Source organism: Jaculus jaculus, chromosome 1 (genome assembly GCF_020740685.1).
Source record: "Jaculus jaculus isolate mJacJac1 chromosome 1, mJacJac1.mat.Y.cur, whole genome shotgun sequence".
Classification (NCBI taxonomy): Eukaryota; Metazoa; Chordata; class Mammalia; order Rodentia; family Dipodidae; genus Jaculus; species Jaculus jaculus.
The window spans coordinates 281,346,754-281,490,932 of record NC_059102.1 but is presented as its reverse complement, the minus strand read 5'-3'; the positions used below and the strand labels follow the sequence as shown (position 1 = coordinate 281,490,932).

Below are 144,179 nucleotides of genomic sequence, written 5' to 3'. Positions count from 1 at the left end.
TTGTGGGAAAAAGAGGTTTATTTTGGCTTACAGGCTCAAGGGGAAGCTGCATAATGGCAGGGGAAACAACAGCATGAGCAGAGGGTGGACATCACCCCCTGGCCCACATCAGGTGGACAAGAGGAACAGAAGAGTGTGCCAAACACTGGCATGAGGAAACTGGCTTTAACACCCATAAGCCTGCTCCCAAACAATACACTGCCTCCAGGAGGTGTTAATTCCCAATTTCCATCAGCTGGGGAAACTAGCATTCCGAATACTTAAGTTTATGGGAGACACCTGAATCAAACCACCACAATGTGGCACATGCATCTGGAGTTCATTGGCAATTGCTGGAGGCCCTGGTATGCCCATTCTTCTCTCTTTTTCTATGTCTCCTCCCCCTCCCTCTCTCTCTCTCAAATCATTAAATAAAAGATTTTTAAATGGGTTTCTTTCATTTGAGAATAGGTAGATTAAACATAGTGGGAAATTTTTGCAGTATAGGCTTTGTTCTTAATGTTAAATGAAACATACTTACCAATGCATTCAGGTGGCAATGTCCACTGTCCACGGTTGCATGTAATCTCATTTGTTCCCTGGAGATAGTAGCCCCTTTCACACCTGTATGTCACTTTATCCCCATTATAATACATCTTAGAATATTGATTTGCCACACCATTCTTGATGATGGGCGGTTCTTCACAGGCTACTTTCTCCTTTTCTTCTAGAAAGGTACAATTTAAAGAAACCAGTTAGCTACATAAGCATCTTAGGAGATGTTTATTCAAGATGTTACCAGCTAGGAGAGAGTAGTATGTAGTGAGGTAACAAATGTGGGCAAGGGGCAATGATACACACACACACGCACACATATACATGTGTGTGTGTAAATATCAATGTAACCCATTATTTTATATACTAATTTAAAATGTTAACAAAAATAGGTATTACCAACCGATGCATTTTGGAGGATCTGTCCATTTTCCATTTTCACAGCGTATTTCTCTTGATCCCCGAATGACAAAGTTAAGCTCACATTCTATCTGAACTATTTCTCCATGACGATAACTTGCTGAGTATGTTTGAATTGTGGTGTGTAGAGGTACAGGTGGAGGAGGACATCTATTTCTTCTTCCTTAGAGAAGTAACAATCCATTTAGCCATTTAATTACAAAACTGATGAAGATGTAATGAGAATGTTCACAGTGTCAAGCACCAAGGAAAACATTGCAGATTGACTCAAGCAATACCACATTCTCTTGTTTGACAACATTCTTCACGGGTAGGACCTGTGGCTTGCTTCTAGACAGCAGGAAAGAGATGATTAGCATGTCACTATGTACACATGATTGTGCCACATGAAAGACTCCCTATTGGCTGCAAAGAAGTTGCCACAGTGTGAGTGTGCTTCCAAATGGAGAGGGCCACCAGTAAGGGCTGTGTCCAGCTGCCAGCCAGCATGCCTGAGATTCAAGTTCAATAACCTGCAGAGCACAGAATGCTGCCAACATCCACAGTAAGTCTGGGAGATTCCTGCCAGTCAATCCTTAGATGAACCAACAGTCACAGTTGAGACTTTGACACTGATTTGTAGGGCACTGATGCAGGACAGTCAGTTAAAGCATAGCTAGATTTATGGCCTGCAGAAATTATAACATAGTACCATAGGCTTGAACTGCTGTAGTGAGATTGTTTTGCACCAAGAATAATAAAGTGTTTTATAGTCATAATCTCTATTAATTCTAAATAGCTGTCCTAAATAGAGACTGTGGGTTCTCACATATAAAGAAGCTAAAACTAATTTAATTAGTATTAGTATTAGATGGCAGATCTGCCCTTGGTTCCAGCTCTCATGGAATTAAAATCTTTTCTTGACTCTAACATACTCACTTGTACTCTTTCATACAAATACTATGACAAATTACCACGACATAGTGACTTAAGACAGCACAAATTTATTGTCTTAACTTCTTAAAGCAAAGAGAACAGAGTAAACTTCACGGAGCTAAAACTGAGGTGTGAGGAGGCTGTGTTCCTTTCAGAGGCTTTTGTGGAATATTAGCTACTTTGAATTTTCTAGTCCTTTCCTGTCTCAGTACAACTCTTTCTGTCAAGGTCACTTCTCTAACTTTGCCTTCTATATCATGTCTCCCTTCAGGCCCCTTTTATGAGGACACTTAATTTAGAGTCCAAATAAATAATACCAGATACTGGTCACATCTCTCAAGATTTTTAATCATCTATGCAAAGTTCCTTTTAGCACAGAAAGTTATCATCGTAGTTCCAAGATTAGATTGTGAATATAGTTGTGGAGGAGAGGCATTGCTCTGCCCGCTACACTACATTGAGTGACTATCAACTATAAGATAACAGGCATGTTGGCATGCAAATTAGAGGAATGTGTAAAGAATAAATAATAAGTAACTTTGCCATTATTTTTGACACAATATTCCATAGGCATCTTGTTAACAAGTTTCCTCTCTGCTGTTAAACTGTTATTTGCTATTATAGGCTGTTGAGTGTGATTGGAAAATGACAAAACCATTGAAGTTACAGAAACCCCCATTTTTGCCTTCCCAGCATAGAATTAAGTGCACACCACAATATCTGGCCTTTTTACAGGAGTTTTGAGACTGACTGAGCTATTTCCCCTAAAGGTTACATTTCTATTAGTAGGTATGTTCAAACCAGTGAAGTGATTACCTGTCAGAAGACACAAGTTCTCTAATTCTTAAAATATGTGGTAGGAAGAAGGTCCTACTGTGGTAAAAGAAACACGCCTATGGGAGACTCTATCTCAAACAAGATAATATCTGAGGAATAACACTTGAGGTTGTCCTCTGACCTCCATATACACACACATACAGACCTGCAACACATGAAAATACCCACACACATAAATAAATAAGTAAATAAATAAATAAATGAAAATTTAAAAGAAATGTAACCTTGGATGTTGAATTTCTGAATAGCTCTTGCAGTTGTACTTTTGAATAACACTTAATAGATGACTAAATTTTCTACTTTTACTTTTGGGTAATATTCCTCTTTTTTTGCTTGCAATTCTGCTATTTTAGAGATAAAATTTTTACATCAGGAAAGATGAGGTCAATTAAGAAATTGTCTTCATAAAGATGCTGTCTTAAAGTAAATAGACTTAGTAACTCCCAATACAAAAAGTTAACCCTTAAAACAGATTTCAAATTTACAGTAGGTCTTAAAATCTTAAACATAACAAATAATGTCCACTCTATAAATTCACACAATCCTTAAGGTTTCTCCAGATGGAGTAAGATTGCTCAGATAGAATTTATTTTGAAAACAGTGGTTAGTTGGAATGTAGTCTTAGTAGGGTTGGAGACACAGGGTTCAGCAGTTAAAGGCACTTGTTTGAAAAATAGTGTGAGAGACCAGAATTAAATATAACTACAGATTTTTTTCCAAAGATCACAGAGATTAAAGTGATATTTTCATAGATGTGAAATTTAAATACTTACCTTCACATACAGGAGATTCTGGGTACCAACCAAAGTTATAGCATTGAATTAAATCAGATCCACTCAGGTAATAATTTTCATGACAGAAAAATTGAACTACATCTCCTTCCTCATAAGTTTGCTTTATAGGGTAGAAGTAGCCATTTTCTATTAATCTTAAAGAAGAGCACATTAATTCTAAAAATGAAAAAATGGATAAAAATATTAAAACTTTTTATTTTTCCTTATAGAATATAATTTGTTCACTATGAATAAGCCATGTGCAGAGTGAAAATTAATAAACTTGCTATATTCTGTTCTAATAAGTTTATTAATGAATTTTATGTATTAAATATCATGAAGCTTATGTGAATTTAATTCCATGAGTTATAATGAGTTTTTATTATTTGAGGACGTTAGGTTATCATCACCTACTATTAACTGATTAAAACTAAAATGAAGAATAGTCCAACATTAGTAAGGGAGCTTCCATATACTTCTGCTTGAGATGAATGAAAGCAAGTGTGAACATACTGGTGCACTGTGGTGTGACAGACCATCCGTGTGTGTGGCACTGGGCCTCCTCTGCTTGCTTCCCCCCAGCTGTGTAGTAGCCTGCAGCACATGCGTACTGTACTTTTTCATTCACTTGAAATGTTTTCTGTGTCGTGGAATAGTTTCCATAGTGTAACTCAGGGGCCAAACATGTGTCTGAAAAAATTAAACTTATGTTTATAAACTTCATCAAAATTCCAAAAACATATTTTTACTTAATTTACAAAGTATATAGCAAAACCAAACATTGCAAAATTGAAACATAGTCACTGACTTTTACATTCTTTTTTTTTTTTTTTTTTTTTTTTTGAGGTAAGATCTCACTCTGGTCCAGGCTGACCTGGAATTAACTATGTAGTCCCAGGGTGGCCTCGAACTCATAGCAATCCTCCTACCTCTGCCTCCCAAGCGCTGGAATTAAAGGTGTGCACCACCACGCCCAGCAAATTCTTTTTTAATAGTCCAAAATAAGGGCAGCTGAAGTTGGTATCTGAAGGACTTGAGAAGTAGTACATAACAAAACATTCAGCATTTAAGTAAAACAAAATGTCAGCTTCCCACATTTGCAAAAATAATAGAAAATCAATTAATCCAAGTAAACCAGTGGTGGCTCACACCTATAATCCCAGCATCAGGGAGGCTAAAATAGAAGGATCCCATGAGCTTGAGGTCACCTGCGATTAGATAGTGAGCTCTAGGTAATCTGGGCTACAGTGAGACCCCCACATCAAAAAAAAATTATACTAAATAAAAATGCCAAGAATGGAAAAAGTACTGGCCTCTCAAGTTTGTCCCTTCAGTTTTAGGAAAAGATTATTGCACACATACCATGCTCCTTCCTACAGGCTGGTTGAGAAGACCACCCATGAGAAAGGCATTGAACCACTTCCTCATCCTCCCCTCCAGTGGTTTTGTATCCAGAAGCACAACCATAGCGCATATTCTCATGAATTTTGTACAGTACTTTTATATCAGAGACATAACCATTCTTCAACTCAGGCTTAGTACATTTTCCTGTTGTAAAAAATTAAAATCCTTGCTTAGTTTAATGGTGAAATTATAACATTTATTTCCATAATGATTGAATTAAACTGGTCTTTCTCTAAGTTGGAAAATCAATGCACAAATACCTTATTACCCTTAGTTGAAACTTGAGGAAGAGAAGTAATGTCCCCATTATTCCTTGACTTAGTTTGAGTTCGGAAATATCTCACAAGTCCAACAATTCCTTTGGAAATGGATTCAGTTTAGTATTGATTCTCTTGGTATTTAGTTTGACATTGACTTTCTTGCTATTTACTAATTTCAACTTTATAGCTACCTCTATGCTTACCACATCTTCTTTTAGAAAGTATACCAGGAGTTTTTCTACCAATTGTTACTAGCAGAAAAATAAATTCCATTTTGTTCTGTTTCCTAACAATTTTAATCTGCTGTGTTTGACAATGCAACATGTAATTATTTAATGGATCATTAAAAAGTTCTGCAAACATCAAACCTGAATATAAAAACTGTGCTCATTCATTTTTTTCAGTATATGTTTTGTGATCACCTTTCTGCATGTAATTCAGGAGTCTATATGTAGACTGTGACTAAATCATGAATATGCTCTGAAAAATTTTTGAGTTTGGTTATTTTTAGTAAATATTAAACAGAGTAATTTATTATTTACTAAGTTACTTTCCCACTATGTGGAGTTTTGTCATTTTATAAGCTACATTATTGGACCTTCCTTACACGAATTCAGAAGGGTTATGAGACTTGTCCAAAGTTAATATTAGCTTAAATATATGTAGTGCTTATTGTGAGGCAATCATATATAACAATTCTCATTGAAGTAATGTTAGCCCTCTTTTGTGGTTATAAAACTTAGGCTCAGAAAGCTCATAGGTCACTTTTCAGTAGTAGCTGAATTCACAAGTAATCAGTTTGGCTGCAGAGGTTATAGCTAAACCATCACTCTAGTATCTCAATCTCTTCAAACATTCTCCAAAAATGTTTAAAAATCTTAAGCATATGATTTACTTATATGCTGTAGCTATAAATGAGATTTATTTGTTAGAGTTTGTCTATAATCTTCTAATGCAAAAAATACAAAGCTTAAGTTATAGTCCATTTTGAAGGCATGGAATAGGTAATTATAGTAATTGCTTCTGTGAAGTTGATATAACACCCACAGTTACTACAATATCAAAATTTCTCTGCTAAATGAAGTGGGCTTAACCTAAGCCCCTCACTCTGGAAAAAAGGAATTGAAAGGATGCATAACTGACAGTTCACCTGACCCAAAGGAAGCCATGTGATAGTGTACCTGCAAAATAACATGACAGGAAACAGTGCAATGGATCCATCATACTTCCTCATAGATTTGAAGTCAACATTCAAAAGCACAATTTTCAGTGTGTGCTATAGAAATGTTTGTATATGAAGGAGTGATATGTTTTTAAATGATAAAACACTGGACTAATCAATATGACTGTGTTAGGTCTTCAGTATTATTTTTGGCCTGCTATGAAAAATGAAGAACATAATAATCTCCCACTTGAAGTAACTCAGCTTCATCTCTGTCACTTGCATTGTAAGAAATAACAGTCTCTTCATGGGACTATTACAAATGAAATTAGCTTTTAATAACTAAGCATTATCAAAAAGTTTAATCACTTTTCGTGTTTAATAGACATAAAAAGGAGCGCAGGCAGCATCATGCTGTCAGCGTGGATGGACTTACTGAGGCACGTGGGTTCTGGAACCCAGCCTTCTGCTGTACATGTGGTTCGCTCCTCTTGCTTCCCACTTTCAGTCGCATAACCAGCCAAACAGGTGAATGACAATTTTTTGTTTATGCTCATTGGAAAATAAAAGTTTCTAAAAGTATAATAGTATTGAGCAATCCTTCCATTTTCCACAGTAGGAAAATCACAGTGTTTTTCTAAAATGAAGAAAATTTCAGATCAAAATGGAAAATCATGTCTAAACACATGAAACTTATGTTAAAACAAGACAATTTTAAAGTAAAAAAAAAATATTTGTGGACTCTTTCTTCAGATGATACTTTTGTTTGTTTGTTTGCTTTTGTTTTTCAAGGTAGAGTTTCACTGTAGCTCAGGCTGACCTGGAATTCACTATATAGTCTCAGGGTGCCCTCAAACTCATAGCAATTTTCCTACCTCTGCCTCCCAAGTGCTGGGATTAAAGGTGTTGGCCACCATGCCCAGCTACACTTCCTTTTATTACCTAATGTTTTAATTTTTTGTTTGTTTGTTTTTCGAGGTAGGGTCTCACTCTAGTCCAGGCTGGAACTCACTATGTAGTTTCAGGGTGGCCATGAACTCACGGTGATCCTCCTACCTCTTCCTCCCAAGTGCTGAGATTAAAGGTGTGCGTCACCATGACCAGCTTCTTTTATTACCTAATTTTTTAAAGTGATTTTGTGACTGTCTAAATAGACTCCTCTTATATACCTGCTGGCAATTCTAGCCAATTCTGCTGGCTAAGAAGTGTCTGAGAGGACACGTCTTCAAAATGAAGGGTGTCTTCTAAGGAAAATTGCTGTCCACAAAACACACACATAATGCTTGGGAGAAGGAATTTGTAATGTCTAAATCTGATAAAATATTGCAACCTAGAGTTTACAGAGTTCCCACAAACCAGCTACAAACATACATAAAACACAACTAATCAGATACAAATTAGGAAATCTCAAAAGTCTGAGCATCTCAGAACATACATCAAGATATGTTAAGTTTACTGAGAGCAGAGAATTTCAAAGAAATAAAGAAGAGATATTACTTTAAACAACAACATAACCAGAGTGGAATACTGAATTGCAGATGCAGATGACAGGCGGCAACAAGACTCATGTCCTCTTTTGGATATGTTGTCCTTAGAAACAGCCATACTGCAAAGAAGTCTGTTGCTAAGAACCCTCATAAGTCAAGTATAAGCCCTGACCCAACAACCCCATTTGTCAGTGAATGCAGACTAAATAAACTCTTTCAGAGACAAAGTTATTACACAGCAAGTATTGACTTCAAAGTTACTTGTAAGTAGATGAGAATTTGAGTACATGCCCATCATTAGAAGAGTAGATAAGTAAAACAAAAATAATTAAAAGCAAAATGGAAATAAAAATATCAAGTAAAATAAAATAATAGGAAAATAAAACTTTCACTTTATTTGGATGAAAACACACAAAAGATATATTTTAGGAAGACATGCATATTTAAGAATGTATCTTAGCATTATAGTTAGTTCTAGGAGAATTGAAGTCCATGGTCAAGGATTGAGAAAAAAAATTCAAGAATAAAACCAAAGGGAGGCCTCACATAGTCCAATAATGATTGCATACCAGGAAATAGAAGCATAATCAATTTTTGTTCTTGATATTTGCAACTGACTGGGGAAAGTATAGAAACATGGTCCCAATCTTTCATCACCTTACTCATTTTGTTTATGTGAAATAAGATTATGACCATACATATAAAAGAAATTATAGAAAATAATTAACTAGAAAGCTGGGTGCAGTGGCAGATGCTTTTAATCCCAGTACTTGAGAGGCAGAGATAGGAGGATCACCATGAATTTGAGGCCACCTGAGATTACATAGTGAATTCCAGATCATCCTGGGCTATAGCGAGACCCTACCTCAAAAAAAAAAAAGAAAGAAAGAAAATAATTAAATAGAATATTGCATGCCATCATGGTTAACAGACAATGATATCAACTCACATTTCCCTATTAGGACAATAAAACCTTGTAAAAATTTTCCTGTTATCCAATTAAATATATCAGATGAAAATAACATTATTTCACCTAAAATAGCACATCTTTTCCTAGAAAGTATCTGGTAAATTATTTAACTAAACAATCATGATCTACAAGTATTTTATTTCAATAAGTTCACCAAAATATTTAATTTAAGAAAGCTTTGCTCCTGTGGTTTCTAATTTTACATATTCACTCCTGCTGGCTGCTGAATAAACCTGCCAAGTTTATTACACTTCCCACCTAATAATACTGATAACTTCCTAAATAACCCATGCTGGTATGCGGCTTTTCATTCTCACACTAATTTTACACATGAGGAAGTCTGATTATAAAGATTTGTAAATAGGAAGTTCATGGCTGATTGATATGTTTTGATTTACAGTGTGATCTAGACATAATATTTAATAGAGCCCCTTTCTCTTGTTCAAAAAGTGCCCATGTTTATACAATCAACTATGTTCTCCTCTTTTTAACCAGTATGATATGGGGAAACACTGACACAATAGTCCAGAAAATAAATCTAAAAGAAACAAGTAGATCTGGGCATGGTGGCATACACCTTTAATCCCAGACTAGGGAAGCAGAGGTAGGAGGTCACCCTGAGACTACATAGTGAATTCCAGGTCAGCCAGGGCTAGAAAGAGACCCTACTTCAAAAAAACAAACAAGAAAGAAAAAAAAAGATACAAGTAGCTATACCATGTGAATAAATTTAACATATGTAACACATTAAGCATGGCAAATAGCAAAATAATTACTTTAAACAATGAGTAAATAAATGACTGCTATAAAATCAGTTCATCAAGTGTGGAACATGTTGCTGATGAGTTTGTTTTTTCTTTTTCAAATTTTTTACATTCCCTCTGACCTTATAAATGAAGAATTAAAATTATGCAAGTTTTGTCAATGTAAAGAATGAATTCTTACATAAAATTAGAGTTAAGGTAAACATGTAACCCCTACACTGCTGCACTGTAAGCAAGGAAATGCTGTAAAGTATTTGAAGAATTTAGAGCATGGCTTCCTATGACCCCCATATCTAGAGAAAAGAGAGTTTGTCTTTTCCAAGATATGTTAGTATATGAGTGTTAACTAGTTTTTTCCAGAGAAAAGTTTTGTCGAAATGTTGTAACAGTTACCTTTATAGAAAAAACATGTGTTTTATATATAACAAAGTGAAAGATGAGAAAAAAAAATCAAGTTGTATGACCATTAGACTCTATATTTTAGAGAATAAAGAATACCAAAAATTAATTTTACCTTCTGCACAGAGTTCTCCTGAGATCATTAACATAATAATAAAGGCCAAATCTTTTAACCTCATCTTCATTGGTATGTTTCTTAGAGATTTTAACAATCTGAAAGCACACAGGATCTCATCATTAGGTACACAACACTTCTCTTGAAGAAGTTAATAATTTACACTTGTCTAAATCCCTTTGGAATGAGCCTAGTATTTCATCTAAAATATTTTCAAATAATTTTAAATAATGTAACTATATTAACTGACATTTCATTGTTGAGTCCAGTGAGAGCACTTTAGCCAGCACAGGTAACAATGCCACCAGCATAAATAACTAATACAAACTACTTAATGAAGACATATTTCCAACTCAGATTCCCACTCCTAAATCCCAGAGTAAAGTTCACTTGACCATTGATTTTTACCAGTATTGATCAAGTGAAGAGATGAACTTAGAAACAGGATATGAAATAATGGATTCTTGTTAAAACATTTTGTCTAGGCTGCGTGCATTAAAGTCATAAGTACCTTACTTGTCTCACGCAATAACGGGAAAGTATTATCAAAAACACTAATGGGGACTTCTGGGTAAAATGCTTGCATGGGAGTCATGCCAATCAGCCTAGGGAGGGATTTAAGCAAAACCACAGGTAAGCAAGCACTCTTCATCCAAAAAATGAAGTTGTATAGGTTTTTATCAGCCAGTGGAGAAGCAAGAGAGACTAAGATCTGTTAGTAAGGAGGAAGGCAGCCAGAATCCCACCGAGGCACTTACAGACCTGGACCTGATCCACAGGGATCCATGGGGATTCACGGACCCATCCAGCATCCAGCTGAAGGAGCAGAGATCAAACAAGGGGATTTTCTAACTTCATCAGCCTCCTTGCAAAGTCAAGAAACCTGAAGGGGAGACAGTAGAGGTTAGCTGAGGAGTTGCTAAATGGCACACAGGCATAACCAGCTGAACAGTTGAAGTACAACTCCAGGCCTCCTGCACTCTCCTATCCTCCAACTGACAGCAGCAAGAACCTCCAGAGAATGCATTCAGCCCCCAGTGGCAGGGCATCCCGCACAGCTCATCAGAACACCAGATTCACAGCACAACATGGAGTGATCAAGGTGGGCACTCAGTATTGGTGAGATTTGAAGCCACCCCAAAAGGAAAAAAGTCCTACTGACAAAAAAAAAAAAAAAAAAAGCTGGCTTGCACTGGACATGCTAATCTCTCTTTCTCTGTCAGGGCAGGTAATGGATTACATATTCTTTGTTGCCTTTACCATTCTCAATTAAGCAGTACTTTGGGGTTGACTATTGTTACCTTTGATATTTTCAGATTGATAGGGTCTTTGTCTTTTCCTTCTGTCATTATTGGGGACAAAGCTTGATTTATACCCAGGCTGACCTGGAACCCATTTCAGAACAGAAATCTCAACCACCCAGTTGACAGGATTAAGAGTGTAGAGAAACACAAATGCTTAGGGATCTTGGCTTTATAAGCTATCTGTTTGTGTTTCAGTCACCATACTTGTATACTCTGTGCTGGTTGGTATTGAATGTGTATATGCCTCAGTTGAATTTTAGAATTTGTCAGTAAATTGCTCTACCCACCCCACTAGAGTACTTGTATAGCAGGCAAACTCAACAACTAGCATTACTTCTGTGGATGGATTGGCGTACAAGAGCTACACATGGCACCTTAAACTCCTACTCTGAAGGTACATAAAGTTGGATTTCCAAGTCTAAAAGCACCACAGGTAACTAGAAAACCCAAGCATCAGATCAACTCAGGATGTAAAAAATCACTACATTATAATATGAGAAACACAAAGAGAGCGGCAGCTCTGGCTCCAGCTCCAGCAGCAACAGCAGCAGCTCTGGCACCAGGAACAGTGGCTCCAGCAGCAGCAGCAGCAGCAGCAGCAGCAGCAGCAGCTATAGCAGCAGCGGACCCAGCAGCAGCAGCTTCAGCAGCAGTGGCAGCAGTACCTCCAGCAGCAGCGGCGGCTATAGCAGTGGTGGATCCAGCAGCGGCAGCTTCAGCAGTAGCAGTGGCAAGGGCACCTCCAACAGCAGTGGCAGCAGTACCTCCAGCAGCAGCGGCGGCTATAGCAGTGGCAGCTTCAGCAGCAGCAGTGGTGGTTCCAATAGTGGCAGAACAGGTATGCAGGGCCACAGTTACCAGTCTTGGTTTGCCCCACAGGAAAAGCCAGTGCCCAGCTCCAGAAAAGAGAACAGCAGTCAAGTGACCCAGCCAGCCTACTTGACTAAGACCAAACTCATCCAAGGTAAGTGGGATTGCACCAGGGAAGGGTCTTACTTGGTCACAAGCTGAGGTGAAACCCTCAACAGACCAGAAATCTTAACCTCTTTGTTCATAGAGGATCTGGTTGTTATAATACCTACTCTTGCATAAATATTCAGTGCTGGTTTTGATTGAATGTGTACAGTGTTTAGTTAAATCTTACAATCTACCTGTATTTTATTCCACTCAACCTACTTGAATACTCCCATAGCAGGGAAACTCAACCCCTAGAAACACTTTTGTAGATACTCTGAGAGTGTTAAGAGCCACACCTCACACCTTAATCTCCTACCCTGAAGATATATAACATCATATCAATTGATACAGCTAAGAATACACAGCTAACTAGAAAATCCAAGCATTAACTTAATCCAAGATGCAAAAATATATACATTATAACACAAGAAACACCAAAAATAAAGACAATATAAATCCACCTAAAAGTATTAATGCATCAGAAATGACCTCCAGTGAGAACGAGTTAGAGGAAATGCCTGAGAAAGATTTCAAAACAATGATTGTAAATATGTTCAAAGAAGTCACAGAAGAAATCAAAGGAATCAAATAGGAAATCAAAGGAATCAAAGAATACACAGGACACCAATTTAATGAAATAAAGAAGTCAATATAATACATAAATAAGGAAACAGAAATAATAAAGAAAAAACAGTCAGAATTACTAGCAATGAAGAACACAGTTAATGAAATAAAAATCTCTATAGAAAATCTCACCAGTAGAATGGATGAAAGAGAGGACAGAATATCTAAGCTAAAAGACCAGGTGGCAGATCTAATACAGTCCAACAAAGAGAGAGACAAACTAATAGAAAACTATGAGTGGGAATTTCAAGATATTTGGACACTATGAAAAGATCAAACATAAGAATTCGGGGCATAGTAGAAGGAGAAGAATTTCACTCCAAAGGCATAGTAGGCATCTTCAACAAAATCATACAAGAAAACTACACCCAAATTGTGAAAGAGGTGCCAATGCGGATACAGGAATCCTTTAGAACACCAGCCAGACAAAACAAAAAAAGAACCTCTCCTGGCCATATTATAATCAAATTACTAAACACACAGTGCAAAGAAAAAATATTCTAGATATTAATCCTCTATAAGATATATAGCTGGCGAAGATTTTTTCCAATTCAGTAGGTTGCCTCTTTGCTTTTTTCACTGTGTCCTTTGCAGTGTAAAATCTTTGTAATTTCATGAGGTCCCAGGGATTAATCTGTGGTTTTATTGCCTGAGCAACTGGGGTTGTATTCAGAAAATCTTTGCCAAGACCAACATGTTGAAGGGTTTCCGCTACTTTTTCCTCTAGCAGTTTCAGAGTTTCAGGACTGATGTTAAGGTCTTTAATCCATTTGGACTTAATTATTGTGCATGGAGAGAGAGAAGAATCTATTTTCATCCTTCTACAGATATATATCCAGTTTTCCCAACACCATTTGCTGAAGAGGCTGTCTTTTCTCCAATAAGTATTTTGGGCATTTTTATCAAATATCAGGTGGCTATAGCTACTTGGGCTTACATCTGGGTCCTCTGTTCTGTTCCACTGATCTACATGTCTGTTTTTGTGCCAGTACCATGCTGTTTTTGTTACTATGGCTCTGTACTATAGGTTAAAATCAGGTATGGTGATGCCACCAGCCTTATTTTTGTTGCTCAGTATTATTTTAGACATTTGAAGTTTTTTGTGATTCCAAATGAATTTTTGGATTGTATTTTCTATTTCCATGAAGAATGCTTTTAGAATTTTGATAGGGATTGCATTAAATGTGTAGATTGCTTTAGGTAAGATTGCCATTTTCACAATATTGATTCTTCCAATCCAGGAACAAGGGATGTTTCTCCACTTTCTAGTATCTTCTGCAATTTCTCGCTTGAGTGTTTTAAAGTTCTCATTGTAGAGATTCTTTACTTCCTTGATTAGGTTTATTCCAAGGTACTTTATTTTTTTTTTTGATGCAATTGTGAATGGGAGTGATTTTCTGATTTCATCCTCTGTGTGTTTGTTGTTAGCATATATGAAGGCTACTGATTTCTGTGTATTTATTTTGTATCCTGCTACATGGCTGTAGGTTTTGATCAGCTCTAACAGTTTGCTAGTAGAGTTTTTAAGGTCCTTTATGTATAGAATCATGTCATCTGCAAATATTGATAACTTGATCTCTTCCTTTCCAATTTGTATCCCTTTTATGTGTGTCTCTTGTCTTATTGCTATGGCTAAGACTTCCAGAACTACATTAAATAAAAGTGGGGACAGTGGACACCCTTGTCTTGTTCCTGATTTTAGTGGAAAAGCTTCCAGTTTTTCCCCATTTAGTAATAAGTTGGCTGTAGGCTTGTCATAAATAGCTTTTATTATATTGAAATATGTTCCTTCTATTCCCAGTCTCTGTAAAACTTTTATCATGAAAGGATGTTGGATTTTGTCAAATGCTTTCTCTGCGTCCAATGAGAAGATCATGTGATTTTTATCCTTCAACCTGTTTATATAATGTATTACATTTATAGATTTGCTCAATTTATAATAGCTGGGAAATGGAACCAGCCTAAATGTCCCTCAACTGATGAGTGGATAATGAAGATGTGGCACATTTATACAATGGAGTTCTACTCAGCGGTAAAGAAAAATGAAGTTATGAAATTTGCAGAAAAATGGATGGACCTGGAAAGGATTATACTAAGTGAGGTAACCCAGGCCCAGAATGCCAAACGCCACATGTTCTCTCTCATATGTGGATACTAGCTACAGATGACTGGGCTTCTGCATGAGAATGAAAATACTTAGTAGCAGAGGCCAGTAAGTTAAAAAGGAGACATAAAGGGAAGAGAAAGGAAAGGAGGAGGGTACTTAATAGATTGATATTGTATATATGTACTTACAATGATTGTGATGGGGAGGTAATATGATGGAGAATGGAATTTCAAAAGGGAAAGTGTGGGGGATGGGGAGGGAGGGAATTACCATGGGATTTTGTTTTATAATCATGGAAAATGCTAATAAAAATTTTAAAAGCTTAAAAAAATATATTGAAAGCAGTTAGAGAAAAATCAACTTACATACAAAGGCAGCCCATCAGGATTACAGAAGATTACTCAGCACAAACTTTAAAAGCCAGAAGGGCTTGGAGTGATGTATTCCGAACTCTGAAAGATAACAACTGTCAACGAAGGTTACTTTATCCTGCAAAGCTATCCATTCAAATAGACGGAGAAATAAGGACATTCCTTGACAAAAGCAGGCTAAAGAAGTATTTGAAAACCAAACCAGCTCTACAGAAAATACTGGAAAGAATCCTTCATGCTGAAGAGAAGGAAAAGCACACATATAAGGAACCTGGAAAGAACAAACAATACTCAAATACTACTTAACACAAGAGAGCAAAGGTAGAACCAGAACCACAAAAAAAAAATGGCAAACATAAATATCTACCTTTCAATAATATCTCTTAATATAAATGGCCTCAATGCCCCAACCAAAAGACATAGGTTTGCAGACTGGGTTAAAAAGCAGGATCCTACAATTTGTTGTCTCCAAGAAACTCACCTTTCTACAAAGATGGACATTATCTTAGGATGAAAGGCTGGAAAAAGGTATTTCAAGCAAATGGGCCTATAAAACAAGTAGAGGTTTCTATCCTAATATCTGACAAGGTAGACTGCAGTCCAATGTTAGTCAAGAAAGATAAGAAAGGTCACTTTATATTGATTAAGGGAACACTCCAACAGGAGGACATTACAATCCTAAACATAGATGCACCTAACATGGGGGCTCCCAAATTCATCAAACACACACTATTAGAAGTAAGGTCACAGATAACACCAAACACAGTGGTAGTGGGTGACATCAACACCCCACTCTCATCAATTGACAGGTCATCCTGGGTAAAAATAAACAGAAAAGCATCTAGACTAAATGAGGTCATAGAAGGTATGGACCTAACAGATATATACAGGACATTTCATCCAAATGCTGCAGAATATACATTCTTTTCAGCAGCACATGGAACATTATCTAAACTAGACCCTATAGTAGGACATAAAGCAAATCTTAACAAATTCAGGAAAATTGAAATAATTCCTTGAATTCTATCTGACCACAATGAAATCAAACTACGAATCAATAGCAGGAAAGACTATAGAGCATGCATAAAATCATGAAAACTAAACAATATACTACTAAATGATGAATGGGTCAATGAAGAAATCAAGAAGGAAATCAAAAAATTTATAGAGTCAAACAATAATGAGAACACAACATACCAAAATCTCTGGGGCACAATGAAGGCAGTTATAAGAGGTAAATTTATAGCTTAAAGTACCTATATTAAGAAATTACAAAGGTAACAAGTAAATGACCTAATGCTTCACCTTAAAGCCTTTGAAAAAGAAGAACAAGGCAAACCAAAAATCAGTAGATGAGAATAAATAGTAAAGATTAGGGCAGAAACTAATGAAATAGAAACAAACAAACAACAACAACAACAACAAAAAAAAAAAAACCCAATCCAAAGAATTAATGAAACAAAGAGTTGGTTCTTTGAAAGGATAAACAAGATTGATGAACCCTTAGTAAATCTGACCAAAAGAAAGTAAGAAGAGACACAAATTAATAAAATTAGAGATGAAAAAGGTAACATCACAACAAATGCCAGAAAAATTCAAAAATCATAGGGACATACTATAAAAACATATACTCTACCAAGTATGAAAATCTGAAAGAAATGGATGATTTCCTTGATTTATATGACCTACCAAATTAAATCAAGAAGAGATTAATTACTTAAATAGACCTATAACAAGCATGGATATCTGAACAGTTATCAAAAATCTCCAACTAAAAAAAGCACAGGCCCAGATAGATTCACTGCTAAATTTTACCAGACCTTCAAGGAAGAGCTAACACTATTGCTTCTTAATGTTTTCCACAAAATAGAAAAAGAAGGAATCCTACCAAACTCCTTATCTGAAGCCAGCATCACCCTGATACCAAAACCAGGCAACGATAGAACAGAAAAAGAAAATTACAGACCAATCTCCCTCATGAACATAGATGCAAAAATTCTCAACAAAATATTGGCAAACAGAATACAAGAATATATCAAAAAGATCATTCACCCTGACCAAGTAGGCTTTATCCCAGAGATGCAGGCATGGTTCCCAGTTCCAGCTTGGGCCTACCATCCACAATGAGCTTTTGATCAGAGAAACCTACAAGGTTTCCCAAAACAATGACAGACAGACTTCTGTCAGAGTACTTGATGACCCACCAAAGGCCAGTGGTAAGACCCTATTGCTGAAGACTCCATACACAGCTGACGTGTAAAATGGAATGACATGGCCAGAAGCCAGGAGAGAGTCAGTCCCCAGACAGTCAGCGTGTCTAGTGCCAGAAGGCGCTACATGGGCGACTGGGGGAAATGACTAAGATCTCTCCAAGCAACACATTGTTTAACCTAATTAGCAATAAATAACCAGATGTGATGCCCACACAAGTGCAATAGTGGTACACAGCCATGGTGAGGAATCAATTCCTCTTGATTTGGCTAACTGATCCACTCAGTGGTACTAGACCCATAGCTGGAGCTGGGAAACAAGTCAGAACCACACCCAAACACATGCCCACTCTTCAATATCAAGCTACCATCAATCACGGGGTAAAAGAGGGCTTAAATCTACCATACTGTCTATCATAAAAGTAAGTCTTATCTCAATTTTCCGGGTGCTGACTTACTCTCCGTTGGAGAATCTGCTTCTCTTTTCCAGATAGATGCAGATCCTAAGAAGAGAGCTGCCCCAACATACCTCAAAAGGGGCCCAACTGAAACTAAGGACAACTGGCAAAATAAGCAAGGGTGATGTTTTCCTGTGAACCGGATACCAGCACAAAGGGGAAGGAGATCAACGCAGAGAAAAATCAGCTCTTACCAAATCAGAGAGCCAGAGCCTCAGAGGCCCCCAACACCTCAGCACTGAAGCAGACCAAAAATGAACCCAACATGGCTCAGGGAAATTTTGCGGAAGAGGGGGGCGGAAAGAATGTCAGAGTTACATGTTGGGTCATGATTTGCAGAGACATTTATCATACCAATAACTGGGGGCTAACTCCACAGTGCACGACACATTTTCATTAACAAGGAGGGTCTAATGGGAAGGGGTAGATCACAGATGAGCCTAAATAATGGTACCAAACTGCCTGTATGTACTGAAAAGAAAACTAATAAATTAAATTTAAAAAAAAAAAAGCCAGAAGGACTTGCAGTGGTGTATTTCAAGTTCTGAACAATAAGAACTGTCGACCAAGATTACTCCATCCTGCAAAGCTATCTTCTAAATTGAAGGAGAAATAAGGACATTCCACAATAAAAACAGGCTAAAGGAATTTATGACAACTAAGCCAACTCTACAGAAACTACCTGAAGGAATCCTTCATGAGGAAAAGAAAACAAAGCACACATAAGCAAAGAGGAAAAAATAAATGATACTCAAATAACAGTTAAAACAAGTGAGTAAAGGGAAAACAGGAAATAATACAAAATAAGAAGAACAAGAATAAATGTATACTTTTCAACAGTGACTCTTAAGATCAACGGCCTCAATGCCCCAACCAAAGTAACAGGCTTTTAGACTGGATTAAAAGGCAGGATCCTGCTATTTGTTGCCTCCAGGAAACTTATCTCTCAATAAAAGATAGACATTGTCTTAGGGTGAAAGGATGGAAAACAGTATTTCAAGCAAACATGCCTAGGAAACAACCAGGAGTTACTATCCTAATATCTAACAGAAAAGACTTCAAACCAACATTAGTGAGGAAAGATTTTTTTAAAAAAAAGGTCACTTTATGCAGATTAAAGGAACATTACAACAGGAGGATATTAAAAATCATAAACATATATGCACCTAACATGGCGGCTTCCAATTTCATAAAACAAACACTATTAGACTTAAGGTCACAGATAACACAAAACACAGTTGTAGTGGGTGAATTTAATACACCACTCTCGGGCTGGAGAGGTGGCTTGGCGGTTAAGCACTTGCTTGTGAAGCCCAAGGACCCCGGTTCGAGGCTCAGTTCCCCAGGTCCCACATTAGCCAGATGCACAAGGGGGCACATGCATCTGGAGTTCGTTTGCAGAGGCTGGAAGCCCTGGCGCACCCATTCTCTCTCTCTCCCTCTATATTTCTTCTCTCTGTGTCTGTCTCTCTCAAATAAATAAATAAAAAATTTAAAAAAATACACCACTCTCATAATTTGACAGGTCATCCAACAAAAAAATAAACAGAGAGACATGTGGATTAAATGACATCATGGAACAAATGGATCTAACAGATATCTACAGATCAATTCAAATGCTGCAGAATATACATTTTTCTCAGCAGCATGTGGAACATTCTCTAAAATAGACCATATAGTAGAATGCAAAGTAAATCTTAACAAGTACAGTAAAATTGAAGTAATCCCTTGTATCTATCTGACCACTATGGGATTAAACTACAAATCAGCAACAGGAAAAGCTACAGAGCATACAGAAATTCATGGAGAATAAACAGCACACTATTGAATGATGAATGAATCACTGAAGAAATAAAAAAGGAAGTAAATAAATTCATAGAATCAAATGATGATGGTAATATAACATACCAAAACCTCTGGGAAACAATGAAGGCAGTCCTAAGAGGAAAACTTATAGCTCTAAGTGCCTATATTAAGAAATTACAAAGTTCACAAGTAAATAATTTAGTGCTTCACCATAGGGCCATGGAAAAGGAAGAACAAGGCAAACCAACAATCAGTAGACATGAATAAGTAATAAAGAATAGGGCAGAAATAATAAAATATAAACTAAAAAACAATTCAAAGAATCAATGAAACAAAAAGTTAGTTCTTTGGAAAGATAAGCAAGGTTGATAAACCCTTAACAAATTTGACCAGATGAAAGGGAGAAGAGACAAAACTTAATAAAATTAGAGGCGAAAAGGCACCATTACAATAGGCACCAAAGAAATTCAGAAAATCATAAGGACATACTTTAAGAATATAGATGCCTCTAAGTTTGAAATCTGAAAGAAATTGATTTCCTTGATTCATATGACCTACCAAAATTAAATCAAGATGAGATTAAAGCAATTAAACAGATCTATAACAAGTCCAGAGATCCAAGCAGTTATAAAAAGTCTCCCAACTAAAAAAAGTCCAGGCCCAGATGGATTCACTGATGAATTTCACCAGACCTTCATGGAAGAACCAACAGCAAAAAAAAACAAAACAATAAGAAATCAAACAACCCAATTTAAAAAAAAAATGAGGGGGGCTATGGATCTAAATAGAGAGTTCTCAAGGGAAGAAATACAGGTGACATGCAACATCTAAAAAAGTGTTTTATATCCTTAGCCATCAGGAAAATGCAATTTAAAACTACTTTGAGATTCTATCTCACTTCTGTCAGAATAGCTGTCATCAAGAAAACAAATGACAATAAATGTTTGTTAGGATGAGAAAAAAGAACCCTTCCTTCAGGGGAAATGTTGGTGGGAATGTAGTCTGGTATAGCCATTGTGGAAATCAGTGTGAAGGTTCTTGAGACATCTAAAAACAGATTTACTATATAATCCAGCTATAGTACTCCTAGGCAAATATCCTAATGACTCTTCTCACTGTCTTAGAGATAGTTGTGTGTTCTCCCTCACATGTGTACCCTAACTACAAATGTTTAGTCCTGTGTATAGTATCAGAGGCCAGTAAACTAGAAAAAGGATATAAGGGAGGGAGGAGAGGGAATAAATTAAGGGGATGGTATTGCATATACGTAAGTAGCAGAACAGATTACAGGGAGTGGAATGGCCTAAGTGAGGCCAGGGGAAGAGATTGAGTAGGAGAAGGGTAGGAGGAGGGTCAATCAAAATTCAAGATATTCTGAATATGAAAGCCTGCTTTTTAGGGGGATAATGGCACATCCAGAAGCCATTGATTGCTACCAGAAGATTTTCACTGCCAGGGATGGAATATCCTCCAGTGAGTTGTTGGCCAGGGAGGTCCCTGTTGCTTCCAAAACATTACAAGCTATTTCCAAGGCCCTTGGTGTCCCTTGAGAAAGATGGTAAGACCCTATTTCTGGAGACTTCACATGCCTGGGTGGCAAGGTCACTGAGAAACCAAGCTGATGTTGAGCTGAAAACCTTGTCCCTGTAGACCAGCCAATCTGAAAGCTGGAAAAAGCTATACTGCATGCAGCCCTATGGGAGACAGAAGTCATCATCAGTAAAAACAGTGGACACTATAAGCCTCAAGATTGTCCAGACAGGCCAAATGACCAAAAGGGTTCAATAATGGCATGTCTGCTCTGGGGGAAACCCACTGCTCTCTAATCGGACTGGAGGCCCACTCTATGGGATGAAATACATCCTGGCCCTGAAAACCTAATCAAAAGCCTATGGCATGAGAGGTCGTGAGACTTAGGGGTATAATGCCTACTCTTGTCTGGCTAAATGCACATATTATTCTCATCAAACTGTCCTGACAACACTACACGTAATGCTCATATTCATATATTAATGCTACTTTCACATTTGTTTAGAGAGGCTTCTGTTTTCACATGGTGGTGACCACTGACTGGGATGACCCAAAAGGCAACTTAGTGCTGTGAAGAAGTGACAGAGGAGTGTCCAACACTGAAACATCTCTATCACACCCTCTAAGGCTCAGGGTCCATTTCAGAAGAGGTGGCAGAAAGAATGTGAAAGCCAAAAGTAGGATATGACTCCTCACAATGATACTGTCCGTACAGAAATTGGCCTTGATATCTATTACCTTGCAGTGCCTAGCAATACCTTCACAAGACCCATAGGAAGAAAAGATGATGACATTAAAATAAAAGAAAGACTAATGGAGAGAGGGAAGGTATATGATGGAGAGTGGAGCTGTGAAGGGGAAAGTGGAGGAGAGGAGGGAATTATCATATATTGTTTTTTGTCTGTAAGTATAGAACTTGTCAATATAAAAAATAAGCAGTATTGGGGGCTAGAGAGATGGCTCAGAGGTTAAAGACACTTTCTTGCACAGCCTGACAACCAGGATTTGATTCCCTAGTACTCATATAAAGCCAGATACACAAAGTGGTACATGTGTCTGGAGTTCATTTGCAATGACAGGAAGTACTGGTATACCCATGTTCACCTTTCTATCAGCATTTTGCTGTTTATTTTTTAAATAAATAATATTAAGAAAAATAGTATTGGGTAGCATGTAGAACATTTGAACTCTGACAAGAGGTAAGTGTTAAATGATTACTCATTTATGAGAAATGTTTTCAATACCCACTAGATGCAAGCCCATCTGAACTCTTGGAGCAGACAGTAATGATAAAAATGGATTCAAATTATTACTCCCATCCTGTTTACATTTTAATGAGTTTTAATTTTAACTCTAGTACCCATTTATTGAAACTGTCAGTACTATTTCAATCAGGGTTTGGTGGCTGGTTTCATCAGCCAAATTAAAAAAACTAGTAAAACTTATAATACAATTTACATGAACCAAAGAAATATTTATAAACAGCATGCTATCTTTCTTTTCTTTTTTCTTTCTTAAGTAGAAACATTATGTGAACACTTCATGTTAGTACTATTTTCCTCCACCCTGCTCCTATTCCACTGAAGGTCCTCCTAATGGGATTGCTGGTATTCACCATGGTTTGTGCGTTATGAGTTGTGAGAGCAGCAATGGGGTGGGGGGTAATCTTTCTATACCCTCTTCCTCAAAATTCCCCGAGCTTTGGTTGGTGTATTTTAAGTCTACTTCAGTGATGAGCTCTCAGAAACTTCTGGATTTCTGCTTTGGTACCTTCTGTGTATCCTCAGTGCCTATCGCCATCACACTGGGGAAGTTTGTCAGGCTGGCCATAGGAGTTATTTTAATATTAAATAAAAACATAACAATGCTGTAAGATTGTTTCAAGTTTAGAATGCTTTAGCAAAATATGACATATGAATGGGAATGTACACATGATATATATGTAGAAGATAACACTGAATTTTTCAAACTGATCACATTGTATGGATCCAGAACCCTGAATAAGAAATGGAAGATACCAGCATTCCAGAATCCCTTTCCCAGGTCAATACTTACAACCACTGTGTTATGTGATATATTTTAGGATTTGAATCTGATATGTCTTCCAGAGGCTCACAGTTTGAATGTTTAGTTCCCAGATGGTGATGCTGTTTTGGGAAGTAGTGGAACCTGTAGTGGGCGGACCCTGTCTAGTAGAACTAGCTCACTAAGCATAGGCCTGTGAAAATTTTACTGACTCCTGTTCCTGCCTGAGCACCCCACCTCTGGCTATGAAAACCTATCACCACACAACCATGCCTTCTCTACCATGATGGGCTGAAATCCCTCTGAAAGCATGAGCCAAGTCATAAACTCTTGTGCCCTTTAGTTGCTTTGGTCAGGTATTCTGTTATGGCAATGAGAAAAGTAACTGACATGTTACATTGATTTCAAGCAGTCCAGATTAGTCTTACCTGTTTTTTTTTTTTTTAATTTATTTATTTGAGAGCGACAGACAGAGAGAAAGACAGATATAGGGAGAGAGAGAGAATGGGCGCACCAGGGCTTCCAGCCACTGCAAACGAACTCCAGACGAGTTCCCCCCCCCCCCCGCTTGTGCATCTGGCTAACGTGGGACCTGGGGAACCGAGCCTCGAACCGGGGTCCTTAGGTTTCACAGGCAAGTGCTTAACCGCTAAGCCATCTCTCCAGCCCGTCTTACCTGGTTTTATATTTACATAAATGTTATCACTTAGTTTATCATGATGCATGACTCCTTTTAACACTTGCTACTTTGCTTATGAGACTCATCTATATGGTAGAAAGTAACCATTCATTTTCTGTATAGCATTCCATTCTGTGAATGCACCACAAATCATCTTTTGATTCTACTGTTTGTGGAAAGAGTGATTTCAGCTTTGGAATTTGATATAATATCTGCTTATTTTCAAGAATATTTTTTCATTTTAAAACTCTAAAAGGGACTTTTATTTGGAGTTTACCACTGATATTTTGCTATCATTTTCTTATTAATTAAATATGTCAATTAACTTAATTTTTAAGAGTTGATCTCTACAATTTATATTACCTACACCTCTTTGTTTACCTCTATCCTAGCCTCCCTGGGAACCAGCATCTTACTCTTTGCTTCTTTATGTTTGAATATTTTTGATACTAAGTATAAGAATATAGAAGACTTAGCCAGGCATGGTGGCACACACCTTTAATCCCAGCACTTGGGATGCAGAGGTAGGAGGATCCCCATGAGTTTGAGGCTACCCTGAGACTACATAATTAATTCCAGGTCAGCCTGGACCAGAGTGAGACCCTACCTCGAAAAACCAGAAAAAAAAAAATACAGAAGACTTGTCTATGTCTAGATACTTCATCATAATGTCATCTAGGTCCATTAATATTGTCACAAGTGGAAGAATTTCTTTCTATCTATATTGTCATAAAGGAAATTTCTTCTTCAAGGTGATGTAATAAGTTATTGAATACTGTCATACTTTTCTTTATTAATTCAGCCATCAGTAGACCCTTGTTTGTATATTTTAGTGGTTTGTGTCAATTTTACAAAACTCATGAATATTATTGATATTTTATATGTACTTGACCATATTTATTTCCCCTCCTATCCATACTTATTTCCCCTTATGAGTCCCCTTGCCATATCCTAGTAGCCCTTCTACTTTTATATCTTTTTTTCATGTCTATACACTTGAGAGAAAATATGTGACACTTGTATTGCTGGGTATGAATAATTTGCTTTAGCATAATGAACTTTAATACCATCCCTTTTCCTGAAAAATAACATGATTTCAGTTTTTAATAGATGGATAATATTTCATGTTCACATTTGCATTATTCTCTTAATTTATAAGAAGGACATAAAAAGAATAAGAAAAGAGAAAATGCTATATATAAATAGATCAAAAAATTTCCATGTAAATATATACATCAGTAAGTCTGAAATTGTTCAGTGGCAATCTCTTTCTTGAGAAGCCCATGCACCCCACTTGAGTATGTTTTACCTTCTATGACTCTTTTCTGATAAACCCACGCAAATGCTCTGAGGTGTATCTTTGTTTCTGAGTTTGTTTCTCAACCCTCACGTTTAAAGTCTGTATTTAAATATCTGTAATAAAATACCAGTTCTGCTTCAAAAACAGCCTATATTAAAACACAAATAAACAGCTTGAGAGGGGTCAGGAGGCAAGGGGGAGGACCTTCTAATGATAATGTGTATGAATATACAAAAGCAAGACCCATTGCTTCTATGTGGACAAATTCTAAATAGACAAACAATAATAATAAATAATAACAAACTATCAGCTGAGTGTGATGGTATACAGCTCTATCCCAGCAATTAGGAGGTTTGTTGTCATTGGCTGCAAGTTGTTGGGATGAATATTCAACCAGTTTATGGGAGTGGTGAGTTTACTTCATTTCAGCTTATAACTCCATAGATGGTGGGGAAAGCTGGTTCCCTTTCACAGATCCAAGCATGGAGAAACCACCAACAGCCAGCACTACAAACATAAACATTGCTCCAACTTCTCTCTCCACACCTTTGGGGTGGAATTAAGATCCCCCTCCAAACATCCCTTAGGGCTAGACCCCAATATTCACCCCAAGTGATAACCTCCTCCAGCAGGCTACCGGAAATTTAAGCAGGAAGCTTAACTTCAAGCAAAACTACCTGAGGCTATGGTGGGGGGCATACATTCACATTCAAACAACCATAAGGCTGAAGTAAGGAGATTTTAAGTATAAAGCCAGCCCTATCCAAAAAGCAGATGAAGAGGACTGGGGAGATGGCCCAATGGTTAAAGGTTCAATTCCCCTCAATTCCCTAGTACCCACCTAAAAAGCCTGTTGTACAAAATGTTTCATGTGTCTGGAGTTTATCTGTAGTGGCAAGAGGCTCTGGCTTATTATGCCTAGGTCTCCGCACCCCCAGTGACCACCAAGGAGAACCAAACACCTATGCAAGGGCAAGGAGCTTTATTTCAGGCTAAAGTTTGGTCTCTTGGCGTCACCAACACAGTGGATCTATACAGGACCCCCAAGTAGTGGGAGGGTAAGGTTTTTATAGGGATTTAAACATGGAAGAGGGACATAGGTACATGATTGGTTGATTTAAACAGTAACTGTACTTGTACTCTTCTGATTGGTTTAGGATATTGGCTGGCAAAGTTGGAGGGCAAGGGTTAGGGGAATTCCAGGCAGGTTAGGTAATCTTCATTATGATTGGTAAGTGGGCACACTAACATTTGTGTGGTTCTGATTGGCTGGGACAGAAAGGCAGAAGGGACAAGTCCTGGGCAAGTCTCAGGCATGTCCTGGCCATGTCTAGGGGCTGGCTTAAAACTCAGGCCTAGCCAGGGTAGCGCCCTATTGAAGCCTGTCATGGCGTCAGTCTAGTTTATGGGTCCTTCAGGCTCACCTATTCTCTCTTTACTTACAAATAAATCAAAATTAAGGGAAGAAAAAGATACACAAGGGTGTTGTGGAGATGGCTCAGCAGTTAAAACCACTTGCTTGCAAAGTCTGTGGCCAGGTTCAATTTCCTAGTATATACAGCCAGACACAGAAAGGAGCACATGCATCTGGAGTTCATCTGCAGTGGCAAAAGCCCTGGTGTGCACAACTTCTCTTTCTCTCTCTCTCTGTCTCCCCCTTACAAATAAATGCATGAAAATTAAAAATATACATACATATAATAAAAACCCAAAACAAGAGGAAATGACATATGGGGGAGGAGGCTCTGGTACCATCTAGCCATCTAGAGGTTCATTCTTTAAAGGTGAACACAGTATTAGATGCCCCAAGACAGAAAAACTCTGATACCTCAAAAAGCCAAAAAACTAAGCTAACTGGTTCTATTGTAAGCAAAAGCTTGGGTAGGAATGGGAGGGGTAATGAAGGAGATAGAAGAAAGCTAGCTGGGAGGGGCTAGCCTTTGGTTAACCCCCTCAATCCTGGAACCAGTCAGGTCTACCCAGAGCATCCCTGAGTCTGATAAAAATCAATAAATAAAAATTTATTGAAAAATCTTTAATTGACTGTAAAGGTTTGTCTGTGCTGATCTCTACTCTCTGTCCTGTGATGGCTTCTGTCTGGATACATGTATGTAAGCCTCTCTTCTCCTTCGCTGTGCTGAGACAAGAGAGGGTTTCCCTGTTCATTTTGTTCTGTGCCATGCTTTGGGGTAACTTCTCGCTTTGATTACATGCATGACATTCCTCTGATCTCTAAGTCTACCACGTGAGCATTTCCCCTAAACTCTGGGCCCACTACATGTGTAATTTCTCTAAACTCGGAATAACCATGAGTGTGTAATAACTCTCCTGAATCTGTACTGCCCATTTCTCACTTGAATTTCCCGGTCTCTGCTTTGGTATTGGCATTCTTCCTCAAGCCATCACCTCTTCATCTCTTAACTTTCTTTGTACGGAGACTCAGGGTGGATTCTATGCTTCCCAAATGAGAACATGATTCTTTAAAGTTTTTTCCCATGGTCTTCTAGATCTTTTCTTCCACACTTGTGAAATTGCCTCAGACTTTTCCTAGATCCCAATTTCTACTAAATAAGCCTCACAAGTTACGATCTGCCTCCCACACGAGTATCTTCTAAATCTTTTTTACATGGGCTTCTGGACCCTGTCTTCCACATGCTTGTGAAACTGTTCCAACCTTTTATCTCAATTTCTCTTAAATGAACCTCATGAATTCTGCTTTGCCTCCCACATTGAGTGCCAGTTACTTGTAAAGCTTTTTGAATGAACTTCTAGATCCTGTTTTCCACCAGCCTTTTCCTAGATTCCAATTTCACCCTAAATAACCTCATGATTTATGATTTCATCCCAAATAAACTCAATAATTTATAATTTATCTTTCTAGAGTTCATGTTTTCAAATCAAGTTTTTGTTAAAGTAGGATAAGAATCTAAATATTGGGGTTCACATGTCTGGGGGATTCACCCTAAGTACATCAATACCAGAGCTTGGAATCTGAGCCAGTTCTTCATCCCTTTTCATAGGATTCCCTACTTCCCTGTCTTTATGCTAATGACCATCAGGTTCTTTATCTTCTCATTGTTCCTTTTTTGTCAAGGAGCCTTTTTTCTTCCTCCAGCAGTGTTCGTTTACCTTCTTGTTGGTCCAGGGGGAAGGCAGCATGCTCTCTGAAGCAGGAGTCCCATTCTCCACCTCCCCAACTTCCAGATGCCTGGCCTAGCAGCCAGGGCTCCATATGCCTGATACCCATACCAACCCCTGTCCCCAGGCCATTCACCTGGGGTCGTCCAAGCTTTGGCCATAGTCACTGCAGCCTCCTTTTGCCAGGTTCTCCTCCAGCTCTGCACCCAGGAGCCCACAGCCACCTCCATGCTCACACAACAGCCACAACACCTGGGGCCACACTGAGCAGGATGTGGAAATCAGGGCCATGAGCCTTCCTTGCTTACCCTGTGCTGTGGGCTGGTGGCAAGCAGCTCCTTGGCTCCCATGCAGGAATATGTTTTTTACATACTCTTCTTCTCTCATTACTCTCTTAAAAAAATAGGGCTGGAGAGATGGCTTAGCGATTAAGGTGCTTGCCTGCAAAGCCAAAGGACCCAGGTTCGAATCCTCAGTATCCACATAAATCACATGGACAAGGTGGCACATGCATCTGGAATTCATTTGCAGTGGCTAGATGCCCTGGAGCCCCATTCTCTCTCTCTCCACCTCTTTCTCTCTCTGCCTTTTTTGCTCTCTCAAATAAATAAAGGTAAAAAAAAATGTTTAAAAAAAAAAAAACAAAACTAAACTTGTTTTTTCTAGAGGTGGGAGGTTGGCATGGTCAACCTTACCTATAAGTCCAGCACATGGAAGGCTGAGGGAGGTGGATTGCCATAAATTCAAGGCAGCCTGGACTACAGTGAGTTCCAAGACAGCCTGTATGGGAGTAGGAATCTGTCATATGCATATACTGACCTCCATATAAGGTACTATTCATTCTTCCATCCAGTGAGAACAGGCTGGATCTTTCGTTTTCCTGGTAATGACCCTGCAACCAGGGTGTGGTTTGTGTGTACAGCCAGCTGCAACCACTCTGATCTGCCCTGCCTCTCAGGACCTGACCAGCAGACCCATGTCTTCTGTCCACAGACACTTGTCTCTAAGACCTGGGTCTCTGACCTTGTGCAATTTAGCTCCTGCCATGACCACTTCTGCCCTTTCATGGCTCTGGTGGCTAAGATTCCTTAGTCAATAGCTCGCACCTGGAAGTGCCTTCCCACCTAGGTGATCTCCACCTCTGACTGGCACACAGGCCTGCTTACTGTTCCTGGGGCAATTAAAGGGGAAAACTGACCCCAAGGTGCCCCTTGTTTCCGAATAAAGGGTTTTTTATTGTTTCCTATGACTGTAATTCTTCCATCTCATCCTCCACTAGATGCTTGCATGAGTTCTGCAAAGAATCGTTTTTCTTGTCCTCCATTTTATTCCCTAAATTCTTTCCTCCCTTCTATGTGCCCCTGCTCCATCTCTCTGATTCTCAACCAAGGTTTTCCACCTCAGTTCTTAGGCTCTCCACCATATGCTCTGTGCTCCAGGTGCTGAGATGGCCTTTCTCGTCCCATGTACAATTTCCTTTCCTTTTTTTTTTTTTTTGTTTATTTTTATTTATTTGAGAGCGACAGACAGAGAGAGAAAGAGGCAGATAGAGAGAGAGAGACAGAGAGAGAGAGGGAGAATGGGAGCACCAGTGCCTCCAGCCACTTTAAGCGAACTCCAGATGTGTGCACTCCCTTGTGCATCTGGCTAACGTGGGTCCTAGGGAATTGAGCCTGGAACGGGAGTCCTTAAACTTCACAGGCAAGCACTTAACCACTAAGCCATCTCTCCAGCCCCCATGTACAATTTTCTAATTTTTGTTTTTCGAGGTAGGGCTTAATTCTAGGCCAGGCTAACCTGGAATTCCCTAGTCTCACTGTGACCTTGGACTCATGTCAATCCTCCTACCTCTGCCTTCCCATTGCTGGGATTAAAGGACAGTGCCAACATGCCCAGAAATTTTCTAATTTTGAGAAGGCTTTTCTGCTCACTGCTAAGACCAATGCCTTCCTAATACCATTCAGCTTGAAGTGTAACTGCTACCCAGCTACTCCTGCTGTATCCTGGAGGATGGGAGTAATGCCTGTGTATCACTGGTCCAGCACGTCAATCCCTTCTCCTCCCCACATGTTCTCACTAGTGTGAATAATGCTGCACCAAGCAAGTCAGTGTAGATAACATTTTGAGATAATTTAAATTTTATTTCATGTACATATCCAGAAGTCCTAGGATATGCTGGGTGGAATGATGTCTAGTTTTAATGTTCACAGGAACCTGACTGTTTTCTTGAGGACTATACACATTTACTTTCCCACTGACGTGTAAGGCTCCATCTTCCCAGCTTTCACCGATTTAACACATTGCCCATAGTGACCTTAAGTACCTTTTGATATTTCTGCTAGCCGCTTATTTGTCTATTTTTGAAGAAATGCCCACTCAAGGATTTTTTCTTTTTAAAAATCACTGGTTGCGTTGTTACTATTGACTTCTGTATCTTCGTATATTTTGGTGATTAACCTTTTCTTTTTTTTTATTAGTTTTCTATTCTGCAAGTACAGGCAGTTTGGTACCATTATTAGGCTCATCCGTGACCTACCCCCTCCCCATTGGCCTCTCCTTGTTGAGGTATATGGGTCATGCATTGTGGAGTTAGCCCACAGTTATTGGTACAATAAATGTCTCTGTATATCATGACCCAACATGTGGCTCTGACATTCTTCCCGCCCCCTCTTCTGCAAAATTTCCCTAAGCCATGTTGGGTTCATTTTTGGTCTGCTTCAGTGATGAGGTGTTGGGGACCTCTGGGGCTCTGGCTCTCTGATTTGGTAGGTGTTGATTTTTCTCTGTGTTGGTCTCCTTCCCCCTTGTGCTGGTATCCAGTTCATCAGGAAAACAGCACCCTTGCTTGTTTCACCAATTTTCCTTAGATTCAGCTGGGGCCCTTTTGAAGTATGATGGGATGGCTCTTTCCTTATGATCTGCATCGATCTGAAAAAGAGAAGCAGATTCTTCAACAGAGAGTAAGTTAGCACCAGGACAAATGAGATAGCCCTTACTTTTTTTATAGAGTTTGATAGGTGTAGGCCCTCTTGTAGCCCATGATTGATGGTAACTTAATATTGGAGAGTGGTCTTATGTTTGGATATGGTTCTGACCTGTTTCCCAGCTCCAGCTATGGGTACTCATACCACTGAGGGGATCAGGTAGCCGAATCAAGACCAGATGGTTCCCCACCATGGCTGTGTGCCACTATTGCACTTGTGTGGGCATCACACCAGGTTATTTGCTGCTAAGTAGGTTGGACCATGAGTTGCTTGGACAGATATTGGTAATTTCCCCCAGTTGCCCATGTAGCACCTTCTGGCACTAGATGCGTTGACTGTCTGGGGACTGACTCTCTCCTGGCTTCAGCCATACCATTCCATTTTATGTGTCAGCTGCATATGGTGTCTTCAGCAATAGGGTCTTACCACTGACTTTGGTGGGTCATCAAGTACTCTGACAGAAATCTGTCATTCTTTTAGAACACCTTGTAGGTTTCTCTGATCAAAAGCTCATGGTAGGTGATAGCCCCATGCTGGTACTGGGAGTTACTGGTCAGTGCCCACTAAGAAAATGAGGAAAAAGATAACTAATATACAAGAGTTAGAGAGAAGAGAGAGAGAGAGAGGGAGGGAGGGAGAGAGGGAGAGGGAGGGAGGGAAGATGTAGAAGATCAAGGTTTCCTTTGATCCTACCCTCTCCAGTGTCTTATGGTTCAGGTGTTTCCTGTAAGGGCCTGATGAAGGTTCAGCCATTTGGTCTGCCTTTGAGGAAGTAGAATTTTATGGTACCATTGCTGTTTGGGTCTAGATTAGTGTTTCCCACTCCTTCGATGCCCTCCCCTCCCTCCCCATCCCACCTAGTGTCTAGTCCATGAGATGCTTGGTGTGTAAGATATCTTGGGTAGATTCAGATTAGGTGCTGTAGATGAGTGAGACAATGTAGTGATTTTTTTTTTTTTTTCTGTGATTGAGTAAGTTCACTGAGAATGATCTGTTCCAGGTTCACCCATTTTTCCTCAAATTTCTTTGTGTCATTTTTTTCTTACTGCTGTATAGAGTTCCATTCTGTAGATATACCACATCTTAGTTATCCATTCTTCTAGTGATGGACATCTGGATTGATTCCAGCTCTTAGCGATTACAAATTGAGCCACTACAAACATGGTTGAGCAAATCTCTCTGGCCTGTGGTTTGAAGGTTTTAGTGTAGATGCCCAGTAAGGGAATAACTGGGTCTCTTGGTATCTCTATAGTCAGCTTTTTCAGGAGTCTCCATATTGTTTTCCAAAGTGGTTGTACCATCCTACATTCCCACCAACAGTGGATAAGTGTTCCTGCTTCTCCACATCCTCACCAGCATTTATTTTTGTTTGATTTTTTTTGATGTTTGCTATCCTTATTGGGGTAAGGTGGAATGTCATAGTTGTTTTAATTTGCATTTCTCTGATGATTATGGATGATGAACATTTTCTTAAGTGTGTGTTTGCCCTTTGTATTTCTTCCTCTGTGAACTGCCTGTTCATCACTTTGCCCCATTTTTTGAGTGGAGTGTTTGACTTCTTACTGTTTAGATTTTTGAGTTCTTTTTAGATTCTAGAGATTAGGCCTCCATCAGTTGGATAACCTGCAAATATTTTCTCCCATTCTATTGGCTTTGCTTATTGTATGCTTGTCTGTAAAGAAACTCTTCAGGTTCATATGATCCCATTGGTTGAGTGACTGTTTAAGATCGTGAGCTACTGGGGTTTTGTTCAGGAAGTCTTTTTCCATTCCTATATCATGGAAAGTACTTCCTAAATTTTCTTCCAGTAGTATTCGAGTTTCTGGTCTTATATTGAGGTCTTTGATCCATTTGGATTTGAGTGTAGTGCATGGTGAAATGTGTGGATCAAGTTTCAGTTTCCGGCATACGGTTATCCAGTTTGTCCAGCACCATTTGTTGAAGATGCTGTCTTTTTTCCAGCCTATATTGTTTGGGCCTTTGTCGAATATCAAGTAGCTGTAGTTGCTTGACCCAAAGTCCGGGTCCTCAAGTCTATTCCATTGGTCTATACTCCTGTTTTTATGCCAGTACCAAGCTGTTTTTATTACTATAGCTTTGTAGTATAGCTTTAAATCAGGTTTGGTGATGCCACCAGAGTTATTTCTTTTGCTGATAATATGTTTGGATGTGAGGCCTTCTGCATTTCCATATGAAATTTGAGATCAGTTTTTCTATCTCTGTGAAGAACACTGTAGGGATTTTAATTGGAATTGCATTAAATCTATATATTGCCTTTGGTAGGATTGTCATCTTCACAATGTTAATTCTGCCTGTCCAGGAGCACAGGAGGTCTTTCCATTTTCTCAAGTCCTCCTCAATTTCTTTTTTGAGTGTTTTTATGTTTTGGTTGTATAGATCTTTCACTTCCTTGGTTAATGTTATTCCAAGGTATTTTATTTTTTTTTGTTGCTATTGAAAATGGGACTATGTCCCTTATTTCTTTTTCTGTATCTTTGTCATTTGCATATAGAAATGCTACTGACTTTTGTGCATTGATTTTTGTATCCTGCTACTTTGTTATAGGAGTTAATCACCTTCAGGAGTTTTGGGATGGAGTCTCTTGGGTCTCTTACATATGCAATCATGTCATTAGCTAATAGAGCTAACTTAACTTCTTCCTTTCCAAATTGTATCCCTTTTATTTCCTTCTCCTGTCTTATTGCTAGAGCTAGGACTTCCAGTACTATATTGAAAAGCAGAGGTGAGAGAGGACAACCCTGTCTTGTTCCTGATCTTAATGGGAATTCCTCCAGTCTCTCTCCATTAAGTATTATTTGGGCCTTCAGAACTTTGTATATTGCCTTTATTATGTTAAGTTATGTACCAACTATGCCAATTCTCTCCAATGTTTTGATCATGAAGTGATGTTGTATCTTGTCAAAGTCCTTTTCTGCATCTATTGAAATGATCATGTTGTTTTTATGTTTACCCTTGTTAATGTGGTGTATTACATTGACAGATTTCCATATGTTCAACCACCCTTGTGTTCCTGGGGTGAGTCCCACTTGGTCAAGGTGGATGATGCTTTTGATGTGTTGTTGGATTTGGTTTGTGAGGATTTTGTTCAGGATTTTTGCATCTAAGTTCATTAGGGAAATAGGTCAGTAGTTTTCTTTTCTTGTGGCACCTCTGCCTGGTTTTGGAATTAGGGTGATACTAGCTTCATAAAAGGAGTTGGGTAGCTTTCCCTGTTCTTCAGTTGTGTGGCACGGTTTAAGGAAGATTGGCTTGAGTTCTTCCATGAAGGTTTGATAGAATTCAGCTGAGAAGCCATCTGGTCTTGGACTCTTGTTTTCGGGGAGGTTTTTTTATTACTTTTTCAATCCATGAGTGTGATGGGTTCATTGAGGTGATTAATCTGCTCTGAGTTTAGCTTGGATAGATGGTATGTGTCCAGGAATTTGTCCATCTCCTCCACGTTATCCAGTTTTGTGGAGTAGAGGTTTTTGAAATAAGTCCTGATGATTCTCCCAATTTCACTTATGTCTCTTGTGATCTCTCCTTTTTCATTTTGATTTTTTTTAATTTGAAGCCTCTCCTTTTTTTGCTTGATCAAATTGGCCAGGGGTTTGTCAATCTTGTTTATTTTTTCAAAGAACCAGCTCTCTGTTTTGTCAATTGCCTTAATTGTTTCCTTGGTTTCCAATTCATTAATTTCTGCTCCTATTTTAATTATTTCCTTCCTTCTGGAGATCTTTGGGTTGGATTTTTCTTGTTTTTTCCAGTGCCTTTAGGTGGATTGTTAGGTTATTGATTTGGGATCTTTCTGTCTTTTTTATGAAGGCATTGAGTAACATGAATTTTCCCCTGAAGACCACCTTCATTGTGTCCCATAAGTTTTGGTATGATGTGTTCTCATTGTCATTCAATTCCAGGAATTTTGCAATTTCCTTTTTTATTTAATCCACTATCCAGTTATTGTTTAAAAGTGTGCTGTTCAGTTTCCAGGTGCTGTTGGGATTCTTGGTGAGTCTTTTTTGTTGATTTCTAGCAATATAGCATTGTGATCTGATATCATGCAGGGAACTATGTCAATCTTCCTAAATATGTGGAGGAGGCAGTCTTTGTGACCCAGTATATAGTCTATTTTAGAAAACATTCCATGGTGTGCTGAGAAGAATGTGTAGTCTGTGGATTTGGGATGGAAAGTTCTGTGGATGTCCGCTAGGTCTAAGTGCTCTATGGTTTGTTGAGCTCTCTTACTTCCCTGTTGAGTTTCTGTTTGGATGATCTTTCTATTTCTGATAATGGTGTGATGAAGTCCCCAGCTATTATGGAGTTGGTGGTTATTTCTGTTTTATTGTCAAGAAGGTTTTGTTTTATGAACTGTGGTGCCCCTGTGTTTGGTGCATACAAATTTATGATTGTAATATCCTCTTGATGGAGAGTTCCCTTGATGAGTAGGAAGTAGCCTTGTCTTTTTTGATTATATTTGGTTTGAACTCTATTTTATCTGATATTAATATAGCTACACCTGCTTGTTTCTTATTCCCACTTGCTTGGAATATTGTCTTCTACCCCTTTACCCTGAGGAGGTGTCTGTCTTTAGTGGTGATGTGGGTTTCTTGAAGGCAACATATTGAGGTGTCTAATTTTTTGATCCATCCTGTTAGCTTGTGTCTCTTTTTTTTAATATTTTTTGTCCATTTTTCATTTATTTATTTGAGAGTGACAGACACAGAGAGAAAGAGAGAGAGAAAGAGAGAGAGAGAGAAAAAAAAAATGGGCATGCCAGGGCTTCCAACCAGGCTGCAAATGAACTCCAGACGTGTGCACCCCCTTGTGCATCTGGCTAACATGGAACCTGGGGAACTGAGCCTCGAACCAGGGTCCTTAGGCTTCACAGGCAAGCACTTAACTGCTAAGCCATCTCTCCAGCCCAGCTTGGGTCTCTTGATGGGTGAAGTAAGGCCATTAATATTTAGGGTAATGACTGTGAGATTTGATTTGATCCCTGCCATATTGTGGTGGTAGATGTGTGTTGGTTTTTCATGGGCTTTGATTTTTTGTGCCTACTCTGGGTTTGGTTGTTGTGATCTGCTTTTTGTAGGCATTTGAGTTTGGTTATTTGTTTCATCTTTGTGGGGAATTTCCTGAAATACTCTCTGTAGGTTTGGTTTTGTGTTCATATAATTGTAAATCTGAGTTTTGTCATGGAAAGTTTTTCTTTCACCATCTATTATGAGGGACACTTTTGCCGGGTAGAGTAGTTGGGTTGGAATCCATAGGTTCTTAGACTTTGGAGAGTTTTACTCCAGGACCTTCTAGCTTTCAGGGTTTCCATTGAGAAGTCTGAAGTAATTCTGATGGGGTTACCTTTGAAAGTGGTGTGCTGTTTTTCCCTAGCTGCTTTTAGGATTTTCTCTTTGGTGTCAATGTTTAGAGTCTTAATGATAATATGTCTTGGAGAGATTCTCCTTTGGTCCAGTCTGTTTGGTGTTCTGTTGGCTTATTGTATTTTGATGGGCTTTTCTTTTAAGAGACTGGGGAAGTTTTCTTCAATTATTTCGTTAAATCAGTTCTCCATGCCTTTGGTCTGAAATTCTTCTCATTCTGGTATTCCAATGATTCTGATATTAGAACATTTAAGTGTATCCTACAATTCCCTCATGTTCTGTTCGTAGGAACGTTTGAAGTTACTGAAGCTTTTGAACTCTCGAACTGTTTCTTCCATCTTGTCTTCCACATCAGAGTTTCTATCCTCCACTTCGCTGACTCTGTTCTTGAGGGCCTCTAGAGTTTTGGGCTTGTTCAATTAAGTTTGCATTTTCTACTACTTTTCTATGTATCATTTCTATTGCTCTGTCAAGCTCCCTTTTCACATCATTTTCTGATTTTCTTGATGATTCTTGGAATTCATCCCTGAATTTCTTTATGTCTTCATTTAGTATGGTCAGCTGATTTTTAAAGTCCTCTTTTTTTTCACTATCCCTCAAACTCTTACCTCTCTTTGAACTCCTTCCAATCTCTTATCAATTTATTCTAGCTTAGGGATGGTAGCATCCACACAATTATCGGTCCTTTGTTGCTTTTCTGCAAGTTCTATTAGTAGCTTGGTCAGGGTTGCACTGCTCATAACTTCAATTTGGTGCTCTGATCCTAATAACTCTTCTATGTTTTGGTTACATGCATTCATTGTAGGACTGGGTGGTCTACCTGGGTTTTCTTGCATTTTTCATGTTATTTCTTTTGCACTGTGGTCTGCCCATGACAGTGTATGGGCAGGTAGGTGGGTAGATCTGCCTGGGCTCTAGTGTAATGGGAATCTGAGGCAGCCTGGGGTAGTTGTCAGGCAGCCTGGGCTTTGGATCCCACTTGCCAAAGCCACCTATCTACTGCCTGACGGGGCACCAAAGTTGGCTGAATTCTGGAGCGTAATGCACCAAAGCTGACTGCCTTCGAGCTTGGAGGGGTCTGAGTTACAAAGCCCTGAAGCGGCCCAAACTCTGGCTGGGAACCCTGGGTCCCGGAAACAGTCTGCGCTCCCCCGCCACAGGACAATGTAGGATGGTGGGCATGTCAGACAGGTAGAAGAGGGCACCTGAGCTGGTGCAAGCGAGAGACACTCTGGGCTTGTGTGGCAATTGCTGTGGGACTGGGCTCGCTGAACAGTAGTGTGGGCAAGTGTGCACAGTGGTTTAAGCTTTCGTATGCAGGGATCAATCTGTATGCACGATCTGGGCATGGAAGTGGGCAGCGGTGGTGGGCTCAGAGCCACGGAGGGGCGTTTGGGGCTGCGGGGGCAGGGCGTGAAGGCTATTTGGTGTTAGGGGTGGTCTACCCGCCCATGAGGGGATCCACAATTCACTGTTCCCCCGTCTGTGCCCTCCCACTGATAAGAAGTCCCAGAAAATCCTTAATGTCTTGCCTTTCTTTCCCTGGGATTTGCAGGGCAGCTAGGTGGTCACCATCTTGGCTGGAAGTCCTTGGTGATTAACCTTTTCAAATGCATAGTCTGAATGGTTTCACTTCATGGCTGCCTGTAGGATCTGTTGTTTTCCCATTTGCCTACATTCACCATTCACTTCTGTTGCTGGAGCCTTGGGGTCCATACCAAGAAAAGAAATTACTGCCTAGGCAAACACCTAGAAGCCTTTACCAGATGCTTTCTTCTAAGGTTTTTTGTTGTTGTTTTGAGGTAGGGTTTCACTCTAGCCCATGCTGACCTGGAATTCACTATGTAGTCTCAGGTTGGCCTCAAACTCAGGGATCCTCCTACCTCATCCTCCTGAGTTCTGGGATTAAAGGCATGTGCCTCCATGTCCAACCTTCTATAACGTTTTATTATGACATTTTTAATTCTCTAATGTACTTGAGGGGTTTTTTTTGGGGGGGGGTCGTATTTTATGTGACAATGTGAGATAAGGGTCCAATTTCTTCCCAGTTCTCATGGACATTCAATTTTCACAACATCTGCACTTGTTCCATTTCTTCCTATTTTAAAAAAAAATATTTCATTTAATTGAGGGAGAGGGCAAATTAGGGCATCTTCCTGCTAGAAATGAACCACAGATACATGTGCTACTTTGTGTCTGGCTTTATGTGGCTACTGGAGAATCAAATCTGGGCCATCAGGCTCTGTAAATAAGTGCCTTTAATCTCCCAGATTGTTTCCTATTTTTATCCCTTTTACATTTTCCTTGTTTTATTAATCTAGCTAAGGTTTTGAAAAACATATTGGATAAGAATGGAGAAATAGTAGGCAACCTTAAATACAGTTTTTAATGGAAATGTTTTCAGTTATTCCATATTTAGTATAATGTTGGAGTAGGTTTATCATAGTCTAGTCTTCATTATTTTGAGGTATATTCCACCTATTCCAGAGTTCTCTAGAACTTTCATCAAATTTTATCAAATGCTTTTTCAGTGTTTACCAAGGTGATGTTTCTGTTTCAAACTTTAGTGAATTGATTTGCATATATTGAACCAACCTTATTAACACAGTTGAACAAGGTACATAATATTCTTAAAATGTTCTGGTCTGAATAAATATATTGAGAATTTTGTGTCCATATTCATCAAGTTATTGGTATTTTCTTATTTTTTATCCAGTTTCAGTATCAGTTTAATACTGCCTTCATAGAATGAATTTGGTTGGGAGTGTACATATGCTATTTTGTGGAGCAGCATGAGAAGTCCTGATTTCAGATTTTCTTTAAAGGTTTGACAGTATTTGCCAGTGACTTCATATGGACCCTGGGAGAATCTTGCTCTCATTGCTCACTATAGATCTTTTTAGATTATTTATATCTTCTGCCTTTAATTTTGGTATGTCATAAGCATCTAGAACATTCATTTCATCTGGTTTTTCCAACTTTTTTGGAATATAAATTTTGATAGTATTTCCTTTTATCTTCTGGATGGCACTGGGGCTTTTTCTAAAAACTCGATTTCTCATTTCTGATTTTTTTTTTTAAATCTCTTTTGGTTAGTTTAGCTTGAGCTTCGTTACTCTCTGCTAGTTTTTTTTTCAAAAACAAACACTTGTTTGATTTGTGCTGTTCTTTGTCTCTATTTTATTAATTTCTGTCCTAATCTTTATTATTTCTTACCATTTACTGGGTTGCAGTTTGGTTTCTTTTTCTACCAGTTTAGGCTGCACCTACATTAAGCTATTTGTGATCTCTGAATTTTCAAGATGAGAACTTATGGCTATAAACTTTACTTTTAGAATTGTCTTTTGTCCCCAAAGATCTGATAAGTTGCAATATTATTTTCATTAATTTTAGAATTTTATATTTCCTCCTTGATTTTCAATTATTCACTTATCATTCATTGTACATTGTTCAATCTCCACGTATGTGTTACTATTGAAGTTTCCCTTTCTGTTGATTTGTAATTTTGTTCCAGTGTGGTGTGCTAGGATACAAGAAATTAATTTTTTTTTTGTATCTGCTATGCTTGGTTTTGTAACTGATGTGGCCAGTTTTTGAAAAACTTCCATGTAATGTGGGAATGAATGCATAGATGTCTGTTAATTCCAGAGGTCAATGGCACAATTTATTTGCTGATGTATAGCATGGAGGCTCTATCTAAATATGTGAGTGAGATATTAAAGTCTCCTGCTATCATGTCAGGACCAATGACCTTTTATACCTTTCTATATTTGTTTCAGGAGATTGGGAGTCCCAATAATTGGAGCAGAAATGTTTATGAATGTTATATCTTTCTCATGGATTCCCTTTATTAATGTATAGTGGCTGTCAGTCGAAGTTACCTTCATGGTGCTGGGACAAAACAACAGACCAAAATCAGCTGACAGGAAGAAAGGGTTTTTTGGATGAGTCTCAAGAATTTCATCATGGCAAGGAAGAGGGTAAAGCCAAAGCTGTACATCACTTCTTCGACAACAGGTGGCCCACTCCCAGAAATACACTTTCTCCAGAAAGGATCCATCTCCTAACTGCCACCAGCTAAGAGCAAGCATTCAAAATACACAAATTTATGAGGGAGGGCATCTAGATTCAAACACTACACTGTCTTTGTCATTTGATAAGCTTTGGTTTGACGTCTACTATATGAGATATAAGAACAGCTATGCCTACTTGTTAATCAACAGTTTATTTAGGTAAAGTTTTTGTTTATTCTTTCAACACCCAAGCCTCAGACTAATCATGCTACCCTCTGCTGAAATGCAACCTTTTTACTAGTTTTATGAGGATCCCTTTCATGTGTCAAGTCTCTTTTCATCTCTTGCTGCTTTTAAAACTATTATTTCAGAACTGATAGGCTCCATGTATCAGGATGTCTATTTCATTGCCTAGGCTTAAGAAGTTTCCCTCATCACCTATATAAATAGCTGTTGTTTCTTTCCCATCCTGTTCTCCTTCTACAATTTCAATTTCTTATGTCAAATTATGTGTTCTTCTTTATTTTAAGCTCTACTCAATTTTTCAGTTCACTCTCTTTTCAGTTCTAGAATTTTTTTTTTAGTTGCTTTTAGTCATTGAACTTTTCATTTTGTTCATGTGTGCTTTACTCTTTCAGTTGGTTGGCTCTATTCTATGGTAGACCATTGAACTTATTTAAGACAGATAATTTAATTACCTATCATCCAATTCAGATATTCATTTCTCTAGGGTTAGCTAATGGAATTAATTTTTTTTGACAGCTTGTCTGAATATTTGTGTTGCCATTCTGAATTGGTATCTATGCATTTAAAGAAGCATTTGCCTCCTTGTTCTTAATACAAATTTTGGCAGGTAATTACTTTCTGCTGCTGGCTACCTGAGTTCATGGGACAGCCTCTCAAAGGGCAGCCTGGACCATGGTTAGATGAAGCTGAAGCCAGGACTTTGGTTGGTGGTCCTGCTACCAGGGTGTGCACTTTCTGTCTCACAGCATTCTCCCTAAACCATTGGCTTCAGTGAAGTATCTTCTGACCTAATCATCCCATGAAGTGTACTTCTTTATAATAGCGCGGGTTATGCCAATGCAAAACAAACTAGCACAGCATCCCATTAAATTTGACAGTGTATTACCTGGAAGAAATTCCAGCACCAGTCACAACTTCACCACATGTAGGGCTGAGTATTCAATCTCACTGTAAATAGCAGAGACAGCCTTAATAATTCTTACTATGTGAAATCTAAAACATCTTTCTGACAATGGGCCAAGAAGCAGCTCTGGTGAGACTGATGCTCTACCCAATTTAAGGATAAATACAGATGAGCCAGACAGAGTGTAGATTAGAATTCATTAAAATATTTAGCCTGAGATTAAATGAACATGTAGAAGTCATTTTCTCAGTACCCAGACAATTAGCCCATCTTGTTTTGGAAGGTAGTACATGAGCTACTGGGGGAAAGTGGCCAATATCTGTCTGAGCAACTCAAAGTCTACTCAGAAGCAAACCACCTGATGTGATGCTCACACAAATGCAATAGTGGCACACAGCCATGGTGGGTAACCAACTGCTCTTGGATTGGCTAATAGATCTGCTCAGTGGAAAGGAACCCATATCTGGACCTGGGAAACAAGTTAGAATCATATCAAGATAATGCTTTTGCTTTCCAATATCAAGCTCCCAATAATCTTGGACCATAAGAGGGTCTATACCTATTAAATTTTCTCTAAATGACTTCACTCTCCACTGGAAATTTTGCTTCTCTTTTTAGATGGAAGCTGGACCTGAAGAGAGAAAAGACCCATGGGACTTCACCACTGCCCCAGATGAAATGGCAGAGGAATTGGGGAAATGAACAAGAATGCTTCTCTGTCAGTGAACCTGATATCAGCACAAGGGTGAAGGAGATAGATACTGAGGACACCCAACACCTACAGACCAGAGATCCAGAGGCTCCTAAGAGCCAATCAATGAAATAGACTTAAAACATACCCAACATGGCTCAGGGAATTTCACAGAAGAGGGGAAAGATTGTTATAGCCACAAGTTGGGACATTATGCACAGAGACATTGATTGCCACCCATAACTGATGGCTGCCCCATAATGTATGACCCCCAATCCCCATCCAGATGATCTATATTCCCAACGAGGAGGGTCCATTTGGAGAAGGGGCAGGGATGAGGGAAAGGATGAAACCAACATATTCTGTTAACATACTAAGTATATCCATAAATAATAAAAAATTATATATGCATGTGTGTGTGTGTGTGTGTGTACATAATTTAAGACTTCTGTGCTAGTTCAACTAGTTTGTTATTTTCACCTTAGAGCAAAATAGTACCCGCCATATGTTCATGATGTTAATTAAATTTTGGTAGTTTAATTTGCCAAAGCAAATATAATATTTATTCATACCAAAATTCTGTTACTTGAAGAAATACTACAAAGCAATGAGATATTCAACAACAACAACAAAAATGCAGTGTTTGGATGAAGTTAGTAATAAAAAGTCCTAATATAATTTATTGGAAAAACTAAAATCTCCACTATATATAGTGTTTATCTCAAAATATGTAGAACTGTCTTAACCAAATTATGAAAAAATTTCAGACCAGTTAAATTTATCAGGCCAAGTTAAATATTAAACTATGCATTAAACAGTGTCTTTTTCTAGCAATTACTAATGTGTTTCATATGAAACTTATTTTATTTTTATTTTTAAAATTTGTTTTTATTCTAGAGGCTGTGAGAAAGAGACAAGAGAGAATTGGTGTGGGGGGCCTCAGCCACTGCACTTGAACTCCAGGTGCTTGTGCCATCTAGTGGGAGTGTGCAACCCTGCACTTGCTTCACCTTTGTACATCTGGCTTAAGTGGGATCTACAGTCAAACATGGGTCCTTAGACTTCACAGGCAAGTGCCTTAACCTCTAAGCCATCAATCCAGCCCAGTTAAGACTTTATAGTGACTACACATGGGACTACTTTCAAATGGCTCCCAGGTGTTGCCGTAGACTAACAGAGACTGGTAAGAGTGATCTAAAACTAGAGAAACAAAATTTTCAAAATTGAATCATACTAAAATCTGTGGCATGTAACTGGACAAACTTCTGTTATCAACAATGCTATATTCTGCCCTCCCAATTAGTTTGGTTAAAGGGTTTGGTATATAAAGATATAGACTATTGTATAACTTTATTCCTTGCTTTGAGCAAATACATGACAAGAAGCAGCTTAAGGATGGAAAATGTTTATTCTGGCTTACAGTTTCAAGGGGATATATACTCCATCAGAGCTGGAAAAACATGGTGGCAAGAGTGGGAGGCTGGCTGCTCACACTGCATTTAAAGTCAGAAGTAGGGCCAGACTACAGAAAACCTCCAGGTCTGCCCACCCACTTCCTTCATCAAGGCTCAGCCTATTAAAGGTTCCATAACTTTCTCCAAGAGTGACATGAGCTGGGGATGAAGTGTTCAAACACATAAGCCTGTGTAGAACATTTTACATTCAATCCACAACAGCTATGCATTTATCATTTTCTTAGAAAAGCTCACTTACCTAACTGGGCGCTATAACCAGTTAAGGATGCAAATGATGACACCTTCCACAGCATTTTGGGGATATTTTATTTTCTTCCCACTTCTAAGGGAGTAGGCTAATCCTGTTTCCAACATATGCTTTAAAAAGGAACCTCTACTTATGTAAAAAGCTGGAGAAATAATGCATTATTTTCTCTCAAGGAAAAGACATTTAAATGAATACTTTAAATGACAGACATGAGAAAACAGTATAGTCATTTTATGACACACTAGATTGTAACATGTATAAGCTTTTAAATAAAAAACAATGAAGAATTTAATAAACAGGTTAGTATCTTATAATATGTACAGTTTTATTTTTAATACAAAGTCAGATTTTTTTAAATTTATACTGAGAAACACTTCATATATTCATGAATGGCTATAATAGCTGTCCACACTGAAAATATTTCCATGTACTAATAAGGAATACCAAGTGTATCCATCACCATTTGAATAGCTTGCAGTGAATTTGTGATTTCTTCCATATTATCTCGTCCTAAAACCCAATGTGGCTTAAGTCTGTTAAAAATAAAAACAACAAAAAAACCCTGGCATTAATAAAGTTCTCTTAAAAGGATTATCCTCACCTTATTGTCAAACAAGAGGTACTCCTGAACATATCATTTCTCTTACAACCCTCTTGAAAGAGGTGGGAGGCTTTCATCTTATGATATTAGTTTTAAGAATAATCATATCCATATAATTATTCCTAAAAAAATGATGTAGCTGTTTATAGCTTACATTTTTTACCACTTACCTCCACCATTGCCATTTTTGGCCATCCATCAAACTACCAATGTCCTGTTCTTTGTGAATGTGGTTCAAGGTCTTTTCTCATCTCTTTCTACCCATCTCAGTAATGGTATTCTATGACCAAAGAACCAAAAGTCCATGTCCCCCTCCTTTCTGTTCTTTCTCAATGAATCCTCCTCACATGGTCACAAAGTAGACTACATACATCACCACCAAAGGCTCAATGTGACTTCATTCTCCAACCACCATGTAGAAAACAATGATACAACAAAATTACAATAATCTTCCAAACATTAGCTCCTAGCTACTTACCACAGGGAATTTGTTAGATAACTACAGGATACCCAAAGCTGCAGCAGTATTGAAGGAAGATAGTTAGAATGCTAGCTTTTTTTTTTTTTTTTTTTTTAAGGCTGTTTCAGTTAGAATTGAGGCTCAAAGAGAACTACAAGATGCCATCCCATTTGTGTCTGATCAAGACTGATCTACAGTGCCTCCTGCTGCCCAGGCTAGCATGCTACCTAGACAGATTGCCCTGGATGGGCTGGCCTGGGATACACTTTCAACCTACCAACCTATCAGGTCTTCCCTTTCCCTATAAAGGATCCTTTTACTCCTGTCACAAACTCTGCCTGCTCATGCTCAGCTCAGCTCAGCTCAGTTTCTCTGCTCTGCCTGCCTACATCTCTACATAAAGGCCACAAGGATACATGTGAGTTCAGCACCACCTTCACCCAGCCTGGAAGAGCATTTAAAAAAAAAAAAAAAGAAAGAAAGGATGGCTCTTCTACTTGTCTCTGCTTTATACTTGGGGGTAACTTCTCTTTGACCACATGCATGATTTTCCTCTGGTTTCTGAATCCACCATGTGCATATTTTTCTTACACTCCAGATCTACATCATGAGTGCTCTCACCAAACCTTGGCTTGCTACCTATGCAATTACATTAAACTCATGGCAACCATGAGTATAAGCCTCTTCCTCATTTGTCCTCTGAATCTCTTGGTCTCTGCTTTGATATCTGCCCTCTCCCCTAAATAAATCCCACAATTTGTGATTTTTCTCCTTAATAAACTTAATAATTTATAATTTATCCTTCTTGAGTCCATCTTTATTAATTCCTTATTAAAGGTAGGATAGAAGCCAAAACTTGGAATTCATAAATTCTGGGAGACCCCCTCTTCCACCCCAAAATCCTCATCAGTATCACAACACTGTTTAATTAGATCTCTTCTTTTAGATTATGTTTGATTCTTCTTCACATGTTACTTTTCTTTTGTCAAGAACCACATGTTGGGCTAGAAGATGGCTCAGTGGGTAAAGGTACTTGTTTGCAAAGCCTGCCAGCCCATGTCTGATTCCCAGGACCCATATAAAGCCAGAAGCAAACAGTGATGCACGTGTCTAGAGTTCATTTACAGCAGCAATAGGTCCTATCATGCATACATGCGTGCACACACACTGTTCTCTGTTCTTCTCAAGTAAACAAATAAAATAACTGAAAATAACCTACATTGTGTTTATGGCATGTTTCAGTAAATATTTATCAAATCAGTCAACTGTACATAAACTTAAAGAGTGACACTTAACTGCTTACCTTGAAACAATTCTGGTCCGCACAGGTGTCTCTGGGATAAAGGAAAAGCCTGTATGAAGATTCTGCTTTTGTTTATCAAGTGTTCTTTCGGTACTTATTTTATGTTTATGAGCTGTAAATTTGTAGAGACTATAAATGCGGTCAACAACTTTAGATCTACTCCGTACATCCTAAAGCACAAAATATAAAACTGTTAAAAACTAGTAAGAGTTAACTTTCTGTCTCCTAGAATTGAAAGATTGTTAGTCATGGACCTATATAAGCTGTGAGCTTTCAACTGTTCTGAGCAATGCTCTCTGAATTATGAACTGATTTGAATGTTAATTGTGAAGAATACAAACATTAAAAGCTGCACACCTCCTCCACACTGAACACAACAAGGAAATACACCTCCTCCACATTGACACAACAAGGAAATTTGTAGACAATTTACCATCATACCCAGTTACCAAGTCTGGTGAATTTTGCCAAGTCATCCACTTTCCTCTCACTGACATGCCCCAAGTGAAACAGCATCCCTCACCTAGGCCCACACATTTGCACTAGCCTTCTTCCTAATGCCTCCCTTATCCACAGGTGGATTCCAAAACCCATCCTTCACCAGCAAAGTGATAGAAAATTCGCATGGGAAAAAATTCTCTGATCATAATTCTTCAATTGTTTCCCAGGTGGTCAGGAAAAAGGACATACTCCAATTATGCGTGGATATCCTATATTGGTACCTATAATCAGAGACTGAGGTCTCAGCTTAGAAAGGTTTGAAATATATTTATGGTACCTAGTGGAAGACAGATATATCTGGTTTCCAAACTTGATAGGATAATTTGTTAGCCTTTCTAGTGAAGGAGAAATAAGTTAATTAAAAAAAAAAACATTTAATTAATTCATTTACTAGAGAGTGGGGGGGGGGGAAGAGGCAGAATGGGTGTGCCAGGGCCTCCAAACAAACAAACTCCAGACCCATGCGCCCCCTTGTGCATCTGGCTTATGTGGGCCCTAGGGAATCAAACTGGGGTCCTTGGGCTTCACAGGCAAATGCCTTAACTGCTAAGCCATTTCCCCAGCCCAGACAAATAAGTTATTTAACATGGCTATAATAAATTCTCTTTTCAGAGTTCACAGATCAGTTTTAATTTTTTCAGGCTAGAGTGTATGGCTGTAGAGTGAGATTCCTCTACAAAGGAGTTCACATTCCTAGCCTGGAGCTCATTTTTATAAAGATCTCAGCCAGGCATGATGGTGCACACTTTTATTCCTAGCACTCAAAAAAAAAAAAAAAAAAAAAAAAATCACCATGACTTTTTGAGGCCAGCCAGGGTGAGAGTGAGTTTCAAGTCAGCTCTAGAGAGAAACCCTACTGCAAAAATAAGTAAGTAAAATAAAATAAAGAAGCAACTAAACACACGCACACACACACACAATTATATCCATAATTCATTTTTATCACTATAAAAAGCAGGTTTGAATACACAGAGTGATATCAGTGTAACAATTACTAGAGGAAAAGACTAAGTCAAAGACACAGGATCTGGGAAAAGGCCTCAGGGAATGGTAACGATGCACACGTACAGAAGCTCGGTCTCTTGTCCTTAGCAGCACAGCCAGTAAGCAGCATGTTTTTGTGAAAATGCTCCCGCTCTTTTCTGCAACTTTGTCACCAGGCTTTTCTCGGTACATCTGCAATAGCTCCAACAGTGTGTCTACACAGCTGTCAGCATCATAAACTGCTGATGCAGTGTTCTCATACTTGGAGAGAGCAGAATGAAATTCAAAGTTATAATCAACACATCATACCTTTAAAGAGTCCAACCAGAAAGTAAGTTTGGACCAAATGTTGGAGCATCTATAGCACATGTAAAGGACTTCCTGTTCAGGTCTGGTTATGAGTTCTGGACTTGCCTTACCACAACATTCACATATGGATCTTTCTCTTTCTCACCTACTTCTAAAGTTCTACCAAGTGAGTCAAACTAAATTTTCTAAGAACACCTCAAAGTAAATAAAAGCAAGTTTACAGTCCCTTAAGTAAGTATCTTGGAAAAAAGATAATTCTCTGCAATGGGGTAAGATAATAAACACAAGATTTATTTAACCAATTACTTGTTTCCAGAGAGGAAGATGAGCTTACTTTTATACAACAATAATGTTGATATTAAGTCTAGGACATATATTCAATTTCTTATCTAATTATTTTAGATTCACATTGAAATCTAAATAACAAATAATGCAAATAAAATTAAAATAACCAAATATTATTAGCTAACACTTTTAATATGATATGTTTAGACAAACACTTCAGATAAACTCAATGAGTCTTCAAAACATTGAGATGGGTACTTATGACACAGGTAAGGAAAGAGAAGCACAGAGAAAATAAGTAAGCTGTAATAATGTACAGATCTGGGACTGAAACCCAGGTAGCATGGCATCTGAATCTGTACCGTCAACTACTACCTGTCAATAATATAAAGATATCAGGTGAAGCACTCTAAACTGTATGGGAGAGCTATGAGAAGGGAATCTTAATACTTTTGATGTGTGTGACTTCTGTAAGTATTATTCCTTTTCTATAAAATGAACTACTTCAGAAGATTCTAAGGATTAAATAGTGTATGTACATAGTACATAGGAAGTACTCAATAAGGGCCAGAGAGATGGCTTAGCATTTAAGGCACTTGCCTGTGAAGCCTAAGGACCCATTCCTCAGTACCCATATAAGCTAGATGCACAAGGTGGCACATGTATCTGGAGTTCGTTTGCAGTGGCTGGAGGCCCTGACATACCCATTCTCTATCTGCCTCTTTCTCTCAAATAAAATAATCTTTAAAAAAGAGAAAGTACTCAATAAATGTTATTGTTAATAATGCTATAAGGACAATATAAATAAAATCATATAAAATTAGTATTCCCATTTCTAGTTTTGTTAATAGATTAAATCTTTTTATCCTCAGAAAGACTTGCATATGAATGGATTATAACCCACAGGCCTAAGTCCTAGTGATAAGCAAGCACATATTTAATTCACATGGCTACATTTCTTGATCAATAGGTATTATATTATTAAAGCAGGAAGCTACCTTAGCAACATTCAGCAAGACTTGAACAGCATATTTAATGACTTCCATGCAAGGAACACTACGGTTGCAGCTTCGGATCACAACAAATACTTTAGAAATAGCTCCACTCTCAGCCATGTTCTCACAACAACGTGGAGACAATCTAGTAACTACCTCTGGAAGAGAAACAAACACAAGACCAGCTCATAGAAACAAAATGAAGTGTTAGGTAAAACAGGGAATGAGTCAACATTCATCAACAGTCAAAGATGAAATGTATTCTTAACCTTAAACATGACATTATTACAATAAACTCACCCAGGTGCTTTAAAGCATCCAGAATGGCAGACAGGTGCTTATAAGTCAGAAGGTAATGGAGAGCACGTGCAGTTCTTTTGTAGAGCTTGTTTTCTTCTTCAATGTTCCTATTAACAGCTTGAAGGCTTAGTCGTATGGCTCTAATTTTTGTACAATCATTTTTCTTCCTCCAAGAAAAGCCTCTCCATAGTGCCTTTAATAAATAGGTAAAGGAGTGAGTTTAAGATAATAGCCACTGATGTTTTGAAAAGACATTTCAACTAAAGCCTCAATCCTGGTTCTTATCTTGAAATGACACTAGAAATTTTTTGCTTACTTGAATTTTAGTGATCCTACTATTAAGTTTTTCCTGACTTTTGCGAAGGAGAAGGCGGCGGGCTGCTTTCTGTATTACTGATGCAGCCCTGTTTTGCTGTTGCCGACTTTGATATTGTTGAACTTCATGCTCAGTTTCTGTGATGCTAGGATATTGCTCAATAAGCCTCTTTTGTTGTAATCTTGTTCGAAACCATCTCTGTTTAAAACAAACGAAGATTTTTGTTTTTCACTTTTACTTTAGGCTTGGCTTTTGGGGAAAACAAAACATTTATACATTCAAATACAAACATGAAAGAAATAAAATACCAATTTTCTAACCCACCCCTGTAGCATCATTTGCCTGTTCCAAATGCCTTGCAGTACTTGTTGGATGTATGTTTGCATGTTATGATTTATCAAAGTACACATCATTTTGCCATTTTTTTCTTCTCAATATTATATGTAAATGTATGTCAATTAATACAAAGGAATTTTCCCTCCAACAACTACTATAAATTACAAGCAATTTAAAAAATTTTTAAAAGTAGTAATATAAATAAATAACTAGCAAATATGGGGAAAAAGAAACCGAATTGCTAAGCCAAAGGAATGGTGAAAATCCAAATGCCTTCCAAGGATACTATTGGCAAGGATGTAGAGAAACACGTACCCATAGAATTTAAGACAAGGAAAGTGAATGACTACAGTATGCTAGAGAATGAATCCACTGTTTTTCTGTTCCACAAAACATTAATTTCTAACCATCAAATCATCCTATCAGTAATCTGATGTACTTAGATAATCTTAGCATAGCATACGGTATTTGGAAAATGTTACTACACACCAAAACATCTAATAGAAAAATTACTTCCTTCAGTTTCTAGGAGGAGGAAAATCTAACCTGAATACAAATGACTGAGTGAATATGCTCCTTAGCATTCTTCACAGCTATGTACAATTTGTAAGCTCTTTGAATTCTAAGAGCACATAGGTGACAGTATGCAGCTGCCGTAAAGTGAAGAAGTCGTATTTTGGCCTTCTCTTCTAGAATCTAAAAGACAAGGGGGGAGGGGGGGAAGTTAAAAAAAACATTCAACAGAAAAATAGGTTACATGTATAAAATACACTTAAATCATGATTCTTAAAAATAATCAGTTTATATTCATATAATGATTTTAAATAGTAAAAATGACTTAACTATTATTTCCATTTTAATCCAAAATCTTTATAATTGGTTATGTATTATTTTAAATAGAATAATGCAATCTAGGTTATAAAAGCAAAATTATGGTTGAGCACTTTACTAACAAAAAGTAACCATTTGATTTAACTAAATTAACCAAAGACACTTGTCCACGCTATTGGCTAGTATTTATGAGGTATAAATATTAAGGTCATGAGGTTAACATATTCCAGGCAGAACTGTTAAGAGATGACAATATTATAGCTGATAAAATTATAAGTTTCTTCACAGTATAAGACTTATGAAAGCTTTCTACAGTGACCTTTGAGCTTTAGATTTCTAATTCATACTTAATGAGTTCAAAAATATTTCTCCTTTTTGAAGCTGGAGAGATGGCTTAGTGTTTGACTGTGAAGCCTTAGGACCCAGGATCGATCCTCCAGGTCCCACATAAGCCAGATGCACGTGGTGGCACATGGATCTAGAGTTCATGTGCAGTTGCTAGAGGCCTGGCACCCATTCTTACTCCATTCTTACTCTCTATCTCTCTCTCCCTCTCTCTGTCTTAAATAAGTAAGTAAATAAATAAGTAGGTAAATAAGTAAGTCTTAAATATATATTATATCTATGCCTGTATATCACATATCAGAAACCCATAAGTCATAACCTTCCTAAACCAGAAATCTACCTGGGTGAAGATGTGGATCTTATCACAGGAGAGCCCCTCTGAGAGTTGCTGGAGGACAGAAAAAAGTTACTTGATAGAAGTTACCTTCCTTCACATAGGGGGTCCTTCTTTCAAATTCTTTTCAGTATTTTTTTTTAGGAGTTATTACATAAAAGAAACTTTATCTCATATGATCAGCAGTGGTCACCCATGGGAGGTAGTAGGCCACAGAACAAAAGTCATATGACTCGATGGCAACTAAGCAAATTCAAGTTAGTGATTATGGTAATTCTGACAATATTCTCCTCAATCTAAAATTCATTAATATCAAAGGTTTTAATTTTGTGACAGATATTTTACTTAAAAATACTTACTCTCTTTCTTACTAGCCAGCCACGGACCAGTCCTTGTAGAAGGATTGTAGACTTTTTTAGTTCAATGTATTTCATCCTTTCACACTTCCCAGCTTCCCTGGCTCGAATGTATCTTTGTATGGTCACAGCAGCATACTTCTGCTGAAGAAAGACCTGCCTTTCTTTAGAGCCTCTAAAATAAGCTTGGATCAAACAAGCAGCTCGATGTCTCTAAAAGAAAAATTTTGAAATTAACATAAGTGGAGCTAAATAATAAGATTTTCAATCTACTAGAGGTTCTTAAATTTCTCAATGTAAAATGGGATGGAGACCTTATACTATTCTTTTGTTTAAGAATGTTCCATCTATGTGAAGGTTGATAAACCCTTATCAGTCTGTAGTCAAAACTAAAGGCACAAACCTGGGTAAATAGATAGATGTTGGTGGTCTTTCCCTTTCACCCTGGAACTTTTCCCAGGATGTGAGGTGGAGGGAAAAAATAACATTATTACTAGATAAATATATTTGACCATAACACTAGCTACAATATAGAAAGTATAGTGATCATTATAAATTAACCATGAGGGAAGCTGTTTATACTTGAAGAACCATATAGCATACCAACAACATGGTTTAATTTACTCAACCACATAATATCTTGACAATTTTTCATATACACACACATACATGGACATGCATTGCAATGATTTTAATTCATATAAGCTAGATTTCTTTACAAACTTTTACCTACCAGCAGAGGAGTCTTGGAAAAGTTCTTTACTCTGTCTCCTAGCATTTACAATTATTATAATGATAGTAGCCATCTCACAAGTTTATTATCCAATACCTGACTTATATTAAATGTCAGTAGTAATTATAATAATAATTGTGGCTACATAGCTAGAGTGAATATTACATGAACATGAAGCTAATAGGTAAATTTTAAGTTTTTATTTATTAAAGACCATGGCCATTACAATTTTTCTAAAACTTTGATGTTAAGTATTTTATATAGATAAATTCAAGAGCATGTTAGTATTTGACTAATACTAACTAATATTGTCAGACAAAATATGCTACACTTCTGATAACTTTCTATAATTAAGTTATCTTCACTGAAGTCACTTCAAACTTGGATTTGAGAATATTTTATTCATATGTGTGTGTGTGTGTGTGTGTGTTTGTGTGTGTGTAATCCATCCAACACACTAGCAAAATTATATTTTTCTTCCTTTTAAACAACATGTTATTTACTTATTTGTAATGAGAAAGAGTATGGGCACACCAGGGCATCTTGCCACTGCAAACTGACTCCAGATGGATGTGCTGCTTCGTGCATCTGACTTTTGATGAGGTACTGGGAAATTGAGCTTAGGCTTCTGGCTTTGTAAGCTAGCACTTTTAACTGCTAAGCCATCTCTCCAGCCCAAAAGCATGTATTTTTTAAATATGTGTACATATGTGATATAGAAGTGTGGGTATGCATACACTTGTGTACATGTGCAGGCCACAGGTTGATGTTGGATGTCTACTGCCACTACTCTCCACTATATTTATTGAGATAAGGTCTGACTGAACCCAAAGTTCACTGATTCAGCTTGACTAATAAGTCAGCTTGACTAGAAGAATCCATCTGTCTCTACCTCCCCCCAATACTGGGATTACAGGCACATACTGCCATACTCAGCATTTACATGAGTGTAGGAGGGTCCAAAACTCAGGTCCTCATGCTTGTGTGCAAAGCATTTTACTGACAGAACCAAATCCTCAGCCCTGAAAAATCTTATTTTTATGGATAAATGTGTTTTTTATTGACTACAATAGATGTCTGTAAAACAAATGTATTGTTAAGTCTATAAAACATTTTTTGAACTGGGAGTGGTGGCACATGCCTTTAACCCCTTCACAGAGGTAGGAGGATTGCCATGAGTTCGAGGCCACCCTGAGACTACATATTGAATTCAAGGTCAGCCTGGACTAGAATGAGACTACCTTGAAAAAAAAAAAAATTGTATTGTTTCCTAAGTTGGGCATGTGTAAATGAGTTGATTTCAGTTTGTACTTACTTTTATAATTAAGTCCTCATGAGCTATTCTTTCAGAAAGTATAGCCCTCCATTTTCTCTGAAGGATAATTGCTGATGCTCTCATATTCAAAAATCTAAAAAGCAGACATGAGAAATCAATTCTAAATTACTTTAATTTATTCATACCAGACAAATGCTGAGAAAATATATGGATGAAAATGACATAGAAGAAAAAGCACTTCATACTTAAGTTCTAGGAAACAGAATTTTATATACACAATGAAAAGTTTTGCACTAAATAATATTGTACAAGATATGAGTAAGAGAACGCTAGTATGAAAAAGAATTTTTAACAAGATTTTTAAAAAATGCTAACATTAAGCAGGGTATGGGGGTGAAAGAGTGGTAAATAATAAACTCTGGGTGAGGCTTTGAGCAGACAAGTAGTTGGCTAAGTGAATACTTGGGAAGGCATGAGAACATCAGTGAGAAATGGACACCCTACTGGAAAAGAAAAACCAGCTCTTGTATGTGTTCTTAACATTGTAGAAAAGCAAAACAACTAACTTGTTTGAATGCCATAATTCTTAGAAAATAGCTAGGAGTATTAATGAGAAGACTTCACCTTATTGGTGACACTAAACAATAGTACAGTCCCTAATGCTGACAGTAGCATGTGCCTGTACACTAACCTGTGTCTACCCATAGATGGCACTCAACAACAGCACCATAACATGTGCCTGTATACCAATCATGTCAACCTAGACAATCGATCCAGGAGCTCAACTCCAGTGTTTTCTCCTAAATGCACTTTAAACAATCTCTGATGTAATAACTTATCAATCTGGGATAATGAAAAGTTCTTACTCTATAAATAAAGAACATCTGCTAACAGTTTCAGAAAACGTTTGTAACACAAATGAACTAGGAGTAGGGAAACCAAAGTTTGCATACACAAATTGATAGAGTCTTCACCAATAAGTATAAAGAACATGGGAAGTAGTACGCAGGTTTAAAAAAAAAACTGTATTAGATCAGTCAATGAAGAAATGCACTAATACACTAATAAGGAAGCCAGGTCTTAGCTATCATTATATTCACAACTCCCTCTTCCCTCAAGTCTCTGTAGTCATTCATTCTTTTGAATTTGTTTTAATAAAGTGTAAGTCAAATATGTTTAACTAAGTTATTAATCAAAGTTATGTTTAATGTCAAAAAGCTCATGAAATATATTCTGATTCATGAAAATACCAAAAATAAAAACACAACCTCCATGTAACTAGAGCATAGAAATTATCTGAAAGAATCAAAAAGCAGTGTTATTGTATAAAGACCCTAGTACTTCACACATACACTTTTACACAGCTTTATATGATGCATTACCGTGCTCTCTCCAGCTTAGCACAGAAACAGCTCTCAATAATCTTAACAGCCTTTAATATAGCTAGATATTCTCTGCGTGCTCGCCAACACCTATACCAAGCTTGAATCATGCAGGCAGCTTTCACTTTATGTAAATACTTCTTAGCTTTACATTTTCTCCATTCAGCCTAGAAGACAAATAAAGGCAATAAATACATTTGTCTATTATAAATTTGAAAGATTAGTATTAAAAGACAATACATATGAAGTCAGTACAAACTAAACATAAATTGGAGAAATCAAGCCATCCTCACTCTACAAGACTTATGTATAATTAACCCCCTGACTAAAATAACGATTTCATTAGTGCACGCTACTCTGTACTATATCATACACACACTACGGCAGGCCATCAGCACCCCCCCACCACCAACATAGCGCTAACCAGTATATGGAATTCTAAGATACGTATAACATGTTGAAAGCCAGGTATGTGTGCATTGTCCCCGATCATCTCAATATATTTTGAAGAAAAGAAACAACACATATACCTAGTCCACTTTCTGGGAAGAAAGAACAGTAGTTCTCATTTGACATACATTTTAAGTTTCACAGTCATGCTGCAACAGAATCTGGCTGAAAGGATAGTCAGATTTTCTGATTTTGGAAACCCTATAAACCCACTGAAAGTTTAAGGTGGCAGTTATAATTTATTCAATTAAGTACCAAAATTGATTAATTCCCTCTCCCATAAGAGGACATGCCTCTCTCAGAGGATCTCCTTCAACCTTCTTCAGAAGAGAAGAGACCTCCATTTCCTACTTTAGGGAGGAGAAATGCCCAGGATATTATAAAATCACCCAGTCTTTGACCATGAAAAAAAAAAAAAAAAAAAAAAAGTGGCAGTTTTGTGTGTTGGCTGCTCTGCTCTCTCTGCCATAGAACAAAGCAAGGCTTCTGAAGGATGCTCCTTTTGAAGGAAGCATGTGGTGATTTGAAACTAAAATACCCCCAACAGTTTCATGTGCGAATACTTAATCCCAGGCTGGTGACATTGTTCTGGAAGGTTGTAGAATCTTAAAGAAGAGGCCCTTGCTAGAGAAGTTTGTCACTGGGAAATGCCTCTTGAAGTGATGTAGCCAGGCCTCCACTGCTGTTCAATTTCTCTGCTTCTAATGACTGTGGCTTCCTGCTCTGGCTTGCCATGTCTTCCTTGCTATGAAGGACACCACCCTTTGGAACTGTAAGACAAATTAAGTTCTTTTCCTGCCATGGCCTGGTATTAGTCCACAGCAACAAAAAGTATGTTTTTAGCTGGACATGGTAGCACACACCTTTAATCCCAGTACTCAGGAGGCAGAGGTAAAAGGATCATCACGAGTTGAAGACCAGCCTGAGACTACACAGGGCATTCCAGGTCAGCCTGGGCTAGGACAAAACACGACCTTGAAAAACCAAACCAAAAAACAAAACAACACAAAAGAAGAAAAACCTGCTTAAACTCCTCCATGACTGACTTAACTCTGAAAGATAAATCCTGTAATTGTTTTTCTGTCTTATGATATTCACAATTTTACCCCCTCTATGGAAACCTAGTCCTACATTGTTTAAATTTTATTTTCACATGTGTGTTATACGTGCCTGTGTGTGTATGGCCTGTTGCTATTGCACATGAATACCATATGCTCACACCATTTTTTGTATCAAGCTTTTGTTATGGCAGGCTTTGCACTCAGGTGCCTTTACTCACTAAGCTATCTTACCAGTCCCTGTGGTATTTTTTATTGCCATTTCCCCACATTTTCCAGACATTTTACTTGGCTATTCTTTAGGGCAGCATTTCAATTTAAATGTCACTCACTCTAGAAAGTAACCTCAGACCAGATTAGAGTAGATATCCCTTCCTTGCTTTTAGCAACACATGATTCTCATTTTCTTACATAATTAAGTTCTTTGAAGACAGCAATGAAGTGTATTTTAGTCACTGTCTATTCCTAACACCCAGCATGGTATTTGGCATATCATCAGCTAACAGTAGACATTGTTGAACGAAAATATTTCTAAACTTAACAAGACACCAACATAGCTATCATATCTAGATTCAAAGCCCAGTTTATCACAGGTAGAATGGAAAATGCTTAAGTACTCAGTTAAACTTCAGATCTGCTACACTCTAGGCAACACTGACACCTTACTTAACCTTACTAAGTTCTCTCAAACTTTAAGAGACAGAACATGGAGAACTGATTAAATGAGGTAACAAGTGCTATGGAAGCAAAGGCCTATGACCTGAATAAAGATTGGCCATCTAGTCTCAGTAATCTCTAGCTAATAGATACAGGAATAAAGTTGTCCAATTTGACCTAACATGTCAAATACCACTTCTTTTTAGATTGTTCACTTAAATTGTCAAGTAGCTCCTATTTTGTCATAGCGCTTTCAAGAGTGCTATAATTAACACCTATTGAAAAGTGGTGAGCATCAGGTGACTACTGCCTGAACAATTCCAAATGTGCTGTCTTGGCTCAGTCATTACTGGTGCCTTCTTCCAGTCAAGAACATTCCATGTTGAAAGATAATAAAATGACACTTAAAGCATTTACCCATGGCCTTTGTTCTAACAAACACTCCACAATATAAAGAATATAGGTTTTAACTTAAATACATAGAGTTGAATTTATATTATGCTCTTTTTAATTTTCTAAAACTTCCATTTCTGGGGCTGGAGGGATGCCTTAGCGGTTAAGGCGTGTGCCTGCAAAGCCAAAGGACCCAGGTTCAATTCCCCAGGACCCACATTAGCCAGATGCACAAGGGGGCACATTGATTTGGAATTCGTTTGTAGTGGCTGGAGGCCCTGGCACACCCATTCTCTCCCCCCCCCCAACTTTCTGTCAAATAAATAAATATAAAATGAAACCTCCATTTCTGTATAAATCCTCTTACTCTAACTTCAGTAATGAGAATACTGTTCCTAATTTGTAAATATACCTGTCTCTGGCATTTAGCAGACAGAAAGGCTCTGTAGCAGTTTTGTAAAACCGCTGTTGCCTTTCTGTGCAGTAAAAACTGTTCCTTGGTTTGCCATGTCCTGAAATAATGGTAAATTTTGGCAGCAGCTCTCTTCTGCTGAACAAATCACCTTCAATAAACAGCCATTTGAAGGAAGTACTGAATTCGAAGGGCAGCATATTCCTGTGTCTGTAGCTTTCCTATGGCCATTTTTCAAAAGGCTTTTTGATTTGTTACTGTAGCTCTACTTTGAGAATGATACTCAATTTCCTGTTGAGGAAATCAAGTATACTATTTATTCATAAGAACTCCACTTTGCAGCTTCATACTGTTTCAACTGTATAACAACCAAATACTGATTAGTGGCTATCATCTTGTCCTCAGATGACTAACAACAGCTGTCACTTTGTCCTCAGATGCTTTCCAGTGCCTAACTTTCACATCTGCTAAAACAGACTGAATAGTTCCTACAGACTACCAAATTGCCAATGTTTTTGTCCCTTTTTACATAGACACATGACAATTAATTGTAGGTCATGCATCTATGACCATCCCAGCCAGAATGTGCCTGATCTGTGAAGCTAACTGGATACCCTAACAAAAAAGCCATGCTTATCTGCTTCATGAACACTCCTGCCATGTACATTCTGTTGAATAACTTAACTAGTAAGACAGCCAGATGCAGCTACCTGACATTGCTTCTTACCTTAAGACCTCTGTGCGGCTCCATCACTCCTTCAGCATGTGTTGCAGGCAGTGCTCTGTGTCCTCTTTGAACAGAAAGGACTTTCAACCTGAGGTGTCTATAGTGCCTCCTTATTTTAAAGGCTTTAAAGTGTTTCTGAATAATAATGGCAGCCTCATGCTCTCTCTGAATTTGTTTGTTAAAGTCACTGTCCTGAAAACTTGCCTGAATACAAGTTATTTCTTCCTTACATGTACTGTTTTGAAGAGCTTTCTGCTTCACTTTATTTGCTCGGTACTTTTCTTGTATTACTTTTGCAGTCCACCGAAGTTTCTGGTAGAAATGATAATGCCTGTACATTCTATATGTGCTCTGTATTATGATAGCAGCTCTATACTTTTCTCTTAAGATCTGTCTTACTTTCATCCCTTTATATGCAGCTTGAATAATCACAGCAGAATGCCATTGTCTGGTAAACTTTTCTCTTTGCAATTTTCTAGTTTTGTATGTTCGATAATGTTGCTGAATTACAATCGAGGCACATTTCCAAGTGTGAAATTTAACATATGCTCTATGCATTCTAAAAGCAGCCTGAATGAGGACTGAAGCCTCATGCATTTCTTGAAACCTCTTCATTACCATCAGCCTCCGGTAAAATGACTGTATTACAATAGCTGCTTTTCGTAACTCCAAGAATTGGTGTAATGCATGCTTGGCACATACGGTGGCACGGTATTTCCTCTGAACAAATACAGCAGCCTTTTTGAGAGAAAGAAATCTCCTCCGTATCACTAAAGCCCTAAATCTACTCTGAATCAGGGTTGCAGAAGAATGCATACTCTTCATATGGCTTCGAGTTTTCATACCCCTAAAGGCAGCCTGGATGATCACAGCAGCATGTCTTTGTCTGATGAAATGTTGCCTCTGCAGTTTCGCAGCTCTGTTTACTTGGAATTGTCTTTGTACCACAATTGAGGCTCGTTTCATAGCCTGATATCTTATAAGTGCTCTGTGCATTCGGAAAATAGCCTGAATGAGTGTTGCAGCCCTGTGCATTTCTTGCACCCTTTTCCTTACAACCCATCCCCTGTATGATGACTGGATTGTAAGAACTGCTGTTTGCAGCAGAAATTGTTGTAGCTGATACTTTGCATGACGATTTGCACGATATTTTCTCTGAATACAAATGACAGTGTTCTTGAAGTACAGGAATTTCCTTCTTATCATTAGAGTTCTATATTTCCTTTGAATATGAGTGGCAGCTAAATGCATAACTTTTAACTGTCTCCTTGTTTTCATCCCTCTAAAAGCAGCTTGGATGCATATTACAGAATGCCTCAATCTTCTGTAACTCTCAAATTGTATGTTTCTTTCTTTCACTGCTCGGTATCGTTGCTGCACTATTTTTGTTGCCTTCTTTAACTTATTGAAGAAAGTCTGCTGCCTGTATGTTCTATAGTATGACTGAATGAGGGTTGCTGCGACCTGCCTCTTTATCACAGCCTGTCGAACTCTTGTTCTTCTAAACCCTGCCTGAACAGTTCTAATAGCCTTCAAAGTTGACAGGTACTGTTCACGCTCAATCTTACCCTGACAATATGCTCTGTACCTCACTTGAATTACAATAGCTGCTCTTCTCATTGTGTGGTATCTTACTCTTGACTGGTACATTTTAAACATGGCTTTGATAGACGTGGCTGCCATGTGTTGATATTGAATATGTCTTCTTACTCTAATACCTCTAAAAACAGCCTGTATTTTAATTGCTGCCTTCTTTAAATTTAGATATTCCTTATGCTGCTGAGTTGTAACTTTAATATTTCGATACCATCTCTGAATTATAATAGCTGAAGTTCTATAGTTTGTATATTTCTTCTGGGTTTTGTAAGCTCTGAATTTAGACTGTATAGTGACTGCTGCCTGTTGACAATTCTTTATCCTTTTTCTTACTTTCATGCCACGGTAAGCTGCCTGCAGAATTATTACAGCTGCTCTTGTTTTCAAATATAAATGATGTTGTTCTTTCCCAACCTGGTAAGCCCTATAGTGCATTTGAATCAGAAAAGCAGCCTTCTTCATGATTTTCCACTTCTTCTGCTGAACATGCATTCTGTAGCATGACTGGATTATGACAGCACATTTGTGCCACCTCTGAATCTGTTTTCTTACTTCTTTCCCCTTCCATGTTGCCTGAAGCACCAGCACCGCCTGGAGGAGTTCAATATATTCCATGCGCTGCTTCTTGCCTGCAGTCCATGCCCTGAACTGCCGCTGTATGACTAATGCTGCTGCTTTCAACATTTGAAACTGCTTCTTGGCCTTGACCATTCTAAAGGCAGACTGAATCTTCATGGCAGCCTCATGTTCCCTTGTGAGCTGCTTCCGGACTTTCCAGCCTCGGTAGGCAGACTGGAGGGAAATCACAACCGCTCTTGACTTTAAAAACTGTGTTCTTATGTCACAGGCAGTCTTGTGTGCCCTGTACCATCTCTGAATCTTCATTGTTGCCTGAAGTACACATTGATACTTCATCCTTTCACTATAGCCTCTGAAAGCAGTTTGTATCTTCACAGCAGCCACAGATTGATGCTTGATGAGCTGGCGTACTTGATAACCTCTGTAGGCAGCTTGCAAACAAATGGCTGCTCTCTTGACTTGCAAAAAGTTCTTCCTTTGATTGACGCCTGCTCTGTAGGCACAGTAAGAACTCTGAATGACAAGAGCTGCTTTATAAACTTTCAGGTACTGCAGCCTCGCCCTTCTCATTCTAAAGTAAGACTGTAGAAAAACAGCTGCTTTTCTTTGCAGCCTCATCTGCTTTCGAATCAGGTGTCCTCTAACAAAAGCTTGCACTTTGACGCAAGCTTCACGCATCTGTACATACTCTTTTCTCTTTTGTGCACCTAATTTGTGGGAACGGTACCACCACTGGATGAACAGTGCACTTGCTCTTAAATGTAAATATTCTTTGCGTGCCTGTTTCATTTTGACAATTGACTGTAACTTTATTGTAGCATTTCTGAGACTCTGAAATTTCCTTCTGGATATATAGGCACGATAATATGACTGAATCTTTATGACCGATGTTAGGGTATAAATAAACATCTTCCTGGCTTGCATCCCTCTCCAGGCAGACTGTAGAACAATGACAGCAGACCGTGTTTTCTGATAAGATGCTAGAACTTTCCTGGCAGAAATGGATGATCGGAAATGAGTCTGAATTATAATGGCTGCTTTCCTCATCTTCTCATATTTCTGTAATTGTTGATGTTTTCTTACAAGCGCCTGCAATTTGATAACCATCTTCTTAAGGTTTAAGAATCCCAATCTTTCCTGCCTCATTTTCCAATATGACTGTAGAACACAAGCAGCTCTAATCTGTCTGTGCAAAGTACGAGCTTTCATTCCCCTGAAAGCAGCCTGTAGTCTAATGGCTGCAGCTCGTTTCTGCAAATAGTCAGTGCGCACAAGCTTTCCTTTCAAGTAGGCTCTGAAGTACCTCTGGATGGTCAGTACAGATTCTTTCCTTCTTTTATATAACTTTTGAGCTTGAAAGCACCGAACCCTTCTCTGAATGACAATGACACAGGATCTGGCATGAAGGTACCTCTGTACTTCCTTGGACATCCTGTACCAGGACTGTATGACAACAGCAGACTTTTCTCTGGCATCTTTCCTGAAACGCCACTGTCGGAAAGCCCGTTGCAGTGTGATGGCAGCTTTTGTTTGTAGTTGTAATTTACACCACTTCCACCTCCTGAACGCAGACTGGATTATGAGAGATGATGACTTGAGCAGTTGATATCTTTGCTGATCTTCTTTTCTTATTAAACAAGCACGCCAATGCCTCTGAATTGTGACTATGGCCCAAAGACAGTGTCTATAAAATCTAACAGCTTTTACCATTCTTATTCTAGATTGAAGGATGATTGAATAATATTTCAATTTCAAAAATTGTTTGCGAGTGAAATAGCGTCTCCAACAAACCTGACAAGGTAAGCAAAGTAAAACAAAGTAAAACAGACATATCTTTCTGAACTTAGCAATTTTGGAAATGCAGTTTCAACATTATATTTTAAAATAAACACAAAATTTCAAACTCCCATGTATTTTTCCTACATATTTCTCTTTTTGTTTGTAGTTTTATTTTATATTGACTGAGTTGTAGCCAATTCAGAAGTCCATTTAAGTGTTAACTGTATTTACTGCAATCATAATAGAGTCAAGAACCTTACTTTATGTATGAAGCAAAAAAAAAGCATTATTACTGGATCTCTATCAATCTTTTCTGAATTTCTTAAATGACATGCTATTTCCCAAATTATAAAGTATTTTATAATGATTAAAAACTACTTATGTGAGGCATGACATATATATATATATGCATACATATATATACATAAATATATATACACACACACACATATGTGTTTGAGTGTGTGTGCATGTGCAAAAATGTAACAGGGGCTATAAAGAACTAGAATTTCTCTTGAAGCTCACTCCATGTGAGAAAATTCCTACCTAGTACTGAAAACCTAATCAACAGCTTAGCCTGGGAGGTCGTAAGTGGGTGGGTGGGGGGGAACTACTACAGTTGTCTAGCGAAATGGATATGTTATGCTCACCAAACTGTCCTCTAAATCCTTCTATTCAAGGGCATATATTAATGTTACTCTCACTTATGGGGGGGAAAAAAACCTTCTCTTTTTATAGGGCGGTGAGCACTGGGGTGACTCAAAACTCACAAAAGTGCTAAGAAGTAACAGTGGAGTGGTCACCACTAAGAATCTCTATCCACGGCTTAGGGTCAATTGCAGAAGAGGTGGTGGAATTACAGGTTGTAAGAGCAAAAGGAGGAGGAGTGCTTAGAATATTGTCTTTCAGACATAATATGGTTTTGATGTTCATAACCTCATAATGGCTGCCACTACCTGCATAAGACCTGAATAATTGGAGGAGAAAAATGATGTCATCAACATAGAAGAGAGACTAGTTGTAAAGAAGAAGAGATTTAGGAGGGGGAAAAGCAAGCATGGTTGAAGAGGATTATCATCACAGTATATTGTTTATATTTATATGGAAGTTGTCAATAAAAATGTTTTAAAAAATAGAATTTCTCTAGGAAATTTCCTGCTTAAGGTGGACAGGCCAGGTGAGGCATTCTTCTCACAAGAAAAGTTCTGTTCAGCTTACATCTCCAGATACATATTTTTTCCTGGATTTTGTTTGACCTTTTCAATAATTGTAGCACTGATACAGGCAAAGTAAAGAAAAGCTGAGAATTTTCCTCTCCCCCATTTTTGATGAATGATTCATGTCTTTTCACCAATTTAAGTCTCTCATTTTTTTAGCAGAGTGGCAAGCAATAGGCCTTAGCTCGATTACAATGATATGTATATCAGAGGATCACTTTCAGCATTATTATTTTCTTTAAGAATAAAAGTATGGGGAGTTCCTTGCACAGTCAGTCTGTGGACAGGCACAGTGGTCTAAAGTGAGTAGGCCGGACCCACTTCTGGGATCCTGCCACCTCACTGTTCAGAGTTCCTTGCACTGACAGTGTGTAGGCTGGGATGGCAGTCTGGAGTGAGTAGGCCAGACGTGGGCTCTTCCCACCTCCTCTGGGTTTCCTGCACTGATCTGTGTCCTAGAGGGCACAGCAGCACAAAGTAAGCCAGGTCCCTGCTCCCTTGCTCCTCCTAGTCACCTGGTCCTGGTAGGTCCCATTATGCCTTGCTTGGGGAGGCCTGGCCCCTGTGTGAGCAGTGGAATCAGGCCTTTTGCTCTGGTATCCTGACTGGCCACTAGGTACCAATATCCCTGTTTACCTAAGTCAGAGGGTGAAAGGACCAAAGGACAAAAACTTGCTTCCTCCTCAATAAAATAATCAGTCTTCCTAAAATGGGTAGATAACAATGCAAAAAAGCCAACAAAAGTCATAAAACTGAGAGATCTCCACCAAGGATGCCTAGCCCTACTATGAAAGCCACCAATGAAATCAGAGAGAAATCAACAGAAATTCTTTCCCAAAATGAAAATACAATAACCAATGAGGCCCTGATTTAAAAAAAAAGTCACTGAACTTTAAGCATACTATCAAAGAACCAACAATTGTATCAATGAAATTGAACAGAATCATCTCCTAGAGTTTTCAGACTTTGACAGTAGGCATAACTTGATTGAAGAAAATGTTAGAAGCCTCCAAAGAGGTATTAATAAATTGAAGGTAAGTAAAGAAATGGAAGGTCTCAACAACTGGTTGATTAAGCTTAATGAAGACTTGATCAAAAGCAAGAATGAACTATAGGAAGCATCAAGAAAATCAGAACTCGAATTGATATGATACCTCAAAAAAGATGGACATGATACAAAATAACACAACAGGAAACAAAAATCAAATAGAAATTATAAAAACCTCTCTAGAGCCACTCAACAACACTTATTCATGTGGAAGACAGAAGCTCTGACCTGAAAGATAAGACAGAAGAAATTGATCAGGAGACCCAAAACTGCTAAGTTCAAAATCAAGTGAATAGAGTATGAGGGAACCGTGGGACATCCTAAAACGACCAAACATCCAGATCATGGGTATACCAGAAGGACAGGAAATCCAGACCAGAGGCACAGAGAACATCTTCCACAAAATTATCGAATAAAATTTTCTGAATCTTGCCACAGAGGCCCAAACAGATATAAGAAGCCCACAGAACACCAAACAGGCAGGACCAAAAGTTAAAACTCTTAGCAATGAAAACAAAGAGAGAATGTTAAAAGCAACGAGAAGCAATTCACAACATACAAAGGCAATCCCATTAGAATAACATCACAGTTCTCAATGGAAACCCAGAAAGCTAGAAAGACCTGGAATCGAACACTTCAACGTCTGAAAAACTATGGCATCCAACCCAAGCTACTTTACCCAGCAGAAATGTCCCTCATAATAGATAGTGAAAGAAAAACTTTCCATGAAAAAAGGCACTCTATAATTATATGAACATAAAACCAAACCTACAAAGAATACTTGAGGGAATACCCCACACAGAACAGCCAAACAACTAATCTGAGGAGCCAACAAGACGGAGATCACAATAACCAAAATAAACCAGGCTCAAACATAACACAAGAAAGCACAAAAACTCCATAAAACATCTCATCATGGCAGGGATTAATTCAAACCTCACATTAATAACCTTAAATATTAATGGTCTTAATTCACCCATCAAAAGACATAGGGTAAGCCAGGTGTGGTAGCACTGGCACATACCTTTAATCCCAGCACCAGGGAGGCAGAGGTAGGAGGACTATTATGAATTTGAGGCCACCCTGAGAATACAGAGTGAATTTCAGGTCAGGTCAGCCTGGGCTAGAGTGAGATCCTACCGCAAAAAAAAAAAGACATCAGTTATCAGGATGGATCAGAAAACTGGACCCTTCTATCTGCTGTTTTCAAGAAACTCACCTCACCACTAAAGATAGACACCTCCCAAGGATAAACGGTTGGAAAATGATATTCCAAGGAAATGGAAATAAAAAAACAAGCAGATGTTGCTATATTAATATATGATAGAATATATTCAAACCAAAAGTAATCAAAAAAGACAAAGAAGGCCACTTCTTACTCATCAAGGAAATGATCCAACATGAGCACACCATAATCATAAATACAAATGCACCAAAAATAGAGTCACCACAGTCAAAATCTACTGAACAACAGAACAGAAATAAACAACAACACCATCATAGTGGAGATTTAATAATCCACTATCATCAATAGACAGATCATTGAAGCAAAAAATCAAAAGGGAAATAATAGAGCTCAACAACATCATAGATCAACTAGACTTAACATATATCTACAGAACTTTCTACCCTAACTCTATGGAATACACATTCTTCTCAGCACCCCAAGGAACCTTCTCCAAAATTGACCATATATTAGGCCATAAAGCATGCCTTCACATACTTCTGCATCATGTCCCATCACAATATTTCAAAGCTAGAAATTAACAACAGTAGACACATCAAGAACTCCACCAACTCCTGGAGACTAAATAACACACTTTTAAACAATGAATGGATCGTGGAAGAAATCAAAAAAGAAATTGTGGGAGTGGAAAGATGGCTTAGCAGTTAAGGTATTTGCCTGCAAAGCCAAAGGACCTTGGTTCGGTTCCCCAGGACCCATGTAAGCCAGATACACAAGGGGGTGCATATGTCTGGAGTTCATTTGCAGTGGCTGGAGGCCCTGGTGTGCTCATCCTCACTCTCCCTCTCTCTGCCTCTTTCCTTCTCAAATAAATAAATAAAAATAAAGTTAAAAAAAAAAAGAAATTGTAAAATTCCTAGAATTGAATAATAATGAAAACACAACCTATCAAAACTTATGGGACTCAATGAAGACAGTCCTGAGGGGGATATTCATAGCCCTTAGCGCCTTCATTACAAAGACAGAGAGAATACAAATCAAAAACCTGACTGTCCACCTACAGGTGGTGGAAAAACAAGAAGAATCCAACACAAAGAGCTCCAGATGGGAAGAAACAATCAAGATTAGAGCAAAAATTAATGATTTTGAAACTAATAAAACAATTTTTAAAAAATCGATGAAATGAAGAGCTGGTTCTTTGAAAAAAATATACAAGAATGACAAACCACTGGTCAAACTGATCAAGAAAAAAAAAAAAAGTCGCAAGTTAACAAAATCAGAAATGAAAAAGGAGAAATCACTATACACATCAATGAAATTGGAAGAATGATCAGAGCATACTTCCAAAACCTTTACTCCACAAAATTAATTTCTTCCACAAAATCTGCAAGAAATGGATGAATTTGGAAACACATACCACCTACCAAAACTAAACTCAGAGCAGAGTAATCTGCTAAACAAACCTATCACATCCATGGAGACTGAAAAAGTAATCAAAGACCTCTCCCCAAAAGAAAAGTCCAAGACCAGATGGCTTCTCAGCTCAATTCTATCATATCTTCATAGAAGAACTAATCCAATTTTTCTCACACTATCCACATACTTGGAGACCAGGCAATCCTCCCTGACTCCTTTTATGACACTGGCATCACCCTAATAGCAAAACCATACAGAGATGCAACAAGAGAAGGCATTATCTACCTCGACCAATAGGCTTCATCCCAGGGATGGTTTAACATACAGAAATCGGTCAACATAATACACCACATAAAAAAAAAAAAACCTGAACCATAAGAACCACATGATCATCTTAATTGATGTAGAGAAGGCCTTCAACAAAATACAACACCAATTCATGATAAAAACACTGGAAAGATCAGGCATGGAGGGCTTATATCACAACACAATAAAGGCTATATTTAAAGCTCCTAAGCCCAAATAATATGTAATGGGGAAAAACTCAAGGAGTTCCCACTGAGATCAGTAACAAGTCAGTGGTGCCCACTCTCACAACTGCTTTTCAACATAGTACTAGAAGTCCTAGCTCAAGTAATAAGACAGGAGAAATAAAAGGTATTCAAACTGGAAAGTAAGGAAACAAGTTAGACCTATTTCCAGATGACATGATCTTATATATAAGTAACCTGAAAGTCTCTATTGTAAAACTTCTAAAGGTGATAAATTCCTTCAGTAGAGTGGCAGGATACAAAAATCAATGCACAAAAATCAGTAGCTTTTCTATATGCAAAGGACAAATATACAGAGAAAGAAATCAGTGAGGCTGTCCCTTTTTCAATAACAATAAAAAAATTAAACACCTTGGAATAACACTAACAAAAGATGTGAAAGAACTATATAATGGAAACATAAAAACACTCAATAAAGAAACAGAGGAAGACCTGAGACGATAGAAAAACCACCCATGCTCCTGGAGAGGCGAAATTAATCTTGTAAAAATGGCAGTTCTACCAAAAGCCATATACATATTTCACGCAATACCAATAAAAAATACCAGCATTCTTCACAGAGATTGAAACAATGATCTCCAAATTCATATGGAATGGCAGAAGGCCTCAGATATCCAAACATATCCTCAGCAAAAACAACACCTCTGGTGGTATCACCATACCTGATCTATAGATTACAAAGCCATAGTGACAAAAACATCATGGTACTGGAATAAAAATAGAAACATAGAACAATGGAACAGAATTGAAGACCCAAACTTTGGGGCAAGCTACTACAGCTGTTTGATATTTTGACAAAGGGGCCAATAATGTAGACTGGAGAAAAGACAGCATCTTCAACAAATGGTGTTGGACAAATTGGATGACCATATGTAGAAAAATAAAATTAGACCCATTCATTTTGCCATACACAAAAATCAAGTCCAAATGGGTTAAAGACCTCAATATAAGATCTGAAACTCTTCAAGTACTGGAAGAAAAAGTAAGAGGCACTCTCCATGATATAGGACTGGGAAAAGACTTCCTGAACAAAACCCCAGTAGCCAAAGAAATTAAACAAGCACTTACCCAAAGGGATCTCATGAAGCTAAAAAGCTTTTGCACAGACAAACATACCATAAGCAGAGCCAATAGATTACCCACTAAATGGGAAAAAATCTTTGCCAGCTATTCCACTGATAGAAACCTAATATCTAGAATCTACCAAGAACTCAAAAAACTAAACAATAAAAAAACAAACAACCCATTCCAAAAGTGGGGCAGAGAACTAAATATGGAGTTCTCAGAGGAAGAATGACAAATTACTAACATACATTAAAAATATGTACAACATCCCTAACCATTAAGTAAATGCAAGTTAAAACAACTATGAGATTCCACTTTACCCCAATAAGGATAGCAAACATTAAAAAATCAAATGAAAACATGTTGGTGAGGCTGTGGGGAAACAGGAACACTCACTCACTGTTGGCGTGAATATAAGATGGAATAACCACTGCAGTAATCAATATGGAGACTCCTGAAAAGGATGAATATAGTTACCAGCAGACCCTGTTATTCCCTTACTGGACATTTACCCTAAAAGCTCCACATCTCAGTTCAGAGATATTTACTCAACCATGTCTATAGCCGCTTAATTCATAATAGCTAAAAACTGGAATCAACCCAGGTAATCAAGATGTGGTATATCTACATGATGGAATTCTACTGAGCAGTAAGAAAAAATGACACAATGAAATGTGTAGCAAAATGGTTAAACTTGGAACAGATCATTCTAAGTGAATTCACACAATCACAGAAAGACAACAGTCACATGATCTCACTCATCTGCAGTTCATAACCTGGATCAGCCCAAGCTGCTGACATAACTGAATAGCATCTTGAGGCTTGGACATTAGGGAGGGTAGGGCTTGGGAGAAGGGAAAACGGTGGGGGGTGGGACACATAACTGAAACCAAAGTGAACTAGTACTATAGAATCCTATATCCTGGAAGTCAGACTAAAAGGTGGAACCATCAAGAGGACCTTAGAGGGAGCACCTGAATTAAAGGACCCTGGAGAGTGAGATGAAACCTAACCTCAAAATTTCCTGTTTCTCCTTCTTCTCTGGCTTTTTTGCTTTCTTTTCCCTTGGCGCTGGCCTGAGATTCCCTGTACCAGGATGTGATCTATATCCACAATGAGCTGTTGATCAGAGAGACATAATAGATATCCCAAAACAAACAAGACAGACTTCTGCCAGAGCACTTGATTACCCAACAGAGGTTAATGGTAAGACCCTACTGCTGAAGACACCCAACGCTGTTGGCACAGACCATGCAGAGCCCTGATTGGAATCTAGAGAGCTAGTCTCTAGACAATTAGCCCATCTAGTGCTGGAAGGCACTACATGAGCTACTGGGGGAAGGGGCGGGGCAGGGGGCAACATCTGTCCAAGCAACACATAGTCCAAGTGACTCAGAAGCAAACAACTTGACCTGATGCTCACACGAGTGCAATAGTGGCACATGGCCATGGCGGGCGACCAACTGATCTTAGATTGGCTAACATATCTGCTCAGTGGAAAGGAAACCACATCTGGAACTGGGAAACAAGTCAGAATCATATCCAGATAATGATTCTGCTTTCCACTGTCAGAACTCCCACTAACCTTAGACTATAAGATCATCTAACGCCTTTTAATTCTCTCTAAATTAAGAATGGTTATCCCACTTAACTGGCACTGACTTCACTCTCTGTTGGAGAATCTGCTTCTTTTTCAGATGAGAACTGGACCTGAGGAGATAAACAACCCAGTGCACTCCACCCCATCACCAGCTGAAACCACAGAGAAATTGGGGAAATGAGCACGAGTGCTGCTTTCTTAGTTAAGCTCATATCAGCCCAAGGGTGGTGGAGAAAGGTACTGAGGACATTCAGCAACTACCAAACCAGAGATCTAGATGCTCCTAAGTGCCCATTACTGAAGTAGACTTAAAATGCTCCTAACATGGCTCAAGGAATTTTGCAGAAGAGGGGTCGGAAAGATTGTTAGAGCCACAAGTTGGGACATTTTGCAGAGAGACACTGCCTCCCTCCCCACCATGCATGATCCACAATACCCATGGGGTTGACCTGCATCCCCAATGAGGAAGACCTCTTCAGAAAAAAGGCAGGGAGGAAGGAAAGGATGGTACCAACTTGAGATGTTTACATACAAATATGTCCATATCTAATAATAGAAATAAAGAAAGAAGAAAAAAAATAAAAGTGTGGACTGGGGAGATAATACAGTGAGTAAGTAAGTGCTTGATGCACAAGCATAAGGTCCTAGGTTTTAACATTCCTAGAACACATAAAAGCTGGCCTTAGCAGCAGTACACACCTATGATCATAATGCATACATTACATGAAAATGAACACAAAATACACCAAACTGAAAATTAAGAAACATTTAGAAAACATAAGATACTAAGTTGTAATCCATTAGAAAGAGGAAAATGATAGGTATTTCACAAGATGAAATATATTTGCTCTATTAAAAACAAAATAAAACAAAAAACAAAAAATTCAAGCTATGAATCAGAAGAAACTATTGGCAAATCATTACAAAGGCTGAAGATGTATGTATTAAGCTGTCCAGAAATCATGTAAAGCTATACATTGGAATCCTTATCAGTATAAAAAACAACAAAAGAATATAAAGTTAATAATGCAATAGGAATCATTTCAGGAATTCATACTGAGAGAATTGTGTATGTATTAAAAGGTCAAGTGGGGCTCGGAAGATGGCTCAATCAGTCACAAGCATGAGGAACTGAGTTTGGATTGCCAGTACCCATATAAAAGCTGGGCATGCTGGTGCACCTGCTACCAGTGCTGGGGAGGTAGACATAAGAGAATCCTTGGATCCCTGGCTAGTCACAGTCTAGACTAGTACATGACCTCTATGTTCATTGCAAGACCTTATCTGAAAAAAAAAAAAAAAATGTATATAAAAAAGGTGGAAAGCTACTCAGAGGGTCACCCAACCTAGATGGTAGGCTTCCATATGCATGAACATTTGCAGGTATGCCTACACAATGCACACTACATACACAAACATACAAAAAAGTAAACTGGACCCTAAAATCATATGAAAAAATTAATTTCAGGCAAGATCTAAATATGAAAGTTTAATCTTGAAACATACTGGGGACTATAAGATGCCTTAGGATAAGACATACTCCTGAAATACCAAAAACCAAAAATAAAAAAGTGGAAGCCATTAAAGACTTGGTTTCTTCAGGAGTCTAGAACCAATCCCCTCAGATATTAAGAAACAGCTGTATTTGAAAATGTTGAAGTTTAAATTTTAGTCCAAAATACTATACCTGAATGAGTAATGCTGATTTCTTTTGAAGTTTTTCCATATTTTCCTGTTTCAGTATTAGTAACTTTCTTTGGGCTAAGACTCTTCGCCAGTATTTTTGAATGATGAGCACTGCATTAACCTCTTTCTTCAACCATCTTCTGGTTAGAAAGTTGCGTATGGCTGACTGAATAATTCTTGCAGCTTTGTTTCTCTTCTTTAAAGAAAACAAAGTAGATGTGAATTAAACAATTATTTTTGTAAGATAACTTTTATATATCAATCAAGCTGATAAATTGATAATAAAAATAGCTTCCCCTCCCCTCTTGCCCCAGGCATCTTTGAAACATAGATGTGTCTCAACATGTCAAAATGACTAATAATAGCTTTGCAAATATATTTGTATGGGGAAACAGATTCCTAAGAAATGGCCAAAGAATTCATAGGCATGTATGATCTATCACAAATGACCAGATATTACACATACTTTGAGGAAACTGAGGCAGAGAAGTCAACTACCTTGTCAGTCTGCAAACAACATGGCCATGATTTGGCTGTCTGCCTTCATAGCCCATAACTTTATCACCTTGCTATGGTTTCCAAGGTTTATTCATCAGCTAAATTGGAAACTAGGATATGTGTTATTTCCTTCAGTGGAAAGGAACATGTCTGACCATTTTTTATTTTCCCGTCTGAGGGAGCTAAAAACTAGACATACACGCCACTTATTAGCCAGTAACAATCAGCAGATGGTTTCTGCATACAAGCTACTACAGTGAGGAACCACAACTATGATATAGATCAAACTGAACTTCTAATAAGAAAAGAGTAATCAATAGTTGAAACAAATACTAAGGAATAGTAAGGGCCATGTATTAGTATACTCCACTGAAGAGAAAAGAAACAATGCTCATATTGGTCTCTGGGGTTTATGAAGGCCAAACATGACTAATCCATCTAGCACCACTGTCAGTACTGTGTTACACCCAAGGCCTGTAGGCTTTCAGAGCTCCAAGATACAACTGTATTCTTATTAACTACTAATGATAATAATGAGGAAGAGGAAGACTGATAAACAAGATTTTAAAAGTGATAGGCCAGGCATGGTGGTGCATGCCTTTAATCCCAGTACTCAAGAGGCAGAGGTAGGAGGATCGCTGTGAAGATGAGGCCAGCCTGAAACTACATAATGAATTCAAGATCAGCCTGGGCTACAGTGAGACCCTACCATGGATACCCAAATATAAATAAATAAGTGATATAGCATTTGGGTCAAAGGATAAACATACCAGGGGCATCTTGGACAAACTAGACCTAAAGGAATACAAGTTACCTCAACTACAAAGCAAATTTTATTTTAAGCACACTAAAATTCCACAACTTTATATGTCATCAGAAGCTAAAGATGGAGAGTAAATAATTTCAAGGAGCAAATGTAGTATAATCAGCAAGTGACAACTCAGACAATAAAGGAAATGCTTCGATACCGGCAGTCATTGGTCCTTCTCTACCAAGAAAGCATGTCACCATTTTTAATCCTGGAACTGCCACTGTACCATTGCATAGTTAGCTTCTTTTACTTTGATCACATATGGACCAAAGAGCACACTTTACTTGGCTTTAAAGCAGGCCTGTCCAACCAATGGCCTGTAGGCCACATGTGGCCCAAGATAGCTGTGAATGTGGCCTAGTGGGTTTGTCGATGGCATCACGTTACAATTTCAATAAGTTGGTCATCTCTGCTTTAGAATTTATACCTGTTTGTGGACAGGAAGAACCAAGGGGAATGTATCAGGGGACTCTAGATGCCAGTTTGTCACTACAAAACTTGAGTAGCTGTCCTCAACAAATACTTTATAATAATGACATCAAAGCTACCCAAAGCTAATTTTATTTTTATTTACTTATTTATTTATTTTTCAGGTAGGGTTTCACTCTAGTCCACGCTGACCTGGAAGCTAATATTTCTCAGCTTTCCAGTTGCCAATATATCCAAGCTTGCTGTTTTATGCTCCCAATATTAGTAACATTGTCTAAGAGTGAGAACACAGTAGACAGAGAAGTAGGGTTCAGATTGATTAATTTTAACTATAGCTACATAAATTTATTTTAAATTATCCCTTAATAAAGCAAGGACATTTGCACAAAATCAAGGCAGTGACCTAACAGTGGCTGATGTTACCTACATAAGACCTGTATAACAGAAGGGGGAAAATGATGATGGCCAAAACAGATGACAGACTAGTTGGAAAGAAAAAGGGATTCAGGTTGAAAAAAGAGTGGAAGTAGGGGGTTATAATTGCGAAATATTGTCTATACATAGAGAGGTTGTCAATAAAGGTTTTTTCGCATTGTACCAGCAAATATCTGAAAAACTCTACAGCTATCTCCAACAAGAGTATGTAGCAAAAAAAATCAAGTAGAATATTTTTCATCTACAAAATCTAATTATGTTTCTTCTAATTTGAAAATTCTTTTAATGCCTTTTAAAAAGGAAAGATTTGAGTAACTGACTAAGAGAATATAAAAACTTCCATACATCAATGATCTCAAAACACTTGTTATGGTTATCCTCTAAGTGGATTGTGGGTAAGAATGCAGATTTTGAGAAAATGAAGGGTAGTACAACAAAGACCATAGACAGTAGCAGAGAGTATTTATGAGTGCAAATCTTTTTTTTTTTTTTTTTTTTTGGTTTTCTGAGGTAGGGTCTCACTCTGGTCCAGGCTGACCTGGAATTAACTCTGTAGTCTCAGGGTGGCCTTGAACTCACAGCAATCCTCCTACCTCTGCCTCCTGAGTGCTGGGATTAAAGGCGTGCGCCACCACACCCAACTCAATGAGTGCAAATCTCTACTTCCCAACAAGTACTCTGAGTGGGGCAAGACCAAATTATTTCAATTAGTCTTATTACCAAGTCAGATATGGTATGAAAAATGCGTATTATGTTGAAGTGCTAAAAATTTTGCTATTTTACATGACTACTGACAAGAGGCTATTGCAAGTAACTTAAACTTCAGTAGAAATATTGGATAGAATCTAAGAAGATTTTATTAGGCAATGTCTACTATTTTATTTGGTTTTCCCAAATAAATACAGTATTAGTAAAGGAGATAGGGAGATGAGAGAAGCTATTTTGTTCACCTTGATCAAGGAAATCATTTCTCAGACTGCAAAAAATGGCACTTCCTTATAACTTAAGAAAAAAAGTCCTTATTTTGTATTAGTTAGTTTTTGTATTATTATGATTATAGAAACAAAAAGTATATCTCTATCTCCATAGCCAGCTACTAAACATGGAAAACGAAACAAAAGAAATATAAAGAGCAATTTTAAAAGCTTTATTATTAATGTGGTATAGGTGGCACACACTTTTAATCCCAGTCATCAGAAGGCTGAGGTAGAAGGATGACCACAAGTCCAAAGAAGTTCCAGGTCAAGTCAGCCAAGGCTAGAATGAGGTGTGGCCTTTGAAAAAAACAAAAACAAAACACAGTAGAGAGGACAAGCCAGGGGGCAGTTTGATGATGAATGAACACAATGCACCTGCTAAGTACTATGAAAGCAGACCTCACTGCTCCAACAGCACCATGAGCAGCTGAAATGCAGCCTGAAACACTAAAGGACAGTTCCATCTCTGAAGAAATGATAGGTTCTAGAAGGAAGAATGGAAGAGGTAACTTAAGTATGACTCATTAACTCTTCACAAGTAGACAAAGTAACACATTAAGTAAAGGGTGAGCAGAGGCTGGAAATCACATTGAATGAAAGAAGTATCAGCAACTAAAAAAACGTTCATATTGCCCCATCTGCAAAAACATCCACAATTATTAATTCCTTCTCAAAATCATCTAGTAGTAAAATGGGAAAACAATACTTAATCTTATAAAATATAAATTACACTATACCATTTTATTTTTTACAATTACCTGATGGCATTTGAGATCTCTTTTCAGTTTATATTTTCTCCACATTGTCTGTATGAGTCGAGCAGCTCTTATTTCTTTGCGGAGATCCAAGAGCCTCGTACAGAGAAATGATACATAGGTAATAACTACCTAAGAGAAAACAGAAGACCAGGAGAGAATGTATGTACAATCATCCTCTGAGACTTGTTAGAAACTCACTACCCGAGACATACTTCTTACCTTCTCATCTGGAATCGTGTTTGACATGTCTGAGTGATGAATCATAGCAGGAATACCACCAAGGTCTCTGGTGGCAGTCCTCACCAAATGAAAATTTTTCTTTTCATTTTCTAGAAGTTCTTTATATAGTTTCGGGACATTTCCTATTATGCAAACAACAAAAGAGAAATTCAGATATCTGTGGACAAAACTCAGATATGGCAAAGAAACAGAACACTTAATAGATACAAAGGGACTAACCTTGATCCAATTCTTCAAGAGACAGATCCAGACAGCTGCCATCAGATTCAGAGGAAGAATTTAATAGGATGGAACCAGTTTGCGCACATTCCACAGACTGAGTAGTACGCTGACATATAGCATCATAAGGTACATAGCAAGGGTGGTAATGGTGGATCAGATAACATAACACACGGCCATCTGAGAAAGATACAGTAAAATTTTCCACCTGGTAGGAAACACCAGAAAATTAGTCTATTTAGATATTAACATAAATATGCTTCTAATGTATTATTTCCTTATACAACAACTATAGTAATTGTTAAATACAGATAGCAATACTATAGCAATACTATAGTCATAGTCAAATTCTTAGTTCTTAAATACTATTTCCAAAGTAGAACTGAATTACAGTATTATTGTCTGGATTAAATAGTGTTTCTCATAACATCAGGCCATTACCAAAACCTAGGAATATGACGATCGTATCATTGCAGGTATAATTAATTGACATGAGGTCATAATAGTATAGAGTGAGATCTTGATCCAATGACTGGTATCTGTTTTTAAGGACAGAGATACAGACACACGTAAGGAGATGGGACTAGGGCATCTATAAGCAAAAGAATAAGAAGGAGGCTAGAGAGATGGCTTAGCAGTTAGGCATCTGCCTACAAAGCCAAGGATCCCAGTTCAACTCTCCAGGACCCAGGAAAACCAGATGCACAATGGAGAACATACATCAGAAGTTCATTTGCAGTAGATAGAGGCCCTGGTGCCCATTCTCTCTCTTTCTCTCTCTCTCTGCCTCTTTCTCTCTCTCAAATAAATAAATAATATATATATATTTTAAAAATAAAATATGAAGGATGGCTGGCAAGCACCAAATCTTAAAAGAAGGGCACAGAAGATAATTGACTTTAACTACTTTGGTTACAGACTCCTTGCCTCTACAGCTTTTAATAGAATAACTTCCTATTTTAAGCCACCCAATAGTAATTTGTTATGGCAGTCTTGGAGAAACTATAAAAATTATGGTCAGTTGTCATTCATGAACACTGAAAATTGAGCCATTGTTCACAGGGAAAAATCAGGTTATGTTCCAATGAGCCTCTGGTTCCAACATTTTTACCAACCAATCAATACATCTTGATTTATGTGATTTGTCTTTCTTTTCTTTCTTTTTTTAAAAATTTTCTTTCTTCTTCCTCTCCTCCTTTCTCCTTTTCATTAAACTAGTGACAAATAGCACTATGATGAATGTCAAAATGAATCTTATTTAATACATAGTTCATTTGAATATCAAGGTTTTCCCATAGAAACACCATATGGTACAGGTATGGCACTATACCTGAGGATCATTTTAAATAAGAAAATCAAAGAAAAGCAGAAAAAGCAAAACTAAAACTAAAACTGAAGCACTAAGTAAACAATGATTTTTTTTTTTCTTTTTGTCTCAGCTGAGATAGACACTTGTCAGTTTACAACCAAAAAACACCCACTAGTGATTCTGGCATAAACAATGAGTTTCAGCTAATTATCAAACTCATGAATGACTCTAGGACTTAATTGAAACAAAAGGTCATCCTTGAATTTGACAATTTTTCCGGTAACAATTTATTTCAGGTATGACAATTCACCATATCTTTAGTTATGTAAATTATGTACCAAGGCCTATATTCCCTAAAGTTAGTAAGTTTGTCCACATGACTCTAGAACTATTTTTAAAATACTTTATTTATTTTGAGAAAGAGAGGAAGATACAAAGAGAAAGAGGAAAATGAGTGCACCAGGCCTCTAGCCACTGCAAATAAACTCCAGACACATGCACAGGTGTGACCTTGTCATCTGCCTTACATGGGTACTGGAGAATCAAACCTGGGTCCTAATGCTTCACAAGCAAGCACCTTAACCACTAAGACATCTTTCCAGCCCTGGAAATTTATTTTCATATTTATCCTTAAAGTATATCTGGTATAGAAATACAGTATCAATCTAAAAAAGTATTTTAAGAACTCAATTAAGTTCTCTTATGCCTTCCTGCTTGGAATACATCTTTGTATTTACCTGTATAGTAAGGCCACAATCCTTTCATGGCCTAATACTATATAAGCATTTTCCATTATAACTATTTTCAATTAAGTGTTTTAGTTGGCATACAAAATAATGGGCTTACTTATAACATGTGATACTTGCCATTCATCTAGAGTACTTTTCTTATTAGAGAAGAAAACAGAATTATTATATATTATACAACTGTTAACATTATATAAACCATGAAATCTTCAAATGGTAAAGGAATAGTTTCCACACATACATAAATTTACATAGATACGCTAAGTCTTTAAGAAGTAAGAAAGGTTTTATACTTTAGGTTAGACTTTAGTTAAGGTTTATTTAAAGAATAAGTTAAGCCAGGCATGGTGGCGCATGCCTTTAATTCCAGCCCTGGGGAGGCAGAGGTAGGAGGATTGCCATGAGTTTGAGGACACCAAAAACAGAGAAAAAGATAGTAGGTTAAAAGAAAAACAAAGAAACAAACCTTTTTATCATAGAAGGCACAAACAGCATTTACCCAATCCATCAATAACTTTACACTGTCACTGTATTGTTCAAAGGACCCACTATTCCTTTTGTCTTTTTTCTTATTCGGAACAGAATCAGAATGGCATGATAGTGCAGACATTGCTTTTATTATACCATGTGTGCGTCTTAAAAAATCAATTTCCTCCTTTAATTGATCTAAATTTAGGGAAATATCCACCTAAAAAACAAAAAAGGTATAATACTTTACTCTTTTCACATTGCATTTTTAACCATTAGAAATTAAAGTAACTATCTTTATGTGGAGAAATAGCACAAAATATTGAAAAAAAAGATTAATCAGAAATGTTAAAAAATCCAATCTACCCTCCCCCCGCCAAAAAAAAAAACATACTATTTCAATTCCCCAGACACCCATATAAAGCCAGACATGCATTTGTTTGTAGTGGTAACAGACCCTGGCAAACCCCACGCCCCCTATGTCACACACATAAACAGACAAATAAATACAGTTTTTAAACATACAAAATCTCTACATTGTTTTTTAACAGAAAACAGTTCCTACACAGAGGTAATAGAATGCCTAGTGGTTGGGTCTGGAGGCACATAAGCCCGAGTTTTCATCTACTTCTTTCAGTAATGTCTTCTCTATGATAAATAACTGAATTGGAACACAAAAACAATTCATTCCATTTACGAGGACAGAATAAACCAAAGACACTAATTTTTAGTAGTCTTCACTTGATTCAAAACTATTTTAAGAAATCAAATGACAATAAATGCTGGCAAGAGTATGGGGAAAGAGGAAACCTTTTCTATAGTTTCTATAGTTGGTGAGAATGTAAACTTGCACAGCTTTGTGGAAATCAGTGTTGAGGTTTCTGAACCAACTAAAAATAGATTTACTCAGCTATACCACTCCTTGGCACCCTAAGGGCTCTACTCATCACTACAGAGATGCTTGCTCATCCATGTTTATTGTTGTTCTAGTCATAATAGCTAGAAAATGAAAACAACCTAGATGCCCTTCAACTGATGGGTAATGAAAATTATTTTAAAAAATGGTATTCAAAAATGATTTAAAAAAAATACAGTGTGCTGAATATACCATACCTGAAAAGCAAATGCTATTTTCCAAAGTAATGCAAGTGTTTTTTCTCTGTGTCTATCCACAATATCCTTAGATAGGATAGCACTCCCTACAAATGAAACAGCAGACCATTAACACAATATATGTACATGTTAATGTTCAATGAGGAAAATGAGTTTTATACTATTCAGTTTTTTACCATGCTCATCACATAATTGTATTCCTCGTGATTTAAGAATTTGAAGTACAATATCAACATTGTGCATCTTTTGAAGACGACTTATTGCAGGAATCCTGAGTTTTTTGGAAAGATTCCAGTTCTGTGTGAGAAGCTCCATAGTTCGCCTGGTAGTAAAAAAAATGTTTAGATGAAACATAAAAACATACGCAAAAAAATTCATTTAAGTAAAGTTATTGTCCACATAAGTACAAGAGTTTAAGAATATTGACAGCAGAAGTACTCAAACTATTTCAAAGCCACATTACTTTAGTTAGTGAATAGAACTTTTAAAAATGTAATTAAATTAAGTATCTTGGGACAGGATTTCATGTATTACAAGCTGGCCTCAATTGTACTATGAGTCAAGGATGACCTTGAGCTTCTGATGCTACTGCTTCCACCTCCCCACTGCAGGAGATTGAACCCAGGACTTCAGGCATGCTAGGCAAACACTCTAAAACCCCATATTTCTCATTTTAAGCCTGGAAGTTGGGATACACAAAGGTTGTATTTAAAACTGATTTAAAAAAAAAAAAAACATATATAGGAATATACATGACCTAATTAGCAGAGTTCTGCTGTGGAAAAAAAAAAAGTAGAGGGGAAGAAGAAGGGAGAAAAAAGTAGTGATATATATTAATATAAGTCATACTCTCTACCTCAAGTCCTTCCTTTTCTTATTTTAGTCATCACAGTAAATTCCATAATCAGGTATTCATGACCCCCCTCCTTAAATTTTTTTTAAAGTATTTTATTTATTTGAGAAAAGAGAGGCCGAGGGAGAATGGATGCACTAGGGCCGCTGGCAGCTGCAAATGAACTCCAGACACACGTGCCACCTTGTATATCTGGCTTCACATGAATACTAGGACATGGAACCTGGGCTCTTTGGCTTTGCCAGCAATCACTTTAACCACTGAGCCATCTCTCCAGCCCATCATGACCCCTCTTTTGATGAAGAAACAAAGGCTCAGAAAAGTAAAATGCCCAAGGTCATATAACTAGTAACTACAGAACTAAGATGAGAACTAAAACCTTGTTTAATCAGTTTCCATAATCATTCTCTTCTATATATACCAGATTTCTATAAACGTATTTGATTATCTACTTAAAAAAGCCATGTATCAGCGGTCAATATCTAATACCTAATGTCATCTATATTAATCATGTTTTATTAATATATATAGTCAACATTTTGACAGAAAATGTGAGTTCCAACTGCATATTACTATTATGTGATGTATTTTTAGCAAATAATGAGGACTTTACAGACACTGCTCAAAGGAGAAAAAGCTACTAATTTCTAATACTGACCTAAAAAAGAATGTTCATAGAAATTTAACACAGATGGAACCATGATATATATATATATATATATATATATATATATATGTATAAAATTCTTGAAAACCAGATGACTCACAAAAATCTAATGATCTTTATCCTAAAAATATCCAAGTAGCCATCTGACTTAGGGTAGAAACTTTCACAGTGCAAACTTGGTTTCTTCCTCAGGAGAGATGAGAAGACCAGTGAGTTCAATCCTCTTGAAACCCTCATTGCTCACGCACAGTTCTCTTGCTTGGTAATTTAGTTATATTTTGGCCTAAATTAGCTATTGAAATACATGAAGACATTTATGTCCTGAAGTTTTCTCTTCCATTTTATTTCTCTAAATATACATAGTTCTTTCAACTGGGATGTATGTAATTAAAAACTAGTAGACTATATGTAGAACCACAAGACATGGATATACAGTTTGTTGTTTATACAACATATGTGTGTGTACATATGCATGTATATATGTACATATGTATACGTATATCTATATACACATATCTAGTCAAAGCAAGCTAGTAAGTATATTCAGTTAACTACTTTTCTAATTATTTAAGTGTGTAGCCAGTATGAATTTCACCATGAAGGCTATCTGTAATATTCTGTCTATATTATAAGCAATTTAAGACCTGACTGGAAGGTATTAGGTCAGGTGAAGAAGTCATGAAACTTTATTGTACAAAAATTATTTTATGAAGGCTGTTAATTCTGTATTTCCCATATTTTCAAGTTTAACTTATTGTTTTGATATTTAACAACTTACATACTCAGGAAAAAAAAAAACATATGCTTATAAATGCAAAGCATATACTGGGAGATTTCCCAAGAAATAAGAAAACTATCCCCAACACAAAACTTCTAGAGGTCAACGGAGTACTACAAAACCATTCACTCCAAAATATAAAATGGCAATCCATTTTTTAACCCAAAGCCAATTTGGAGGATTCCAGTTGTGTCCTGAGAAAACAGTATATAAACAATCAGACACTATAAACTTATGTCCTAATTCTAGAGTTTAAAACTGGAGCAAGCCAGTCTCTTATTCATCTGTTATTCATGGATAAAATAAATAAATACAATTAAAAATAGTTTCAAGGGATATTGAACTCATGAAACTACAGTTAACATAGGCATCACTTAAGTGTTTGGTATTTAAGTTAGTTTAGTGCTGTTCCCAACTCTGATTCTGACCTCCTATCCAGAGACCCTAGTCACACACCGACAAGAGGAAAAAACTGTGTGATAGGACACATGAATCTGGGCAAAAAAATCCTAATGTTCAATCATAAACTTAGCCTATCCCATTAAAGAAAACAAATCTATCTATCTATCTATCTATCCATCCATCCATCCATCCATCCATCTTTTTGGGGGGTTTTTTGAGGTAGGATTTCACTCTAGCTCAGGCTTTCCTGGAATTCACTTTGTAGTCTCAGGGTGACCTCAAACTCATGGCCATCCTCCTACCACTGCTTCCCAAATGCTGGGATTAAAGGCAGGCGCCACCATGCCTGGCTTACAAATCTATATTTTTATACTTACACAAGGCGTACCCCACATTGCAAATCTACAGCAAGATTTGTAACAGCAAAATCAAATTCATCAAGTGGTGTCTGGACATGGCTCACAGGTAATCCCAATAAGCTAAGGTGACGGGAAAGGTCGCCTTCACCACTGAGGAAATCTCGTGAAAAAGCCAGCAGCAGTTCTTTGCTAGCCTAGAAACATTGTAAGTATATTTCAATATTATAATTTAATCTACAATTTAAAAAAAACCTATCAAATCAGTCTGTACTTACAAAAACAAAATTAACAGTAGTATAAAAATTTCCCATACCAATGGTAATAATAAAAATTTCCTGTCTAAAACATTGTTAAAACTGCTTTCCATTCATAATACACTACAAACTCTTACATCTGAAGTTACACTACATTACAGTTGTGAAAGATATTTCCCCTAAAGTTAATTGCATACTAGCATATTTTATCAAATCAAAATTAGGAGTAAAAATGTACTGGTGAACCATCTACTAACAACAATCAGGTAAGGATATTTATGAGAGGGAATCACAACACAGAGATTCATTTCTATTCAACTTCAGAATAGTCTTCACTATATAAATAATGTTATTGGGCTGGGAAAATGGCATAGTGGTTAAGGTGCATGCCTCAGAAGCCCACGGACCCAGATTCAATTCCCAGTAAGCCAGATGCACAAGGTGGCACAGTGTCTGGAGTCCATTTGCAATGGCTGGAGGCCCTGGCATGCCAATTCTCTCTTTCTCTATCTGCCTTTCTCTCTGTATCTCTCAAATAAATAAAAATATTCAAAACAATGCTCTTCCTAATAGAAAATATGCTGCAAAACAAGCAAAAATTTCAAAGGGGAAATATTAAATTTAATACATAAAATAAAATTATACCTTAAATTCAGCATCTTTACAGAAGAGACAAGGATCGTGGTCAATAAGTCTTGAATTTTTAGCATGATCAAGGAAACAGACTAACAACAGTAACTTTTTCAATGTAAACTTAGACAAAGCTTCTTCATGACCTTAAAGTAACAACAAATAAATAAGTAAATAAAAACCACATAGTAAGTTCATCTATGAAACGCAAGTTTTACCTTACAAAATAACAATATGCCAGTAAAAACAGTAGCAAGCACAAAACATTATTAATCTTTCTTAGTACATAAGAATAAATCTATCAAATAATTATAAGATGAGTACAACTTAGTATTAGCAATTTATGGATAGGGAAATAACACAGAACAGGAAGCAATTTAGCTGATCTCTAGGTGTTAGATATCTAGTAGCAAACTAAAACAAATATAGTTCCCATAGGACTAACAAATCATCTGGTGAGAGACTGCATGGAGACAAAAGCAATTACAAGTCATCACCAGAGAAAAGAGGAATCATAGTGAAAACAGAGAACTATTTATATTGGCTTAAGAAAGTAAAATTCAAATAGGAACAGGACATATGATAAGAAGCCATATTATGCATACTGTGAAGAAAATGTGATGAGGCAGAAGTATTTACCATCTCTATACAGATGAGGAACAGTGGGGTGCCTGTATTCAGCTGCTATATCAGGATTCCAAAGTAAGCGGTTCAGAATAAACACAGCTAACCCTGTGACATCACTGTTGTCTACTAAAGAGATCAGCTCTCCATATACTGTCTGGAAAGAAAAAATATAAAAAGGTAAAACTAGGATTATCCTAACTCCAATACATAATTAATACATAAAATAAAGTTGGTTGGTGAAGAGCAATATTTTATTTCCTAATCAGCAAGGAAATGACATGGTTATTTACAAAATAAACTCCCCAAGGCATACTTATAACCTTTATGGACTTTTAGTATATATATTTCAGAATGTAGAAAAAAACTGCTCAGGACTAAAACAACTTGCTGATCACTTAACAAGCAATATTTACATTTCAGTATTTCCTTTAGGGTAGCTTAAATACCAAGTACAGACATGTTGCTCAAATTTAACCTAAATATTCCAACCTTCATAATAGTTATCCAATGAAAAACCATCTATAAGTCACCTAAGAAAATGAATGAAGAAATGGGACACATTTATACATAATTAAAAATATAAAATTAGGCTGGAGAGATGGCTTAGCTGTTACGGTGCTTGCCTGTGAAGCCTAAGAACTCATGTTTGAATCTTGAGGTCCCACATAAGGCAGATGCACATCTATGTATGCATGCAATGTTGCATATGAGCACAAGGGGGCACACATTTCTGGAGTTCGTTTGCAGCAGGGGAAAGCTCTGGCACACCCATTCTCTCTCTCTATCTCTCTCTCTCTCTGCCTCTTTCTCCCTCTTTTCACATTTAAAAAAAATTTTTAAATGTAAAATTAGCTTAGCATGCTTATTGATTTTTAAGACAATTATAACCCTAAAGATGAAAGTGTTTAAAGTTATTAAGATTTGCCAAGAACTCTCACCCTCACTTTCTCCTTCTTGCCCTGTCTCACAAATAAATAAAACATTTTTTTTTCTTTGACAGATTAAAAAAAGTGTGTGTGTGTGGGGGGGGGGTGGGAGGTGGCTGGAGCTGGCTCAACAGTGAAAGGTGCTTGTTGGCAAATTCTTCCAAACTGGCTTCAGTGTCCCAGTACCCATGAAAGCCAGATGCACAAAATAATGCCTGTATCTGGAGTTTGTTTACAGCAGAAAGAGACCTTGGCACACCCATATGCTCTCTCCTCTCCCGCTTCTCTTATAATTTTTTTTTAAATATGTTTTTAAAACAGATTTGCTAACAAAAGAAACTTTACTGTTTTTTTTTTTTTCTTTTTCATCTTTGAAACTTTCTTAAAAGCATCAAAGATCATCCCATTGTAAAATCTGAAGGTCTGCTGCAGAGGCAGAATGTTTTTGGTTCACAATGATGCCTCCATTCCCTATGACAGGATTATATATTCCTACTTGAGAATTATTTGACAGATGAAGGAGAAAGATGATATGTAATTTACTTATTAAGGAAAAGGAAACAGAATTGAAGTAAGAATTTTTAGCATAGACACTGTCAAGAGCAATGACACAATTATAAGTTTAATTATTTGTTCTAATTCTCAAGTAATTGGAACACAAAAATTTGATTATTTAAATATCTTTTAGCCCTAAGATGTTTCTTTTCTTTTTTTTAATTAATTTATTATTATTATTATTATTATTTTGGTTATTCTTATTTGAGAGCGACAGACAGAGAGAGAAACAGGCAGAGAGGAAGAGAGAATGGGTGTGCCAGGGCTTTCAGCCACTGCAAACAAACTCCAGACGCATGCGCCCCCTTGTGCATCTGGCTAACGTGGGTCCTGGGGAATTGAGCCTCGAACCGGGGTCCTTAGGCTTCACAGGCAAGCGCTTAACCGTTGCTAAGCCATCTCTCCAGCCCAAGATGTTTCTTTTCTAAACTGGAATAAACTGCAATAACAAGAGCTCTTATACAAGCAAGGTAAGAAACCTAGAAAAATATAAAAGGGCAATAAAAAAGAAACTTTATTATAAAAGCATACTTTAAAACCTTGCTTTTGGGCTGGAGAGATGGCTTAGTGGTTAAGGCATTTGCTTGCAAAGCCAAAGGACCCACATTCAACACCCCAGGACCCACCTTTAGCCAGATGCACAAGGGGGCGCACATGTCTAGAGTTCATCTGCAATGGCCGGAGTCCCTGGCATGCCCATTTTCTCTCCCCCACCCCTGCTCTGTCAAATAAATGAAATAAAATAAAATCATGCTTTCTAATTTAGTCACTTTTAAAAATATTTTTTCATTTATTGGTAGTTTTTTAAAACAGGTTCATACTCTGTAGGTCAGGATGGCCACAAACTCATAGCAATCCACATGCCTCTGTCTCCCAAGTGTGGGATTACAGACCTGAACCACTAGACATGGCAATTCAGTTAGTTTTGACATTCTAGTTATTACTAAGCCAAGAGCTGTGTACAAGACTCAATCTTGATGAAATTACAGAGAGAAGTGCTCCATCAGCATGTAACCCAGGCCCAGAAAGCCAAGCACCACATGTTCTCTCAAATATGTGGATACTAGCTACAGATGACTGAGCTTCTGCATGAGAATGAAAATACTTAGTAGCAGAGGCCAGTAAGTTAAAAAGGAGACATAAAGGGAAGAGAAAGGAAGAGAGAAGGGTACTTAATAGTTTGATATTGTATATATATAAGTACAATGATAGAATTTCAAAGGGGAAAGTGGGGGGGGGTGGGGAGGGAGGGAATTACCATGGGATTTTTTTTATAATCATGGAAAATGCTAATAAAAATTTTAAAAATTAAAAAAAAATTGTGCAGTGCCATCTTGCTAGTATGGATTCAAAACCTGGCCTAATATTTTAGTTCTTGTTTTATTCATGAGGTACAACATACACTTAAGTTTTAGAATGCAGTCTGCAGAGTCTTCTCATATATAAATGTTCAAAAGGGCCTTACTATACTTGTCATTACATCCAGCAACAAATTTCATATATATAAGAGACTATATAAGCAAATAACTCCACAATAACATGCCAATAACTTCTAATGGCATGGTTTATTCACTCAGAGTATTTATTACATGACTTTGCATTTTATATAGGAAGCTAACAAGTAACCAAATGACTTTGTAACTTTCATAAGTGAATCCACATTTTTATTTGTCTATTCTATTAAGAGCATATAATTTAAAGAACAGTTTACAAAAACTGAAACATATGCTTACCTCTAGGCCAATTCGAAGCCACAAAGGATTATATGACAAAAGCCAATTGAGAACTTTTTGACGTTCTCCTAAAATATAGGTCAAAAGAAATTATACCACTAATTAAAGAGATACAATAAATGAAACTCCATGGTAAAAATATCAGTGCGAAACAAATAATCCCTCATATTTCTTAAATATGTGATCATATATATTTATGTCAGTGAGATTTTAGGTAGCAAAGGTAAAGTATGTATATTTAGCTTTGAAATAAAAATCTCTTGGGCATATAACTAAGGAATGGAAATCAGTATCTGAATGAGATAACTGTTTTCATGTTTGCTACATCATTATTCCCAATCACCAATACATACAATCAAAGTGTCCATCAATACATGACCTGATAAACAAAACATTCAGTGCACGTGTACCTCCCAGATACAAAACTATTCAGAGTTTTTAAAAAAAGAATCTTGTCATTTGCCACAACATGGATGGACCCACAAGCCATTAAGTAATAAATCAGTTAAAGAAAAACAAACACTACATTAGTTTAGTTGCACATGCAATATGAAAATATTGACCACACAGAAGCAGAGAGAATGGTGGCTGACAAGGCTAGAAACATGTAGGTAAAAGCATTCCAAATCTCACTTATGAAAGATTAGTAGGTTTTGAAGATACATATGGTATATTGATATAGTTAGTTAACAACACTGTATGATATACCTGACATTTACTAGGTAAATCTTGTATATCCTTAATACACACACAGCAATAATTGTGAGATGATTAATTAACCTGGTTGTGGCCATCATTACATGAGATATACTACTATATCAATATCCAATTTTAAAGTATCTACAGTTTTGTCAGATATAACAGAAAAAGCCAGAGGAACAGAAAACCTAATCTTTGTAATATTTTTAAGAATTAATACTACGACTTCTATAATCTTCTTACCAATATCTTTCCAGAGGTGTCTATCTTTTCGAACAATTAACCGCCCAACTTCAATTTCAATTTCTAGCTTTTTAATAGCTTTGACCATGTTTTCAGAAGTAAACAAATGGTATGCTGTGCGACGTAGTCTATTCAACCTGCAGCGAGCAGTGTAAGTTCTGAGAGACACTTCATCTTTAGTAGGTGCTCTAGGGACACTTAATTTATGTTGATTCTCCACTCCCAAAAGAAGAGTAGCAGCATTTACTGAATGAAAACAAAAGGGCCAATGCTCTGGTTAAACACTATCTATATATCTCTACTTAAATTCAGCAGTAAAATACAAGTTAGATGTATTTGACTCTATTCCCCCTTCCCTTCTGTTGCCATCCCTTTTTGACTTTATAAATATCACCATTTAATAAATACCTTTGGTCAAGCTATTAATAAAACTAGTAGCGCTACCTGCTATATGTACCAAGTCAAACCACTTCTTATTGCCTCTATCAATACATAATTTCAAATATTAGCATCTCAAACTCAGACTAATGAAATGACTTCCTAACTTGTTCCTGTTTCCTTTCTCCATGATATCATAAAGTTAAGCTTCTAAGGAATCTACTAAATTAGCATAGATAACTTGAATTTCTATAAAACATATTTTATCTTAAGACAAAAACTAACAAATAAGACTTTATCTCCTTTTGGAAAGTATGATAAACATCATATAAACACCTTTAATGCAAGTTTCTCTGAGGAATACAAACCAATGTCTGTTTGAACATTGGAAAAGTGTTACAAAACAAGCTCCTCCAAACAACTTGACAATTTAAATGTGAGTGAGGATTTGTATTATCTCAAACTAAAATACAGTCAGTCCCTTATCATTTCTATACAAGAGCTATGTCAAAATTTCTTTTAGAAGAGAATCTTTCAAACATTTATAAGAAACTGTTTGCACCTATTGTCCAATACTCAATTCTTCCATAATAAACACTGAACTTATTTAAAATTCCTCCTATGAATTACCTTGTTTATAATCATGCAACTTCCCTAGGTACTCCTTAAACTCACAGTAGAGTCAATACACCCTGAACTGTCAAAACACAAAGAAATGATTGCATTGGCTGATAAGAGAATGGCTGAGAGATGGAAAGGGGGCAGATTTCAGAACTACCAACACAGAAAATACTTGCATGGATGTACTCATAAGCAAGAACTATTACTATTCTCTGTATGTACTTTAGCATTTAGGTCAATAAATTAGCAAAACATACTATTAAGTTCATACACACACACACACACACACACGCGCGCACGCACACGCACACACATATATGCATATATACACACATACACATATATAAGTAAGTAAAGAATGTTTACCTTCAGGAACATTTGTTTTTACACTGAAATCATCAGGAGTTAAAATAAAATTTAGCCACCAAGTAAAACCCTGTTCCTGCTTTTCCTTCCAGCGTTCATCATAAAACATGTTTTTTGCAGCAAATGGCACTGGATGCCTAGGAATATCTAAGAATATTAAAATGTTATTGCATATGAAAATTTTCTTTAAGTTAATACACAACACTAGAAAGTTGTCTTTAGAACATGGAACAAGATTTGCTCCTCACTGCTTGTCTCAGAGTGATAAGCATGTGAGGTATGATATACAGTTATAGTAAAGCAACATTTCCTAATTATCACATTTTCAGTTTGTATGAACACAATCAACACTTGCCTGTTTTTAATGGTTTTATGAAGGTCAAATTTGACTGTGCCACAGCAACAATGGGCTTTGTCCTTTTCTTTGTTTTAGAAACAGGAGTTTTAAATAGTAGTGAATCTGAAATAAATTAGAAAACAGAATTTTATTAAAAAATGAAAAGAAGGCTTTAAAACCTAAGGACCCAAGTTCGATTCCCCAGGACCTACGTAAGCCAAATGCACAAGGTGGCGCATGTGTCTGGACTTCATTTGCAGTGGCTAAAGGTCCTGGTGTGCCCATTCTCTCTCCTCCCCCTTCTGTCTCAAACAAAAATAAATAATTTTTTTAATGAAGTAAATTCCAGTAGGTAATTAGTTTCAATACTAAATTGGAATTTTTCATAATCATATCCAGTAGATACTTGGTCCAGGTACTATATGATCTAGATGCTAATCATAAACTCAGTGGTTAACAAAACCAAAACCTAGAAGCTATAGACCTAAATGACAGTTGAATTTTGTCTACAGAAGCTGTAGTCTGGTTGCAAGAAAATGGGTGGCATGCACACCTTGCAAACTGTGCTGATAAGTGCAGGGAAATACAGAATTGCAAGATATGATCTGTTTTGGGGTAGCTGGCAGTTTAATATGACAGGAGTTTAAAAACACTTAGGAGGGCTGGAGGATGACTTAGCGGGTCAAGGTGTTTGCCTGCAAAGCCAAAGGACCCAGGTCTGATTCCCCAGGACCCATGTGAGTCAGATGCATAAGGTGATGCATACATTTGGAGTTCATTTGCAGTGGCAGAAGGACCTGGTGTGCCCTTCTCTCCCTTTTGCCCCCTCCTTTCTGTCATTTCTCTCTCTCAAAAAAAAAAAAAAAAAAGATTAAAGAAAAAAGAAGAATATAGCCTACTGACAGAACTGTAGTAAGGACAGAGCAAAGAATACACATTGGAAATGGTGAGAGACTGGGACAGTTTGACAATATTGACATTGGCAGCTAATATTTGAATATAGTATGTCAAGAACTATCAAATTCAAAGTTTTTTACTCACACAATTAGTACAACAAAACTATGAGCAAAGTATTATAAATATACCCATTTATATAATTAGGATATGAGGTTTAGAGCAATTTTATCACTTTTGGTCAAGGTCATACAAGCTAATAGTAGGAATTAGAAGCTAAGCTTTATATTTCCAGGACCTTCATTATTAATCACTTTGAAGCCCCTATGTGCCAGTGAGATTTTAAACCAGGAAATGACACTTCTACTTATATTTTACAAAACATTATGAACAGTGGAAGGACGGGATCAAGATGAAAAATAGAAAACTACAAGGCAATTTTAACAGTGACCCAAGTTAGATATGATGAGACAAAATTATAACAAAACAGTAGAGACAAATTAGATAGATATTCTAATAGTGGAAGCAACAAGCTTTAACATCAACTAAATAGTAAATTGGTAGGAGAGTGAGAATATGAATCCCAGGTACATAATTCAGGTAATTTATGTAATGGTAGGTCACTTACTACAAAGAAAAGTACAATAAAATTCACAGTATTACTCTCTCAGAAACAGATTTCACACCAGTGTAAACTGCCAGTATATGTAAACCAAGAAGCAATTATAGCAGAATTATAGCTAAGTCCTGCCTATCTGCTCTTGAGCACAAAAATAGTTTATACATTTGTAAATGGCTGAAAGCAATCAAAATAAACATTTGATGACAAAACCTAAATGACATTCACATTTCACTATTCACAGATAAATTATACTGTAATATAGCCACTCATTGATTTATATACTAACTGGCAGAGATACACTCTACAGAGCCTAAAATATTGATTATATGATACATTAGAGAAGTATGCTTATCCTTGTTACTCGTGGGATTCACAATTATTCTTATTGCAAAGGAAGAACATGATCAAATTGTAACAGAATACAAATTACATAATAATATTCCTTTGATTTGGACATTTAAAACATAAATTTCTGGGGAAACTGAAAACTTTAAGAAATTGGTCTGGAGCCATTGATTCTTTAGGGTATCTTCCCTGCTACCTTCACATGCTTCCTTATCATTCACAACAGTCCACACAAGAGTATGTTTCTATTCTTCCCAGGGCATAGCTGAATCACAAAACAGAGGAACTTGAGGCTAAAATTCTATCTTACGCTGCTAGACCCACAGAGTCCTGAACAAGTCAGAGCACAAAGTTGGCATCTCACCGTATTGGATTAATAATTCTGTAAGAAGCCCAGTTTACTTTTTCTTCCTGGATATGTCAGAAGAAAAAGAAGCTAACTTAACTTCCAAGAATTACCTGGCTAATATAGGCTCATAAATCAAAGCCCCACACATGGGCTGCAGAGATTGCTCAGTGGTTAAAGGCACTTGTTTGGAAAGCCTGCCGACCTGGGTTTGATGGTTTGATTCCCTAGAACCCAAATAAAGCCAGATGCACAAAATGGCCCGTGGATCTGGAGTTTGTTTACCGTGACAAGAGTCCCTGGCATATTGATTCACCCTTTTTCTCCTTATATACATATATAAATAAATATTTTTAAAAAACATGCACTTAATTCTCTCTAAATGAGGGTTGGGGAGATGGTTCAGTCAGCAAAGTGCCTCACAAGCATGATGACTGAGTTCAATCCCTAGAACCCATGTGAAAGCGAGGGATGGTGGTTAAAGCTTGTAATCCCAACATTGGGGATGTGAAGACAAGAAGACAACTAGGGCTCATTGGTCAACTACTCTAGCCTAATTGGTGAGCTCCAGGCCAATGAGATCATATCTTGAAAAAAAGGTAGACAGTGTCCCAAGGATGACACTGTAGTTTTCTCTAGTTTCCATATGCACATGAACACTCGTATACCTATATCTCCACCCCTCCATACTCACACACATTTTACTCATGAATTCTTTCATTCTTTTCATCATTTACTGCATACCTTGTAGAAGCTTAAAATAGATTTTAAAAATATTTTTTTATTTTTATTTATTTGAGAGAGAGAGAGAGAGAGAGGGAGAGAATGGGTGTGCCAGGGCCTCAAGTCACTGCAAACAAATTCCAGATGTGTGCACCCCCTTGTGCACCTGGCTAAAGTGGGTCCTGGGGAACAGAGCCTCGAACGGGGGTGGTCCTTTGGCTTCACAGGCAAGTGCTTAGCCACTAAGCCATCTCTCCAGCCCAGATTATATTTTTTATATTTGAAGATCTTGTCTGACCAGAATTTATGTATTCAAAGCAGTAAAGCCATGAAATAAAGCCAATAGGTAAGTACAAGTTGTTATATGGGGCCTATTTGCATTTGTTATAGAGATTTAATGAGGAAGAAATTCATTAGCCAACAGAATTAACAAAAATTAAGGACTGAGTACTTGGAGTAGGTCACTACATGAATGAATGAGAGAACAGACATGAATGTTAAGAAATACATAGAATGCCACGTGTGGCAGCACATTCCTTTAATCCTAGAACTGGGGAAGCAGAAGTAGTAGAATCATATTGAGTTCAAGAGTTGAAGTCCAGCTTGGGATTATAGAGTGAGTTCCAGGTCAGCTTGGGCTAGACTGAAACCCTACTACAAAACAAAACAAAACAAAACAAAACACCATAAAATGGTATGATTGCTAACTATCGTGGCTAGACTACAAAAGGAAAAGAAAAAAAAGAATATCTAGTTGGATAAAGAGATTACAACATGGGCATCCTTAAGTGACTGTTAGTCATGTGATAACAGCAGGGACTCAGTGCAGTTTCTACAGCAGGGATGCAAGAACACATACAATGAACATCAACCAGTCCTCTACTTAATTGGCACATCAGAACATCGAAACCAGTAGATCCCCTGTGCCTTTTCTCAGTGCAATATTTGGTCATTGCCACAAATAAGAATGTTCATTTAGCTAGTATCTGGCATATATCCCAATAACTTAGCAAGATAGGGTGGGAAGAAACTTTGCTTTTTAGCTACGTAAGTTTACATTTAAACTGTGGATCTAACTATTTAGTAGCTTTTTTGACCTTTGAAAAAATACTGTTTTTAAATCGGATGTTTATGAGGGAAGTGGAGAAGGAAGTCATTCTAGATGGAAGAAATAATACCCTGAGACTGAAAGATGACTGTTGTTTTAAGAGTCAAAAAACAGGGCTGGAAAGATGGCTTAGTGGTTGAGGTGCTTGCCTTCAAAGTCAAAGGACCCAGGTTTGATTCCCCAGGACCCATGTGAGCCAGATGTACAAAGTGGTGCATGCATATGGCGTTTGTTTGCAGTGGCTAGAAGCCCTGATGCACCCATTCTCTCTCTCAAATATCTCCTTAAAAAAGGAGTCAAAAAACAAATTTAAAAAATCAAAGAAAAAGGAGGAAGAAGCAGTGAGCAAGGGAGAGAAAGGGAAGAATGATGAGTGAGATGAGAAGATGGATGAGTGTTAATATAGATCTTAAAGGCCTTTATAAGTCACTGCAGGAATTTTGGATTTTAATGTGACAAGAAAACATTAGATGAGTTGGAAATGAAGAATGTGCAAGGCTTCAATATTTTAATAGTAACAATGCAGAAAACATACTATAAAGAAAAGTGAAAGCAAAGGTCTGCATACCCTCCACTGATCAAGAGCAGTACAAATGAGGACAGTAGTGGTGAGAAATAATCAGATTATGAAAATATCTGGAATAAAGAGAAGACTGAGTTTGTAATGAGATCTGTGTACAGAGAAACAGTGGGAGAGAATCAAAATTAAGAACAATTTCAAGGCTTTTGTCCTGAGAATTGAGAAATATAGAGGTATCACTAAGATAAGATAAAAATGGGAGGCTCTATTTTGAGTAGATATAGCAAAAGTTTGGCTTTATAAAACCTAAGTGAAAGAGATCATTAGAGTCAAATTAGAAACATACATTAAATTACGTGAATTCACAAATAAGGGGTCCATCCTGAAAATATGTATTTATAGGTCTCTATGTATAGTATTAAAAGTTATGCCATATGATGAAGTCATAAATCAGTAAAACTATGAGAAGTATTCTTGTTTCTAAGGCAATAAGAAGCTTCTAGAAGAAGAAAAAGGAAAAGAGGGAGTAGCCAGTGTAGTAGCATGAGAACTAGTAGAGCAAGATAAACTAACTATTTCAGAAAAATAGTTTTCCAAGTTGCAGTTTGCTAATATCTGAAGAATCAAGAAGTAATTACTAGATTTGCAAGGCGGAAGTCTGTCTACTTATCATTGCAAGCTATTCCCCAAACTTATTTTCTTTTAAGCAAAACTTAGAAGAATCAATATCCTCTTAGTATGTACTTATTTACATGTTTTTTGTGTGTAGGTTATACCTTGGTTAAATGGTATTTTTTAAAAGGTACTTCTACTAATTGTTTCTAATTTCTCTTCTATTTACTAAATCCACTTCAGTCACTTCTGACTTTTTTGGTCCATATCACTGACTATGGGTTTAAGATGTATCCTATCCTTCCCAAGTAGAGATGCATCTGTAGTTTGATTTCCTTAATGAAACAGAAGAAGATTATCAGCTTGGATAAGGAATAGAACAGTGACTCAAGCAACTGGTGGACATAGAATGTCGACTCTATCACTATTAACTCTTTGATCTTTGGGCAAGCTACTCAACTTCTCAGTGAACCTACTTTCTCATTTGTAAACAGTGACTTCACACAAATATGAACCTACTAAAGGAGGTAATAATAGTAAAGCACTTAGAATTGTGTTAATACTACTATAATTTTTCACAAGAACAGGGAAGGAAGTTTCGGGAGAAAGGACAGTGAGGATATCACCTGTAACAAAGTGAAATGTTCAGTAAACCAGAAAAATATAGCTAAAAGAAAAGTTAGGTACTTAATGAGAACTGGAAGGTACAAAGACCAACAGGCAATGTTCAGGAGTAGAGTAAGCCAAATAGGATTGGACAGAGGTTAGATTTGTTGGGCAAGGACAAAGGTAAGGTGATGAAGATTCACAGAATCAGTGCTAAGTACGAAAAGGACAGACACTGCAGTAAGGGCTGGGGAAACAACAGCGGATAAAGGAAGTGTGGGTATTAAGAAGGCCTTTGGAGCTGGTCATGGTGGGTCGCGCCTTTAATCCCAGCACTCCAGAGACTGAGGTAGGTTGCCCTGAGTTCAACGCCACCCTGAGAATTCCAGGTCTGTCTGAGCTAGAGTGAGACCCTACCTTGGGGAAAGAAAAAAAAAAAAAAAGAAGGCCTTTGGTTCCAAGGGACATGTTGAATCACAATTGGCACCTGGAGCTTGAGATGCTTTTAAGAGAGCACAGGTAAGGAGGGTGGAACTAAAAGGCTATGTTATCAGAAAAATCTGCTACAAGGACTTTGAAATCATGATAGTAGTGGTTTTAGAGAAAATCGTGGGTCAGTCTGAAAAATGAATTTCCACAGACTATCACTTTTAAAGAAACAAGATCTTGTACCAGGCATGGTGACACACACCTTTAATCCCAGCACTCAGGAGGCAGAGGTAGGAGGATGGCCATGAATTCAAGTCCACCATGAGAATACATAGTGAATTCCAGGTCAGCATGGGCTAGAATAAGACCCTACCTCGAATTAAAAAAAAAAAGGAAACAAGATCATGGGATTAAGCATGAAAAACTAAAAGGTAGACATGAGAAAAACTGCAACATGAGGCCCAAAGTAAAGGGAATATAGAATACAGTATCTTTTAACTCAAAATTATCACAGCTAATGCACTAACAAAATATCACGAGTTTAAGTTCAGAAAGGCTTACAACTATTTCAGAGCCCCACACATTTGTCTTGTCTTCCAATCGGTACACTGCTTATCAATAGCAGATTTTCTAACTAACTCAAAAGAAAGAGAACAATTGTTACAGCAAAACAGAAAATACATCCTTTGTAAGTATATTTTCACTAGCAATTTTATGAAGAACACTTACCAATTTTCTTTTTCTGGCTTAATTTCTCCCGACTGGTAATATATTTTGAGACTGGCGTTACCCTCTTTTTGGTTTTTGTAACAGTTGATACTCTAGATTCTAAGGGAGAAAAATGGATTCTTTTGATTTTATACACTTCTGTGTGTTCTGTAACAGCAACCTTCATATTTGAGTCTTCTGTGTTGATATCACTCTTCCTTTTCCGAGCAACTGTAGTTGGAGTGACTTCATGTTTGTAACTCTGAGGTTCACTTAATACTGGCTTTATGACTGGAAGATAAGAATGAAAAGCTTCTCTCTCTTTTTGGTTATCTACTGTTTTTTCATATTCACCTACTATACTATTGAGACATCTTTTAGCTTTTGGTTTATTGATCTCACCTTGGTTTTCTTTGACACAGTAGGGTTTCCTTTTAGTAACAGTGGCAGAAAGTATTGGACGTCTCTTAGGCTGTTTTTTAGAGCTATGATGAGAAGCAACTTGACTTTCAGAAGACTTAGGATAACTTTGTTTCCTAAAACTGTATTTATCTGACTTCACTTCTATTGGTTTTTGTTCTTCAAAATTAACTTTGGGAGTTTTAAAATGTTGGCATTCACGATTATATGCTAAAGCTTCATTTTTTCTCCAACCCTGGGAAGACTGTGGGACACCAGAATTTTTATTTGATAATGTTGACACTTTACATGTGTGCTGAGGAATACATCTATGCACCATGTTATCTTTTACAAATTGACTTGGAGATAAAATAGGATCTGACCCTGATTTTAGGTCCTGATTTAATCCATAATTATCATTTAAGAATGAATCTGGACTTAAAATTGTTCTACAAACTTCATGTACAGCTTTAGATTCCAAACACAAAGATTTTGAGTTTTCTTTCATAAATGTATCTGATGAAAGACACCTCACTAATCCTACCTCATTATTAGAAGCACGGCTGTTATTTACAAAAGAGTCAGGGCTTAGAAATTTTCCTTGGCTATGCATAGTGTTCAAAGTTGGAGAACCATTTGGGGTCAGAATAATTTTACAATTCTCTTCACTTTGGCCACTAAGATTAATGGAAGTAATGTAAGTTTTAGTTATTACTTCTTCGTTATAATTAATGTCTTTTAAGATGTTGGCATGCTGTACTTTTAATTGTTCTCCATCTGAAACATAAAGAGATGAGTAGGCTGTGGATCGACGTAAATGAAGTGGCAAGCAGGTTTCATTCTGGCCTTCTTTGAAAGTAGGGCTAATAGGTGAGATGGATATTTTATTTTCTTCAAGGGTTAACGAATTCTTTTCTAATGGAGAATAGCTTTCATTCATGGCCAAATTTTCACATGCTTGCAGTGGGCTCCTACGTATGCCAAAGTTTTGTGAAACATTAAATGTTTCATTAACATTTTGAATTTTTGAAATCTTTTTATTGTGTCTTGAAGCTGGAAATTTCTTCTTATTAATCGTATTCCAAAGGCTTCTCTGTAAAAATAAACATAATATAATAAAGGAGTTGTAAGCTATTCCATACTACTTTTAAATAAGTAATATTATATATGTTACCGCAAGCCTGTTATCAGTATAACTGACATATTATCAATTTTTTTCTTAACTCACAGAATGATTAAAACTTTACCTTTTTCTTTTTTGGCTCTTCTGCATTTCCTAGTAATATAGCTTGGTGTTTCAGAATATCATTTACAAGAAATGTCACAATCTCTCTTACTCGCCCTTCTTTCAGTGGTGTCCAGCTTATAGAAAGGGTAATTTTTTCTTTAGGCTATAATCAAAATGATATATTTTAAACAATTATGATAATAGCAATCAAAAACTCAAAACATATTACATATAATTTAGATAAAACATAATAAAATCTAATTCTTTGTATGCTAATACAATTTTTTAAAATGATACACTGGGCTAGTTTCCAAGACCATTAAAAATTATTTGTATGTTTACTTCCTTTATTCATTATGTACAGTACTTCTTAATTAACAAATGCAAAAAAACAAACTTTTCATCAAAGAAAAAAACACGCTTTTGTTTGAAAGCACAAATTGCATAACATCAAAACTAGCTTATTAAGAGAAGGACAAGAACAAACAAATATTTAAAAATATGAGAAGTGATTTTTAATTCTACAAAACAGCATTCATCCTACAAACAAGAACTGCTAACCTTGGGGCTGGCTGCCTCAGCTTTATTTTCACTGCTCAACTATCCACACTATGCTCCTAACAAGAACCAATAACTCTACTAAAATAATGAAATAAGAAAGTATTATGTACATATTAAAAATAAATACATATAGAAATAAAAGCTGGTTGAAAGGGACAGGTTCTATCTAACATGGAGGGGACTAACTGTGACAGGTCATTCAACCTCAGATTAGATCTCATTTTACTGACTTATAAACTGATTCTTGGCCAATTAATCCTCCTCAAGTAACATTTTTCATACTTTCAGAGGTTCAAATTCAATGAAAAGACAGCAGTCACATCAACTGGCATACCCAAGGAGGAGGATGCCTTGGGGCAGGGAGTGGGCACAGAGGAACAGGGATGAGGGTAAGGAAGGCACCAACATATGCTGTTTACATATGTCCATAACTAATAATAAAAAGAAAGACCTATATTTTCACCTGGCATGGTGGTGCACACCTTTAACCCCAGCACTCAGGAGGCAGAAGTAGTAGGAAGATCATCACGAGTTGGAGGCCACCCTGAGACTACCTCCAAAAACAAACAAAACAAAGAACTAAGTTTTCTGGTTGTTTCATGGGGATTCAGAACATTAATTAGTCTGGCAATGCAATGCTCTAAGAGCTGTGTGTTTGCTGGGGGAAGGTGTCTTTAAACAACATTGATAAAATTAAATTTGATGCACCACTAAGACATTGACAACAAAGATAAATGGAAAAACAAAACTGTAAATACATATTCATCGAACACAATTCTAAGGATTTTTATCTGTAGATATTTAGGGGAAACAAAGTCCATAATTTTACCAGAAAACGTAGTTCCACCGGAAAACTGAAATGCATAAGACGGCTATAAGAAGCAATTAGAAAAGCAAGTTTTATTTAAAAAAAAAAAAAGACTTGCAATGTAAGTACCATCTATTAGAACAGCCTGAAGTCCATTACAGACGTAGTTTGTTTAAGACACTTGGGAGTGCTTCCAGGGATGCTAAGTGCGCTTCTTTTTTCAAGGTGGGGAAGGGGGGCGGAGGTTGGGGTAGGGTCCCCGACCCGCTCTGGCCCAGGCTGACCTGGAATTCACTATGTAGTCTCAGGCTGGCCTCAAACTCTCAGCTATCCTCCAATCTCTGCCTCCCGAGTGCTGGGATTACAGGCCAGCGCCACCACGTCCGCTAAGGGCGCCACTAGACCCCATCACACCAAGCCCGGAACTCGACGTCGGCGGCCAACAGGCTCCGGCCGCCCGCGACACAGAGCAGCGCGCCCCGCCTGGACGCCGGCCGGGGCCTCTCACCCACCTGCAGCTCGCAGCGGCGCGGCCACACGCTGAAGCCCAGGCCCGCGGCCCGCCGCAGCGATAACTCCACGGCCAGCGCCTCCTCGTGGGGGTTGTGCAGCACCAGCGCCCGCGTCCGCGCAGCGCCCACGCGCACCGCCCCGAAGCTCACGAAGGGAGACCCGCAGAAGTGGCTGAGCGCGAGGACCGGCGGGGACGACGCCTCGGACGCCGGGCTCCCGGCCCCGCCGCGCGCCACTCGCGGGGTCGCCATGGCCGCCGCGGACCCGCCGGCCTAAAGACGCCGGCGCGGGCTTCTGTTCCCCGAGGACCGGGACCGCCGCGCCCACCTCTCAAGGTAGCCAATGCTCCCAAACCGCCTGCAGCAGCAGGGAATCCTACCAGAGAAAACTAGGGAGGACCTTTTCGCCTCCGTTCAAACTTCCCGCCTCCACCAATGGGTGGCTTGCAGGACCGCCCACACCAACAAAGGACCAATCAGTGAGCAGGAGCTTCTGGCCAATCAGACAACAGCGCCTTGTTTAAATGCTCGCGCTGTTGCCAGGTGCTCTTAGTAAATAAACCAGTAGCTGAGTGATTGCAAACTCCAAACCTGTGACTGAGAACTGAATTATTATTATTTTTTTTAAGACAGATTAGAGTGGAGAAACAACACATCAAAAGCAAACGGATGGCTGGAGAGATGGCTTAGCGGTTAAGCGCTTGGCTGTGAAGCCTAAGGACACTGGTTCGAGGCTGATTCCCCAGGTCCCACGTTAGCCAGATGCACAAGGGGGCGCACGCATCTGGAGTTCGTTTTCAGCGGCTAGCGGCCCTGGCGCGCCCATTCTTCTATCTGTCGCTCTCAAATTAAAGAAAAAAAAAAGTGTCAGAAAAGCAAATGACGTCATCACTGCGGCTGCCTCAAACAGCCATAGATGCAAGCAGGATAAAAATTGGTTAAAAGCTGTGCCTTAATTTGAAATGGCCCTATCAACATTTATCAGCTTTATTCTCGAAGTTTCCCGCACTGAAATGAGAGATGGGAAGTGGCCTACTTGTTTTCTTTCTTGTTACAGGGTCTTGCCATGTCCCCTTGCAGGCTTGGAATTTTGTGTAGCCCAGGCTACCCTCAAACTCACAGCAATCCTCCTGCCTCAACAAACTAGGTGCTGGGATTACAGGGATGAGCCCAATTAACGATGATCATTTTGATCAGAAATGGTTCTCAGGGCATTTGCATGCTGTTTTTCTAAACTCAAGATAATGGAAGCAAAACTGTATCAATAAAACCTGAGATTCTCAATAAATGGTCAGTTTGATAATACCACTAACAATTTATAGGTACCTAATCATGACTAGAGTTTACATATTACAATATCAAAATTTAAACGATTTACATATTTATCTCAACCTTGAACCTTGTGACACAGCTCATTGGATTTAAGTATAATGGCCCATTTAACAAGTGAGAAATGCAGGGGCATACAGTTACCTAAGAGGAGGCAATGCCAAGATACTGATGGAGGCACTTTGCATGTAAGGACAGTAGAAACTTAAGAAAAGCATGTACAGAAGCACATATGTCTACAGAAAATACATAAAAAATGTGTGTGAAAAAAAGATGAGCATTATGAAATTTAACATCCCAAGTTTGTATCTTTTGCATGTGGGCTGGAATTAATGACTTCAATATATCATGGCAGATATGCAGTATTCCTTCAGGGTTCATAAAGGACTGAGCATAAATCCCCATCATGTTCACCTGACTTACTTTCTAGGGGTGAGTGTGTGGGGGTTTATGGGATGGGGAGCCACCTGCAGTATCACTACCCAAAACAGCCCCAAGAAGGGCCAGGTGGTAAGGCACTGGGGCCAATGCTACACAGCTAAGCATGGATGTAGTCTTCCCCTGTTAAAAGTCTGCAGCCCTCATAAACAGTTGATGTCCACCTAATGAAAGACCCTAAACCAAAACAATTCAGATAAATTGCTCCTACATTTCAGACCCTCAGAACTGTGAGGCAAGTAACAATTTTTTTTTTAATGTCTGTTTCAAGCCAGTATAATTTGTTAGCCAGCCACAGATAGCTAGATAATATATACAATATCGTCTATAACCAGAAATGGGCTCAAGCCCAGTTTAATGACCTTCAAACACTCAGAAACAACTGCCTTGATAGAACAATAGCCAACACAAGTTATTACAGACAGAAATGAAGTTGGCAGTTTCCCAACTTGGAACACTGTCCTCTAACACAGTTAATGCTTTCAGTAACTTCTCCCAAAGCTGGAATCTATAGCTTTTAAAAATAGGGACAGAGATGAGTGCCCATTCTTTATGTTATATATCTTATTTCGGCAATGGAATTTGTTACACTTTAAGCCTCCAAAATAGCATATGACTGCTTTGAACAAAAGAGAATATTTAAATTTACATAAAACACTAAAACTAAAGTAATTTATGAGAAAAAATTTTAAAACTGCCAATAAGATAGGTGGGTTTTCACTTGTTTACAGTCTTTACATTGTTTTTATAGAGGTATGAAGAATACTGTGTTCCCATTCTTTGAAAATGTAATTAGGAAACTTTAATATGGTTTATTAGGACAAAAGAACTTTCTATTTATTTTAAATACCAAAATAACACAAAAAAACTCATTCAATATACAGTACATTTCCTACTCCCTACAAAGAACTGAATTTTCCTACATTTATATTTAAGAAACATAAGGCAAAATATCTATTCAACTCCAGAGTTTTACATATAATTGACAATAATGTAAATTTAGTGTTTTATATTTTCCTTTGTAATTGTTAAGACTCCTTAAGAACAAAGTTTTTGAGACAGAAAATAAGTTCAAAATCATTTCTATTTTAATGTACATCACACCTCTCCTTAAACACAACAGTTACTACAGAACATGGAGAGGCTAAATACCCAGCTTGGTATTACATTTGGCAGTCACACTCATCAACTAGAATAGCTTTAATTACAGGAACAAGAAGAGTCTGATTGTTGGAAAGAATAAGGACTTTATAATTACACCACAGTACATTATCCAACTTTAGGCAAGCAGGAATAGAAAACAGAGAGGCACAATAACAATAAGATGTGTACATGCTCTTCATCCAAGCAATGCTTTAGAATCTCCAGCAGTAGTTACTTTTTATAACCTAAAAATTTGGGAGACAACACGGATTCTGTTCATCTTTGAATAACCTCTAGTCCCTGAATATAATCCTTCTATTTTCTTTAAAAATGGCTGTAGGTACTAAATTATTTTGGGATCTCAAAAGTCACTCAGACTCATGATCAAAACATAACAAGTTGAAATGTGAGTAAGTAAAACAGAAACACTTTCTCTAACAAAATCACCTTCTCTCATTTTCACACAACCTAATCCTATTGCTTCTATTACATTAATGTCACCTCCAAAGAGAGAGAACAAAAACCATGCTAATATTATAGTGGGAAAGTATCTTAAGGAAAAAAAATTGGAGGAAAAAGACCACTAGTACAAAAACAAAACAAAAAAAGCAAACTACAGACTATACTGAGGGAAATGTGCAAAAGAAATGAGTAGATCTATAGAATTGTTTAGTTTCTATATATTCTTTAGAAAATTATTCTCATATTATCCATTATTTACTCTAACAAGTAACATTTACCATAATTTTACTTATTAAATTTTGAGGACTGCTACTTGTTCCTTATTAAAGAATATATCTTTCAGTCATTTTAATTTTGGCACTACATTTTAGACTATCCAAATATGACTTCTTCCTGAGTTCATCAACTCAAGTTACATACTGACTGGGATGTTGGTGCTCCTAATGAGACTCATCTCAAACCATCACCTTCTGTTGAGTTTTAGGCAAACTGAAATAAGAAGTCATTCAGTGCAGACCTATGTGGCCATGGCAATGGGTTATTTTAAGAGAACAGAGATGGAGAGAAACAAGAGACATACACTGCTCATTTTGTCAGATTCTTGAGCATCTTGAGACAGGCCCAGGAGTAATTTCACAGTTATTATAAAGGCCACAGTAAAATTTAAACAATTATATAGAAATAATAAAAATAAATATTCACACAATTACTACTTGCCAATTTTCCTAAATAAACATAAATCAACCTAAAAGAATTGTTGCCTAACCAGCAGGCAGCATATCATAAGACTCAAAACCAAAAACCAAAACAAAAGAAAAATAATTTATTAACCAGTACAGTCTAGCCAGCAGAATCAATGGTTAAGCAACTATAAAACTTTGAAGAAGTACAAAGTATTTAACTCCTAATAGATGGTATAAAAGGACACTGTCAAAAAGCTCATGCTCAAAATCTGACTTTTTACCCATAATAAATTAGAGTAGGATACTAGGAAGAAAATTCAAGCTTATAAACTTATCAGTTTGATTGGTCTGTGGTTCGAGAGTGAAAAACAATAAGTGATATTTACTTATTAGCCCTTAACACTTTACAGACACTCTATAAAGATGTTCTGACACATTTTAAGGTAGAGAGAAAATTAGTGTAATTTATGACCTACCATCACTTAAAGGCAGGCACTTATTAAAGCACCAATTTAAATGCTATTTTTTACTCCTCTTTTCCCAGCAGTAAATGTCTAAATTAAAAGAACGTGATTTTACTACGTTTATAGTTGACTCAATATTATTTTACTGGCATGAGGAACAAACCCTAACTTTAAACAGTATTACAGGCTCCAAAAACCAGGTGGAGTTTCTTATAAAAATAACCTCAACTTGACCTAAAAAAATGCTAAGGCAAAAAATTATTTGTATAATGTAGTGTAAATATAAGCTTATTATTCAACACATTTAATAGTGTTTACTAAAAAATATCATTCAGTTAAACTGAGGAAAAGTGAGTACTATAACTTGTAACTGGTTTTTCAGTATGACTATTCCCTCGTTATTTTCCTCTGCTTGTACATTATACATATAAACACAAACATTTAATACTTAATCGCACTACTCAAGCTAACTTTTTAAAAAAATCCATTATCCAAGGACATCAACTGTGCTTCTTTGGAACAAATATATATTCAAAAAACAAAGAATTAAAATTCTTTTGAACTATTTAATACCTACTAAAATTCTTTGGTGCATTTAAGTCAAAACCCAGTATGTTAATAAATTTCTGCACTCAATAACTTATTCCACTTACAGATTAAGCACTAACTGCTATATACTAAAAATTAACTTAAAATAATAAATTATACTGACAAAATAAAATATTCTCAATGAATCTAAACTTAGTCATGAGATTCAAAATTTTAAGGACCATTATAATATAAAATGATTTTAGAGTTACAGAAAGGTCAACTAAAAAGTGTATTCCTCATTTTATACTATTTGTGCCAACTTCAAAAGCATATATACATTCAGTTTGCCCAAACCTAAGTTCTTACAGCTTTGGAAATTAGAGGAAGCAGGTTAGTTTTTGTGTTTTTGTCACTTTGTTTCTAAATTGTTCAAAATAATTGTATTACTAACCTCCCAGATGGTGTTGAGATTGAGAACCTAGTGCTTGGCACATAGTAAGCAACCATGAATGCTAAGTTCTTCTTTCTATGTTAATATTTCCACTCGAGATTAAATGAAAGTATTTTCACTTTAACCTCAGATCCTTTCTCTCTAAGATGGGAAACATTATGTCCTTTATATTTAAGAACTGCTTATGAGATTCAAATAAGATAACATGTCAAAGTATTTAGAGAACAGTAAACCATATTTGAAATTTATCTACAGTAAGAACTAAATACAATTACACAATTGTATTTCACTTTACATAAGCATTATATTCCAGAAGAGTTCTATGTAAGGTAATTCTTGAAATTAAATCATATATATTTAAAGTGTTGGAATATCATGGCTGAAAGAATCCTAAATACCTTCTAAAATCAAAGTATTCTTTTTAACATGAAAATGCAATAACCTACTTTTTTGTCAACCAGTCAACCAATACACAATATACCATTTTTAGGCACACATATATACCATTTACCTTTTTATAATTCCAAAATTTTCCACATTAACTTATCTATAAGGCAGAATGTACTTTTGGGAATGAATTGTTTTCAATACAACTGAGTTTGCACTTAAAGTCTTCAGTTTGTGTTAAAAAACCATAAAGATGTATTTTAAGTCAATTTGAAAGACTATAACTCATAGTACCTCATAGTCAAGCATAATCATGTAAGTACCTCAGATATAACATTTCCACACAAAGTAAATAAGAATACTTTAAAAACAAGATATAATACTAAATTATACCTACTGGTGCTAAGATGATTACAACCAAACTTTGATAAGTGAGGCAAGACACAGATTAGCTTTATTATTTATATTAGCTACTTTGGTTAACTGCCTCAATTCTTAACTCACTCTTTGTTCTATCACCACTAATATGGCAAATGTTCCTATAAAGTACCTTCATTTCTTAAGTGCTCAACAGTTAACTTCATTACTAACTGATTACATTTTATCCCCTAAAAGTTCATTATTTTATTTGTGATTTTTTTTCACATAAGGGCCAGGCCAGACTTCATAGTTTACACACACACACAAAGTGCTTAAAGCAATTAGGAGTGTAAACAAAAATGAAATAGAAATATTTTAAAACTGCTATTTGCCAGTAGTTTATATACAAATTGCATGTTAATAATCAATCAACCCTGCCTAGTCTAACCCTCAAGCACCCTGCTAGGAAAACCTCATCCTACCTTAAGTCTTAAGTTGACTTTAAAAAAATGAAAAGTGCAAATCTTTAAAGGTATTTTATAATTTTGACAGACCTTATCCTCAGTAAAATTTGGTCAGAAATGTTTTGCGATAGCTGCTATTTCCCTTTACCAAGTCCTCAACTTTCATCTAATTTAAAAATAAAAATCAAGGAAAATTATACAGTAGGCAAATATAAAAGCAAAAATAGAAGTTATAGACTGAATGTAAATCGAGTACAAATAATAGTTTCATTCTATAAAACAAATATTAAATTAAATTAGGTGCAAATTTGAGAATGTGTTTGGCACATTTGCTAACAATGATAAATGAACTATCTAGGACTATTTTGCAGTTTCAGTCAAAGTACTGAAACCAATAACATGGTGTTCAATTGAATGTCATTAGTTAGTTGTATACAGATGCTGTGACATACTGTTTCTGAAATAATGGCAAAATACAAAAAGTGACCTGACTTTGAAGATATCTAGTTAAAACTGTCATTTTTCCACTAATGTGTCTTCAACTTGATAATTTAGACCTTTGTTTGCATTTGTTACTCATCATAGTTCAGTACAGGCAAAACCCAATTATCTGAATTTAAAAAGTTCATCCTATATTTATCTTGCTAATCTAACATTAATTAGCTTTTGGATCTCAGTATTTCAAAGGCTCAAGGTATAATGATAAACTAACATTATAGCTAGATGACAAGGCAACATATCCAAGATTTTCACATATATTCAATTCCTAATTTCAATTTTAAAACTCTAGATAAAATGATGAAGTTTAAATTTGGATTAAGAAACATTCCTAATCACAATGTACTCTTAAAGGCTACATACCTTTAAATTTGTATGCAAGATGGAAAAGACGACGAAACAAAAGAATAAAAATTTCCTAACTGCCTGTAATTCAGCATTTGAATGGCTGATGCAAGAGAACTGCCATAGGTTCATGGCCAGCCTTGACTATAGACCAAGACCCTGACTCAAAAAGACAAAAATAAAAAATAAAAACCAATCCACTGATGACTTAAATGAAAGTTAAAAAACAAAAAACTCCCTAATGTCAGCAACTAATAAATCTGAAAAGTTGGAGAACTTGTTAAATAGTTACTACTAAATAATCTTTAAAAATTGCAAAAAAAATGTATACTTCAAATATGTCAGATGTGTTCAAACAGTTACATGTTCAGTCAAAAAAACACATCCTTACATCCTTTTCTTGATTTGAAATTGCTCTGAGCACTAGAAAAACTAGAAAAAAAATGAAAATAGCAGTCCCACCAATTTAAATACCAGGAGCTACTGGCTATTAGCACATAACCATCAACCTGTGCGGAATGTTTCCTCATGAATGGTGCTCACTAGTGGACATATTTTGAACAGCAGTAGTGTTATCAAGGCCCAGTAATGTTCCAAGATAAGACTGTTCTCTGGGATCTAGCATTTGTTCAGGTCGGACTGGATGAACTATATTTGCAGGCTGAGGAGTAAGAGTATATTTTTCCAGAAAAGCTAAATCAGCTGCCCGAGGGTAATCAGTTGATTGTGGCTGTGGTGACAGGATCTCATGGGAAGATGGCGGAAGGGTGGTAGTATGATGCACCAGATCACTGGGTGTGTCAGGCATCTGAACTGGAACCAATGTTACTGGAACACACACTTCAGCAGACACATTCTGTAACATAGTCTTGGCTTCTGACTGATAAACTTTGGGTTGGTCTAAGTATTGTTTTGTTTCTGTTTGAAAGATTTTATCATCAGATGAGTACTCTACTGGCAAGGACACAATCTTTTCCTCAGAAGTACTGAGAGAATCATCAGGAGATTTTATTCCATGAACATGGTCAATATGGTATTTCAGCTTGTCTTTCCGCTTAAATGTTGCATTGCAGTGCTGACAGTTGAAAGGTCGGGCATCAGAATGAATAACCAGGTGCTTTGTTAAAGTTTTCTTAATTCTAAAAGACTGATTGCAAATTTGACACTTGTATGGTTTCTCACCTGCATGAACAACAACAAAAAGATCTGTTTATTTATTTATTTGCAAACAGGGAAAGAGAGACAGACAGACAGACAGAGAGAAAATGGGCACACCAGGCCCTCCAGTCACTGAAAATGAACTCCACATGCATGTGCCACTTTGTACATCTGGTTTTACGTGGATACTAAGGAAGTGAACCCAGGTCATTAGGCTTTGCAGGCAAGCACCTTAACTGCCAATCCACCTCTCCAGCTGCAAAAAAGCCCTGTAATCATAAATATGTTGGATTTTATTAATATACTTGCCATTTTAAACAGAATCCTTTAAAAATAACAAAGAAAATTGATATCAAACTTGTAACTATGACAGAAGCAATTCCAAAGTTGAGTCCATTCCTAGCATAGAAGGCCCTCAATTCAGAAAAGAATTCTTAAGTAAAATCTTTCTCTAAAGAATGTAACAAACAACCACTCATATTTTATACAAGTATATGCACATGGTTCAATAAAGCTGAATAGTTCAAATTCTTCTTAATAGAGTGTGTGTGTGTGTGTACAGCTTTGCCAATTTTACACACCAGATAATTCAAGAAATATATTATTTCCCAAGTCATTTTGTGAGACTGATATAGTTAGTTACTACAATAAAGCTCATCAAGAGCATTATAAAGAAAATATATATGCATTATGTTTCATGAACACAGACCAACAAAACACCACAAATATAAGCAAAGAGAATTCACCTACATAGGATAACATGCTATAAACCATATGAATTACATCCTGTATCCATGACAAGATGAGCAAGTTAATATATCATTAATAAGATAATGCATCAGGAATCTATCTGGGTTTATACCAGAAATGCCAGGTTTAGCAATCAAAAATCAATGTAATTTACCACATTAATATAATTTCAACACCATGACTACCTTCATACAGGCACAGAATGATAAAATTAAACATCTGATAGTCAGGATCTAGAAATAGATGGTAATTTCTTTAAATGAGCAACAATCTCGCAAAATGTCTATAGAAAACATCACACTTCATTGTGAATTAATGGAAAGCTTTTCCTTTGGGTTTGGAAATAGAACAAGGATGTCCACTATCAATATTTCTGTCTGTATACAACTAGAGATGGAAACGAAGCTATTTGTACTCTACTTTGTAAAAATAAATAAATAAATAAAGTGACCTGTGGGATGACTCAAAAGGCACCAGAGTGCTGAGAAGATATAACAGAGGAGTGCTCAGCACTGAAACATATATATCACACCTTCAAAGGCTCAGAGTCCATTGTGAAAGAGGTGGTGGGAAGAATGTAAGAGACAAAGGAAGGATAGAACTCTTTACAAAGCACTCTTCCAGACACAAAAATAGCCTGGATATCCTTGACTTCACAGTGTCTGGCAAAACCTACACAACACAAGTATAATAGGAGGAAAAGATGATAACGTCAAAATGAAAGACAGGCTGACTGAGACGGGGAGGGCATATGATGCAGAATGGAGCTGTGAAGGGAAAAGTGAAGGGAGGAGGGAAGTATCATGGTTTACTGTTTATAATTATGGAAGTTGTCAATAATAAAAGAAGGAAAACAAAAAAGGCATAAAGAAGAAAATTATCATTATTCATACATGACCTGTTTATATGCCTAGAAAGTGTTTTTAAAACTAGAGAAAAATTTTACAATTTACTAGAGGAATTTACCAAGCATACTGAATCATCAATATATAACCAACTGTATTTCCACATGCTATTATACCTTTTAAAAATATAAAAATACAATTCAAAGTTCTGTACTAAAACATAAAATTCCTAGGTACAATACAATAGAAGATGTAAAAATATTTACACTCAAAATTAGAAGATATCTTTGAGAAAAAAGTTTACAAATTAATGGAAGCATATTTAGTACTCCTGGACTGCACACCTAAGTATTGTAAAGAAAACCAATTAAGGAAAAACTAACTGTACATTCAACACCCATCCCAGCATATGGACATTAATAATATGGGCCAAAGACAAAGCAGAATTCTACCACCAGATAACAAAGCCTTTTGTAACACCACAATAATCTACATGCAGTAGTATGAGTGCAAATACATATATACCATTCTATAATAAAAGAACAGAGTCCAAACACAAACTACACTTAATGATGAATCACTTAAAGTCACCAGAAGTACAATGAGACAGGGAAAGTCTTTCCATTAAATAGCATGAAAGCAACTATACAATCACACATAAAAGAATTTTCAATTTTACTTAGGAATAAATAGAAACATATTTAAGACACATAGACCTATAAATCTTAAAGAAACATTACAACTTTGAAATTCAGAATCAATGTTCACTGAAAAACACAATTTTGAGATTCAAAAAATAAGGCACCAAGTAAGGTATCTAAATATATGCATACAACAATGGACCAACATGAAAAACACAGGAAGAATTCTAAAAGACAATCTGGGGTTACAAAGATGACTCAGTCCAGTAAAAACATCTGCGGTACAAGATAAGGACTCGAGTTCAGATCCCCAGCTCCCACATAAATGCAGGGCATGGTGGTACATGCCTGTTATCCCAGCATGCACAAAGTGGAGACACTGGCTAACACCAACCAAAGCCATGAGTTCTGGGTTCAGTGAGAGACCCTGTCTCAATAAGGAAGGTAGAATATGGTAGAGGGAGACATCCAATGTCAACTGACAACCTCCAGATACATGTACAAACACAGGCACACACACATATGAACATGCATTCATATGTACATGTACATGTATACAAACATGCAATGCAAAATATAAATTTAAAAAGAAGCATAAACTAATTAAAATGAGCAGCAGAATTACTCTGGAATCTCATAAAAAAGAATATCCAACTGGCTGATAAGAATATGAATATGGGGGGCTGGAGGGATTGCTTAGTGGTTATGGCTTTTGCCTGCAAAACCAAAGGACCCAGGTTCGACTCCCTAGGACCCATGTTAGCCAGATGCACAAGGTGGCACACACATGTGGAGTTCATTTGCAGTGGCTGGAGGCCCTTGCACGGCCATTCTCTCTCGCCCCCTTCCCCTCTTTCTCTGTTAAATAAATAATTCTTTTATTCTTGTTAAATAATAATTCTTTTAAAAAAAAAGAATATGAATATGGGAAGGTTTCAATATCACCACTACTCATCTATGAGATAAAAATAAATATTGCTTTCAGGTACTGTTAATTAGCTATCAGGCAGATTTAAAAAGGGGGTGGGCTGGAGAGATGGCTTAGCGGTTAAGCGCTTGCCTGTGAAGCCTAAGGACCCCGGTTCGAGGCTCGGTTCCCCAGGTCCCATGTTAGCCAGATGCACAAGGGGGCGCACGCGTCTGGAGTTCGTTTGCAGAGGCTGGAAGCCCTGGCGCACCCATTCTCTCTCTCTCCCTCTATCTGTCTTTCTCTCTGTGTCTGTCGCTCTCAAATAAATAAATAAATAATTTTAAAAAAATGTTTAAAAAGGGGGCATCATCAAATGCTGATGCAGCAAGTAAAATTGTCTGAATGTTGTTAATATATAAATGGACACAAGTACTTTAATAAAATGTTCAGCCACGTATATTAAAGTAGAAAATATGAATATCTTGTGAGCCAGGAATCCCAGATACACACATAGGAGAAAATAATGCATGTGTATGAAAAGACATGGACAAGAATATGCAAAAACAAATCGATACTCATAATACAATCAAGTAAATGAAGCCAGTATCCATCAAAGTAAAATGGATAAGTATGGTATCTTTACATGCTAATGAAAATAAACAAACCACTGGCACAGAAATCACACATATAATAAGGAATCAAAGAAGCTAGACTCTAACACACACACACACACACACACACACACACACACACACACAAAGTAGACACTCTGAGATTCCACTTTGTGAAATTTAAGTAGGCAAAACCGATTTTTTTTGTAATAAAACAGTCATAACTTTTCAATGAGATTACTGCTGACTGGTAGGGACCATAGAAGCTTGCTTCTAGTATTCCAGTAGATATTATTATGAGTGGTGACTAAAATTGATATAATCTTTCTAAACACAAATTGAGTTATTGAGATTTGTATACTTTGTATGCTGTTCTTCAATACAAATACTTAAAAGACAATTCACCTTGAATTTAAAATTTAATCAAAGCTAATATCAAGTCCTAAATCTGTTGTCAAATTAATGCACGACATTTCTGTTAAGACAACTATTGAAGCCTAAATACAATCAGTAGTCTGAGACTCACACAAGCAAAACCCATAGATGAGAACCTGCCACACATAGAAGAAAATCTTAGCAACTTCCCAAGAAGTTCTCTGGTTATGCAGTGTGAATAAATGAAATAGAGGATAGTCCTAGAACATGATAAATATATTCATTCAACAGATGTTTACTAAGAACAAATTATTTGTAAGTCAGTCTACATACTGATTAAATCTAAAATAAGAAGTGTACTGACCTAGGCCCAAACTGAAACTAATCCATATTATACCTTTTCTGTGGAAAGGACTTATGAGAAAATCTAGTGAAGTTGATTCTAAAACATAAAAATTTAGTAATATAAATACTGCACCAAGTATATTATAACTAAGTATATTATAACTAAAGAAAAAGAATCTAGAGATTAAAATCTTAAAATCTTTTCTGGTCAGAAATGAGGCTCTGGAGAGTAAAGATGGTCCAGTATCCATTTTTACCTAGTTAAATGGTACCACAAAATCACCACCTACTTTGGTAATTTTATTTCGGCTTTACTTCCTAGACGAGGTCATCCAACACTGTAAACATTAAGATCACATTCCCTGGAAGGGAAATTAATGAGCTGACATCTGGGCTAACTTATTTCACAGCCATCATGAACTAGAATGCGATCCCTCACAGATAAAACTGAGTATTTAGATCTTGGAAACTAAGTAGTTTTCGGAAAAGTCACTCTCTATTAAGTTCTATCTAGGTATCATATTCATCATTTTAGAAGTTGTGAAACTATAGCCTTTAAGTCAAATTTAAGCTACTGCCTTCTTTTTAGTGTTACTGGCACATAGTTGCATGAATCTGTTAACTGTCTAGGGCTATTTTCATGCTACAATAGCAGTTAAATGACTGTGACCAAAACAACCTGGTTTGATTAAGCCAAAAGCATCTATTATCTGGCCCTTTATAATGTTTGCTAACACTTGCTTTAGGTTATTTCAATGTAATTATGCATCCATAAATGAAATTCTTTGTGAAAAAGAACTTTAAAAATGTTATTTCTGGCTGGAGGTGTGGTTTAACAGTAAAGGTGCTTGCCTATGAAGCCTAAGGACCCATGTTCAATTCCCCAGTACCCATGTAAGCCAGATGCACAAGATAGCACATGCATCTGGAGTTCCTCTGCGGTGGCTGGAGGCCGTGGCATGTCTATTCTCATTCTCTTGTCTCTCTTCTGTCTCTTACTGCTTGAAAATAAATAAATAAAGTCAGGTCAAGGACAACATGAAGACATTTAATATGTCCTTTGAAATGTAACATTTATTCCCAAGGATCATAAAGCAAAATTTAGAAAATGATAAATGTTTGGAATATAATTAAAGTATCCATCCATAAGCCATACAAAGATGACTATACAGATAACTTGGTGTACAAGACAATCAAGTGATATTTAAGTTATACTTTTAAAGGAGAAGAAAAAAATTAAAAATAACAAAAGCCTTGAGAAACCATAAAACAAAAAAAGGAGTCATGAAACATAAGTAATTCCCAAAGGGGGAAAAATGCTACCAATATTTTAAAACATGAGAAGCAGAAGTCTTAAAGAATACAAAATTAGAACACTACTTATCATGACAGGAACTTTAGTATTATAAGTAAAAATCCTAAGTTTAACAAATGGCATACATGGGTACATACTGCTTCTGAATAATCACAGAAACACACATATAAACTGTACTTTTAAATTTTACCTGAATGTGTCCGAAAATGCATTTCCAAACTTGATTTTCCTTTAAATATTTTCTTACAAACATCACATTGATGAAATGTTGCTTTATATCTAAGAAAATAAGTAGGTTTTTTAAGTACAGAGCTTGCCTATTATTGTTTTTCCTTCAACTGTTTAACAAGCAACCCTTAGACTTAAACTTGAAACTGCCTCAAAATAGTTAACTAGTAAATGCACAGGAAAAATGAGAGACAAAAACATATAACTGCTGGGCTAAGGGCATACAGAACACAAAATTCTGTAGAACTACTCTATATTTTAATGAAATGATATATACAAGACCTGAAAAACAAATGTACACGAAAGAGACTAAGCTTCACTTTAAGAAAATTATAACTTAAATAGATGCTGAGCATAATTAAACGAAATTGTACAACTTCAAATTCTTCATTCATCAAAGCTGACACATAAATTAAAACTCTTTCATTTCTACATATTTAATAAAGCTACAATTGGTCCAAAAGTTAACATAGTAAAGCAGCATAACAGAGTGCTTGGTAAATATTTATGCATTAATAAGCACAAAATGTTATTGTAAGAACTAAGATAGTAAAATGAAGAACACTTCAAGGAAAGTTCATGTCTGCCACTTCCATGCCTTTAAAGCAATTAAAAATATGGAGGAAAATACTGTGCATGTGTGTATATGCAAACACATGTATGTGGAGGCCATTGGAAAACTGAGTGTCATTATTCCTATTGTTTTTTGAGACAGGGTTTCTCACTAGCCTGGAACTCTCCAGGTGTACTGGCCTGTGAGCCCAGAGACCCACTTGTCTCCACACACCTTGCACTGGGATTACAAGTGTGTACCAACAATCCGGGTATATTTTTAAGGTGGGTTCCAATGATCAAATTCAAGTCTTCATTCTTGTGAGGAAAGCACTTCACTAACTATGCTATCTCCTTGGCCCTCAGTTCTCTTTAAGACTAGAGAAATTATGGAAACTAAAGAAAGACAGCTGGTTAACTTATCTGCAATTAAACAAAATGAACAATAAAGTCTAACTTTTCTCTAATCAAGACTCAGTGTAATAATTGTGAGAAATACTATTTTTCACTTACTTTTGCCACACTTTCTCTCCAAGATGTACACTTTTGTAATGAACAGTGAGGTGATCTCTACGACCAAAACATTTTCCACATTCTTCACACTGATGAGCTTTTTCACCTAAAAACAAACACCCAAATATTTTCAACAAAATGTTCATTTCAGTTTTGTTTTCTTTTTTCGCCAGAAACAAATAACAAAACAGTTAAATCATATGAAGAAAAAAGAAAAGTAAAGCCAACCTGTAATCAACATTTTCTCAAGTATCTTTTCTCAGAAATCCATACCTAATTTCATAGATTATATTCTTTCTACATTTTGAGAAAAAAAAAAATCAGTATCCTCTGTTGTAGACTTTAACCCTTACCTTTTATTACACTGGAACAAGATAAGTAAAATTACTGCAAAACCTTATTAAAAGCTATTAGGAATATATGTTTATGATATAAATTGTCTATTATATAAAACACCTCAGGGCTGAAGAGATGGCCTAGCAGTTAATGCACATGCCTACAAAGCCAAAGGATCCAGGTTTGATTCCCCACTACCCATGTAAACCAGATGCACAAAGTGGTGCATGCATCTGGAGTTCATTTGTAGTGGCTAGAGGCCCTGGTACACCCATTTTCTCTCTCCATCTACCTCCTTCTCTCACTGTTAAATGCATAATTTAAAAAAATGCCTCATATAAACATATATTAAATTCAGGTGAGACTATTTTATTGTTTAGAAAAAGGCCCTAAACATTTTCAGATCTTTGAACTATACTTTAAAATGTTTTTATCTGTGAGGATTTCTTGCATTTGTACAATGAGCCAAAACACAAATCTAACAAAAGTTTTAGACAATTAACTATTTTTACATTTAGTTACAAATATCTGGTCTTCAAACATCACTGTCTCAATACCAATATGCAATTAATGCACATGAACTCTAGAACTGAGATTTTAGAATTATCTTTCTAGAAATGAAAATGCTTATTCTAATGAAAAATGTAATCAGTCTTTTCTAAATATCTCTTAAAGGTACTAATGATTGCAATTTACCTCACCAAGATCATTTAAGAAAATAATTATCTGTCATATGCTTTATATTTAAATTTTTATAACAATAATGATAATCACCTGTTCTACTGTGCTCACAGAGATGGTTCTTTCCCTTTACCGTGCACACATACTTGGCTCTCTTAGCACTTTGTGAACATCAATCTGAGAGGAAAATATGAAAGAAATCCCCAGAATAGGAAAATTATAAATATAGTTTAAAGATCTGAAATTGATCAGGATTATTAAAGTACTCTTTCCAAAGATAAGGTTTCAAAATTTATTATAACATAAGTTTTTAACACACAATCCTAACCATTGCACTTTAAAACAACAAGCTTTCACCAACTTCTCAAGTATAGTAAAAATGAGAAATAACACTGTTTTCCCTTGAGGGAAGTGCTAAATAGTATTACTACATATAAGACCATGATATACAAGGTATACATGATACATAAAATTCAACTTGCTGGGTGTGGTGGCACATGCCTTTAACCCCAGCACTCAGGAGGCTGAGGTATGATGATTACTGTGAGTTCAAGGCCAGCCTGAGACTACATAGTGCATTCAGGTCAACCAGGGTTAGAGTAAGACCCTACCTCAAAAAAACAATAAATAAATAAAAACAAAAAACAAACAACAAACAACAAAAAAAACAGAAAAAAAGCAATTTTAAAATATGTTTTATAGTCATAAAGGATGTACAAATGACTCAAATTTCAGAGACCATGGCCTAAAATTATTTCCCTTTTCTGAGACACTTTCACAGAAAGGATTTTAAAGCCATTATTATAAAGGGGTGGTCAACAAATGCCAAACCACACCTAACATAAACATAAAGCAGTATTATGCTCTTAATAGTGTTTCTTAAAACAATTTTGAAAATAGTAAAACAAAGTATTACTTACCAGAATGTATTTTTTTGTGTTTTGTAAGATGGTCATGACGAATAAATGTTTTCCCACATTCATCACATTCATATCTTTTGTCATCATGATGTACACGTAAGTGAAGTCTGTTAAGATAAAAGATCACTGAAACTAGTGATGCAGAATCAAGATGCTTGACAATGTATAAATAATGAATAAAAAATGAACAGGGGTTAGCTATTCAACCAACTTCATATATTATGGGCTCTATATCTATGTCTAAGAGTCCTCAGTCATTTAGATAAATGATCCCATATTTCCTATCCACCTCTTCTAAAAGAAGAAAGGAGTTCTGGATATTTATTCCCAATCTTCCTTTTGTAGATTTCTTACATCTTAGATGTTAAATCTACCACTGACTTTGCCCAGTGTCTGGAGTTGCTATCTGAGTAGACAAGTCTCAAAGAGATCAGAATTAGAAATATTTAGGAATCAGAATTTTAAAAAATGGAATTAGTAAACAAAGGACTAAATATATGACAAAGTCAGAAAACTACAAAAGTAAGTAATTGAGGCTTTGCTCTGTTCTGGACAACTGATACCACTTCAAAACTGGTAGCTAAGAATTTACTATATTACAAAAACCTCAACTTTAAAAAATTACGTTTTCCTACTTTTCTTCATACTGATTATAAATGGTGCTTTATAGTGACTCAAAACCAGACAAAATTCAATTAGCTTGAATCATTTTTCTTCCCTCAATCTTCTATCTCTATCCATCCAAGTGAAAGGAATAGTTGTCCCACTCAAGTAACTAAAACAAGTTGTTGCTTCTACTGGAATTGAAACCATCAAGTGACTAGACTACATTTTCAGACAATATCCTGTGTAAGCTGGCTGAAGAGATGGCTCAGTGGTTAAAAGCACTTGCTTGCAAAGCCTACTGGCCTGTGAATTCCCCCAGTACCCATGTAAATCCAGATGCACAAAATGGTGCATGCTTCTGGAGTTCATTTACAGTGGCAAGAGGTCCTGGGACACCATTCTCTCTTTTTCTCTCTGTCTTTCAAATAAATAAATACAACTTTTTAAAACAGGATAATATTAAAGTTTTAAAGTTAAAATTATAGAGAGCATTAATACAATTAAAAGTATAGAGACTTCTTAATAAGAACCTTTTTATTTGTTTAAGGAAAAATCAATTTTCACAAAATGAAAACATGGCCAGACATTCACACATAAAAGCAAATAAGCAGGGCGGGAGAGATGGCTCACTGGTTAAGGCACTTGTCTGCAAAGCCAAAGGATCCATATTCGATTCCCCAGATCCTATGTAAGACAGATGCACAATGGGGTGCATGCATCTGGAGTTCATTTGCAGTGGCTGGAGGCCCTGGAGCGCACACACCTCTCTCTCCCCCCCTATTTCTGTTTCTCTCTCTCAAATAAATAAATAAAAGTAAAATATTATTTAAAAAAGCAAAGTATAATTAATGTACAAAAGACGTTCTAAAACCAAGGGTCCCACAGTATTTAACAGTGTCATATTTTCATACTAAAAAATCTTTCTATAATGGAGAATAAAAAAATATACCAAGCTTAGGACCCAGAGCTTTACTATACTCCCACCCATTAAAAAAAGAATCAAATAAGTAGATAATAACCCAGTAAAGACTTGAGCAAAGTTTGTAGTGAAGAAGCATTTAATAATATTTTCTCTACATAATGCAGATAATATCTGAAATTGGAGGATAAAAACCTACTAAAGTTTTGTACAACCATGCATAACATAAAAGTTAGAAACACTGTAATTAAACAAAGGAATTATAATACAACAGAATTAAACACGAGATGCAAATTTACCTCATTGAATAGAGGGAATTAGCTTTACTTACCTGTATGAGCTTCCATGACGAAAACTTTGCCCACAGATACTACAAAGATGAGGCTTCTCTCCACTATGGATTCTCAAATGTTCTTTCAAAGTAGTCCTGTGTTTAAAAGAAAAATACATACATACACACATATACAATGTATATATAAAAAGTTCCTCTTTTGAAGGCAGGATCTCATTCTAGTTCAGGCTAACCCGGAATACACTGTATAGCCAAGGCTGGCCTCAAAATGATAGCAATCCTCCTACCTTACCCTCCCAAGTACTGGGATCACAGATGTGATCTACCATGCCCAGCTTTAAGGTTCTTTTAACACAAATGTACATACTAAATATAAATTTCCCCAAAACATAAGGATGGTATTTCCAGCTAACAGGACTTGGTCAATTTTTCTTTCTCCTAAAATATTCTTGCTCCTTAATGGACTATCATTAGTATACTTTGTATGACTCCTTTTAAAAGAGTAAACTTTTAAAATTAATGTTAATTCAGAGATTTTATTGTATGGTTTAAGTGAACTTTGAAGAAATAGGTAAAATTAGCTGGGCCTGGTGGTGCATGCCTTTGATCTTAGCACTCGGGAGGCAGAGGTAGGAGTACTGGCCGTAAGTTCGAGGACATCCTGAGACTACATAGTGAATTCCAGGTCAGCCTGAGCTACAGCGAGACCCTACCTCAGAAAACAAAACAAAAAACAAACAAACAAACAAACAAAAAGTTGGTAAACTTAGGTAATGAATTAGGTAAAACTGAAGTCAACTTTACTGGAGAAGAATTTAGTTATTTAGACTTCCTTTCAAATTTGTCCTCAATACAAGTTTTAAAAATGGTTCAAGGCAAAGAAACCAATATAGGCATTTCTAAGTTTTAAGTGCTGACCAGAAAAAGTAATACACAAAATTATTGCTATGCCTAAGTCTTCCAGACCAGTGACCCAGGCTGATGAGGAAGCTACTGTCTAACTATTACCACTAATCAGAGCTGGTAAAGGAAGAGTCTATTGTCTGACCATGACTATTGATCAAAGGTTAGTAAGGGTCTATTGTCTAACCATGAGCACTGCAAGTACTAACATCCCTGGAGTTACAATGTTCACAAGTCCTCACATATGTAAGATGCTAGGTAAAAATGGACACAGACATTTAGGAGGAGGGATGTGCAAGGCAAATGTGATTGACTCTGCAAGATTGGCTGGTTTTCAATTCAAGGCCTCTAGCAGGTGATTTGAAAAGGCTGAATATGAGATGAAGGTAGAGCTCTTCCAGGAGATGGTGCTCTTCTACATGCCCCACCAAGACCTGACAAGTGAGTTTACAGGTTATCAGCTCTGAGGAATCCACCCCCAGTACATTTCTAGACCCCTAAATATAAGGTTACATTTGTTTTTAGGTTAGTTTGATTTTTTATTTTTACAAAAAGTACTGTAAGAAGAAAAATCAATTTGTAATTCATATTAGTGTAACTTTTTAACTCATAAATGTAACATACTTATTTTCCATCATATTCATCACTAACTTTAAGAAAATAGTATTTATACTTCTCTTCAGATTATGTAACTTGGTGTACATCTTTTTTTTTTTTTTTTTTGAGACATTGTCTCAAAACATACAACCTGCTGGGTATAATGGTGCATACCTTTAATCCCAGCACTTGGGATACAGAGGTAGGAGGATCACTGTGAGTTCAAGGCCAGTCTGAGACTACATGATGAATTCTAGGTCAGCCTGGGCTAGAGTGAAACCCTACCTAGAAAAAAAAAAAAAATCTTCCTGTCTCAGTCTCCCGAGTGTTAGAACTAAAGGCATGTGCAATTATGGTTGGCTGTAGAAAGACACAAAATTTATATATATCCTAAAAGAAAAGTATTAAAACACAGACTAAGAATCAAATCTTTACCATATGTTACAATGCCTCCACATTCTTCTCCCTAATCTCATACTTTTTTCCCTCAGAAATAACCATCTATGTTCACCAGGCCTCTATATTTTATTCCACACATATGCCACTAAACAATGTATCATGTGCTTTGGAAAGCTGAGTTGCAAGTATAATTCTAACAATATTGCCACTATAAAATATCTATAAAGTAATATAACCAGGGAGTCCAGATACAGTCTAACTGGAGTTTTTCAGAGTTAACAAGCTGTTCTAGCATGTCAGTAGATGAAGTGATAAATATACATATAAAACCAATCCTCTAAATCTGCAAATGCTGACTACTTGACTTTCATAATATTTTACATTCTTTGTTTTTTTTTTACATTTTAATATTTTATTTTTATTTGAGAGAGAGGGGCAGATAAGAGTACAAGAGAGAATGAGTGCACCAGGGCTTTTAGCTACTGCAAATGAACTCCAGATGCATGTGCCCACTTGTGCATTTGGCTTACGTGGGTCCTGGGGAATTGAACCAAGGTCCTCAGGCTTCAGAGGCAATCAAATGCCTTAACCACTAAGCCATTTCACCAGCCTGCTTCTATTCATTTTAAATTAAAGCATAATTCAAATATTTTGTCTTGAGTACTCTACCCCTTATAAGCCAATTATAAACATTATAATTATTATTACATAAAATGCTAAAATTTTTCTTAGTATGCAAATAGTTGTTTACCTTTCTCGTACTGATTTCCCACAAATAAAGCAAGTCCATTTCCTCTTTCCACCATGAGTACATTCTATATGGCGTTTCAAATTTCCAGTATCATTGAACTGGCGACCACAGATATCACATGGAAAGGGACCTAAAAAGTTGCATTCATTTGAAGTTTAAAGATTGATAGCAAGTTATGTTTAGTAATAACTTTATACCTATCATTTCCAGCAATGGTACAAGAAAACCTATAACACACTGAACTAGTTTACGCTTCTAAACTGCTTATTCCTAGAAGGCCAGTACAATCATTTCTAGTCCCTTCAGCTAACTACAGGTTTTACATCTAAAATATGTACAATAATCCCTTGAGGGCTAGAGAGATGGCTTAGCAGTTAAGCTGCTTGCCTGTGAGGCCTCAGGACCCAGGTTCAACTCCCCAAAACCCATGTAAGCCAGATGCACAAGGTGACGCAGACACACAAGGTGGTGTACACATGTGTTCACCAGCAGTCATTAGAGGCCCTGTTGCACCATTTCTCTCTCATACAAATAAAATAAAATCCCTGATAATGTGTTATAAATTAAAATGGCCAACTCATAGTTTCAAATCAGACTGAAACAAAGTAGAAATATCACACATACTTCTGTGAAATAGGTTCTGTGAAATAGGTAAGAACCTTTGAAGGATTAAAGGAGTGAGAGTTCATGGTTTGGAAACATACAGCTGCTCCCATCTAATATGGTTTTAGTTGCACTGAGTAGACCAAAAATATTGTGACACATTTCAGTTCATTTTTCCAAAATCAAACCTGAATTTGTGGTCATATTACTCTTAGCTGGATTCTGAATTCCATCATGATTTTGCCAAGTAAACAACATGAGATGATATGTTCTACTGAATAGCAAGCTACAGAAAATCAAGGATGTGTGAAAAAAGCACAACAGATACTGCTCAAGGAAACTATTGTTAAGATGGCATCTTAGAATTTAGAAGTATCAACTGGAGATGAATTACAATAAATTAACCATAGTAACATGAAATAAAGAATACAGAATTTGGGCACTAAGATTCAGAAATACTTAGCATTTAAGAACAAAATCTGATTACTAGCCACATAAATATCAACACAATTGGTACATTACAAATGACGTGACCTCAAAAACTCTATCATACTTACTATCTTTAACATATTCTTACTTAAAATTTCCACTGTTTCTTTTGCCATGGGATTTGAATCTTGTACTCATTTAGTAACTCAACAAATATTTATTGATTCTTTATTTATCTCTAGCACTGTAGTAAGGTACCAAGAAAAGTTCCTTAATGGGGAAAACACTGAAAGTTCTAATTAGTTTAGAAAAGGAAAGTTTGTTCTTGTAGAGTTGAAAATAAAGAGAGGATGTAAAAAGCCAAGATGAGAGCTATTAAGAATTGTAATAAGCCAGGCATGGTGGCGCATGCCTTTAATCCCAGCACTCGGGAGGTAGAGGTAGGAGGATTGCCATGAGTTCGAGAACACCCTGAGACTCCATAGTGAATTCCAGGTCAGCCTGGACTAGAGTAAGACCCTACCTTGAAAAATCAAAAAAAAAAAAAAAAAAAAAAGAAAAGAAAAAAGAATTGTAATAAGGTCAAAGTTAAATATCTACCACTAAAAGTCTGTATATAGTATTATTCCTACATGGTAGGGACCACCCAGCAGGGTCAATGAAGAAAGAGAACATTTATTTCCATGTTCTATTCTCAGTACTTACTAGGGGGTCTTCAGGAAAAGTCATACCTGCATTGTTCTTATATAAAGACATTCAGTTTTACCTGTACCCAAGCCTCTGAACTTTTTATTTATGAAGCTGAAGTAAATCTGAACTTAGTCTCTTAATAAGATAGCATTCAGCCCAGAATTTAAGACTTAGATATCACTCCCTCTGACTCAGCATTATATATAAGCTTCATGTAGGCATCATGACTATGGTCTTGAATGATCCAAAGCAGTAGTTCTCAAGGTGTGACAGCTACATCATTTGCACCAGCATCACATGAGAAATACCCCAGACCTAGAAATTCAGATACTCTGGAAATGAGGCAATCAAGTATGCACCAAATTTTGCAAACCACTTATTTAAATCATAGTGACTCAAGGATGGTACTGGGAACTGATATGCTTTACATATGCTGTGCAATGGTGCTGTTATTTGACTTATGTACCCCAGTGCCAAATCTTAAATATAACTGTTTAAGAGAGTGGGAATATATACTTAAATCAATAGTCTATGGCTCACTTTTGTTCTATTTGTTTTTTATTAAATACTGATGACTAAAAATGCAAAGTTAACATTGTGTTTCTTAAAAAAAAGAAACTTTATTTTATTTATTTGAAAGAGGGAGAAAGAGGCAGATAGAGACAGAAGAGGCATCCCAGGGCCTTCAGCCGCTGTAAACGAACTACAGAAGCATGCGCCACCATGTACATCTGGTTTAAGTGGATCCTGGGGAATAAAACCTGGGTCTTTTCACTGTGCAGGCAAGTGCTTTAATCACTAAGCCATCCCTCCAGCCCACATTGTATTTCAACAATGTATTTCTCAAAGATTTTGAAAAATAATACAGAAAATGATGTCACATCTACTCAAAGGAATACAAACTATGCCTAGTTTTCACTTAGTATTTATTGTGTACCCCCTTGCTTGATGTATGAAGCAGATATTAACCTTCTACAAATGCAGAAGCTAGAGCTCTGCAAACATGCATCAGTGTAACAGAGAAATCAAACAAGCTATGAAGTCTTCTGCTTCATTTTACATCATATCATGCTCCTCCTAGATGTAAACTCTTATAAAAATAATACCCATTAACTAATCACTTGTAAAATCGTTGTGTGAGAAGTGCATTATAATTTTAACTTTAAATTTCTTTGTTTTGACCTCTTGTATAGCATACAACAATTTTTTAAAGCAAACATTGTTATATTTAGTTTGTTTGAGAGAGGGGAGAAAGGCAGACAGAGAGGAAGACTAGGCACACCAGAGCCTTCAGCCACTGCAAATGAATTCCAGACACTTACATGGGTCCTGGGGAATCAAACCTGGGTTCTGTGGCTTTGCAGGTAAATGTCTTAAACACTAAGCCATCTCTCAAGCCCCAAAGATTTTTAAAATACATTTTTACTGTCTAATAGAGGAAATACTCTTGTAAGCTTTATTTCAGCTATAAAGTTAAATACCCACTATGTTTTTACTTAGTATAAAGCTATTACTAATCAAGTTGTTAATAAAAGTATTAAAAAAAAGAGTAAAAGCCTTCCCTAGGATATTAATAATTCATTACTGGAATTAACTGACCATGAAATTATAAAGCCATATTATTATTTACAATGAATCTTCCACCCTGACCATACCAATTAGGGAAAAAATTCATCACACTATATTACCTATTCTATTAACTAGAATGTAAGTCGTTGTACAAAACCAAAGCACCCGACTTTAGGCACTATCAAACTTATGAATTAATTATACTCGTGACTCACTGTCACAAAAAATATGCCATATTGTAGGTACTATATACAGTACTTCTCCAAACTTGTGTGACTTCCTTTACCTAACTCACTACCCAAGGTTCATCAAGAATGTTCTAATCATTCTCTAAAAGAAAATATTTAGGTAAAAACTTTAAGTAAATATAAGAAACAGATTAAAGAAATATCCTCTGGAGTATTAGAATTATAGGTATGAAACACCAAGCCCAGCTTGACAAATTGATCGTAAAGTTTACGCAGACAGGCAAAGTAAAAAAAAAAAATTCAGAATCACCAATATGCTACTAAAGTTAAAGAACAAAGTGAGAGAACTAACACTGCTGGACCTAAAAGCTTTCTAGAACTGTCACACTCAAGACAGTATGCCGAAATCAACCAACAGAACCAGAGAAAGCCCAATAAATACACTCAAAAATATGGTGAACTGAACTGACAAAGTGAAGATTACACAAAAAAGAATCTTTTCAGAAAATGAAATGGAAACATTTTGACAATCATGTACACAAGGAGAGTCAAGAAAGAGTCCCCACTACTCTACATAAAGACCTTTGCAAAGGGTATCCTCCACAAAAACAAACAACCTAAATATAAAATACAAAGTTGTAAAACTCATTCAGAACAACAAAGGAAAAAGTCTAAGTAGCTTGGGGTTTGGCAAATGATCTTTTACATATAGCTTCAAAGGCAGAAACCATAACAGAATGAGTTGGTAAACTGAATTTCATTAAAAGGAAAACTTTCTTCTCTGACAAAACACTGTCAATATAATGAAAAAAGAGCCAAGAGATTGGAAAGAAACATCTGAAAAAAGTAAAACATAACACCAAGTCATAAAACTCCGTAAAAAAACAAACAAGCTCACTAAAATATGGGAATATATCAAAAAAGGCAAATGACAAGTATATGAATAGATGCTCCCTACCTTGTCATTGGTGAAATGCAAATTATGATAATGAGATATGAATAAAGGCCTATTACAATGGCCCAAACTCAGAACACTGGTAATGCCAAATACTAAATAATATAAATAACTAGAAATCACACTCATTACTGGTAGGAATAAAAAATACTACACCTACTTTGGAAGAAATATGGTAATGTTTAATAAACTAAATATATGTAACCATTAATATAGCCTATACAAAAGTTACACACTATGTTTACACCAATTTTATTCAGTCACCATAACCTAGAAGCTCATGAATTTTTATAAATGATCACCATGGCAGGAATGTTCTTTAAAGGGAATGCTATATATGTGGGGAGGCAACAATTATGATGGGAAATATGTGTACCTTCTTAATTTTGCTATGAATCAGAAACTACTTCTAGAAAATAGGGGAGGGGATTTTTAAAATAAAAAGCACAGTTCAGCAGGGTTTGGATCTCTCACATTGTACACCAAGCAACAACTGCAATGCTATAAAACAGAGCTTGCTCACCCAGGTGGAACTTCTCCTGATGCTTTAACCGTGCAAACCGAGACTTGAAATGCTCTTCGCAATAGGTACACTTAAAAGGTTTATCTTGTGAATGTAGAATCATGTGTTCCTCCAAGTGTGGCCTCCGAGTAAAAGACTTCTTACAAATCTACATGAACATGCAATTAATTTTCACTTATTTAGTTCAGAACCTGACTTGAAATACAAAGTTTATAATGTGAATAATAGATGTAATTTCAAAGTGAAGAGAAATTTCTCCCAATAGAAAACTTACCAAAGTATAATCAAATTTAAAATGTGTGAGGAAAGAAAAAAAACTAGCATTATTGTTAAGAATAATTTGAAAATAACACTTAAGATAGATGAATTTCAACTTATTCTATGTCTAATATACATGCAGAATATGCTATCTTAATTCTAGATAGTGATTTCTTGTTTTATTTGTTTGTTTTTGAGGAAAGGTCTCACTCTAGTCCAGGCTAACCTGAAATTCACTATGTAGTATTAGGGTGGCCTCAAACTCACAGCAATTCTCTTACCTCTGCCTCCCAAATGCTGGGATTAAAGGCGTGTACCATCACGCCCAGCGATAGTGATTTCCTAATTCATGAAATGAAACCAAGAAACCCACTTATTCGTCAAGTTTTATTTCCATATCAATAATAACTCACAGGAAACTGCTCAAAATTTGTCTCTTGATGTACTCAGAAAGAATATACACAACTTTTAAGGAAGTATGATAAATGTCAGATTTTTAAAAAGGAAGAGACTTGTAACAACAACATAAAATATTACATATCAAACACAATTCACAATTATTTTATTCAAAGCTCACAAAAATCTGGTAAGGTAGACAGACTTATTATCATCATTTTATAACTAAGGATGATGAAACTTTAAGTGAAGACATTATCTTATAATAGGTCAAGTAATAATTAACTTCAAGTTCTAGAAATCAGAATCCTGAAATCAGAGAGTTGGTAACAATTTGGGGAATTTTATTATTTATAATATATTATTTATATATTGAATCTTTCAAGAAGATTAAAAATAATAAGGAATATTAAATACTAAACAGTATCTGTCAAATATTGAAAAAAAAACCACTTTGGGTGTGTCGGGAGCTGTAGCTGCTCTATGACTGTGGGAACTGCAGCTGGTCTTAGATCTCCAGGCACAGAGGCCTTATTGTATGACCTTGGTAAAGCAGACTTCAGACACAGAGACATTAACACCCTTGGTGGAGCAGACTTCAGACATGAAGGCATTGTTTTGAGAAAGTTTTATTTTCTGTGTATAAGCTTGTGTCTGCCTCAATAGACTTGAGCCTTGATCAGAACTTGTCTTGGCTCCATTCCTTATGTTCTTGTCTCAGGTTCATTCCCACTCCCTCCTTTGGGGTCTGTGACTCTCGTGCACAGGCTGGCACAGGGTGTGAAAGAACTCTGCTACTAGTCCATCTGAGAAGTTTAGCTCAAGTCCTCTCCCCTTATTCTGTCCTAGTAGTCCTGATCTGTTGAATGTGGTAGATGTTATAATTTGAGGACTCAACAGGCTAGGACACAGAAAAGCCTTGAGTTCTCAACAGGCTTCTTAGAATGTGTCCCCACTACTTGAAGGAAGCTCCCCTCCTGGGAGGAAGAAGCTTCATGAAGAGAAGGAGGAGGAAGAAACCAAACCGGAAGCTCTAACCAGCAACCCATCTTTGCTAAATTCCTAGTCATCAGAGAATATCAAGTTGCCAGGCTAGGTGAGCCAGCCATTTTGGCTCCAAACAAGATCAGATCCTCCACCAGCTAAAAAAAAAAAAAAAACTCAGTTACTTGACTAACTGCATGTGGAATAGAAGAATTACCTAGCAAAGCCTTAACCCCAATCTGGACACCTGACCCACAAAGATGTAAAGTACAATTAAACTGCTGTTCAAGGACATTTAAGAAGTGAGGTCGTTTACGACATTGCAACAGATAGTTATCTGAAGGAGAAATTCTTATATATCAGATTCCGCTACAGCAATGTCCAAGTTCATATATATAGTTCTACATAAATATTAGCACAGTGATTTTAATCAGAATAAAAACATATTTCTACTTTTCAGATCTATCTACCATCGGAAAGCTAACTCAACAGAGTTCAATTTACCAAGATAATAATAATAAATAACTTTAGGTAAAAGATTCAAAAATGAGAAAAGCTAGGTTATATTACTTTAAAACCTAATTACCTTAATTACCTTTCGTTCCCAAAAGGTAACATTACATTTACTTTGGTTTTCTAATAGAAATTAAATTTTCTTACATCACATTTCCAACTTTCACTCTTAGTCTTCTTGATGGAAATAAATTCTTGTGCATTTTCAGGGTGAAATCTATCAGAGAAATAAAAAGATGACACTAATTAAGTCATTATTTCAGATGAATCAGTCAACAATCAAGTATTGCCAGAGTGAGAGTGCATGCTTGTAATCCCCACACTCAGAATGCTAAAATAGGAGAATGCGGTATTATGAGATCAGCCTGGGTTACATAGAAAAATCTTGCCTCAAAAATAAAAACAGCTAGGCATGGTGGTGCACATCTTTAATCCCAGCATTTAGGAGGCAGAAGTAGGAGGATTATCATGAGTTTGAGGCCACCCTGAGACTCCATAGTGAATTCCAGATCAACCTGGGCTACAGTGAGACCTTACCTCAAAAAAACAAAAACAAGATAAAATAAATAAATAAATAATAAAAACAAAAAAATTCAAGCTGAAAAGATGGTTCAGTATCTAACAGCACCTCCTGTGCAAGTGTGAGGGCCTGAGAAGGACTGAGACCACTTCGAGTACCATCCCAGGATCCACATGGGAATGGCCACACCCTCATAACCCAGTCCTGTGGGGAGAAAATTTTGGCAAATCATAGGGGCTCCTGAAAACAAACAAAAATAGAAAAAAGCAAGTTCTAGAATCAATTAAGAGACTCTGGCTTAATGAAGAAAGGGTGAAAAAGGTATGCAGACATTCCTCTCCAGCCACCACAAGTGAGTAGATCTTGCAGCAGGACAGTGCCCAAGGGCACCACTTGGGCACATACACATGAATATACCACACACCCCCCACCACCACATTAAACACACACACACCAAAAGAAAGAAAAATTAGGTGCTGATTTTTTGTTTTTGCTATTTTTGTTTGTTTGACTTTGTTTAAACACAGTATTACTTTGTAACGCAGAATGGCTTGGAACTCACAGCAATTCTCCTGTCTTAGCCTTCCAAATGCAGAGATCATAGGGATGGGCTACCATGCAGTTTAGGCAATGGGTTTTTTCTAAAATCACAGGAACATGTGGTAATAATTTAGGCAACCTCATTTTAATAGTTAATACAGTTTATGGAGAAATAAAGAAAAGTTTAAGTGTATATATGTATATGTATATGTGTGTGGGGGGGTGTGTATATATATATATACACATACACACACACAACTTTTTTTTTTTCTCTAGCTCAGGGTGACCTAGAATTCACTATGTAGTCTCAGGGTGGCCTTGAACTCATGGTGATCCTCCTACCTCTGCCTATCTCTGCCTGAGTGCTGGAATTAAATGTGTGATCCACCACACCCAGCTAAGTTTAAGTATATTTTAAATGTATTCAGATCCCTATTTACAGATAACGTATAAGTTTTTAGGAAATTTGATTTTTTAGAGTTAATATACAATACTACATTAAAAACTTTTTCACATTAAACAAAGCTGAATATGAAAAACAAATTTCCTGTTGTTTTAAAACCATGCATTTAAGGCATGCTTGCCCCCAAAAAAAAAAAAAAAGAATAGTTCATCTTAAACTTTGTGTTATGGGCTATAGTCTTGCTTCAATGTCTAAAGACTATCTCAACAGCATAAAAAAATACAAACTAATACTTGCTGCTCTTTTTTTGTAAGTGTGCTATGTATAAGATGTATATGTTTATGTGTGTTTTGTGTGACAGGAAGAAAGAGGAGCAGTGAGTGAGTGCATGTGTGCCATGGTAAGCACAAAGAGGCCAGAGGACAACTATGGGTATCAGTTCTAGAGTGACAACTTGATTTTTGAGGCAGCATCTCTTATATTGGCTGGCCCCTCAAGCTTTCTCCCATTCTCCTGCCCTACCTTTTCACAGGCACACTGAGATTATGTATGCATACTACCACATCTGGATTTTAGGTCAGTGTGTGGGATTTGAACTCTGATCCTCACACTTGCATACCAAGTACTTTATCCACTGAAACACCTCCCTAAACCTGCTGCTCGTTGCTTAATTTGTAATCTATACAAAATAAAAAATTAAAAATAAGCACACCATAGAAGTTTAGTTTACACTAAAGAACATAATAAAGAATATTATGGAAGCAAGATAATACTTGCCTCTTAACATGCTTGGCTAACGTCTTCTTGCTTGCATGAAGTTTATTACAGTAAGGGCATTTGTGCTCCTTCTTATGAAATTCTGTTTCATTACTGTGCTTCTTTCTGTGAACAGTTAAGTTAGACTTTGTCGAATAACGCTGGTGACAAATATCACATTCAAAAGGCTTCTCACCTGTATGCACACGGGTGTGACTCTCATATTTCCCTATAGAAATAAATAAATTAATTAATTAAATTCAGTACATTGACTATATTGTGACTAAAATCTGACAGTGGAATAAAATCTCATGGTTTAGCAAACTTAGCACACATACTCAAATCCATAGAAAACTCAAAAATAACCTAAATTTCTAACTCAAGTATCTCTAAGCCTTAGTTCTTTGAGCTTACAGCTCAAGGTATATTTTTCCTTAAAAAAAAAAACTATCAAAATTATTTATGCCATGCATTATAAAACTCTTGATATTTGAAAATGTTTTTTAAAACTTTGGCAAATCCTATGAACTTATTTTTTTGTTGCATGTATGTTAGTATGAGTGCTGTGTGTATATCTACAGAATGTAGATAATCTCTAGAAAAGATTGTGATTTTAATACAAGGAGAGGTTTTATATCAGCGTAGGAAAAATATAAAAAGATAAATTGTCCAAATATTCTCCCTCAAGCCATCTGTCATCTTCTTTGTTTTGCTTTTTACCCAGTAGGTTTTTGGTATAAGGGGAAAGGTCAAAGGGCTCTTATTTGCATGAGAATTGGATGAGAAATAGATAGCTGCTAGCCTAAGGAAAGATGTAACTGGATCAGAGGTCTCACTTAAAGCATCAGAAAGAAGGAAAGATCCAAAGTAATGGAATTGAATTATTAGATTACATATTACAAAGCTAATGTTTCCAGCAGAAGGTCTCAGGGCTTATCCTTCTCACATAAACCTACTCCATGGCAGTCAGGCCAAGAGAGAATAAAGAAGCAAGACTGGCTTCTAACAAACCAGCATAAAGCCAGATAGCAACCTTTTAAGTTTGATTGCAGTAAACAAGTGCTCACTGAAATTTTAAGTGACCTGGGCTATTACAAAGCATACTAGACCAAAGTAAAACACAGGAGCTTCAGGCTCACAATTTCATGAGACTAATGTAGCAAAAAACAAAAGCCAATAGCCAGGCGTGGTGGCGCACACCTTTAACCCCAGCACTCGGGAGGCAGAGGTAGAAGGATCACCGTGAGTTCAAGGCCACCCTGAGACTACATAGTGAGTTCCAGGTCAGCCTGAGCTACAGTGAGACCCTACCTCAAAAAACAAAAGCAAACAAACAAGCAAAAAAATCCAAATGAACGTTTTAAAATCCTGTAAAAGGAATGAGTGTGATGCAAGAAATATGACTGAAAGACAGCCACTCAGCTGTGTTTCAGATAAAGTACTAAGATAAACCTTCCTCATGCTCTTCATTCAACCTACATCAACCTTCGTCTACATTCAACATAACACTGTTCGGCCCTCATTCCACTTCATTGCCAAGCCAGCTCATCTTCCTGATCCAAGCAGTGTTAGGTCTCTGCTTTTGTTGTATGCTCCTTCTTACCTCCCTTTCTCATCTCTTTTTCCAATTTCCTTCTCCACATTAAAGCCAACAAGACTTGCCTGTCCCCTATCTTATACAAACTGTCATTGTCTCTGTCAAATTTATTTTCAACAGTTTCCACCAGACCAACTTCTCTACATAGCATACAAACCATTCAAAATTTAGCCTCCATTTATTTGCCAGTGCTTATCTCCTGTCATTTTTGCTATGCCTCCTTGCCCACCTTGAAGCCATACACACCTCAGCAATTTCTAGCATACAATATACCTCAATGCCTTTGCAACTTATCCTAGTGCCTTGTAAATTTCTCCTCAATCTTTAAAAGTTTCAGTTTAAATATTACCTATTGCATGTAAACATTCTTGATCTTCTATTCCTCTGTATATATCCTGATCCTGATACAATTACCCTTACTATAATATATTTTTTGCATGTACTCATTAGCTGTAAGATTCTTGGGGACAAAGAATACATCATTTCATATGGGTTAACCAGTGTTGACTATATTCAAAACATTTGTTTGATTAATGAATACTAAGAGCAGCTTGCATCCTTTCAATAGTTAAACTCTGTGTAATATTTAAAGGACTCCCAATAACTATCCTATTTAATTCTAATTCTCATAACTCTTCACTCACACTACTTAGCATCCCTTCAGCATTATGTCCCCTGACTATGAGGAAACAAAAGCATACACAGGTTGAGTAACTCATGCGTCTTAAGACCTGGATTCAAAACTTTCAGGGAAGGCTGAAGATAATGGATTAGCAGTTAAGGTGCTTGACCAAAGAACCCAGGTTTGATTCCCCAGGACCCATAAAAGCCAGATGCACAAGGTAGCTCATGGGTCTGGAGTTCTTTTGCAGTGGCCAAAGGCCCCACGGTGCCCATCCTCCCTCCCTCCCTCTCTTTCTCTCTGTCTGCCTTTCTCCTACTCTCTCTCTCAAATAAATATAAAATAAAATAAATTTAAAAATTTTTTCAGAGAACAACTATCATAGTTCTAGCTTTTCAATCAATATGGTAAAGACATAAACAAGAACTAGACACAGATACAGAGACATACATGCTAATGTAAGGAGTTAGGAAGAACTAGTGAAAAGCAAGCAACCTGAATACAATGAACCACAAGAGGAGAGAGAATGTAATGTACAGTTCATTTTGAAAGGTAGGTAAGAAGAAAACCTTTTATGGGACATACTAATTCCTGTCTGAACCTGGTAAAAGGCATCTCGCAGACTTCCTCTTCCTTTATTAGCCATTAAGCTTTGTCACTGTCTTCATAAAATGTCAACATAAAACTCTAGTTTCAGGGCTAAGGATGCAATTCAGGCAGAAAAGTCCTTGCCTAGCATGCACAAAGTCCTGGGTTCAATCCTCAGTACTGAATAAAACCTGTCTTGCATGACAGGGTTGGAGAGGGTAGAGACAAGATCAGAAGTTTAAGGTCATCCTTAACTACATACACAGTTCCAGGCCAGCCTGGGACACAGGAGGGCTATCTCAAAACAAACTCGTTGATGTCTCAGGGCATTAAAAGAAGTGTTCCGGACTGGGGAAATGGCTTAGCGGTTAAGGTGTTTGCCTGCGAAGCCTATGGACCCCAGTTCGGTTCTCCAAGACCCACATAAGCCAGATGTACAAGAGAGTGCATGTGTCTGGAGTTTGTGTGCAGTGGCTGGAAGCCCTGGTGTGCCCATTCTGTCTTTCTCTCTGCCTCTTCCTCTTTCTCTCTCAAATAAATAAATAAAATATTCTTTTTAAAAAAGTATTCTTAGGCTGTCTAATGATGAAAGATTTGAAGAAATGCTAGTTGGAAGTAAAATCAGCAGGATTTTTTTATTAGAAGATTTGTTAAAGTTAGAATAGATTATTTCCCAAACATACTGGAATGCAGAATCTGTCATAAAGTATCTCACAGTCGTAGTGGTCTGAGGGAACAGTTTGAGACCTATGTGCTGACCTACAAAGCCTTGTGAACTGACCCTTGCTCATTCATTTCCAAGTCAAATTAGGACAACTTAAGCAAAATACAGGAAGTATATGAGTATAAAGTCTAAGAGGTATCTGAAAAGATAAAATGAAAAATGTTATTAATTTGATATGATAAAATGATAGCTCTACAACAGCATTTATATAGCATAAGTTTCTTGCATATGAAAGTTCTTCCAAATGACTGTTACTGAAGAAGTTATTTTATTCATCTTTATTATAAAGCATGAGAGCAAATAATAATAATCATTAAAGTATCCTGATTTAGAAATACATTCAAAAGGCATTACAAGAAGCAAGAAAAAGTCACCACCGTAATTTAGCATATGCTGATAACAAATGATAACCAATGCATTACAAAGTCAATTTCCACCTATTCCAATAGCACAAGTAACTCTTCAGCGCAAAACACACAGGAATATATTAAACTGTGCAATTAACTTACAAGGTCAGAATACACTTAAAGTTTTTCCATAATTATATGTGCAGTATATATTTCATAAATAATGTACATGTAAATAAATAGCTTAATAAATGCATCATGTACACACCTATAAACCCAGCACTTGGGAGACTGAGGCAGGAGGATTGTAGTGATTTTGTGGTCATGATGGGTGACATATTGAGTTTCAGGTCAGCCTGGGCTACAGTGTGAGATCTTGTCTCAAAACAACAACAACAAAGTACAGGAATTGGGGATATTGTTCAGTGGTTAAAAGTACTTGCTTGCAAAGCCTGATAGCCCAGGTTCAATTCCCCACCTACACATGAAAAGACGGATGCAAGAAGTAGTCCAAGCTTCTGGTGTTTATCTGTGGTAAGCCCTGGCCTACTCAAGTACATATATACATACACACAAAGTTTATTTTTTTTAAAGTTCAAATTAGAATAGTTCATACAAGACATTTTTCAAATATCATTTTAGCCAGGTGTGGTGGCACATATCTTTAATCCCAGCACTTGGGAGGCTGAGGTATGAAGATGGCTGTGAGTATGTGGCCAGCCTGGGGCTACAATATAAGTTCCAGGTTAGCCTGAGATAGAGTAAGACCCTGCCTTGAAAATTAAATTAATTTTACTAGCAAGTATCAAACATGAAAATTAAACATGAAGACCGAAAATACTGGGTTATACAGCTTATTTCCTACATACTCTTTTCTAACAAACAGATAATTATTTATTAGTACATATCTCAAGCTAAAAAGTACTGGATACTGGAAGTGACTGTAACTCATACTACTAAGCATAAGGGGAAATAGTATACAAAATTATTAAATTTACTCTAATGTAACCTAGTTAAACATGGTATAACTTAAAAGCAATAAAATTAAACTGGCATATAAATCAAAGTTCTATTTAATGGTTAATACTCTGGATCCTTTCATACCAAATACAGTACTACAGACTTGTAACTTATTAGGACATGATGAAGAAATCATGAAGGGCAATGACTTTCTGAATCACAAGTAATTTTCAGTAAGAAAAACTATGTATTGAAATCAAAGCACTCCCTTCCCCCTCAGTTTAGCACATCTTTTTCATAATTTTCAAAGTTTTAAAATATTTTTATTTATTTATTTGCAAGGAGAGGGAGAGTGAAAGAGAGAATGAGAATGGGCACACCAGGGTCGCGCTAGTTCCTGCAAACAAACTCCAGATGCATGCACCAATATGTGGGTATTGGGGAATCAAACCCAAACAGTCACGGTTTGCTAGGAAATGCCTTTAACCACTGAGCTACCCCTCCAGCCCTGAAGTTAAGTTGTTAATTAATACCATTAAAAGAGCCACAAACAGTAAATTAGAGAAAGAAAATTTTCTTACCTATGCGGTCAAATGTTTTGTCACATTTGGGACACTGTAGGATTTTCTTGTTACTATTGTGGATGATAACTGGTGCTAACCCCTCATGAACACTTCCTACAGAATCACCTGCTTCAGGCTCATCCTCTGCATCATTATCTTTCTCACTTTGCTCAGTGTCGGAATACTCATCAGACATGTCCTCCTCTAGCTCATCATCTTCAGCATTATAGTCACTCCCAGGATCCTCAGAGTCATTTCTATCTGACTTCTCCCTATCATAGCTTTCTTGATTCAAATTGTCTGACCCATCTCCACTCTCTTGTTCATCATCACTAGTGTCATCAAACTTAACTGGACACTTTCGGTTCCTTTTTGATCTCCTTGCAGAAAAACTTCTCTCCAGCATTTTTAACCCATGTTTTTTCCCTAATAAGAGGGACCTGTGAGTCTTAGCCAAATGATTCTCTAAAGACTTCTTATAGCAAAAATGTCTACTACAGAATTTGCATTGATGATTACTTGATAGTCTTCCAGTTAATTCATTTAATGTTTCTTCGGTTGATGATTTCTCAGTGAGCTCTGACTGAAAAGTGGCAACGTTTTCATTGTTTAGCAGCTTTACTGCATCTATAATGTCCAAAAATTTTGCAGCCTCCAAAACAAGAGGTATTTCATATTTGTACACAAAAAACTCTGATGTGTAAAGAAATTCAAGCAAATGTTGAAAAACTGAATGTGTTACGTGATCCAGGGTGACAACATCAGTGCTTGGATTTTTGCTCAAACATGCATGAAAATAACTACTGCCAACAGCAACTACGACTTTATGTGCACTAAATTCCTTTCCTTCTACTATGATAAGCAAATCACAAAACGATGGTTGCTTCTGTCTATCATCATTTAAATACTTGAGCAAGTTCTTATTGTACTGCAAAGAACTCAAAAGTTTTCTCTGATCTGGAGAGGGAGGAAGTTCCTGATAACAGTGAAGGGCTTCAGGAGTTGGTCTTTCTGTGGAGTGTGTATAGGTCACTTGGTCACACTCCAACCCAGCATTTCCTTCTGAAGAATCTTTATGATAGCCTAGATGGATCTTCTCATCAAGATTTGAAGTAACCTTTCTCCTTTTCTTCATTGCAGTACTGCAATTTCTGAACAAGAAACTTCATAAGTGACTTAAGAGGATTTATACGGGAAAACTAGATTGTCATGGACAACAGCTTCTGGAGGGGCGTGCACGCTGGTTTCATGGTCTGCAAAAGAATGAAGTGTAAAATAACTCCATGGCAAAGCAATCTTAAATAGTCAAAGGCACTTGTCAATTAATTTTTTTTAAATGATAACTACATTATGATGAAGTCAAGGTTACGCTCATGAGTGGTTAAGATTTTAGGGCGGAGAACAAGGAAGGCCGGGTTAGAAAAGGCAGCCAACAAAAGAATGATTTTAAAGGACGCGAAAGCACACCTTCCAGGCCTGACCGTGAAGAGGGTGTTCATAACTAGACAGACACGAGGGTGTGGGTGGGGGCGGGGGTCCCTCCCAGGTCGTGGACCGTGCAGTTTGAGGGGGCTACGGTCGTGGTTTAGGGGCGCTGCAGACTGACAATAAGGCCGTTGCCACCACGAAACCCAAGTCTGTCCGTGAACATGCTTCTCGGGGTGAGCCAAGCAAGGCTCTGCAGGGACAAGCGCGCGACCCTCTCCCACAGCCCACCTTGCAGAAGGGCAACGCCAACGGGGACGCAGGAGAGGCGCGGGGCCAACCCTAGCGACGACGCGTCCCAGGCCCCGGCCCGGCGGAGACCGAGCTGGCGGCCGACGGGAAACCCACTCCCCTTCTCTCACGGGCTCCCGGCGCGAACGCCCCACACGCGCGCATTACCCGGAACCCAGGCTCCCCCGCAGCCTCCCGGCCGCCGAGCTCCACGGCGGCCGCGCTCGTTCCAGCGCCGACCCACTTCCGGGTTCAGCCCCCCAGCGCACCCACCTCGGCGCCGCGCCTTCCCCTCCCGGAGCCTCGACGCTCCGCTCAGGAGACGCGTCGACCGCGCGCGCACGCGCGCGCGCGTAGCCTCCGAGCCGCCGGGCGAGCCGGCGCGGCCCAGCGTCTGCCAGTGCGCGTGCGCGCGCGCCCCTCTGCGCGCATGCTCCGTCCCCGCTCCGCGTCTCTGGGAACCGTGGTGGCGCTGTCGGATTCCGTGACTCCGGGATTTCGTGGCGGCCGGCTGATGGATGGGGAGCGCTGTGTGTCCGGAGGGAAGGGAGGACCGATGGGGAGCTGAGAGAAAATTGGTTGAGGCGCTAGTGACAACAGATTTCATCCTCACGGGAGGATTTAATAGTTGTAACCAACGGAACCGTAGCCGCTGGAAGCACGAACCCTGGCACACACCAGGGAATCCGGGCAGACGTTCCTGACTCATTTTCCTGACTTAAATACACCTCAAATGGACGTGCACGTAAAATTATGGGGTTTTAAGCTCTTTATTGTGAACCTAAAAGGGACATGTGACAGTGACGCCTATAAAGGAATCCAAAACAAAAACATCTGAAAGGACCTTGGGAGCTGGTGCCTTGAGATTTTCCACCTCAAGTCCAAGGTGGGATGATAAAATGCTGCCCTGCGGATCAAAGTGGATAAGAAAGTCCTAGATCGTGTGGTTGTGGGGACACGAAATAAGACAAAGCCCACCCCTTCCCCCCACACATCCATTCCAAAATGCCACACATACAGCTGGGAACCTGGGGGTGGGAGAGAGATGGGGGGGACGAGAATCCTGCAAGAAGGAGACTGGGGATACCTAAACTCCGTATTCTCCAGGTTGGATCTAGATGTTGCTGTGAGGTGTGGTAGATCTGGTTGACAGGCAGGTGTGGATGGTAGATTGCGCTCCAGAATGTGATACCCCTCATCTTACACTTGGCTTCTTCAAGGAGGACTTGGTAAGAAAGAAGCAATTCCTAAGACTTCTACTAAATACTCCTGAGATTGCAGCCCAGCATCATTTAGACTGAAGCCTGGCGAGGTGGAGCATGCCTTTAATTCAGAGGTAGGAAGATTACTGTGAGTTGGAAGCCAACCTGAGACAACACAGTGAATTCCAGGTCACTCTGGGCTAGAGGAAAACCTTATCTCGAAAAACCATAAATAAAATTCAGACTGAAGACTGTACCTTCAATTCTGACCTTAATTCCCACTCTGTGGGCCTAGCTGATATGTCACTCCCCATAATTATGCGACCTAAATTCTTGAAACGAACCACTGAACCAATCTAGCAATCTTACTTCTCTCCTGTGTTTGTGTCTCTGGAAAACCTCCACCAGAATTAAAAATAAGAAAAAAAAAAGTAAAGCAATGCTTTTATAATTTCCTCAGTCATACCACTGAGGTCCAATATATCACATCCTTAAGTGAGCAGGTTTTTTTCAGCGGAGATAGCAATAGGGCAAGGTTCCAACATTAAGGTCACGGTACAGACAGAAAGCCAAAAAAAAGAATCTTTACAAGTCATCCTGCGCAGTGTTTCCTTTGTGCTGATCTGTCATGGTCTAGTCCTTTAACAAGATGCTTCACAAGTTTGTTTCCAAAATTGAACATTTTTTTTTCTCTATTCCCTACACTAAATTTCATGGAAAAACTTTATTGTAAGTGGAATATAATGTTTTAATTGAACTTAGTTATAAAAATCATGGTTTTCAATGACACTACAAATATACCTAGGAATAGATCTTAAGTTATATTCAATATTTTATGCACAGTTCTCTAAAACAATACTGGCAAAGTATTTTCTGTCAGGTCAGGTATTCTTTTTCCTCCTAGATTTTTTTATAACCTTTCAAATGTGTTTAGAAAATCTCATAGCTGTACAAACATCATGTACTAAATTAGGCATATCTACAGGCATTGTTTTCTAACCTCTTACACCTCAGAAATTGAAGACCTAAATAATTGAAGAATATGCTTTCTCAGACCTTCCACACTAATATAACAAAATACCACCAAATTTTATATCACCATTCTGGAGTGTAGAAAGCCCATTAACCTGGCTACATATACATTTATATTGATAGTTTATGTCAATACAAAATATAAACAAGTCTGGATTTAGTCTAATAGAATATATACATATACAAATATACATAAATGTAATAAAACCATTTAAGCTTAAATATTCTTAAAATATTTGTTAATTCAGACTTAATCATTTACATCAAGAGTTGTATATCTGGGCTGGAGAGATGGCTTAGCAGTTAAGGAACTTGCCTACAAAGCCAAAGGATCAAAGTTTGATTCCCCAGGACCCATACTTAAAGTGGGTCTTATTATAGCACATAAGCTACACAGGATGCCAAGATAGTCATTTCCTAGGTGATTCTAGGTCCTGTCAAGATGACTACCTAATTTTTAGTAACTCACAAAAAGTTTAGATTCCATCAATATCAGAATAATTCTGAATAAGTGAAGTATTGGGATGTTTTCAAACACAGCTTACTGAAAAGCCAAAAGTAGACAATAATATTGTTTCTGGCTGACATTGACCTTCACATTTGCCATTAAGCTACTGTGAAGATATAAATCTTATACTGGAGGAATCCAGTAGCATTGTAATTCCTGTTATGATAGCCTCCTAAAAACTAATTATCATTTTAAATGGGAAAGCTAGATTACATGTGTAAAATAGAGTATTGGAAATTTTATTAGACTGGCATGTATTGTAGTAGTAAAAGAACAGGGATAACCTTCTATGAAGTAAAAGAGGAAGAAGGCCTAGGCTGCTTTGCCCTGCATGACTGCAACTTCTGTAAGTAGAAATGCTTCCCAGTTCATGGAACCTGTGAGA

General features: G+C 37.0%; 3 protein-coding genes across 5 annotated transcripts in view; all 3 read right to left on the bottom strand.

Annotated features, from left to right (window-relative positions):
- F13b (coagulation factor XIII B chain) overlaps nt 1–10,104 on the bottom strand; it is a 14,834-nt gene extending 4,730 nt beyond the window's left edge. The window contains exons 1-7 of the mRNA XM_004659526.2: nt 10,041–10,104; nt 6,742–6,942; nt 4,842–5,027; nt 3,993–4,169; nt 3,480–3,656; nt 938–1,117; nt 521–706 (exon numbers count right to left, since the gene is read on the bottom strand). Coding sequence (XP_004659583.2) covers nt 521–706; nt 938–1,117; nt 3,480–3,656; nt 3,993–4,169; nt 4,842–5,027; nt 6,742–6,942; nt 10,041–10,104 — 1,171 coding nt within the window. The remainder of the gene's footprint in view (nt 1–520; nt 707–937; nt 1,118–3,479; nt 3,657–3,992; nt 4,170–4,841; nt 5,028–6,741; nt 6,943–10,040) is intronic.
- Nucleotides 10,105–44,154: 34,050 nt separating this feature from the next.
- On the bottom strand, nt 44,155–102,658 carry Aspm (assembly factor for spindle microtubules). The gene is made up of 28 exons (XM_045143493.1): nt 102,407–102,658; nt 100,545–100,688; nt 98,920–100,390; nt 92,004–92,108; nt 91,649–91,795; nt 90,284–90,529; nt 89,342–89,409; nt 86,140–86,281; nt 85,516–85,646; nt 84,635–84,810; nt 81,734–81,879; nt 81,558–81,643; nt 80,443–80,664; nt 77,922–78,129; nt 77,682–77,824; nt 77,463–77,591; nt 73,556–73,750; nt 59,832–63,797; nt 56,135–56,301; nt 54,792–54,885; nt 52,747–52,956; nt 51,424–51,573; nt 50,542–50,739; nt 50,226–50,418; nt 49,929–50,083; nt 48,421–48,597; nt 46,852–47,021; nt 44,155–45,020 (listed from the first exon to the last, which is right to left on the bottom strand). The coding sequence occupies exons 1-28, from the start codon at nt 102,656–102,658 to the stop codon at nt 44,918–44,920; spliced, it is 9,594 nt and encodes a 3,197-aa protein (XP_044999428.1). The 3' UTR covers nt 44,155–44,917.
- A 2,581-nt stretch (nt 102,659–105,239) lies between these two features.
- Zbtb41 (zinc finger and BTB domain containing 41) lies at nt 105,240–141,353 on the bottom strand. Of its 3 annotated transcripts, none has more exons than XM_045151974.1 (11): nt 141,326–141,353; nt 139,355–140,589; nt 133,957–134,164; nt 131,864–131,933; nt 129,566–129,713; nt 124,609–124,738; nt 121,998–122,093; nt 120,142–120,248; nt 118,205–118,310; nt 117,102–117,190; nt 105,240–111,143 (listed from the first exon to the last, which is right to left on the bottom strand). In XM_045151974.1, exons 2-11 carry the CDS (start codon nt 140,469–140,471, stop codon nt 110,488–110,490), a joined length of 2,727 nt encoding a protein of 908 aa, XP_045007909.1. In that variant the 5' UTR covers nt 140,472–140,589; nt 141,326–141,353; the 3' UTR covers nt 105,240–110,487. The 3 variants fall into 3 exon arrangements, with proteins under 3 accessions (XP_045007909.1, XP_004659584.1, XP_045007904.1); XM_004659527.2 differs by lacking the exon at nt 141,326–141,353 and adding an exon at nt 141,221–141,302; XM_045151969.1 differs by lacking the exon at nt 141,326–141,353 and adding an exon at nt 141,053–141,169.
- Between the last annotated feature and the right edge of the window lie 2,826 nt (nt 141,354–144,179).

What these genes read in the sequence shown, in the direction of transcription:
- Zbtb41 (XM_045151974.1), bottom strand. Translation starts at nt 140,471, where the DNA reads ATGAAGAAAAGGAGAAAGGTTACTTCAAATCTTGATGAGAAGATCCAT. An exon ending in CGTCATGGAAGCTCATACAG is followed by an intron (nt 120,249 to 121,997) that starts GTAAGTAAAGCT and finishes TTATCTTAACAG; the next exon opens with ACTTCACTTACGTGTACATC. An exon ending in ACACAAAAAAATACATTCTG is followed by an intron (nt 118,311 to 120,141) that starts GTAAGTAATACT and finishes GTTTGTTTTTAG; the next exon opens with GTGAAAAAGCTCATCAGTGT.
- Aspm (XM_045143493.1), bottom strand. Translation starts at nt 102,658, where the DNA reads ATGGCGACCCCGCGAGTGGCGCGCGGCGGGGCCGGGAGCCCGGCGTCC. An exon ending in GTAAAGATGCTGAATTTAAG is followed by an intron (nt 84,811 to 85,515) that starts GTATAATTTTAT and finishes CAATGTTTCTAG; the next exon opens with GCTAGCAAAGAACTGCTGCT. An exon ending in GTGCCTTCTATGATAAAAAG is followed by an intron (nt 78,130 to 80,442) that starts GTTTGTTTCTTT and finishes GTTTCCTACCAG; the next exon opens with GTGGAAAATTTTACTGTATC.